The 127,131-nt window shown below is 43.3% G+C and overlaps 1 protein-coding gene across 1 annotated transcript; it reads left to right on the plus strand.

The window, feature by feature from the left end:
- The first annotated feature begins 9,720 nt into the window (after positions 1-9,720).
- Positions 9,721-120,699, plus strand: XPR1 (xenotropic and polytropic retrovirus receptor 1). Its single transcript, XM_075096932.1, has 15 exons — positions 9,721-10,048; positions 18,830-18,881; positions 84,369-84,470; positions 90,225-90,448; positions 93,945-94,094; positions 94,517-94,600; positions 95,100-95,181; positions 98,700-98,887; positions 99,115-99,294; positions 103,224-103,389; positions 105,158-105,349; positions 117,347-117,513; positions 117,796-117,935; positions 118,726-118,947; positions 120,370-120,699. Exons 1-15 carry the CDS (start codon positions 9,980-9,982, stop codon positions 120,428-120,430), a joined length of 2,079 nt encoding a protein of 692 aa, XP_074953033.1. The 5' UTR covers positions 9,721-9,979; the 3' UTR covers positions 120,431-120,699.
- The last annotated feature ends 6,432 nt before the right edge of the window (positions 120,700-127,131 follow it).

Genomic DNA, 127,131 nt, shown 5'->3' on the forward strand with positions numbered 1-127,131 from the left:
TCTTACATCTATTCCAGGTCCTGCACCAAGAAGGTCCTTTCACTGCTCTGGTGGCTCCCCAAACCCCACGTCCCCCATGCAGAAAGCAGTCCCTGGAGCACAGCTGCCTGTCTGCACTGAACAGAGCCATCACCCTTCTTCCATGCCCCGACCCACAGGACAAGGGCTCACGTGAGGCTGAGGCTGGAGCAGTGCCCAGTTCTTCAGGCAGGGATGGAGCAGTGTGTGCCTATCTTGAGCTGTGATTTCCATCTGGAATATGGATTTTTTTCATGTGTATTGCTACACACGATACATGTCATGGCACCCAGCTCGTCTTTGCCCCTGCTGGGGGTGATGGAGGAGGGGAGAAGACAACTCACCACACGCTCACTGCTTTAGCAGAGAGATGAAAAAACCTGTTCATTTTTCATCCTGTGCATGTGTCCCCTGTTAGCAAGCCAGAGGAAATGCATACCCTGCTCAATATTTTTGGGAGCTGATAGACATTGTAGCAGCCTGCAGTGTGGCTGTGAGAGCTAGGCTCCCCTGTCCCTGACAAGGGAGGTGATTTCCATGAAATGGAAATGGAATCACAGGCAACAGGAAACCAAAATTCAGTACTGGTCAGGGAAGAAGCTAAACAAAGGGCCAAGTTCTCTGCCCCAGCATAACCAAGGCCTCCCTTGCATGCATCACCTCCACAGGGTTCAGCTCCGTTGCTCATTTTACCTGCATTCATTATAGCACCAGAGCCATTTGTTTGTGCATAATAAAGGGGGTCTGGGAGAAAAGCATGTAATTAGCACATCCATCATATAGGTTTTTTAGATATCAATAAAACATCAATTCCCTCCTCCCATAAATTCCCGCGCTGCAGTGAATACAAATCAGTAGCTGAGATGGAAAAGGAATGCACAACCCTCCTCAGAAGTGCATAAATCTCCCCTCTCCTCGGCATATCATTAAACCTCTTAAACACTGATGGGAAAAACTCCTCTGCCAGGTGTCAAGCCCTGCTCCCCAGGCATGCCTGAAGCCTTACTGGGCTCATACTAGCAACAGTGTGGTCTCAACACAGCAGCTGGCCAGCAGTTCAAAGGTTGTAGCCAGAACTGTGCAAATAGTGGATCTTTCTGTGGAAAGCAATACCTCAACACTAAGCCTTTTTGGTTTGGGGCAGTCAGATGAAATTTTGTATGGTATTTTCTTTCCTAAATTCAAATGAAAAGCATGAGGAGAAATTTCAGTTTTGTTGACCTCGAGTGTTTTGCTTGGTGTGAAACAAACACAAAAAGCTTCATTTTTGTTTCACTTTACTCAGCCTCCTGCTCCATCCATCCTCTTTCCCATCTTTTTTCACACATATGCAAAAACTGCAGCAGAGTTCTTAGTTTTGAAACAACCCCCTAGGTGTTATTCATTGAAAACAGCAAAATAAAAAGTTACTCCGCAAAATTTTTTTTTCACCTAAGCTAATTATGAAATTTAGCTCGTTTTCAGATATTTCAGTTCTCCTGAAACTGTGTTGAGAAGACAGAGCCGAGGTGTTCAGTGGGAAAGCTCCACTGAGGTTCAGCTGCTGCAGGGCTGCACCTCCATGCTTCCCTGCCTCTTGCCAGCTCCACCTTGTCTCACACCTCCACACAGCAGCAGGCAGCAAGTAATGGCTCCATTTGTCACTTCCCTGCCCCTGCAAGGCCACAGGTATCCCTCATTTTGCTCTCCATGTCCCCCAGGCAAGGTCTGCTACTCACCCATCCCCTACTTACGGCACGCCTGGCTCTGCATCCCTCCAGTGTTGCACTGGGCACAGGTACTCAGCTCTCAAATCCCCTGGCAGCTCACCAACCACTGTGACATCTCAGATGCAGGAGTTCTAGACCATAGTGCTGGCAAGATGCGCCTGGCACTGACCTGCTGGGGATGCTGCCCACACCTGCAGCCCACCTTGGGGTTATCTGGGGCCACCAGCAGCATTTCTTCCTGGTGATCACTTGGACTGGCTGTCTGTCCCTGCACAGCCCTGGGGCAATCCCCTGTCCTGCCCACAGAGGTGAGCACCAGCTGATGTGTTCTATGAGCTCTCCTTACTGGGGAGCATCCTGCATCTCTCCCCAAAACTTCCTTACTGGGGGTACTCCCCATCCTACATCCCTCCCCCAAACCCTCCCTGAGCACTGCTTGTAGGTGACAAAGTCTACTGGAGAGGGGACGCAGCTCTAGAAAAGCTGCTTCTGACCCCTTTCCTGCTCTGGTGCTGGCTCCACTTCCCCCAGCAAGGAGCGATCGAAGGGAGTGCCTATAATTGCAGCTGTCAGCAGTAACAATCACGGCACTGCCATTATAAATGGCTCCAGCCTGACTTTTACTTACAGATTTCCCTCACGTGATGCTACAATTCGTGCAAGGAAAAACCTGTACGGCAGAAAAGCAATTGCACCCTCCAGCTCTGCAGAGATTTATGGCTTGTTTTGGCCATAAAATAGAGCGGGCAGGGCTCAGTTGCAGGTTGGCATGTTCTGACCAGGCAGGCTGGGGTGGTTCAGAGGAAGAGGACACCTGGCATCCCCTCCGCATCGCCCGCCAGTGATGAGCTTGGGTGTCAGAGTCCCTGCCCCTGCCCGTTCGGAGGTTCCTGTGTGCAACAGAAGGGTCTTAGCCTAATTCCTGCCAGAGGTACAATAAAATCATGATGATGTATGGAGCTAGAGAGAAACTGCAGAGGACAGGGGTCTCAGGCTGTAGAGGCGACCCTTGCCAAATCTGGCATCAGAGGCACTGAGAAAAGCTGGGGGACTTTCCGGATACATGCAGTTTGCAGCATCTGGACTAATTTCTACAGCGAGGACAAAGCCAGGCCATGTCCAGCCTGTGGATGCAGTTGGAGACCAAAGCCATTGTTTTCCAAGCAGCTGGCTGGGAACAGATGTGGAGTCCCCAGCACAATCTCAGCCCGGCTGCTCCCCAGCCCATGGCTGGGACAGGAATCCAGCTGCTGTGCAGCCTCTTGCTCTCTGCCCTGGTGGCACAAGGTCCTTTGGGATGTGTCCTCACTTGCTTTAAATGATTCTTTCCAATCTGACATCTGTCCCGAGCTTGCAGGGCCTGGAGCCGTATGTTATGGCACCTACAGACAGTTCACACTCAGCCCTGATGCATATGGGAATGTGACCTGGAGATACATGTTTCCTTCCAGGCCAAGCAAAACCCTCTGTGGAGAAACAGCCTAACCTAGTGCTGTCCCAGGAGATCACCAAATGGACTCACTGTGGACAAGGTCCATCCCCTGCAATGGCCTGGGTGCATCAGCAGGAGTTGACAACCTGAAGGGTACACATGACGCAGGGCTCAGCAGTGAGGTTTGAAGCCCAAGAGACAGGGTCAAGCCAGGTTTGGCAGGAGTGGCTGTTGTTTTCCTAATGCAGCCCTTGCAAATAGGAAGCCTGTGGCTTTTTGTGCACTTTGATAAGGTTCAGAGGTTGTTAAAAAAACACAAAGCTATGACAGGATTTCCAAAAATACTCAGAAAGTCTGGCTAGCTATGGAAGTTTCTGCCATAGCTATTACCACACACCTCAACCTCGCCTGCACCTAGCTTTTTGTTGCCATTACAGACGTGCCAGTTAAGGGACATAGGTTTAGCACAGAGAATCACAGCGACATGTCCTCTAGCCTGAGGTTACACCAATGCATGGTGTCACACAGGGTCTACTCTCCTTTCCCAGCAGGGACCACTCACCAAACATAAAGCATCTTTGTACCAGCACCAAGGCACAACCCCAGCATTTGTCCATCTGCAGCCCGTTGACCATGGGGGTGGCACAGAAAAGGGTGGTTCCCTCAGCCTTACCCCACATCCCTGGATATGCCTAGCTTTGGAGCAGAGGGAGGGAGAGAGCAGCATGGTGTGGGCTCCTGCCGGGGCAGTGGGAGGAAGGAAGCTGGTCGCTTGTGGATTGGCCCACAGAGGAAAAGCACTGCTTGATTTCGATCTAGAGAAGCAGCAGGAGCTGTGCCCCCTGCTCCCTGGCACACTTTGCAGAGCCCATCCTGGCTGCGGGGCACTGTTCAGCTGGTGCAATGCCTGCAGAGGTGCCAAGCTCCCCCGGCAGGTTGCCCATCCTGGGTACCCTGTAAAGGGCATGGTGCCACTACCAGTGCACCCTGCTGCTTTATTGTGCTTGTGGCAGCTTGGTGCCTGCAGCATCGATAAACACAGATGTGCCGATATCTTGTGTTTCCTCCACAACCTGCTACAACTCTGGTGTGACGGTGGCGCTGGCTGTGCAAGCTGGCAGCGGCAGCTCTGGGGATGCTGTTTCTTGTCCCAGGTCACCTCCCTTCCCACTGTTTGGTGGGGTGATGCTCCCCTTTCTTTGACCCCTCATGTGGTTTATCCCCCTGGGAAGGGGCCAGCAGCCAGGATGGCAATGGGGAGGCGAGAGTGTGTTTAATGAGGCAAGTGAGCTCTGAGTAAACAGGACAGGGATGGTCCCAAGGCCATCTGGCACTTTACCAGCCCTAGTCCCCTGGAAAACATTCTGAAGGAACAAGGGTCCATCCTGCCCCAGGGCACGGTGGGGGAATGCCATGGACACGGAGAGGTGCTGGGGGGACAGACGCTGCACTCCCCCCCAGCTGCAACCAGCAAGGAGGGGCATTTAGCAGTGGCGCAGTCCCGGGGCTGGAGTAGGGAGGTCAGAGGCGCTTCCTGGGGCTCTCCTGGAAGCAGCCCAGGAAGCTCCGAGGCTTGGAGGAAGCAGCTCTTGTTTCTTCTCTAATTTTAGACCTTTTCGGGGTGTTCAGTTTTCTTAACCACTGGTCAGCTGCTGTCTTCTTGCACAAAGCAAGCGTGCATAAATTAAAGCAGACACATATATATGTATTGGAAATGATCCAGGAGCAATCACTTACATGCCAGTGAAGGGTGTGAAACCCCCCATCTGCTCCCAGTTGTAAGACAGCACAGCCAGTCCCCAGCCCAGCCACCACCAGCACAGCTGCTTGGGGCTCGTCCCTCCATGGCAGTGGACACTTGCACCCCTCACAGTGCAGGAGCAGGGCTGGAAGCAAACTGGCAGGGGTATCTTGACCTAAACCATCTTGGCAGATGTTTTTTTTCTTATTCTCCGGCTGGGTTTCTAGGCAGAACACCCCTGAAATCTCAAGCAAAGCAGAGGGGATGCGTGCAAACAGCAAGGAACTGCCGCCTGCTCGCTGCTGTGCATGTATTGTTTGTGAGTCAGCCCAGGAAAGGTCAGCCTGCTCAGAGGCATCAGGCAATGAGCTGAGGCAGCCCCTCTCCCCCTACGGGGCAGGGTCCCAGCAAAGGGGAGATGCTGGTGGTTTGGCTTTTTGCTCCAGTTTCTGCATCCCTATGTGTTTTGGTAGCAATCGTGCCTCTACCCACAGGCTTGCAGCCAGGGGTATGTTGTTGCCTGACCTTGGGATTTTTAAGATTAGGCACTTTGACACTGGCTGAGCAATGTATGGGCCAAATCCTGTCCCAGAGAATGCAGGGGAGGTGATAAATAAGCCAGGCAGGGCATGGTTACTGCCCACAGACCCACAAGCCCATGAGCTGGTGGCTGGGGACAGGTCTGCCCCACTCCCTGTCCCTTCTACAGCTGGGGCTGGCTGTTGGGGATCTTGAGTCCTGAGTCTACCTCAGTGATGGGCTCAAGTCCCAGTGGATCAAATTCAGCTGGCAGGTAAAGTGACCCACCTGCAGCCAAGGCAGAGGGAGGGCATGGCGCTTCCTGGCAGGTCTTATCCTAGCTCCTGCTGAAACGGGGATGAAAGCATCACCTGCCCCCCCTCACAAGAGTTACGGCAGGTTATGGTTGCTGGGACAGCCCAGATTGGTACTGACATCCCTGCCACTGGAATCAAGCCCATCCAGTGCATTATTATTGCCTGGACACCACTGTTCCTCTTGGCTTAAAAAACCTGCTACAGGCAGCTTGCCTGGGTGTAAAAACATCCTAACAATTCCAGTGGATTGGGCTGTGCTGCTCCTGGTCTGACCCTGTGCACTGCCTCTGCTCTGGGGACTGAGACCTTACCGGCTCCCAATGCTCATAATCACACCCTCATCCTCCACCGGTACGTGGTGGGGAGGGAGAATATATGAAAAATCAATAGCTTCAGCTCAGGCTGCCAGAGGATTTATGCATTTTGCACAACTCTCTTTGGGAAATCCAATATATTGATTGCGTTTCTCAAGACCCATATCAATGAAGCAGACAATGGGAGCATTCAGGGCTGGCCAGCAGACGCCAAGGGTGCCCGAAGCCCAGGCCTGGTGCTCTATTGACCCTGGCCGGCAGGGCAGCATCTCCTGGTGTGATTTACCAAATCCTCTTGTCATTCCATGCCAAGCTCACCCCTGACCTGCTTTTACTTTTCTATTTATTTATTCCCACTGTTCCTTTCCAAGCAGCAGCAGTGAAGCTCCTGCTCCTCCCTTAGGAGCAGGAATCATTGCCCGGGAAGGGCAGGGCAGTGGAGGATGCGGAGAGCAGCCATTTCCCCGTGCGATGCCCCCACCACCTCTGTGGAGCAGCTCTGGCCGGCGTCAGAGAGCAGTTTTTCCATGCTGAGGTCGGCAGCAAGCCACTGCTCCTGGCCCCCCAGACTCAGGCATTATTTCTTCTGGTTTCAATGGAGAGGAGACGAATTTACCTTTCCTTGATGTTGACCCACCCAGTAGCCCAGGCTCAGCATGTCCTGCTCTGCTTGTTGGGGCCAGGGAGTGTCGTGCTGCTAAAGCATCCCCTCTTGTAACAAACTGAGCCCTTGAATATCCAGGCGTCTTAAAGGCCAGCTGCCTGGGGAGGAGGTGGGAAGAGAGGTGTAGTAATGGCTTTCTGTAGGTGTCCTGCATTGTTCCTTGCTATGGTAAACCCTCCCTTTCGTGATTTTATGAATGCCATTAAAGAAAATTTTCTCTCTGCAAGACTTTTTCTAAAGCCTCTTTTGAAGACTGCTCCTCCCCAGCAATGCAGGATCTTTAGAAGTATAATTATATTTTTTTTAAAAAAACTCACCATGCTATTTATAAATTATTCTATACGCTCTCAACAAAGCAAGTGCCAGACTGCACTGGCGGAAAGCCCACTCCCGACTTCTCTTTCCTTGGTTTAAAAATGCAAATAATGTTGCTTCTTTTTTTTTTTTCCTAGCTACAACAGCATGGGGAAAATCACAATGCAAACTCTTTCCTGGAAAAGAGTAAGAGATGAGGGGAATGTGGCAGTCTGGTGCAAGTGACGCATGGGGACCGGGATCCAGACCCGAGGCACAGGGACCAGGATTGGCTGGGATTGGCATCCCTACCTGCCTGGGTCGCATTGCCTGCATTCCCCCTGCCTGCCCTCCAGCCCGGCCACAGAGGCAGCAGTGGCAGGCAGGGGTGGCCCTTCCTCTTTCATGTAAGACTTCTCCTGCCCTCTCTTCCTTCCTGCCTTCCTTCCCCAGCCCCTGGATGTGCAGAGCTGAGAGTTTTGAAACGTTTTGAGGAGTTGGAAAGCCCCAAGTCCCAGCAGAGCACTGAAACACTGTCATGATGCCAAGCGGCAGTCCCAAAGCGTGTCTGATAACAGGAGGCAGGGTTTTGCCAATCGGATATTTAAACAGAACTGTTGCTAGAGAACATGGCAATAGTGAGTAAGAAGGAGCCCAGCCTCTGCTCTGCCTCCCCTGCTATCATCTGTCTTTGTTTAATACCAATAAATTGCATTTACTGGTATTAAATAAATAAATAGCATTTATTGGTGGGTGAAAAACTCTCTGAGATACAAAGGGAAGAGGGGAACACGAGTTACTTTCAGTCGCTGAATTTCCAAGCTGTCATATCACAAGATATTTGCTTATTATACACCACAGTAAATATTTCAAGCAATGCATCCAGAAAATAATAAAGAGAATATTTATTTCTTAATCCGTTCTCTTCCCCCATGCTGCACGTTATCTCTGGAAGCCTGACAGCATTCAAAGGTTCGAAGCTGTAAAGACCCACCTCACATCTGCTCCCGCTGAAGTCAGTGCCACTGATTGTGGTGGGAGCAGGCTCAGACCCTGCACGATTTTATCTGGTACAAGCCTGCAAAGGTAACGCATTAAAAAGCTGGTGACCTGCTAAATGTAAGTCAAGCTGTGACATAGTGGTTAGCTCGTGCTGAGGTCAGCGCCGGGCAGGTTGCTGAGTGTGAAGTTTCAGATGAAGGGCACTAAAGCTCTATTCATTAAATGGTTCTCTGCAAACATAATTAAGAGATGGTATCAGCGTGTGTCGCGGCTGCATGCGCCGCTGTTGCTGCCAGGTAAATCTCAGCACCGGTAAGCACGCTTGCAAATCAGAGGTCCCTGGGCCTGTGACAGTACCCCAATAAATCACCAAAGCAAATGAGCTCACCGCAGGGCAGGTGAGCCAGCGCTGCTCCTGCAGACGTCAGTCAGAGCGATGCTCCAGGCAGCTGTCTTTGGCAGCAGGCAGGAACGCTACCTTGTGGATGAGCTTTCAGCTGGGATGGGATCTGCCGCTTCTTTAACACCCTGGTGTGGGTAGGGGAAAAAACTTGGGAGGTTGGGAAGCTTTAAGGTAAACCAAAATGAATCCCAAACACAGCGAATTCCCGAAATCTGGGAACTGGGGAGTGGCAGGCTTAGGGCCTCAGGATACCTCGGGATAACCAAGGGCTGCAGCCCCGCTCCGAATGGCTCCAATTTGGTCTCTCACACTACAATGCAGTGGGTACCAAAACCTCCAGCCCCCAGGAGTGTGTGTATTTCAGGGCAGCCATGCCCCCATGTGAGTGCTCTTACACCTGCCCTGGGTTTCCCTGCTTTCCGCCGTCCCGCCGTGGTGTGCGTGGCACCCTGCCGGTAAGCGTGACGAGCGGTGCCAGGGCAATGGTGTCTGTGATCATGCGACTTTTGGAGAATTTCTCCCCCTTTTTTTTTTTTCGTTTTTCTCCCCCTCCTCCTCTTCCTTTGCACTGTCTTCTCTTTCTTCTCCTTCCCCGTTTTTTTTGTGGCCTGTCAGCCCAATTTCCCTCCTCCCTCAATTCTTACTTATCTTTCTTGTGGTTTCTCTGACTTTTCCCTTCCATCTTCATCTTCACTCTCTCTCTTTTCTCTGGATGGTACCTCCCTGTCCCCTCACGTCTTCCGCCCGTGCACACCGCTCTCCCTGCCGCACTTCTAGTCATCCCATCCCAATCCGATCTCCATCCCCATCCCCGTCCTCATCCCCATCCCCATCCCATCCCATTCCATCTCATCCCATCCCCAACCCTGTCCGCATCCCGACCCCATCCCACCCCAATCCCCACCCCAGCCAGCCCCAAAGCATTCAGGATTCACACTGGGGCTGTCCCAGAGCTGCCGTCGCTTATGGAGGGGCTGGACCGCAGATCCTGAGGGACGAAGGTGACACATTTGGGCCCGAACCGACCCCCAAAATGAGCAGACACAGTAAAAGGAAGCGGGGCGCCCCCCGCTGGGGGACCCCCGCCGCCGCCGCCCCCCCGCCGCCGCCCCCCCGCCCGCGGCATGCAGGGGCGGGGCTAGGGGCGGTCGGCCCCGCCCCTCCGTCTGGCCCCGCCCCGCCCCGCGCGGCGGTGGGCGGTGGCGGCAGTTGCCGTGGCGACGGCGCCTTGCCGGCGGCCGGTTGGCTGTCGGGCCGGCTGACGGCGGGGAGGCGGTGGCGGGGAGGCGGTGGCGGGGCGGCGGGACGGGGAAGATGGCGGCGGCGGTGGAGGAGGCGGCGGCGGCGGCGGCGGGGCGGCGCTGAGGAGGCCCGAGGCGGGCCGAGGAGTTGGCTGGGGCGGGCGGGCGGGGGCCCATGTGTGGCAGCGGCCGCCCCCCCCCGCCCCCCACCACCACCACCACCGGCGGCGGCGGCGGCGGCGGCCCGTTCGCAACCAGGCGCCGTTGAGGCGGCTCGGCGGGCGCAGAGCGAGCGGCGGCCCCGGCCCGGCCCGGCGGCGGCAGGATGAAGTTCGCCGAGCACCTCGCGGCGCACATCACCCCCGAGTGGCGGAAGCAGTACATCCAGTATGAGGTAGGGCCGCGCCGCCGCCGCCCCGGCCCGCTCCCCCCGTGCTGCTCGGCGCTGGGCGCGGTGTGGGGGTCCGGCCCCGCTCCCCCGGGTCTCCCCGGGGCAGGGCGGTCGGTGCCCGGGCTGGGTGGACGTCCTCCAGCGCATCCCGCCGGCTGGCCGTGCAGCGGGGCTGCGGGGCTACTCCCCGGCCCGGCGGTCGCTTGTTTCTGCGGGGGTACCATGTCGAAGCGGGGTGTTTATCCATGTGTGTAGGGGTCACGGCTCTTTCCGGCCCCCGAAGCTTGGGACCGCTCGGAGGAAAAGCGCTGGGTGGCCAGTTGATTACTGCCTGTAACGTTGTGGCGTGGGACAGCGTTGGGAAGAGCGGGAGGGCGGCCCGGAGCCGTGCAGCGCTCCGCTCCCCGCCATCCCGGCCGCAGCCCCGGCCGCCGGTAACAAGCCGTTTTTCAGCACCACCGCCAGTTCTCGGCCCAGGCGGGCAGAGGAGGGGTGACTTTGAAAGGAGGAGGAGGAGGAGGCTCTCGGCCTTCATCCACGGCTCCCCAAGGGCGAGACCGCGGGGCCGGGCGGCGCCCACCGCCCCGCAGCTGGAGGCCGAGTCTGCCCGTCCTGCAAGGCTTGCTTGCCCTGTGAGGGGCCGCCGTCTGCTCCGCTAACGCTGACGGCTGGCCCCAGTGACTCGAAGCAGGGCGCGAAGCCTGGCATCGATTGCCTTTTCTTTTAAATAAAGCCACTCAGGCTTTGCATCTCTCTGTTTCACACTTGATTTCAGGCGAGCCGCTTGAATCGGGACGTTTGTGAACGCTGTTTACACAGAGTTCTGCTGCATTAATCGTGAATTATTTGTAGAATACTTCTTTTCAGGTTTTTTTTTTTTATTATGCCAGTTTTCTAAAGGTCATGCTGACTGCTTAGTTTCAGATTTATCACGGTGGTGCTTGACTTCAGTTTAACTAGCTGAACCTGAAGGTGCTTATTTGTAGTAAACTCACTTCCTATCTCAGTGTTAGCAGTACAAGTGGCTGGTGCCAGTGATGCCGGTCTTTTCCACAAGTAATAATTAAACCTAGACAACGGAAATCTCATTACAGAAGAGCTGTGATCGGCAAAACTTCTTGACCAATTGAGTCAGTCAAAACCATACAACATTTGTTATTATTTGAAGGCCCGTATTTTCTCTCTAGGACTATAATAGCAATGTATTTCTAGTATTCCTATTAATCTGTCTGCACTTACAAGGAAAATCACATTTATCTTAGCTTGCTTTGTTATCATGTTAGACTTACAAAGTTTATATCTGCCCTTTTGACTCTTCCTTTGTTTCCTTTACCTGACTGTAAAGGAATGGTTGTTTAAATAAAAACGGCATGTCGGATTTGACTTTAGAACAAAACTGTGGTCTCCTTGAATTATGCGGAGAACTAGACAACTGAATAATGGATCAGTCTTTGAGAAGGAAGAAAACCATTGTCTTGATAAAATAAAGTACCTTAGTTCTGCACCGTGTCTCTGATAGGGTATCTGTGCAAGAGTTGTTTTCTGTTCCTGGAAACAGAAAACTTGTATATCTGCCTAAGAGAAGATTTGGAGGTAGGTTGGAGGGGAAGGCAGGGAGGAGACAGAAGGGCAAAAGACTTGGCTGCATGCTGACCAGACAGATGTAGAGGGAAGGTAAAGGAGACCTAGTGAACTATGACACCTTGATTAATGTGTGAAGAACTCTGCTGCTTATTGGCCACTGTTTTCATTATAGGAGGTTAATTTTCAGATGTTTTAACTAGGACAGTATTATTATTATTATATGCTTCTCCCTTCCCCCATCTCAATTTAAAATAAAGGTATACTTCAGTAAAAACTTCCTTCATGTTGCTACTCTTTCTGGACTTCAAGTGATCTCCTTCCATAGCTTAATGTAGAGTGAATTAAAATAAAACCCCACCCTCCTTTTTTAGTAATAAGTTTCAAAATTCTTTGTTTCCCTTTCTGCAGCTGACTGAATGTGAGTCAGCCTCCCGCTTGTGCATATTACGGTAATGGAATAGTCTGGCATTTATTATTCAGTATCTGGTGGTCGTGTGGGTGCGGTGCATAAAAGGCTGGTACTACCTTGGTTTACTTGTTGATTATACTTGAGGCAAAAAGCACATAGCCCTCCTTTGTCAAGAAAAATTCTTAGTTGTTGATTAGCAAACATCAGGCCAAACGCTGCCTGTGTTCCTTGCATGCAGTATTGCTTGAAGCATGAATCGCAATAAAATTTTTAAAAATTATTTGTCTATTTAATAGCGTTATAATGTTTCTTCATCTGACAGCTTATATCTCTTCCTTCTTACTTAACACAGTAATCAAGCCCTGTTTCAGAGTGAGAGATCTTGTTGTGTAGGTTTTTAACTCTGAAAAGATTATCCGTTTCCAGGATGTTCCCATGTCAAGTTCAAGATGCTGATGAAAGGGCAATACAGAAATTGCTTTAAGTCATTTTGTATCATAAAGCTTACATGCAGTCATCTTAATTTTTCTACTCTGATATTTGTAGTTATTTCCATTGGAGAGCAGGTGACTCATGCAGTCAGACAACCCCCAAGTGTGGGAAGACCCAGGTAACTTGCGAGATCCTCACCAGGCGATGTGTCTCTGGCTTGATAGGATGTGCAGCAAGTGTGGCTGCAAGGGCCTCTGCCTTGCATAAATTGCCAGTCAGACTAGGAGGAGGGTGATGAGGATCATCAAGAAGGATGAGACTGTTGTGTTTTCAATGCCTAAAAATGTAGTTTCACTTTCGGATGGTCTTTAACAGTTTTCAGTCCTCAGGGTTCTTACCATTTCTTATGGCTTCCTTCGCTCCAACAATAATCTGTTTAAGTGTTATAACTGTGCCTATAGAATCATAGAATCGTTAAGGTTGGAAAAGACCCTTAAGATCATCGAGTCTAACCACTAACCTATCACTGCCAAGTCCACCACTAAACCATATCCTCAAGCACCACGTCTACCCTTCTTTTAAATACCTCCAGGGATGGAGACCCCACCACCTCTCCGGGCAGCCTGTTCCGATGCCTGACAACCCTTTCGGTGAAGAAGTTTTTCCTAATATCCAACCTAAACTTCCCCTGGCACAGCTTGAGGCCATTTCCTCTTGTCCTATCGCTTGTTACTAGGGAGAAGAGACCGACCCTCACCTTGCTACAACCCCCTTTCAGGTAGTTGTAGAGAGCGATAAGGTCTCCCCTCAGCCTCCTTTTCTCCAGGCTAAACAACCCCAATTCCCTCAGTCGCTCCTCATAAGACTTGTTCTCTAGACCCTTCACCAACTTTGTTGCCCTTCTCTGGACACGCTCTAGCACCTCAATGTCCTCCTTGTACTGAGGGGCCCAAAACTGAACACAGTACTCGAGGTGTGGCCTCACTAGTGCCGAGTACAGGGGCATGATCACCTCCCTGCTCCTGCTGGCCACACTATTCCTGATACAAGCCAGGATGCTGGTGGCTGCCTTGGCCACCTGGGCACACTGCTGGCTCATGTTCAGCCGGCTCTCAACCAACAACTCCAGATCATTTTCCTCCAGGCAGCTCTCCAGCCACTCTTCCCCAAGCCTGTAGTGTTGCATGGGGTTGTTGTGACCCAAGTGCAGGACCCGGCACTTGGCCTTGTTGAATCTCATACCGTTGGCTCTGGCCCAACGATCCAGCCTGTCCAGATCCCTCTGTAGGGACTTCCTACCCTCTAGCAGATCAACACTTCTACCCAGCTTGGTATCATCTGCAAACTTACTGAGGGCGCACTCAATCCTCTCATCCAGATCATCAATGAAGATATTTAACAGGACCGGCCCCAACACTGAGCCCTGGGGAACCCCACTCGTGACTGGCCACCAACTGGATTTGACTCCATTCTTTACTACTCTCTGGTCTCAGCCGTCCAGCCAGTTTTTAACCCAGCGCAGAGTGCACTTGTCCAAGCTGTGAGCAGCCAGCTTCTCAAGGAGAATGCTGTAGGAGACAGTGTCAAAGGCCTTACTAAAGTCCAGGTAGATAACGTCCACAGCCTTCCCCTCATCCACTAAGTGGGTCACCTTATCATAGAAGGAGACCAGGTTAGTGAGGCAGGACCTCCCTTTCATAAACCCATGCTGGCTGAGCCCGATCCCCTGGGTGTCCTTCATGTGCTGCGTAATGGCATTCAAGATGATCTGCTCCATGACCTTTCCTGGCACCAAGGTCAGGCTTGACAGGCCTGTAGTTCCCCAGATCCTCCTTCCGACCCTTCTTGTAGAGAGGTGTCACATTCACTAGTTTCCAGTCATCTGGGACCTCCCCGGCTGCCCAGGATTGCTGATAAATGATGGACAGTGGCTTGGTGAGCTCCTCTGCCAGCTCCCTCAGTATCCTCAGGTGGATCCCATCCAGCCCCATGGAATTGTGGAAAGTGTGGAAGTTGCTCAGGCTTAGGACATATAATCAGTGGAAGACCTTTAGAGAGAGAAAAATCCATTGAGTTTCTTTAAACAGGCAAAAAAAAAAAAGATATACTTTGATAGCTATGGCTTAGATTCTTATTTTCTTTCAGCAAAAGCTCTGCAGTGACCATTACTGTACGTCTGCTTTTTGAGAAAGAGCACTTGGCTTGTAGAAAAGAGGGAAAATGGTGATGTATGCTATTCTGTTTCATTCAGCCTTTTGCAAAGACATTTGCCATGACTGAGCCAATGTTAACATGGAGCTTTACACAAACCTTGATTGACTTGGTTTGACTTCCCATTCCAAATTTCTGTTCTAGAGATTGCATGAAAGCATGCAAATTTCGTATGTCACATTTTCTACACAAACTCCATTCCCAGCTGATGGTTTTTGAAACCTAAGGCAGCGCAAATGGTCAGGAGGGCTTTGTGTGAGGACCAGTGACAATAAGGTAGTATATAATCCCAATGTAAAGGGGCATTTTTACCATTGAAGTCTTGAGTGTCATTCTCAGGCTAGTGCTTGGATGTGATTAAGAGTTTAAAACAACGTACTGACAATGCTTAATTTGTGGAGATGCTTGTTAAATATGTTTAATGCTAAATATGCTGAAGGTCTGAACAGCTTTGGTCATGATTTCAGTGTCTGTCATCCGAAAACTTCCTATTTGTCAAAAGTAATGCCTCAAGTTTCTGTACCTGCTGCCTTCTCTGTGCAAAGATCGCAGCAGAGGGGAGCAGCCGTTTTTGGGGGGGTACCAAGTCCATGGGGCGCTGGCTACCTCGCAGATGTACCTGGGCACTCAGCTCCTGCAGCAGCATGGTTCTTGCCGTGCAACCAGGCAGTGACCCATGGATATGCCCTGACCCTGTCAGTGGGAGTGAAAAGTTTTCACCTTCTTTTAGGGGATCTGGCAGCGTATCTTCTGTAAAGTTAATAGCATTTCCCCAGCCAGTTAAATGATTGCTGTGGCGTGCGCTGCTTCAGTGCACTTGTCTTAAAATCTTAAGTTTTGAACTGTTCATTTACTTTCAGTTCCTTTGCTGTAATGAGTAAATATGAAAACAAACAAGATCAAATCTTTTTGCGTCAGACGAGTTCTTTTTTTCACATAGTAGGTAGTGAGCAAATTAAGGTAACTCTTCGATGAATATCAGCTGATGTTTTTTTGCTAAGAGCATGCTTCACTGCATTTAACGCACATTTTTTGATGCAGTGAAATTGTTGGGTTGCTAGTCCTCCATTTATCTACAAATCATGCTGCAGAGTTCCTTTGCTCTTGTGTCTACCTGTGGAGTGCTTGTAGGAGAAAGAGGAGAGCCTTACTCCATCTCTTCAGAATTCTAAACCTAAGTGTACATCCGCACGTCCAGCTGATGGAAATTTGGTGTTTTACAGTTGTCAGATGGCAGTTTTGTTTCAGTTAATCTGGCCTGAATTTGTTTATCTGGATGCAGAAGTCTGATGGTATTTTTCAATAAGAAGTGCTTAATACCTTTGAAATTGCAGCATCTGGGAGAGGAGGAGAATCAGAACAGTTCCTACCGGCACAAAGTTCATGGGAGAGATGGGTGAAAGGTACAAGTGGGTGACTACCCTTCCTTTTTAAGGAGACTCCAGGGCTTCAGTACTTTTGCCTTTGAGGATCAGGAACAGGTTGCTGAGTTTTAGAAATAATTTCTCTGAGACACAACCAGCAGGTAGTAGGTGGGGAAAACGAAACTGATAGCTGAGTGAGGTAGCCTGCTTGCCTTCAGGGTTTCTCTTCCAGAAACAGGCTTTCAGTTTTTGGGAGGTGGCCAATTCTGCTCGTCAAACTCTGCTTCATGATAGGCAGTTCACACCCAGGTTTGCCACCTCCTGACACAAATCTGTTGTGCTACTTCACTATTTGTCCTTCTGAGTGTCAGCGGACGAGCTTAGAAGAGCATAATGGGTTTGAAAGCTACTCGTTTAAAACAACAGTTTTGTTCAAGCGTTTTAGGGTTTTTGTTCTTGAATTTGTTCACTGTTGAGGTCCGACAGTTGCATTTTTAAGTGCATTTTCTTTCTGCCTTTTTTGTTCTCTGATATACATTTATACAAGTTTGCTGCAGGTGCAAGGTGTATCACTAGCACAATTTAAAGTAAGGAAATAACTCTTCTTGTCTAGTTTGAGAGCAGAAAGAGTAATGTTTAAACATTTGAAGTTGACAGTGATGGATAACTTTTGGAAATAATAATTTCTAAAATTCTGTAATCTAGAGGACTAAATACTTTAGGTGTGAAGGAGCACTGAGCCTTTCACTTTCAGGTTATTGGTTTACTTATATAGGTTAGGTAAGCAGTAACAAAATCTGCTGCCCTGCAGCTGCCAGATGGTAATAAGTCTGTCTGCACAGGGAGAGGTCTGCAGGACGACTGACACCTTCAGCTTTCAAGATTGTTTACTGCAGGACTGTCAGTGTTGTGGTCCTTTGTAATTCATTTTAAAAAATGACTGATAAAACCAGAGATATGAAGCACACTGCAGGTTTTCCTCTGGGTGGGTTAAGGGACGGAGTTCTTACTACAGTGACTTTACATTTGCTGTCTCTTAAGGCTTTTTTTATGCTATGCCATGTGGTGGTGGTTCATGGAAGAAGTTACAGGTAGGCGAGGTTAATGAGCGGGATGAAAACGGGGGAAGGCTATTTGACTCCTTGCTTGATGAAGGCAGATCACATGCTGCTGGCCAGTGAGTCATGGGGGGAAACGGACTGAAGCAGCCAGTGTTTGGGAGGAATTTAAAGAAAGCACTGAGAGTAGAGGAGAGCTGTGCTGCTGGAATGAGGATCATTCAGCATGGCTCAGTTGGGAAAACAATTACACAAGTGACCTTTGAGACCTCTGTGGACTCAGGAGTCAGACCTTTGAGAGATGTCTGAGCTGCTGGTGTAGCCTGTCACCCAGGATATCTTGTCATAAACAGACATGTCCTTTAGACCTTATATTTACTTAACAGGATTGTAACCACCATGTTATATCAGTGCTGAGCTTCCAGCTGCTGAGCTTGTGGTTTTTGCCTTGAGGGTATTAGGGAATTTGTTATTTGGGCTGTGGTGTTTTGACCGGGGAGGGGGACGTGGATGGACACACAAGATGGTAAATGCAGAGGTATAGGATAGTAGAACTACAGGATTTGTTGGGGAACAGGCAGAAGAGACAGGAACTCAAAAGACCTGAATGACTTCTGTGTGCTAAGTTTCTGTGGGTTCAAAAGTGAAGGAATAAAATCTAGTTTTTGCAGCACCTGTGTGTGAAGCACACTCATATTTGTTTTTATCAAGTGGCATGGAGTGTGTGTAAACAAATCGCTCAGCAGTAGGAACAGGCCCTGCCTGGTGGCTCCAGGTCCCACAGTTATGGTTCGACCCATTCCTTCAGCCGTTGATTGGAATTCAGTTTATTTAATTCTTGCTTGCACTTGTGATGTGAGAAAGAGCAAGTCTTTCATCTGCGGCTGGAATAATACCAGCATCTTAGTAACTGTCTGAAAAGAGGCCTTCTGAAAAGGAGCTGCAAGTGATGACGTTTCTGATGTGGATCCTGGCTCTGGTAACGAAGGGGTTACTGCCAGGGGCGCTTGGTATTCAGCTGTAGGACCACCTTGCCTCCTGGTCCTGCTGCCTGCCCTGCTCATCTATTGCCCCAGCAGTCTGAGCATGGGTGAGTGGCTTGTTCCTGTGGTCTCTGGGAGGCAGCTCATGCTGCCTCCAGGACATGAGGACCCAGTTAATAATTCTGGCTAGTGTTAATGTTGCGCTTCGGTTTCCACCTTAAGAGAAGGCCGTCACTCCTGGTTCCCTGATCTCTTCCATCATGTTGTCTTCAGTCTTTAGAATGTATGTGTATTTCTGTACTCCTATATAACAGTGATAAGAAATCCCTGAGGCTGTTTTTCCTCCATTTGCCTTGACAAACTCTTTGCTGTATCATGCAACAGTTTTTGGTTTTGTGGTTTTTTTTGTTGGTGTTTGTTTTTTTTTTTTAATGTAAAACCTTTAACATCCTACCAACCAGGAAACATTTTTCCAAAGGAAGATGTTGGAAAATACAGTTGGAAGAATTTTTATAGATTAGTAAGGTAACAGGCTTTAGACAAAGCAGTCAGTAAACATGAACTTGTGTTTCTCTTGCTAACAGATATACATGTGATAGTGTTGACATCATGTTCCATAGCTTTCTGTCAGTCTGGAGGATAAAAGGGCTTTAATTACTTTGTTTTCAAACAGGCATATCAAAACAATGTAATTTTTTTTTTATTACTAACTGTATTCCTTGGTCTCTCCCTCTCCCTTGCAGGCTTTGAAAGAGATGCTATATGCAGCTGTGGACCAGGCTCCTTCTATAGAAGGTAAGCAAACTGTAACAGAGAATCATGTTTTTCTTGGCATTCAGTGCTGGACACATAGTCCTGCTACTTTTCTGTCCTCAGTCATCCTAAATTGGTAAACTTAATACACTGATGGGCAAGTGCCTGGCCTTTCACAGCCTGTGTGCTATTTTTGATTGTTAGAACTCTTTGTTCTTTGCCATTAGGAAAATAAGTGCCTTTGTATAGTTTGGGACTTCAACAGCTGGATTCCTCTTGCTTATAAGGGCATTCACTGGTGGAAGTACTTTCTTGATTGCTTGAGAATAGACCTTTGTTTTCCTGTGACAGCTAGCCAATTCGGGGGATAATTGTGCTAGAGAAATACTGGTTCCTGGTTTGTTACTGGTGATTTGAACTGGAAGAGTCTCATCCTTTCACTCTGCGTCCTCCCTGAATGCTGTGCTACCTCTCGTATGTGGGCATGAGTATATTTTCTTGTTTGCATGTGTTTTTTTTGCACTGAGTGTTCTATAATCTGAGTGTTGGGATTATTTTAGTACAGCATTTGGTTTTAAGCTCACTGCATTTTGAATGGTTTAAGTGATGATCTGTGCAAAATTTCTCAGTAGAGCCCTTTCTTCTTTGTCTTTCTTCTTCCTTTTGGTGTCTTTCAAGTACTGAATAGTTTTTGCCTTTATGTTGCTTCAGTCCCTACTTTCTTGTCCTTCTTGTGGATTTCAAACTGTTTTTTCACCTCCTTACAGTTGTTATTTTCACTTGGATTGCAGTGCAATGCTGATTTTTTTAACCTCTTTGAATGTGGCTCTGGGCTTCTTGCATAGTTAGAGAGCAGAACAACTGCTGCTTCTAGTGTAGTCAGTTGGCTAACATGAATAATACTAGTCACTATTAATGATAGCTTATTAACTATTTTCTTTGTGTCAGTTAGAATCAGGAAATGAGGCATGATAGTTCAAATAATGTGGAATTATTGTTTTTTTATTTAACTCTACCTGCTCTTTGATTAGAACTTTAAAACAAAACCTGCAATAGTTAACAGACTATGTGTGCATGTGTGTGGTGGGGCAGTCTTTCCTCATACTCTTCAGAGGCGCAACCTCAGCTTAAAACTTCATTGAAGCAGTGCTCAGACAGGTATAATCTTTTTGTTTAACCTGACACTTAGTTGCTCACTTGACTCAGCCGTCTAATTTTGTTAGATTGATCACCCTTCTTTCTAAAGTATAGGTCCTAGATCTAGATTTCTAAAGGTTATGGTTCTAGCATAATCTAAAATGCATAGTTATCTTTGGAAAACTTACGAAAACTTGCCAGCAATACACTGGTAGAAGAGGAAAGTCTCGCTTCATTTTCTGAGTGGCAAAATTGCTTAGAAACACCCACAGACCTAGAGGACTTATCTCCCCAACAGCGTAGAATCAGTTTTCTAGCTAAGAGGAACTAAAGTGTTTTGTGTAGGCCAAACTGACTATTAACTTTGAAAGACAATTTACTAATTTTGTTGAAAGTCCAGCATTAGTTTTAAGGAAGACTTGGAGCATTTACAAGGCCTTTTCTCTTTCTTTCTTTCTTTCTTTCTTTCTTTCTTTCTTTCTTTCTTTCTTTCTTTCTTTCTTTCTTTCTTTCTTTCTTTCTTTCTTTCTTTCTTTCTTTCTTTCTTTCTTTCTTTCTTTCTTTCTTTCTTTCTTTCTTTCTTTCTTTCTTTCTTTCTTTCTTGACAATGGGAGCAAACGCTGTCTGTGCTAATAAAATTTTGTAGTCTGATATTTGCATGTGACTTACTGGGTTTTGCTTGTGATATCTAGAATTTCAAGGTGGGCTTTGAGTTGCTAGCCATAAAACTTCAGTGTGTTATAATTCAGCATTTTGATTTCTTTCTTTTCAATGCATGTGGTATACTGATGTTCTGTAATGTGCTGTGATGTTTGTGTGTAAATGTATTTGGCAAAGGAAGACAAGGTGAAGAATAAAATGGTATGATATTGCATTTATGCTCTTCTAATGATAAAAAGAATTTTAATCTGTGCTTCTGCTTCCTTTGATGCCTTCAAAACCTCAGCAGAAGTAATGACTTAACATTGTTCTACTTAAGAAAAGTGTCTTCCATTCATTTTTTTGGGATTGCGTCTCTTCCTCTGTACTGTAGAGAACGAAGTAATCAAAACTATTTTGAACCACTCATATTTACCTCTGTCTTGCCTGAGACACTTTTAAGTAGAGAGCAGCTATACTAATTCCTTCACCTTTTGTTCATTAAGTGAATGTGAGCATGTGTGTGGTAGTTAGATTTTTTTTTTTTAAGTTTGTTTTCAGTGTGTTCTTTCCTTCTCTCTTTCTCTCTGCTGAGTCTGTTTTGCTTTTTAGTGTCCAGGTTCCTCTCTGAAAATTGTGTATTGCTCAGATGGGGCCAGGCTGTTTGCACTGGAGCAAGTGAGTCTGAGCCAGTGGATTCTTCTGCCATTGCCCATAGAAGTGCAGAGGTGACAGAGGGAAGGCAGGTGTCTTTCCACAAGCTGCAGGTTTAGGAAAGGCTTGTACCGGAAATGGATCAAGACCAGGTATTTCTCCATCCCTGTTGATTATTCCTTCTCCTTTAAGCCCTTCTGCCTTTGTTCATAGAAGCCTTAAGCTAGGGTTAGTGTGTGACTGCATACAAACTGTGCTCAAAACCACTGCTCGAGTCCCTGTCTGAGGAGATGGAGCAAGTTCCTTGAACTTTGGAGGGGGGATGTAGCAGCTCTTGTCAGGGGCTGGCTGTTGGCCTGCGTGTTTTCATTTTAATATGGATTTTGTGATGGATGCTTCTGTGTTATTTTGATCTTAGCACAGAAACTACAGGAGTATGCTACTAAAACTCAGCTTCCCAGTGTGAGCCTAATGTAATGTCATTTTAGACCGGTCCAACTAAAATCCATTTTGTAATTGATCTAGTTGATTGCAGACATGCTGTAGATGTGCACAGCTGATTTTCATTTGTCTTACCTGTATTGTAAAGCTAATCTTCGGTTAATACATTGGATTGAAGAAAAGGGAGTTTTGTATGCCAAAGCTGAGGCTATTCCTAGTTCATATTCTGCTTGGCTGGATGTGTAATTCAGGAATTGTGAATGAGTTTCTTGGATTTCTGCTGCAGGCTGCTTACTGTATCAGTTGGTAAAATTTGTATACATACAGAAATGCTTTGTATTGCTTAGTAGTATGCTGGAAGCATTTTGGAAACTTTTTAAAAAAAAAAGTGCTATCCAACAAAGGCATGCTCTAAGTTGTAGGCAAGGCGGGTAACAGGTGAACCATCCATCATTAATAGCTTTCATTTGGTTTGTATTTAGGTAAACAAAGCTAACTTCAGAATGACTCTTAAGCTCTGTGGCTGACGGTCCTTGTGCTATTGCGGTGGACAAAGTGTTGCTGGGAAGATGATCTTAGATCTAAATTGTGCAGTTTTTACCCTGCTGGTTATCTAGTTATATGGTGACCCTTCTCATTGTTCAACATTGAATCATACCTAGGTCCATCTGCTTGTTGCTATTTTCAGGTAACAAACGCAGACTGCGATGTTAAACAACAAAAAAAAAACCCATAGATGTGGATAAGCAAAACCTGTCAAGGCAGAGTGATAGGAGGAGAATGTTTATAGCTGTCCCCTGACACTGGTGCAGGGTGCTTTGGATCCCTGTATTTCATGAGTCATACCAGACTGCCTGTCTATTCTGGCAGCTGCTTTAATTTGTTCAGAGATTATTTTTTTCCCCATCTCTGCCTACTTTGTAACAACAGTTGTCTTTATGGCAGTGTTATTCCTCTGGATTATAAGAATCTTTTTACAAGGCTTTCCCCTGATGAAACTGCACCATCCTTCCACCTGAACAACATCTGTACAAAATTAGTGTTTAGTCTGTTAATTCAATCTCATACACATCACTGGAAAAAGTATCAAATGATGCTTGATTCCCAGCTGTATGATGGGACTTGTTTGACTTTCTGGAGAATTCTTTGATGCGTGTTTGCTTTGTTAGCTGTTTGTTACGTGCTGCTTACTGTTACTGGAGCAATCTGGATGAATTGATGCTGCCTTGATGTTATTCACTGTTTCTGAGTCCTCGTGGCATGGTAGGAAGGCCTGCATGCAAGCGTACCAGGTCAGTGTGAGCAAGCACCCTTCCTTGACCCTGACCTGCCTTTAGAAAAAAGCTGTGAAAATTTAGAGGTGAAAATCTAGCGTAGTGCTTGCTACCTCTGAGGCAGAACAGGCAGTATTGCAAAAGCATGGAATACTGGCCTCACCATGAGCATGTTGACTTTTTTGCATTCCTTGTTTCTCCCATTGCTTCCTGTCCCATTTGTCACGTAAGTAAAACAGGTTACTGGACCACTGTTGCTTGGAGTCCTCCCAATTATTCCACTTGGTGAGCAGATGTGTTGGTATCTCCCCAAGCTCCTTACGATGCAGCTCTTCTCAGCTGCGGTGGAGATGAAAGTGTGGCTGTAAATTATTCATTTTATTATCTGCTCGAATGGACTGGGTCCACTCTAAATATTATTTCCTAGAGTATTTGCCTTTCAGATATTGAAATTTAACCTCCCTTTAATACTTGTGTAAGCAAACGTCATCATTGTAGTATCAGATGGTACAAGAGCATTCTGTTGTATCCTCTTGTTATGGAGATTGCCTATTCCACTTAACCCCAATCCTGAATTCCAGTGGCGCCTTTGTAACGAGGATCACTGCTTGTGGAAGGGCTGTGTGGGGCTGGAATGGTGTAACAGCATAGGAATGGGGAGTAGAAATGCTTTAAGATAGAACTCAAACCCTGAATTAATAGCTGATGTTAAAATAACATTTGGTTGGTAGGGGAGAAGCTTTAGTGGTAATGGAGATCCTCTGCTGGTACTTGTAGTCTGTATGGTCACCTATTTACTTGCACTAGATAAGAGGAGCAAGAGGTGCAAGTTCGGGACATTTGGAGAGAGACAGGACTGGCAGCGTGTCCTGTGTGGTTACACCATTGTTTCTGCTTTCATCTGTAATGCACTTACCATGTTAACTGACAGCTACAAATCTTTAGTTTGGATTTATTTCTCTTACTAAATAAATAAAATAGTATTCATTAGGGTGATAAGTAATATTAGTGACTAAGCAGGGTATGGGAAATCACATGCTTTTTTTCCAAAGGAACTTATGAAGCTGATGATTTTTGTTTGTTATATACAGACATGCTTTGTAGGGTTGATAAAAGGCTTATGGTTTGTATATATACAGATATCTTCTTTTTATTTCAAAATAAACATTTATTTCCAATTGCATAAGCTTACTTTGTAGCAGGTTGAGGTTTTGTTTACATGGGAATGCTTAGGGCTTCAACAGTACTGCTTTGCATCAACTACTGCTTGTGAAGCGTCCACAAGCAGATGAATGCTTTGTCTTTATTTCATTATGTTGTTGCACACCCATGAAGGACATGGGGATCCGTGTCCTTCTGAAGGACGCATGTGACTGAAGGTTGGTGTCCTACACTTTTAGATGCTGGTCCTTGATTCTGTACAGAGGGTAATTCAGCCTGGAGGCCTCCGTATTGATAACTAGTGTGTAAACTCAAAAAAATAATCCCGTAACAGCCCTTTTCACAGTAGGAGACCTGATGCCAGGTATTGGGACTAGCTATAGAGAAATAGGTTACTGGGCTTGTTGAAAACATTGGCTTCCAGAGCATGCAAATGGTGGACAGGAGGAGAACTTGGCTGCATACTAGCATTTAGAGAAGGGGGTAATGTCTAGTTTCTCTTACCCTAGGGCAATAAAATTTGAAAGGTAAACAGTGTATGTGGTTGGAGTAGGGCGAAGAGTAGTGTGAGAGAACAGCTGGATGATCACCAAAATATTTGGAGCACAGATTCCTATCTGAAAATGTAGTGCACTGTGTTTTCATGTAAAAGTCATTTTGCTGTCAAAAGCAGTAGAGTGTTCACAGCAGGTCAGCGCTGAGGCTCACTGTGGTGCTTGCTTGCTTTGTACCAACCTATGCCACTTCCTATTCATACAGGGTAACACAGACTCACCTACGCTGTTGAAATAGTGACTTCCTCAGAGGTATTGGGGACCAAGTGATTGAATTCTGCTTAACCGTTAATTAATGTATGTGAGTGTGGAAAAAAAGTCCGGTAAGGTACAGAGGTAAAATGATTGAGAGTAACTTGTTGATAGTGTAGACGACTGACCAATATAAGTTTTGATTTTTATTACTGTCGCATAGGTCACAAGTTCTCGAGTGGTGGCGTAGCAGCATGTTCAGAGGTGTCTTGGCAGCTGGGAGTGCCCTTGTGGGTGTGCTCAGGGTCCTGGTCTGTGTGCAGGTGCTGGTTCCTTTGGGGCTGCAAGTTGGTTTGTATTTTTGCACCTGGCTGTGAACCCTTTCAGTTGTTAGAAACGACTTGCTCCAGAAAGTCCGTGGGAGAGTACCCCAGTCCTCTCTAGTCTGGTGTGGGACCATGCAGGGTAATAAAGAAGGCTGTGGTGGGAAGTAGTTTGGTGGGTTGATTGTGTAGGTTACTCTTTCTTTCTGAAGGAAGCTTGTGATTGCGGTTGGTGGAAACGCTGGACTTCCTCACACTCTCCGTTTGCTCCATTGCCAGCTCCTGGGCTGATACGCTGCTTCACCTCTGTGCACAAGCCAGGAAGCTTGTGTTGCTGCTGAGCAAGTCTTTTTTCCTCTTCTGTCCTCTGATACGTTCTGGGTAACTTCCTCAGCAGCTCACGTGGCTTTGAGCCATCACATTGGGTGAAGAGCTTGAGTCCTAAGTGTACCAAACAGCATAGGCTTACCGCTTCTGCAGTTAATTGCTTTGCAGTTTTGTTCTCTATGCTTTTTTCTTTACTTAAGCATCCTTTGGTATTGACTACTAAGAGCTATTAAACCCGGGATAATCAAAGAGCTGTATGTGGCTCAGGAGGTAATAGCAAAAGCTGGATCTGGTAGTCAAGGCCAGCCAATATGAAAGGCCTGCACCTAGAGGCAGGTTTCTTTTGGAGGCTGTAAACTGCTATCAGTCCAGCAGCAGAAGGGCTGTAGATGGTTCCCTGATGTTGCTGGTACCCTAGATACATCATCAGAAATGTTCAACTGCCTTTTTATTTTCCTTCTTGCATTTGCTTTCCACTAATCTAAAAATGCCAGTCTGTTACCTTTTTAACGGTTAGAGAAATTAACGGTGCTCATAATTTAACTGGTATATGCCAGGTTTCATGTTAGTGGTCAAAACTAGAGGGCTGAAAAATAGAAAAAGATTTGCAAAGCTGTAAGATTGACAGACAGCCATGCCTTCAGCAAAGCACTCCTGAGACAAGAGTAGAACATCAAACAGCATTTTGGCTGTAGACATGAAGAAGCTACTGCACATGTACATACAAGAGGCCAATATTTATTGCTTTGTTTCAAAAAAAGACTGCACTAGACACTTTAACAGCAAGATTTAGTGTGCTTGTAGGAGGCAGCCTCTGGGTTTCTAGTCATTCCTTTGGAGCTGTATTTGAAATAGGTGATTTGTATTATTAGACAATTAAGATTTTGGATGAGACTATAGCTACTTGGTGAATAATGCAATATGAATTAGATTTGATTGGTTTCTCTTGCTCTTTAAAAATGCATGCTGTGGGCAAGGGAATGAGCAGAATATCCCTGGAAGGAAATCTCATTCTCTACATGGTAGCGGCTTGTAAGATGCCTTAGAAAAACGGCCAACCCACCAATACCTCATGGAGTCCTGACATCTCTGTGTGATGCAGTGGAGGAGCAAAGGCTGTTGTCCCTGGGCACCCTCCTGCTACAGCAAACCTTTCAGTTGTGTTACCTGAATCTGCTGTAAGGCCGCACCATGTGGTGCCTATCACAATAATGGTCTCTGACCATGGAAAGGTCTGTCTCTTTGATTGAATAATTGTGAAATTAGCAAGGATGTGGTGAAAAGTCAACCCATAACTGGCTATGTTTCTTTTTCTTGATTTCTGAAAAAATGAAGGCTAGTTGTGTATTTACGCTGTTAAAAAAAAATAGGTGATCTGCAGCCTTGCAGCTTGACCCCTTTTAGTAAAAGTAGATAATTAATTAATTTTAAAGTAGTGTGCTTTTTGAAAATACGTCATCTTTAACTTTAGTTACAGTGTAAAACTGCAAATTTACAGCATCTTAGTTTTACAAAACCACATTCAAGAAAAGTGAGTTAAAAAATTATATTTTATTCCATTTATTATATGACTGTTTAGTTAATAAATATATTTTATATATAAAAATAATTTATATAAAATATTTTTTATTGTTTTGTGCTACTTTTGTTGAGTGTGGTAACCGTTTTCTCCTGAAGTCGTACAGCATAGATGTAAACGTCCGATCCTACGGTTCTGTTCCCCTGTGAACTGAGAAGGGGCATAGCTTCAGGAAAACTGCAGAGAGGTAGAAGGATATTTTACTAACATGTGGTATGATAAGAATAACTCAAGCTACTTAGTTGTAAGGCAGCGGCAGCACTGTGAGTCAGAGCTGTATGTATTCAGCTAAAAATCAGAGAAAACTGTGTGAAAATACACGAATCTCCTTCGTAAACTAGCTGTTGCTCTGTCCAGGAAGGAGACTGGCATCGCAGCGGGCACGGAGTGCCACTGGGATGGTGCAGAGCCACGGGCGAACGCACCCAGCCTGCCCGTGTGTGGGCACTGGCTCTTGTGCTGTGCGCTCAGCAGCTCAACTTCCCCTCTGCAGAGGGGGAAGCCTTGTTTATCTCCTAGGAGATGGAGATGGAAAACCAATTTCTACTTCCAGATGAGAAGCTGACAGGCTATTTGACTTAACAAGAGAGGCAGGCAGTGTGATTGGGAAGAGGGAAATTGCATGCCATAACATACCAATATAAATGCAATTTATTTTGCATGTGCTATATAGCTCCAGGCACACATTTTGGGGTGTGTAAGAATTTTCTGCATGCTGAAATGTGAGCTCTAAATAGCAAAAAGAGGCAAATTTGGCATCCAAACTGTGTTTATCATCTTGGTTTTCTTTTTACTGTAATTGCTTAGCATGCTTTTATAAATGTTCCTAATGTATTTGTGGGGCAAAGCGCAGAGGAGCTGAAAACATCAGCATGAGTGAACTGTTAACTCGGGATCTATCTTGTCCCACAGTTGCAGACTTGTTCTGACATGTGGCCAAGGCTGCTATTCTGGTACGGCCTTTGCTGGTGTCCTGCCCTGCGCAGCTCTTCAGGATGGCTCTGCTGAGCTCCTCGCTTCGGCTGAGACGGAGCAGTTCAGTACCAACTAGCCTGTCTCGCCAGTCCCACAGTGTGTCAGCTATAGGGAAAAAATGGGCATCATTGGTTTAAACCCCCATTCTTTGCTCCTATTGTTTCCTATTCTAGCTGATCATTTATATGAGTTCGCTATGAATAGATTTGTATTTTTAAGGCTGTGTGTCAGGGCATCAGTAGCATTTACAGTGTTGTTGCTGATCTGTGAACCCAGGTATGCTTTTTAAAGGCAGCTCCCTTATAAGCACAGCTGTAGGAGTGAGTCACAGGCAATGCAGTAAAATGGGGTAATAATGAGCAGGACTGGCTGATGTACCTATAAGGTAAAATCTATAAATAGGTTAATGGAATTTGGCTTGTACTTCAATGTTTTGGTGTGACTTTATCCTCCCTAATCTAACTAGCAACTAGAAAGCAAGGAAATAATAATGATCTGAGAGCCTGGTACAGCATTCCATGTTACTTCATAGTCTTTTGTATATGCCAAATGGTCCTTGAGCTCTGTGGCAATCCAAGGCAAAGGTTCAGTTTCTCCCCTGCCCGGCCACATGAGAACACACTTCTGCGTTAGAAGCCTGGGTCAGGGCTTGGTTCTGATCAGACCTGGGTAAACACAGGTGCAGGAAAACATTTCTTGGAAGTTTTGAGTCCTTCTGAAGCCTTTAAGAGATTATAGCTCACTGTAATTGAGAGACAAGAAGGCTTCCCACAGTGGGCAAAGGAAAAAGTCAGAATACCTTTTGGTCATCTGCGATTGAACTGGTGCTCATGAGGGATAGTTATGTATATACAGGCTGCATTTGTGGGTTTCAGATGTTGTGGGTGATGCTCTTAACACATGACATTCATTCATGGTGTAGATTTAATTATTAGGATGTCAATAAGACTTGTTTATGAAAACCCTGTTTCATGGGGTAAGTTGGTAAAATATGGGTTGTGAATGAAATTGAATGGTTGGAGGCAGAGAGGTTAGAGGCAGGATGCTGAGATTGTAGGGTTTGCCACACCTGATCAGCCCCATCTGCTGTAATGATCCTGGCTGGAAGGTGACTGCTGTTTATGGTGAGCACTTCAGACCCTGCAAAAATACCCCATATCAGGTGTGAGTTTTAGCAGTCCATCAGCAATGGGGAGCCTGCCATGGCTGCAATACTATTCTCTTCAGCAGATGTCGTCTTCACGGTGAAGCCTCAAAGTGAAGGACCAAGAAGGACAGTGAAGGGAAAAGGCGAACAGGTTCACCTGTGTGCAGCCAAGCTGCTGGGAGTGGGGTTGGGGCTCAGCCCCCAGCTCTTGGAGGGGCTGCAGTGCAGAGCGGAGCTTGCCAAGCTGCTATTTGTTCCTGGCTCGCGTTTCTGTGTGCGTGTGGACACTGTGCTTCCCCAGCTGGTGTCTTTAGCTCTGGTGTTAGCTGCACCCATATCTTCTTACAGTGGAAGATTGGTTTGCTACTGTTGGTGTTAAACAGGACTTCGAGCTTGAGTCTCAAAAGGCTCTAAAGGTACTGACAAAAGAGCTTTCAAATCTGCCCCTTCAGTTTTAGAAATCCAAATGCAGCTCAGCTAGAATTGATCTGTACCAATTTCCCTTTCAGCTTCTTCTGCTTTCAGACAGCTCCTACAGATTCAGTTCTGGCTTTTGTTCTCAGGTGATTGTGCTGGGTTGATGTGGCCACATGCAAATGCAGTGTTCTAGATGGAGCAGATGTGCACCCGCTAGCTTTCCGGCTGAGGAGGAATTCAGCCTTGGAAGGTGCGTGATCTGGGCTTGGACTTGCCTGAGCGCAAATCTGAGTAATAAATTAGTCATCAGATGTGGAATTCATTTCCCTGGGGACATGGAGAGGGAGGCTGGTACAGCCCAGCTGTCAGTCAGGAATTGCTGATGCAGGAACTCTTCCCAGCTGAGAAGGTTCCCCCCACCCTGCTAATATAGAAAGGCTAGGTTGCCAAATCCTTTAGTTTGGTATTTCAGTAGTAACATGAGTCCTTTACAGTGTGTGCCTAAAGGCTTTGGTCTCTACCTAACTTGCGTAAAAATGTGTTAACTGGCTATTTTGAGACTAAAGGCAGCAGACCTTAATCATGGCAACTCCACAGTCTCCTACGTGCGAGGCAATTTTACTCTCTCGCTAGTGTCCAACTGTAGCATGTGGCTTGTGGTGGCTGGTCTCTTATATGATAATTATTTTTTAAGATGTTTGGAAGCTTTATCTATCAAGTATGGAAGATAAACTATGACACTGTGTGCTTTTTTGTTCATAACTAGATCAGTGTCTAAGACTTTCGCTTATGGACACCATTTTATTCTTTAGAGTGGGTAAAAGAAGGCTAGTGTGGGTATTCACTTCCTGCCTTACGAATGTCCCTGTCATAACTGCCACCTATGCCGATCCTTTGGAGAGCAGCCATTATGGCTCCTAGCCAGCGTGTCAGTTTTTCCTGTTGCCTTTGCTGGACAAACACCATGTGCCATAGCAGACGCATGAGTGATTCTCTGCTGTAGCAAGGGGAAGTGGCACAAGAACCTCAAGATTATGATTGATGATTGAATGATTTTATTTTTTTTAATACTGAATAATGATGCCAAATCCCTCCAAACACTGGATTCCAGTTTGTCTTAGCTTTCTCATATCTGAAGGCTTGATTTTTATTAACTCATATACTGAATTGTGCTGGAAGTGCAAAATTAAAATATTGCAGGGAGGTTTATTCTGACTATTGCAAGATGCTGGGATTTACATGAAACTGCACTTGCGCTGCTTTCTCTGAATATTTTGCAATTACTTCAGCAAAATTGTGTTGGAGTTTGGAAATGATCTTTTTGTTGAAGAGGAGTCTGGAGAAGGAAACATTTAGTTTCTGGTGCTGTATAATCCCTTTATACCAATTACAGAATATCCCACTTGAAATATTCTAAATAAATGAAAAAAAATAGAGGGGAAGAAGCTTAGATATAGTGTCAAATACCACAGCTTCCATGAGTTCTCTTGCAAATATCCATCAGACCTTACAGTCTTTGTGTGGTTCTGCTGTTGTGAGATTTTTAAACAGAGGAAGTAAACCCCAAACCTCTCAGAATATTGACTGATGTCAATAGATGTTTTCAACTTTTAGGAGTAGCTTGTAACTGTAACTCAAAGAGATGGTATTATTTCAGTTAATTTTTTTTCAGATGGCAATGCTGGCTCTAACGGAATGGAGAAAACTGCCACTGTGAGTTTTCTTCCCATTCTTACGTTTACTTTTTCCAGATCTTTGACTAGGATACGCCAATACGTCTTGGACAGAGAGCTGGTGTTTTGTCATTCTCTGTGGTTTTCAATTTTAAGTTTATTTACAGAAATCAGCAAAAATGAGGAAGTGCTTGAAGTACTCTGCTTAGTTGCTTGAGTGTTTTGTTGTACATAGTCAGATCTGGCAACTTCTCTGAGTCTTATTTGTGGATTCAGATTTGGTTTGGGTCATTGTTTGGACATGCTGTTCTGTTTTTTATCTTTCAAGACTTATGTTGTTAAGAGTTTTTAATACTAAGTCCCACTTCCGATTTTTAGTTAGACTTCAGTTCTGCTGCATCAGAAGTGAGTGCAGCTGCTTTGTACTTGCAGCTTCTGGATTACACAGTGCTAATTCTTTCTGTTTTGTATAATGTTGCGTGGATCTTTGTTGGAAAGTTAATTTATCTAGATCTTCAGTTTTCCATGTTGGAGTGTTACAAGAGAGTATTTGAACTGAAAACAAAGGCTCGAATGCCTGTTTGAAACCTAAACAAAGCAGGGAGCGTGCTGTCTGAGAGCAAGCTGACTGGTTTTTACCCAGTGCCTCTCTTGTACACCAGGCTTCGTGGAATTATTTGTTGATGGAAAGTTCATAGTTCGGTTGCAAAGACCATGGCTGTTTCTGAGAAGAGGGGGGAAAGAGGAGGCTGTCTGGTTAGGTAGCTCAGTGATGCACCGTGTCTGCCTACTGGCCTTAAATTAATCTTCTATACTTTCCTTCAGTGCGTGGGAGAAAAATTATCTGTTCAGATCCTTGTAAAAAGTGGCCTATTTAATAAGTGTTCTGTACATATATTTATTTACAAATATTCTTGATTCTTAATTAAGGAATCCAGCTCGATGACTTTCAGCTTGGTGCTCACTTCCAGGCTGGGGAGCCTGCGAGAAGATCACTGACTGCAGAATTTGACTGCTGTGCACATCTGTCTGTTTAAAACAAGCAGTTTTGCAGCTGATCAAAGCGGGAGGATTATGCTGCTACTGTGGAACTAAACTGGTGAGGGGGGATAAATGGCATCTCTAAGGCAGGCCTACCTGAACTGACGGGCGCTTTGTTGTCAACAGGATAATGTGAATAATTTGTGTGTGGTGTTTTTTTTTTTTTAGCAGAGGTGGTTTTCGTTCTGTTGGAATATTTACTCTTGCATTTCAAAGCCCAAACGGGTTTACTTTTAATGGAAAGCTGTATTGCATGTAGTTCCGTATGCAGTGCAAAGTTTATCTTCAGCTTGCTGTAAGGAGCACAGTGCATCTTCTCTGTGGGTTTTCAGAACACTTTTCTTACAAAGAAATGAGGGGTTTTGTTTTGCACACGTGTATTAATAGTCTGAGTGTAAAACCTGTATGGAGACTGTTATGTCTGTCTTATTAAGCAGTATATCCCAGAAATGGAGAAGTATATGAAAGTAGCAATGTTATGGATTACTGTTGCGTGTTGTGCTCTAGGTAGGCAGTCAGGTGTGTCTTTTCTCCCCATACATTTCTGGTTTTATAATTTATCAGATATTCTCGCCTAAATGGCTTTTATTTAGGTAGCTGTATTCAAAGGCAGTCTTTTTCCTTTCTCTAATACTGCTTTTTAGTCATCCAAAGTGCACCTGTATGTATAATAAGTATTTGTTGCCAGCCAATATAATCTTTTTAATGTAAAAAGAAATTGCTTTTAGAGCAAATAATCTTTTTCACATGTTCTGCACGTAGGCATTTTCATTTGTCATTTGTTTACAATTAATCTACAGATGTAAATTTAAAATTAATTGCAAAACCCTTATTTTCCTAGGTTGAACTGAAACTCATGCAAGTCTTGATGTTTCTGTGACCTGTTAATAATAAACAAATGAACAGCACCAACTTTGATCTGGTGGTTTAGGCATTCAATATGCTGAAAAGTTGGCTGTCCCTGTCCAGAAAGAGCCAGTTGAAGAAATAAACCAGCTGCTATTAGCTGTGGCCTCTTCCTTTTGGACGGTGAGGTTCTTGTCTCTTCTCTTTCATTGTTATTTTATTTCAAGTTAGGAAACCATAAAAAGTTGAAGACTTTCATGTTAAATCAAGAGTAGAAATATGTCAGCGTGTCAACTACAGTCTGTTTCCAGTTACTGCTCCTGTCAAATTGGTTACATTCACAAAGTACAAGTAGCATTTGTGATGTTGGATCATTTTTAAAGGCAGATTTTGTTCAATAGCATTCTCTGGTCATTTCATTTTTATTCAAGCTTTCTCCTTACTGCGTAGTGAGGAATTTTATAACTGAAATAGAAGTTGGTGTCTGATTCTTTGACAAGCTGATTTTTAGTCTGGCCGTATCTTGCTTTTATACACTACAATATTTTTTAAATATTTTTGGGGTAGCTAATTTAGTGTCAAGAAACTGAAGATGCTTGTATATTCAGTAAAACTTCAGTGCAAGTGTTTGAACTTGGATTATGTGCAACTGCTGGGGAGCCAAGGAGGAGAAGGAAGAAGCAGAAGACTGTGGTTTGGTTTCTGGGCAAGGCGTGAGTTTCTGCAGAAGGCATGGCGCTTAGCAAGAGGGAAAAACAAGAGTGTTGTTGAGCTGTTTCACTCCTTGCGTTCATTAAGTCTTGTAAAACTGTTGGAACCATGATTCACTTTGTAGAGGAAAATAAGATAACATGAGTAAGCTCAGAGCCTTTACTGCTCTCCAGTACAGTTTATATATTACACTGTTTTCCTTAGATTGTTGAAATGGGTCTGCGAGATTACCTTAAAGGTATCTTGACTTGCTTATCTCCTAAGCAAAACTCTCATGTCTGGCAATAAGGTCTGTTCTGCCTTGCTTCTGAGGTTAAGTTAGCTGGTTTGTTGGATGGGCTGTTTCTTGTATCTTTTTTGTGGAATTTTATTGAAGTGTTGTTGGAAGTCTGGATATGGCTCTGTATTACTGAAAGAATGTAGGCTTCAACATGTGCCTAATTAGGCAGTCATCATGCTTAGCTCCTTGCCTGTAATTGAAAGCTATCAAAAGGGTTACAAGTTTGCTGGTGTATATTCTCTTAGAAACTATGAACAGTGTAGACCAAGGCTGTAGAAAACGGATTGTGATTTTTGTCATAATTGAGAAGGATGAGATTTGCTGGTGGGTTCTGAGTGACTTGGAGGTTGTTCCCTTTTTTTTTCTTTCTGCTTCATGATCATCTTCTGTGGCACTTGATCAGTTAAGCCACCGGAGTTTTGTGTTTTCCATGAGCTGCTGTCTTGCAGGCTTTCTGCTTTGTGATTTTTTCCCCTTAAATTATCTGTTCAGTGTAGCAATTTGACTAATTTTGTTTTGTGAGCATCTTATGCTAGTCATCAGAATGACTGCTCCAGGTGTAAAGAGGACCTCTTAAATAACAGCCAGATTGCACCACATTCTGTGATCCGATGGTTTTGGTGTCAAAATTTTCTTATAATGCACTTAATTTTAGGCTTCCCTAGGAGTGTGCTGGCAGAGAGCAAGGACATGATACTCTGCTTATTAGAGATAGCAAGAGGGAGTTTTGTCCTCCTGATGCTTCGTGCTCTGCATCGCCTGCTGCCAGTGGTGCAAGGCCTCTAGGTTTTGCATTTCCTGCTCTGCCATGGGTCCAAGGGAATTTCAGATGTTTCACTGTGTATTAGGATTTTAATTTTTTATATTTAACTTGTTTAAGGTTCCACTTTATGTATTTAAAGCATTTCCTCTTTGGGGAGTGGTGGTGTTTGTTTGATTTGGACTCGGTGGTTAGCTTTAATCAGCAGTGTGGCATTAAAAACTTTATCTGAGTACAAGCTTGAGGATGGAAAACAGTCTTTCTGGCTTCTCTCTGTTCTTGCTGTGTATGAAAGTGTGTTGGAGCTTTCCCTGGTGGTGCTGGTACTTCATTTGAATATCTTGGAAGTGATTTCTTACAATAAGTAAATTTATCCTGTGGAAGAAACTTTAATAATCTAGAATTCTTTTTTTCATTACTTCCCCATATGCAGTTGGAAATTCATGAAATCTTGTAGAGGTTCCAAGACCCTTAAGGATTTGCAATGTTAAAATGGTTCATTAACTGATCTAATTACTTGACGTCCAGGGCATGGCTGCGTGCTTCAGGGCAAATAGGTATAATGACAAATACATGATAGCTAGCCTAAATGAAGGCTTCTCCTTAAATGCATCTGGGCAGCTGGTGGGACTGTTAAGAATTTTAGCTGCCCAAAAATGCAAAACACAATGATTGGTCAGATGGCCACTCTACATGGGTGTCTTTATTTGGCAGCTACATATTCAAAGGGCTGAAAAACTTGCCACAGGACTTTCTCCGAAGGGTTAATGGCAGATCTGGTTTGCTGATGTGTTCTGAGTGCTCCTCGCTCCTGTTAAAATCAATAGACAGTTCCTTAAAAACTTTTTTTTTAACAGCTACAAAGGCAAAAATCTTTTCTCTGTGAAACAAACAGAAGTAAACAGATCTATATTTTCCTGTGATTGATGTGGGCTGATATGAGTGCTTTTGAAATGCAAACTGCAGGCAGCTTCTGACATCTGTATAGCAGGTAGCTTCTTTGAGGAGGACTTGTAGATAAGGCTGTTGTGTAGGCCTCTTGCGATGTTGAAGGTCAGAAAGCTGAGCTAAGATGTGTTAATTTTAGTAATGTAAGTAAATTGAAGCAGTGTGAAAAAGGATGTGGTAATTTGTGAAAGTGTATTTTAAAGAGCAGTAGACCCAAGTCTTTCCATTTTAACTTCAGTTTCCATCCAGGAGGGGTAAAATGTCATTAGCTGAAACCAAGAATAACAAAAGCTTTATTTCCTCACAGTAGGAGAGAAGCTCTTAACCTAACAAAAGCCATAATGTCAGGAACAGAGAAACCAGCTTCTCAGGAGAAGTTGTATCTGATGGTTCATCTTGTTTGTAATCATGCCAGAGTTAGGCTGTTCATTGCCATTTCCATACAGTGCTGGAGTAAGCTTCTGCTACATGGCTTTCACCTGTGCTTTGTCACTGAGTACTGAAAGGCAGGCATGCTGGCACTTTATTAGATTTGCCAAAATGGCGTTTTAGTATATGTTATTAACTTGTTGTATTATCAAGCCTGTCTTTTGAAAATGCTTGGAAGGTTTCCTCTTGAGTCTGAGTGAGGAGGGAGAAGTTAACTTGTTGATACATCTGTAAACTACAAATAAACCTAAAATTGAACCTAAAAGAAACTTTCTGTTACTCGATCTGGAAGCAATCATTTGGAGTCTTGAGTGGTACCTATAGGCAGTAACAGAACTGGTTCCATTGGAATTAGTATGAAATTAGAACTTTACATGCAAATAAGATCTGAGGACCGAACACTGCCCCACCCCCATGCTAGTGGGTTATTTTCTTGCTTTTTTTTTTCTCTTGCCACCCTGGAATAGAGAAGCCCCCAGTGACATTTCTCACAAACACAGAGTGCTGTTAACAAAAATGCTGCTGTTGGGGGCTGTAGGATTGTGGAGTGGGCAATGTGTTGTTGCAGTTTAGTAACCATGGGATGCTTGAAAGGAACAATAGCAAGAGGTATGTGGAAAACAACACATATTCTCCAGTTGTGGGCAAGAACTGTTTTTCTTGCATTTCCTTTAGAGAAACAATCAGGCTAATTAAGATGATTAATTAATTCAGTTTACTGCCATTAATCTTTCTGAACACCAATATATGTAGCATTCAGTAAAATCCATTAACATGCCATGACCCTGTGCTAATTGTTAAACTGCTCTTTGAACAGTTTAGTACAGAGGTAGATGCACATAGATTACAGTGGGGTAAGAATGGCTCCCTCACAGAGGAAAACATTTAATTTGATAAAACACAAATAATAATGCTAGCTCTCGCTTTTTGGTTTTTCAATGACTTATTAATTAGGAGTGAGGAAGACATGATTTAAGAAGGGAAAAAATCAGTGTATCGTCATGTACAACCATGGCCCTGTGTCAGGTTGATCCATAAGAGAACTCATTTAAACTTGTTTATTTAAACTATTTATCATACAGTTCACTGGCTTCAGAAAATGAAGGTGAGTGAAAAATGAGCACAGTCAAGGTTTCAGACAAACCACAGGTTTCATGTGACTGTGATTTGAATGACCCAGTACAATGGAAACAAGTGCACAACTACATCTGCTAAGTTAAGGAAGTCTTTCAAAACCCAGTAAAAATGCTAGTGAGAGCTACATACCAAGAAATTTTACAGACCTTTTTTTTAAACTGTTTTATAGTAGTAGTGTGAATACCTACTTGAAGTAAAAATATGATGTGCCTAAAAAGATAAACAGCGCCCAGGCTTCAGGAAAAATAAGATGGAAAGTTAAGATCACAGAATCACAGAATCCCAGGTTGGAAGGGACCTCAGGGATCATCTAGTCCAACCTTTCTGGGAAGAGCACAGGCTGGACAAGATGGCCCAGCACCCTGTCCAGACGACTCTTGAAGGTGTCCAGCGTGGCCGAGTCAACCACTTCCCTGGGGAGATTATTCCAATGGTTGACTGTCCTCACTGTGAAAAATTTCCCTCTGGTGTCCAATCAGAATCTCCCCAAGAGCAACTTGTGTCCATTCCCCCTTGTCCTCTCCATGGGACTCCGTGTAAAAAGAGAGTCTCCATCTTCTTTGTAGCTGCCCCTTAAGTACTGGTACATGGTGATGAGATCCCCTCTGAGCCTCCTTTTCTCAAGGCTGAACAAACCCAGTTCTCCCAGCCTATCCTCGTATGGCAGGCTTCCCAGTCCTTTGATCATCTTGGTGGCCCTTCTCTGGACCCCTTCCAGCCTGTCCACATCCTTTTTGTATAGAGGGGACCAGAACTGTACACAGTACTCCAGGTGTGGCCTGACAAGCACTGAGTAGAGTGGGATGACGACTTCTTTATCTCTGCTGGTGGTGCCCTTTTTGATGCAACCCAGCATCCTGTTGGCCTTCTTGGCCGCAGCAGCACACTGTTCACTCATGTTGAGCTTTCTGTCACCAGGACCCCCAGGTCCCTTTCCACAGAGCTGCTCTCCAGCCAGGTGGATCCCAGCCTGTGCTGCACTCCTGGATTATGTTTTCCCAGGTGCATGATCTTACACTTTTCCTTGTTGAACTTCGTAAGGTTCTTGCTGGCCCACTCCTCCAGCCTATCCAGATCTCCCTGCAGAGCAGCCGTCCCTTCTGCAATGACTAAAATGTTGATGGAGGGCAATGCTCATATCCAGAATGATGGATAAAATCCCATGCAGCTATGTTTAGAGAAGTATGCAATTATCTTCATGCTCCCAGTTGTATAAAAAGTGATTATTTACATCTTGTAAACTGATTTTTCTTGTTTAAATCTGCTGGGTATTCTTGCTGCTGTTCTTCGGTTGACTGTAGAAACTAGTTGGGGGAGAAAGATTTATGGCTACGATTTACTCATAATCTCAATGTGTTTTCTTTTGAGTCAGTCAAGAGAGAGAGGTTAACCTCCTCTTATAAGAAATCCATGTGAACTCATAATTCAGGTAAAAGAACCAAACCAAACAAACCAAAACGAGCATCACCCCACCCTCCCCAACTCAAAATCCTACTATTTTAATATGTCTGTTTTAGACAAAAGGATATGAATTGTAGATTAACTTTTCAAAATCGTTTACTAAGGGAAAAATTTCTGGTTTCAAGCAGATACTATTTAGATTGTGCAGTAGTGGTGAATTCTTCCTAGGGTAATGGAAAAGCTCTGAGTTACTTCAAGACTCAGTAGATCTCTTCCTGAAGTAGTACAGGTGTGCTGTATGTATTGTAACTATCTGGCCATGTTGCTGGACGTCCATAAGGACAGAGATTTGCTCTTGCCGTGGCAGAAAGCCTGATGCTGCAGTACAGTACTCTGTCTGAATCTATCTGATGTTCCTTTGGATGCTTTTGGTCTCTCTTACTTAAAGAAAACTTTTTTGAAAATTCTTCAGACAGCTCCAGCTTCAATGGATATTTAATATTATTTGTCCAATGCAAGTCATCTGTTATCTGTTTTGGCAGTCTTCAGTTAGTAGCATTCAAAGAAAAAAAAAATCTTCCCTCAGTGCTGAGGTTTTTTTTGCTTTAACATCTTCAAACAAGCTAATTTGGTGGCACTCATCCATTTGCCCAAGTTTCTTATCTCTGCGATCCAGGCTCAAGGATTCACTTGCAGACCTAGTATTTGGGGATTTGGAAGGGAGACATTTGGAGGTAGGAAGTAGTGTTATCTCAATTATTGGTTACTTTTGCATTTCTTCCATTAATCTTTGTATGATAAAACAGCTTAAAACTATATTCATTTCAACTGGCTGAACTATGGAAATTGATTTTTGTGCTGTCACAAATGATGGCCAGGACTTGTGATGGTGATGTAGGCTATAAGCAGACCTAACGGTTCTGTTCTTTGGACCCCTGCAACTGTGACTAGGCTTATTCAGTCAAGATTTCACCCTTTGCTGGTACTTCTCAACTCCTAGCATGAATTTACACAGTAAAGAGAAGAATACTCTTAAGAGAACTTCCTGGTGAGACTCCCAGAACTTGCTACTCAGTTGCACGACAGTACTGTGTGCTCATAAGATCTCTGCTGCAGTTGTATTTTTGCCCTTTTTTTTTTAACCAGAATTTAGCCACTTGCAGCTGTGATGATAGCGTCAAAGTGTCACACTGGTATTAACACATGAGTAATTTTTTTACCACCTGTGAATATGTGCTGTCTGTGGTGGGGGACAGGGTTGCTTACACCAGGTCCCATCTGCATTCAATTGCTTTAATCTTGTATGTGGACTTATTCTTCACTAGGTCCATCACAGGTGTTTGTTCAGAACTTTTAGACTGTTTAATACTGGAAGTTTGGCTAAATCCAGGGTTCTCTTTCCTCAAATCACTGGTTTCTGTAACCCTTATCTTTTAGGCAATTTGATTAAAAATTGAGTCTGGTGGAGAGTCCCTGGTGCCAAGAAAGAGTGCTTTGTCTTATGACTGCACTTGCAGCCAAAGTGGGTTATTTGAATGTAGTAAGAAATGTTACTATCAAGAAGAGGATGTCTTCCTGAGGATGTTTAACTTAAGGTATTTTTCAGACTGGCATAAAACAATTTACATTTCTGTTAGGGGTGTGGGCAGATTTTGGCAAAAGCCCCCAAAAACACTTGGTGGTGCTAAGCTTCTGTTGTGCATTTGCAAACAACTTCAGCTGCTTACTTGTCTTGTAACTTGAGGGGAGGGAAAAAGTTGAGTAGATGGCAGCCTGAAAGGTTTTGTGTGAAAATTATCTGGCTTCTGTAAAAGTGTTGTTTGAGGAATGCACAGATTCTTCCCCAGTCTGGAAAAATGTGGGGATTTTCTCCACTCTGCACAGTTACAACTGAAGGGACTTCGTTCGTACTTTGAAAACATGGCTTGTATGCAACGGACCATAGGAATCTCTAACTTTCTGAAAGTTTGGATCATGTAAGAATTTTCTGCAAGAAAACAGTAACACTATTAATTTCCTACTGGTAATTGGACCATCTTTCACTGAAAGATGAGTTTAAAAAAAACCAAACAAAAAAACAAACCTGAAATTGTCAACACTTCCAATGGGTTGCCTGAAATTTTAGTAACCTACTCTTATTGCGAGGTTATTTTTTTATAGGCTGCAGGGGAAAAAGAAATCAAGAATAAATTGAAAAGCACGCTACACAGTGTTTTGGTGTCTTAATTCCATCATTTAAACTTAGAATTGAGGTTAGAGTAAGAACTCTGTTTTTACACGTGGACCATATGTGCTACCGTCTCTGCAAAATGAGAGTGAAATTAATTAACTACAAATGAAATACAGTACTGCTTTGGGTAGGGGTTTATTGCCTGCTTTCTTGATGGTGTGAGGCTCGTGATTGTACTCTTCCTCAGTTTCTGAGCATATGATCCAACTTCTATAGAAAGATGGAAGGCCTTAGTATTGCTAATTTCCTGTATTTTTTTTTTCTGCAGACAGAGGTGGTTGAGAGACATAGGTTGGTTTTTTGTTTGCTGATAGCTGGGCCCGCATGAAAAAGCAGAATTAACCTCTGGTATTTTTGGAAGATGAGTTAGTTTATTGCGTTGTAGTGCTGGAGGGAGGTAATAGGTACCCATGAGGAACCAGCTTCCCCCCCCTCCCCCCGTAACATCTTATTTAGTACTGAATAATTGAATAAATATGGGGGTAAGATATGTTCTGAAAATGTCGATGGAGTTTCCAGTTCCTCCTGTGTGAATCTTTGTGGTTATTCACATATCCAGTAAGCTTTCTGACCATAAGCAGGCTAATCCTACTGGAAATTAATTACCTCCGACAGGCCGTGTAGTCAGAGAATAATTTGTTTTACAGATATTTGGGCTGTTCAGAGTTGCCAACCGTACGCTCGAAGACGAGTATTTGGCCATGCATCTGGTGCAGGCTATTTGTAGCCTGGGAGTTTGGGACTGATTATTTAGTGTAGTTTCAGACATACAGAACTTTAAATTTGATTCCTACATAGAAATTAGCCATCTTTAGAAGTTGGAATGCATTCTTATGACAACTTTAATCTTACTTTAGATTAACATCTCATGAGGTCACTCTTTGTTTTGAAGCTCATACTGCCACAACATCATAATTAAATGGGATGCATTTTCTAACTTTAACATATATTGTTTGATGGGTTTTTTAAAACATCAGAAAGTGGAATAGCTTAACATAGAATGGTAAGAGAAAAACAGATAGCTCTTCATTGAAAAATAGAAGGAATTGAAACAATATTTATTCCGTTTTTATAGCTGGTAATTTGTTTTAGGTCATGTCTGTGAGCAATCAGCTGTATCTCTGTGTCTTCCAGCTAAGGAAAGCTGCTGACATGATCTGCAGTTAATCACTGTGATCATTTTGAGACTTGATAGCTGCTGAAATAACGAGAACATATCCTCTTTGTTATAAAATTTGTAGTGATGGGTTCTTAGTATATATCAAATATTGCATAAGATACTAAAATCTCATAACTCTCTAAAGGAAATCTCTACACTTGGATTGGATGGGTAATGCAAGATAATTTGAAATGTATCTCCTTTTCCATCAAAAAATATTATTTGAAAACTGGTCTTTTCTAGCCTACAGTGTCTGAACAGTTCTGATGCTTGAGAATCTTCACCGGTGATCAGATAAGCACCTTTTTCAGTAACTTCTAGAAAACCAAGAAACAGTTGTGCCAAATACTGTGAAAGTACAGGAAGGGTCTTTGCCATAGCTATCCTGCTTGGAGATAAAATTGCTACTCTAGGTGGGACACACTGATGTTAATTGTGGACTAAAGGGAAGGAGGAGAAGGGAGAATGTGTGCTATGGTCGGAAAATCTACCTAGTCTGGCATCCTTTCCCATTTTTGAGATTCTTTGATAGTAGTTAAACTCCATGTACCTGAAAAGGAGCAGACGAGAATTTCTCTAAACTCTTGGCAGTCCTTGGTTCAGACTTTGAAGAAACATTTGGATTCTTTTGCTGGAGGTTCAGCATTTCCCATTCCTCAGGTGCAGAAGAGGTAAGGAGCCAAAAGCTGTTTTGGAGCCTTGGTGTCTTATTTTAGTTATACTAGCTTGGTCACCACCCCTGCTACACGATAGCTTTAATCCATCATGGAAACCTACCTGCCTCTTGCTCTTCAGCTATGCTGTCTTGTCATGAAGGATTATTTCTCCTTGTCTGTGCTGTTGAAAGTGGTGGCTTATGCTTTTTTTTTTTTATCTAGTGCTGGCTGGTGATACTGAATTGTGTGATAAACTTGGGCTTCAACTGTTGCTATCTCGGTGGGGTATGGATGGCCTTTCATGCAATGTCTGTGAGAAAATGGATTGTGTATATTTGAATCTGACATTATAGCCACTATTCTCCAGTTTCTAAATTTGATAGCACAAGTCTTTAAAAAAAACAAATGCTATTTCAGGAGCAAGCTGTTTCCTGAGCTCTGGAACCGAGGTTTTTTTGGTGTTTGTTTTTTTTTTTTTTCTTTTTATGTTTCTCAAGTTTTTCTTTAGAAGTGCCTTCATGACAGAAACTCATCTAAACAGGCTTCCAGTGAGTTTCCTCCTCTACCTACTGCTTTGTCTTACTTGGGGAAGCTGCTGATGGGCTCAGAGACTTCAGGGCAAGAGAGGTTGCATGGGAAGGGAGACATGCAGAAACTGGGATCAAATGGTGTCAGGCTGTCTGGGAAAAAGCCCATCTAATTTAGACTCTTGGACAGTTGTTCGTCCAGTATCCCCATACTAGCTTATCTTCAGATCTGTCTGCCTGCATGTTACGGTACACCTAACTTACTAATTGCTGCACAGATTGATTTCTAACAGCTAAGAGAGCTGTAGCAGCTTGATTAGCAATGAAATGAGTTGTTGAATTTGAGACTTGCTGAAGCGCTAAGCATTGGTATGTCATCACCTATAGACACCTACATTTCTCTAAGGAGATATCACTGGCGATGTAAAGTGAGTTATGTGTTAGTGGCAATTTCCCATTTAGGTTTGGCTTTGTCAAAAGGATACCTCATCTGGAGAAATCTGCGCAATTAGGATTTTTTTCAGAAAGATCCTATTTTATTTTTTTTACATAACAGATGATTCTGTAACACATTTTTGCATGCATTTCTTTTTCAGGTCTAACACAAATAACTTTTTAAACAGTTTTAAACTTCATGAAGTTGAGTTTGGATTATTCTGCAAAGTGAGCTGTAAGTTTTCCTGTAGTAATTAAGAAGAGGTCTCTGAACTTAGAGAATAAAGGCATTTAGTGGGAGGCCTGTTGGCGTCATCTGAAGTTTTCAGTCTTCCCCATTTACTTCCTCTTCAGGGTTTCCTTTATTCCTGATTTTTTTCTTGTTTGAGCCTCACAGATGCTCTCACAGAATAAAAAGTACCTGTGTTTTACAAGGGGAATTCTTTCTTTAAAAAGCTAACACAGATGAGTGAGCATCACCCAGATTTGTCTCTTGCTTTCATGTACTTTCCTGGTGGGTCACTGGAACCTGACCTCACTTATGCTGCCCACTTGTGCTTTTAAAAAATGTAAATGGAGGAATCCGAGGCAGTAGCTCATTCTCCAGGGAACTGGTATGACTTGGAGGATGAAATGAGATTTGGGTACAAGGTTGTGGCTTTCTTTGGACACCACATCTAGACATAAAATAGTTCTAGCAGTCAGAGTTTAAGAACAATTCACTTAGAAGTTTTTTTTGTTCTTTACTTTTTTCCTAGAGGCTTTGTTTAAGTAGATTAGTTTAACATTTAGTAGACATTTCCCCTTTTTCAAGCACTGGCTGTTAATTCTGGCATAACTCCTTTGTGTAGTAACCTCCCAAGCCAGGTCTGTATTTGAGTGTGAATCTGCCTCCGATTATGGTATGGAAATATTCCCACTTATTCAGACTTGCATATTCAAGGCAGTGGTCTTGACCGTTGTTTGGTATGCCAGGCAGTGTGACATGACACAAAGCAACAAAATGTGAGGTTCACTATGATGGAGATCCATGACAAAAACGCAGAACTTTTTTTGTTAAATTATGCTTTTGTGCATAGCAGAATACAATGTAAAATGATTAGTGTGACAATGCAGCATACTAAGAGAAATTATTGCTTTTTTCCCCAATCTTGCAGAGGTTTCTGCAAGACTAGGACACAGCATTTCTGAACCGCTACTGTGAGACCAGATGCTGTCAGAAAGTTGCTGATGTGGAGCAGTCTCTCCTGGCTTACTGAAGTTTTTGTTCTTACTGCCTGAACATGTCTGACTGCTGCTGAAAACCACTATATAGTGTTTTATAATTGTTACCCCTTAAAAGTTGGTGACCACCTATACTCGTGTGAAGATACACACACGCTGCTGTTTCTTATGCCTCTAGGGAGTGGGTTATGAATAATAATAAATGTAACATTCCAACCAAGAACTGCTGGTTGGCCGGTATTTAACTATCTCTTCTTTATAATCTCCTTATAATATTACTTTAAAGGATTTTCTTAATTAGTTCTGAAGTAGAAGTGGAAAAGGAGAAGGTAATTTTCCTTTAACTTACAATGATGTGCAAGCTGAGCTACTTCAGAAAATCTCTGGACTTATTTCTGAGAAGCAGCTGGTAAAATTCCAGGCCGAGTGAGTGAATAGAGAGCAGACATCACTGCTGGTGTATTTGTTGCAAAGTTGTTTCTCTGGCCTGGTGTGGTCTTTAACTTCTGAAAATCTCTGGCCCTGTAATGTTGTCGTCTCGTCTCTGGTGCCAGCTTCAAAACTGTAACTGCCCAGTTTATCCACCTAAGTCTCCCACCTAGTAATTTTGCTTCACTTAATTGGTAGAACTGAGTAAAAGTTCTCTATATTTGACTCCTATTTACTTTAATTATAGTAAATTTTGTCAGAAATAAAATACCACTGTGCTTCATATGTTATGAAGCTCATCACAGTGAGCTTCATGCTCTTCTATGGATATAAATCGTTGTTCTCCATATCAGCTGTGAAGTTGAAGGAAGTCTTCTGAAGTCTGCACCTGTGTTAGTGCTGGAACAAGGAACCAAGACGTTGCCTTGAGAATTGGCAGCGTAACATGGTTTTCACCCGCAAGATGTGACTGTTCACAATCTGTGAAAGCTGTTAGATTCAGTTATGAACCATGATGTTTTTGAGCCCGGATCTATATAGTTCAACCAAGGCGTGCTGTTCTTGAAGTTTACCTTCTCTGTGTTTATCTTCTTTGTGTCTTAAGCCCTTGGTGTTTATGACACAGGAATTTCTGTAGCTCTTTATGGAGTCCTCAACCGTCAAGTCAGCAGTGTTGTAGAGACACTGTAGACATGGGTTTGACAGCCTTTTAAAAGATGAGTGTTGCTGTCTTAATCAGTTCCTTAAGGTTTCATTGCTCACAGCTACAATCAGTTTGTTGCTCTACTTGTGCATGCTGTGTACTTTTAACAGTCGATTCAGTAATGAATGCCATTTGGATCATTGTTCTGCGGTATTTTTGTACCATCTCTGCTTTTGGTTAGTGTGCCAGGTCATCTTCAGAAGTGCTAGCATAGCAGGCCAGGTAGGCACTGCTTCTCCAGAATACCATTACCCTGAGTTACTCTTTCATGTAGTAACTGGAGGGATAATATTCCCAAGTTCTACCTGCAAAATACGGGCGTGTGGCAGGTATAAGCATGCATTTTACGATCCACTAAATATGAAGAGCTCGAGGCAGTCTGTTTGTCTTGTAGCCCTCCACTTTGACACAGCTATTGCTGCTGGCTTTGGCTAGTCATATAATTTTGTAGTGCTGCTGTGGTTGGCTGGCTTACCTCCATAACCAAAATGAAGGTAAATTATAACATTCAGCACAGAAATGGATCAGAAGTTAACAATGCTTGTGTTTATAATATAGTTTGAAAATTTATTGTAGAATCATAGAGTGGTTTGGGTTGGAAGGGACCTTAAAGATCATCTAGTTCCAACCCCCCTGCCATGGGCAGGGACACCTTCCAGTAGACCAGGTTCCTCAAAGCCCCATCCAAGCTGACCTTGAGCACTTCCAGGGATGGGGCATCCACAGTTTCTCTGGGCAACCTGTTCCAGTGCATCACCACCCTCATAGTGAAGAATTACTTCCTTATATCTAATCTAAATCTACTTCTTTCGGTTTAAAGCCATTACCCATGTCCTATCACTAAATGCACTTGTAAAAAGTCCCTCTCCAGCTTTCTTGTATGCCCCCTTCAGGTACTGGAAGGCTGCTATAAGGTCTCCCCGGAGCCTTCTCTTTTCCAGCTGAACAAACCCAGTTCTCCCAGCCTGTCTTCATAGGAGAGGTGCTCCAGCCCTCTGATCATCTTCGTGGCCCTCCTCTGGACTTGCTCCAACACGTCCATGTCCTTCTCATGTTGTGGGCCCCAGAGCTGAACGCAGTACTGCAGGTGGGGTCTTATATTTTAGATGCCATGGTAATAGTCTGTCATATTGTTCTACCTTGTTTGTGCTTCTCCCGTGATCTAGGGATTCAATAACACCAGTGTTTGGTACTGTACTAAAAGAAAAGTGAGGCAGGAGGCTTTTAAAACGGATTTTTTTTTTTAAAATTGAAAATATTTGATCATTAACTATTGGGGTGGAGGTGGGTTGTGGCGCTAGTGGGAACTTTGGTTCTTTCCACATCATTACAGTGGTCATGGGTACAACTCCTTGGGGAGACAGCAATTTTTTAAAAAAATTTTTTCTCTCCATGGTAAACTAGGAAATAGCTATGTCCTTGAAGCACATCTTGACCCTGTATGTCTGGAAAAGATTTCCATAAAGCTTTTAGATCTTTGGTTCAGCAACAAGAAAATAATGCTGCAGAAAAAGACCCCCTTAAGTTTGGGTTTATTAAATCTGTAAGACTGGAGGGATGGAGAGGCAGATTAAATGATCATGCAAGGCATTTGGCTATAACGAGGCCCTGACCAGCAGCACACAGCTTTCTTCAGCTGTCCTTTGTGGACAGATGAGAGGGGCACGGCTTTTAGGTACGGATGGAAAAGCAATGTCTCACTTCTTGTTTTAAACTATTTCCCCATGACTATTGAATCAAGTGCTTTTTAGCCTTGAGTCACTCGGCCTTATTCACTGTGGAATTTACTGAGGCAAATAGCTGTGACACGCTGCTGCTATTTATAATGTTATCTCATTGTCTGTGGGTTATATGAAGCTGTGTGGTATGAGGATTTGAAGGACATGGATGCAGGGAAACCCTTTAGAGTGTGCAGCATTTCAAAACTTGGTGTTTATTATGCCAGCATAACAGCAGGTGCAGTTCCCCTTGCAGGTTACTGCCTGATGTCCAGAGGTGACGGGTAGGCAGTGAAGAATCTTAAATTCTGTCAAGGCTGAGATACTAATATCTTGAGATAAAAAGACTGTTTCCTTCCACTCTCTGTAAGCATCAAAATTGGGGAAGAAAGGTTGGGGTATCCAGAAATGATGTTAGACTGACCTTTGGAAGTAGACCTTCACCAGACACTTCTAAATATTTTTCAGTGAATTGTAAGGTGAAGGGACTCAGATATTCATCCAGCTTGTGGTACCAAGCTCCTGAGGGCTTCCACAGGACATTGGAAGAGGGTCCTCAAAACTTGGTAGTCTTTTTTAATTTGAAACCACCTTTGGGAGTGTTATGATGGATTTCCATCATGCAAATAAGTTCCTAGAAACCCAAAATGGAGTGGTGCTGGAGATGGAATCTAATGCAGGTAAGTATCTGACTTGCCCTGAGAAAAAGCGTGTGGAGCATTTCCTTTTGGTTTAAGGCTTTTTCTTTAATTTAGATAAGAGCTCCTTTCTGGCTTCTCCTACCTCTGCTCTGGCTGCTGTAAGTCAGCCTAGAAATGCATAGCCACACTTGTGTCCAGAACTTCAGGCTTTGCTCTGTTCAGGATACATCAGATCTGCCGGGTATCATCAGAGCACGTGGGTAGTAAAATTGGTGAGTTGAGGTTTTTTTTTTTTTTGGGCAGCATCCTACATACTGGCTGCAACTTCTCCAAGACTGCTGAAGATCCTGGACAAATGCATCATCTTTCTGCCTGGACAGGTGTTCTAGGGTAGGGGGGAGGGTCCTCTGAGAAACACAGCATGTATCTGTGGTGCTGTTCCCCCCCCAAAAAAAAAGTGTTACATGTAATTGTAAATATGTCCATGGGCAGGATATCCCATCACTGTTGATACAGCTGTCACTGAAACCTTCTGTAAAAGCGTATGTGAAATGAATGCCTACAAGATGCCTTCAACTCAGAAGCAAAGAAAGCTTATTTCTGGATCTCAGTCTTTTTGAATTGGCTCCAAAATACCAGAAAGGGTTGGGAACGGGGAATTACCAACTAAGTAAGTTTCATTGGAAAAGGAAACAGAAGAAATACCTTAAAGCAGTCTGTCTTATGCTACCAAGCATGACTATTAATTACTTCAGTGTGACGGTGCTTTCAAGATATTAGCAAAAAAAAAAAAAAAAAGGTATTTGAGAGGCCTAATGGAAGCCAGCATCAAGAATAGGGAAATACCTTTCAAAGAAGTCTTCTATTGGAAAGCAGTGTAAGAATATATACTTTGGATTGGCTGTGTTCCCAGAAAATGCAGGCTGCTTTGGTGAAGACATAGCAGGGATGGCCTTAGCAGTGGTTTTAAATACGCTATGAAGATTTAATCCTTTGCATTCTTTGGAAGAAAGTTTGTGCGTGCATGCATGTACGTACTGATGCACGTGGATGTGCACACACAACTGTGTGTATAAGCCCTCTGATGCTGTCAGAGGGCAGAAGCGTAGTTTGAGGATAAAAAGAAAGAACAGGAAAACTTGTTTTATTTCTTTCAGTGAGGCTGCAAATGCAGGATACCCAGCATAAGAATTCAAGGTCCAAGGGAGACCTTAGACTTGCATTCCTTCACGCTTTGTGGGTATGGTCGCTGGTAACTGGGTGAAATTAGCAGAGCAGCTGGAGTAGGTGGTGTTAAAAAAAAAAAAAAATTATCTAATAATAATTTTTCTGTCAATTCATAATTTTACTGTTTTTTAATTTAGAACATAGGAACTCTTAATGGTTTTTCTTGAATCTTTCTTCCAGCTAGGTGGTAGGAAGCCAGGTAACTTTGTGGCCCTGAGAAGTCATCAGATGCTTCCTTTTTCTCCTGCTCCTGGTCTACAACCAGAGAGGGTAACTGTATTTAACTGCTCCAACAACTAAAACCAATTAATGCTGTAAAGTGATGAGAAACTGACTTCAGATGTTGTAAAATTTTGCAGTTAACAATCTGAGAGAAGGGAAGAGGAAAATTCTGGATTTTTATACTTGGATGTGAACCCTATGTAAATGGGGGGTGGGGGGGTGGGGAAGGACATCTAATAGAAATGCGGAGTACCGGAGATAATTTTGTGAAGGGGGTTGGGCAGAGGTGTGAGCAGCCAATTGTATTGTCCTTTGTAGCCACAAATGACAAATGTCTTTCAGAGAGGCTGTCTTTTCACCTCAGTGGTTGCAGGAATGTGATCTGTTGGGACAGCAATCTTGTTGGAGTTGTCATTGGAACAAAAAACCTGTTTAACCCTGAAAAGTGTGCTAAGTGTTTGGATTTCTTCTTTTGCAGTAAAGAATTGAGTTAATGCCTTGGCTTTCTCACTTTACTTTTGGTTTTGCAAGCAAAATGTGAAAGCATTAACTATACTGTTCTTGCTATCAGTCCTTAAGGAAGAGGAGGTAGGAAATCTTTTAATGGCAGCTGGATTCCAGGCACAGGTAGATTGCGAGGATGACATTTGTGTGGGTTGAAGTTGCAGTTTATTTTTCTTTTTTTGATTATAGATCTGCTCTCATCTCCCTGGAAACTGAAGAATTAGAACAGCAGTCATGAAAGTGAGAGAGGAGCAGGTTTTAGGAAAAGGAAAAGCTGATGGGGGGCTGGGAGAGTTATCTGACCATATAGCTAGTATGCACCTGAAAAGGAATATTCATTATTTATGCTGACCATGCATTAAATACAGCACTTGCTTCTGCATGTTTTTCACTCTGAGATCATGGTAAAACTTTTTACCTTGAGCTTTACAGCTAGCTGATTCCAGAGTTCTGCTTTGCCTCCCACCCGTGCGAGAGCCTGCCTCTGTCTGCTGTGCCCTTGAATTCTCCTTGCTGTCTGAATACACTAGCAACACTTTACTGAAAGATCCAGGCTTATTCCACTTGAGACGCGAAAATGTGTGTTCAGTGGAGACATTTAATGTTGTGCTGTATTGGTTATTTGAATACATATTTTTTTAGTAACTCTGAATGTTGTTCTTTTTATATGCCAGCTGAAGCTGTTTCAGAAAAGGCACAAATTCCACTTGGAAGTATAATGGCAGACTTGGGAGGATGCTGCAGCTTTCTAATGCATAAGCGCTTTGTATTGATGTGCTGAATGTTCAAGGTGTGTGTGTATGGGGAGTCTGCAAATAAGTAACAATCTGTTTCATTTTGTTTTGGTTGACCAAACATGAAGATTCAAAGGGAGTCTACTTGCTTTCTGTTGATTTATCGCTTTGATTATTAATCTTACTACGCTGAATTTTGTGCAAGTTGTCTCTCGCATCCCCATGAAAGAATAAAATGTTGCTATAATAGCTACCCAACTGTGGAAATTAAGATCAAGGAATGATATTGACTTTCTTGCATATTATTTTCACAATTTTGGCTGATGTTTTATCAAGGACAGCACACACATGATTGAACAAGACCCCTAGAAGCTGACAGTACATGAAGAAGATGGATACCAAATATGTCCCTCCTGGTTTACCTACAGTCTTTTTTTTTTGGATGACAGTATTTTATATCAAGCTGCTGTGTGTTTCACCTGGGTATTGTCATGTATGAAGCGTGTAGGGTTATAGTGAAGTGCAGAAATGCACAGCTGTGGATGTACCCAAGCTCTGATCAGGAGCTGGCCTTGATGCATGGGCCTTTAATTTGTACCTGAAGCAGAAACAGCTGGTGGAAGGGTTGGAAAAGTGAGTGTGGGAAAAACTTTATCACATGAAAGCAAGGCTTCTGGGAAAAGATGGTGCAGTTCTGCACTTCTGCAACTCAGAAATTGCTCCTCTTCTCCATCTGCATATCCTGCTTCAAACAGCTTATAGCAATGCTGGAGAAGGCGCAAAGAAGGATGGTGAAGATGAATGAACGTGTAGATGGCTTTTGTGTGATTGTGTTCATTAGCACTATTCAGCCTTGAATAAGAGATCTGATAGAGGGCTATGTGATCAGAAGGATGAAAGGTTTACTCTTCCTTCTGTAACAAGAACTAGGGGACATCAAATGGAAGTAGCAGATGCCAGATGCAAAGCAAAAGGAGGAATAACTAACTTCTTGTAACAGGTCTAGATGATGCTAGCAGTTTGAGAGATCAAAAAATTCAACAAATTCCATAGGAGACAAATATGTTTAAGCTCCAAACACAAAGTCAGGAAGCCTTTTAACAACAAACAGCTACTTCTGGAGAGATTATTTAGAGGAAGCTTCATTTATATAGTTGTCTTTGCACTCTTCCCTGGATAACCACTTTTGGATGGTGTTGGGGATGAGCTACTGGGCTAACGCACCTTTTTGCCTAACTTGGTATGGCAGTTCTTGTGATAGAGCTGGCAAAATGGGCATAACTTTTATGAGCAAAAGTGCTTTGTTGAAGTTCTTCTTTTCTTAGGACATTATAAGAGATCTTTGAACATACCCACTCTGGGTTTTTCATTTAGACACGCTGTTGTCCAGAATGGCCTTGTTGCAGTGGAAGAGCAGGATTGATTATCCTTCTGTCTGAAGCCATCATTTTCCTGGTTTTCTCAAGTCAAAGGATAATAATTATAAGAAATTTTGTAGCAAGCTCTGAGCATTTAGTCCAATGTTACTTTATTAGTGCACCTATCACTATATGAAGGCATGTATGAACTGTAAAATTTCCTTGTTAATGCAACATCCTGGTAATACAGACCTCTGAAGGTATCCCTTTTTGCGCATTTTAATTTACATGCAGTTAAACCCCTTTTTGAGGTGTAAAAGGAAGACTACATCTGCTTGTTCAAAACAAACAAAAAGGTGTAGTCAGATCTCTGTTAGAGTTACTGGAAGGTATTAATGGAAAAGGTGGGACTGTTACATCGCTTCTGCTGCTTTAAATTAGAGGAGTGTGGTGGGACAGGTGTCAGGGACTGCTTCTGTGAATGGTCCATTAATTCTACCCTGTTTGGAAAAGCAACCAAGTAAATAAAGGCATAGGATTTGTCTGCAGACAGTGAGATTTACTCTGGGATAGTTTGTGGTCTGCATTTAGTGTGCCTTCTGAAATCAGAAACTAGAAGTTGCATCTTTTAAAGGATATGTTAAATACTGTAGAAACTCTCTGATAAAGATACTTGACATGGCAAGCTTTCCTACCTTATGGACATGTGAAATTTGTCAGTCGTTATGGGGTGGTTGTTTTTTTGTTTGTTTGTTTGTGGTTTGTGTTTTGTTTGGTGATTTTTTTTAAAATTTTACGTGTTTTTAAAATTTTACTGTTTTAGCCTGAGCTGAAATTTCTTTGATAATGTTTTATCTTTCTACTGGTAACTAACTCAGGCAAACAGGATGTTTGTTAGCAACAATCAATTTTTTTCATCTCTGAGGATGCACTTCAAAATCCAGTTTTGAATCAGCAGCTGCAAATGACTGCAGTGCTGGGCTATGCTGGAAATGTGATACTGGGACCAGGATGATGGTCAGCTGTGAGAAGCAGTAGTGAACAGTGTGCATGTAGCACCTTACTCTCTTGCTTTTGAACTGACCCAGATTGTGTGGGAAGAAAAGAACAACGACCCTGTAATGAATCCTTATCCATGCTTTACAACAGCTGTTTGGTAAGAGGATTATATATCTTTGTGTCATCATTACTGAAAAGAATATGTCCGAGTGTTTTGTTGTTTCCTGATCTTTGTAAATACTGTTCATAAATCAAATGCACTCATTTCCTCAAATAAATCCCATTATCTTAGGAGTTGTTGAATAAGTGCTATTGGAATTTCTTTGCTTCTGGAGAACAGTGAATTATTTTATTACAACATCTGGTAAGTGAGACATTGTCTATGATTTGAAGTGGTGTCATCCCAGCTGGCTCTCCAGCTCCTTTCCATCCCCAAAACAGGTCTTGGTAGCCAGCCATTCTGCGTGTTGTCTTAGATATGTTACACAGCAAAGGGCTGCTGATAGTCCGTGTCTGGTCTGATTACGTATATCTGATAATATAAAAGCTCTCTTAATGCACTGGGCAAGATGTAGGTGAGATGGCATGCCTGGCTTTACTCAAAATATGCCTAAGTCTGTCCCTAACAGCTATTATGGCTCTCTGTTTTAATGATGCGAGCCTGGGTGCTTCTGGCTTGTCTAATCAGCCCCTTAAAAAGCTGACCGCAATCAGGGCACTAGTGGCTGGCTTCAGGGAGCATCTTTCTGGCTGCTGACTTATATGAATTAGGTAGTTCTAATTCAGTGGCGCTCGCACAAAGAGATTAATGCATGCTCACGTCTCCTGGCCGGCCCTTCGCCACTGTTTGTCAGGTGGGAAGCTGCACTGGGTGAGGATGGTCTCCAGGGCTGCAGTGCACCTGCATGTCGATTGGGATGTTGTCTTAACTGTTTAGAAGCTCATTAAAGTTAAATCTCCCATTCTTAGTTTTCTCCTTACCCCCCTCTGGCTAGCTGTCCAGGCTTTTGTGAACAAACCAGAATTGATCATACCAATTAGCTAGACCCAGGGGAGATTTTGAAATGTTAATGTATATTATTTTTCTTTGCTATTAGGTAGCTCTTTGCTACTGCTAATGATTTGTGCTTCCTTGCTTTGATGCATTTGTTCTTCTTTCCTTTAACACTTCTCAGTAGACTGTTATTTAGGTAACATAGTAGACCTTAAAGTTTGTTTAGCTTTAAATGTCTTAACTGTGATATAGTAAACTGGTGATATTTCCAGCTGCTGTTAAGGTTCTGCTTGCCTTTTTCCCTCCTGAATTGTATGCCCTTACACAAAAGATGAATTAAATGTCACTTCCTATGCTTCTGAAAGTTGAATGGTCCAAATAAAGACTTTGTATACTCAGAAATAAGTAAAACTCTAAGCTGCTACAGGCTTTTAAAGGAATCAGGTTGTTTGAGCTGTTTCTTGGTTATAACTTCCTTACTTTGAAACAAATCCAATTAAAAAAAAAAACACGTAAAGATCTGGTTAAGAGACGGTGGTCTGAACCTTAAAGCTATGACTGTTACGTATGTCTTAGCAAACACAATGGATGCTACAGCACCTCTTCATGAAAAAATATTTGTCTTTTTCCTACAGAAGAAGCATTTGGTGTTCTTTCCTGACTGATTTCCTCTTTCTTGACCAAAGTTCAGCAATAACTGTGGTTCTGAAGAAATGGAAGCTCACCAGAAAGTTGTGGCTTGACAATTGAGAATCTCAACTGATGTGATGGTTTTGTAGTATTGATTCAATATGGCAGTTCTAATAAAAAAACCAGCATGTCTCGCCCTGTGAACTGGGTGCTCGCCTTGGAAAAGATAATAGAAAAATCAAAGCATTAGTATTTTAGTCTTTACAGTGTGGTTGCACAGCACCTAAACAGTGATGTCGTTATGTATTCAGTTTCCTCTCCTGGGTATCACAACTAAGTGCATCTTATTTTAGGCTAATCTGACTTTTTCCTCTAAGGTTATTGAGTATTAAAGCTCTTACCCATTTCTGGTGTTGATAAAAGTCCTCAGATTCTGCATGTTTAAGCAGGTAGGGACATCTTGTACCAATACCCTTCTTAGATTATTTTTGTCTGTTTTGGAAAAATACCAGACCAGCTTGGTATGCTCCCAGTTCACACCTATAACAACATGGTGCTCTGTTAGCTAGTTTGTGGAACTGCTGTATATTCGTGATATGAGTCTGTGGATATCCAAGGTTTAATCCTTTCTACCTTGATAACCAGACCCCTCTTTACATTACTTGTTTTTATAGCAAAATGAGAAGGAAGGTGTTTCTGCTCTCTCTTAATGTAGTACTAATTCTGGAATAACCTCTGTACCTAGTTCTTTGGTGCTCTTTTTCTGGGTTGCATATTTTTGATGTGAGAGCAGATATTTTAACTGGTGAACTTCACTTTTATCACTTAGGTCATGGCTTAGGTAGGTGGCTTGTCTAACTTTTAAATTTTCAAGGCACCCCCAGTCTTGTGCATTTGGATGAAGCAAAGAATACAAGTACTACACGGAGTACGGCTGACAGATTGGCCAGCGAAAGACACTGCCCGTGTTGCCCCAGGATTCATTCCAGAGTGACGATGGATTCTGGAGGAAACGTCTCTCCGTGCATACACACTCATGCCTCCTGCTCCCTTCTCAGTATTAGGCAGACTTCCCTCGTGCCAGCCCTTCTTTGGAGGTTAAAAGAGCATCAATGCTTAGTAAAACCATCACAAGTTTGACTGAATGTGTTTAAAGGCCAAATCACTGGCAGGGGAAGAGGTGGTGATGACCTTTACATTCCTAGGAGGGCCTAGCCCTTATGTTGCTCCTTGTATCTAAGTGGAGTTTTTTTGATCTTTCGCACATCCCCTTCTCTTCACCCCAGATAAATTTTAATTCTTTTTTCTATTCTGACTCTTAACCTGGGTCATCCTCCTGTTCAAACACATACACAAATACCAAATTCTGTGCCTGTGTATGGGGTGCAGTCTTAGATAAGAATACTACTTCCTGAGTTGCCACATCATTAGGACCATAAAAAGTACTCTGAAAGCATCAGAAGTATTTTCTATAATGTATTTAGTTAAACCATACTTTCCAGTATGCCTCACACACACAGATAGTTCCAGCTCATGACATTGTGATAATAAGATGACAGCTTTAAAACATAGTGCTTTGGCGAAGCCTTCTCCTTCCCATCTTCCTTTTTGGTTTTAGGGGCTCTTGATGTTACAGCCTTCATATGGCAAATGAATTCTTGGCAGAGTTTACTCTGCTTGCAGTCCAGACCTTTACTGCTCTTCCTCTCACACATTAAAATGTTGGGGGGTTTATATTCAGTTTTTGTAGCCTTGTTGCACCTTGTTAACCACAAGGGATAAATAGTTCTTGTTTTACAAATTTGCAAGACTCTAACATAATTATTGCATTAATACTGCTTGGTTGTGTTTTGTTTCTCCCTCAGTGATCTCTGGAGATGTCCTTTTCACCAAGGGTGAGGCCCTCAACTCAACTCTGCATCTTTTTCCCATTCCACCTCACCTTCATGCAAATGGGTACTAATTTTTCTCCCAAAAAGTAAAGACGTCCTCATTGGTTGAAGATGTAAAGATTAACTCCAGAGAGACTTAGTTTCGCTAGTAGAAATGTGGAGCGTTTTCTCTGCTGTAGGGCACAAATAATGGCCACAAGGTGGCTGTGAGATGAAAGTGCCCATCTTCCATGTTTACTAATTTAATTGGCAATCTGCTCTTTGTTTGCGATAGTGCAAGCACCAGATGAGTTTGGTGCCTTCTTTTCTGCCCCTAAGGCCTCCAGCCCTCAGGATTGGTGCCAGGTGCCTTGCTGGCCCGGTGCGGTGGGTGTGTGGACTCTGAAAATACTTCCAGCCCAGTTCATCACAGGGGAGCAACAAATGCATTAAAAAAAAAAATGCACAACATAAGGATTACTTTGGGGTTGGCAACTGTCAGGCAACTTGCAGAAGACTAATGAGGTTTGGGACCAATAAACATGGAAATGATTACAGATTTTCTTAAGCTCTGAGGCCCTCTCGATTTCACCTCCCTCCTCTAGGCCAAAGGATTAGTTTGTCATCAAGCACGTTGCTACTCAAGCTTGCTTCTTGCAAAAATGAAAGCAAGATCAGAAACTAAATTTCTTCCCTTTACTTGCCTCCAATGATTTTGTAACTTGTAAAAATCTTCACTGCCTTCAAGGGTGGTTGAACAGCCCCCAGTACAGAGTTGGCAGCAACTTGCCAGTAAAATAAGCCTGTGCTACACATACCTGCTGAAACGCTGGTCCCTGCTTCAAAGCAGAGGTTTGTAAACCTGAAGGGAGGCTACTTTGCCTGCTTCTAAAATGTGCTTACACACGGATTGACCTTCCTAGATGGAAGTTGAGGGATTTTTTTTGACACACCCTGCACCATTGGGTAGTGTCAGTCTAAGGGAGAGACGTACTCCTCGTTCCCCTCAGTGGGACTTGAGCTAGAATTTCAGTTAACAAAACAGATTACTCCTAATCAAACCAGTTTTGTAGAATAACAGAAGAATAACTTGGAAAATGGGGTTTCAGATGGAGGTGGATGTGATGTGCTGAGCTAGAGCAGACTCTTCTCTGCAGCAATGGGTGTATATGCATCCAGGGATTTGCTCTCAACTGTGCGGTGCAGCCGTGGGCAGGGACAGGGCTGTAATTTTAGGCTTTGAGAGGTGGACTTAGCTGGGATTGCTATAGGTACTGTTTTGAGACTGAGTACTATAAATGTAGGCATAAGGATAACAATGTATTTCATGATCATTCATCTAGATAATGACTTTAAAATATATGGGGGTGTTTATTTCTCTAAATTAAAGAAATTAGATTGTGACTTTCTGCACAACCTTGCAAATAGGCTGGTGAAGCCTGTCCAGTTCCATGCACTCTTATCTCAATGCAATGTGTATTATTTCAGTCTCACGGTGAAGCTTTTCTGTCCTGGAGATCCACAGGTGGTGAGAATTCGGCCTTGCCAGAAGCACGGTGAAGTAATCTGCCTTCAGTTCTGGCTAACGCTGCCCACGGATGAAGGGCGTTAACAGTTGCCCTTTCAAGAAACTACTCTTCCATATAAGCGGTTTTTGTTTCAAGTGTTGTGCTGGCATTTTTCTGTATGACATAGATAAACATTCTTAATTGTTAGAGTGATTATTATTTAAAACCTTCAGCTCAGATTTCTGAGCTGCAAGTTTTGATCCTAAATGAACAAATTTTTCTTCCCCTGTGGTATCCCTGTGTTTGGGTAAGGCACTTTGAAGTCAAGCAAATGCAATTTAACTTTGAAAACAACGATGATGTATTCATGACTCAGTGGTACTCCAAATTCTTTTTGTGATAAGCAGAATGACATTAATAAAGATGGTTTGCTGCTTTTCTTTCTGCAGGCACTATGCTATGTAGAGAAGCTGCTGTGGAGGGGAGGTTGGGGAAAAAAAGAAGTATACAGTTTGCCTTTCTGCTTTAAGTATCTTTGAGACCTCCCAAATGATACACTTTGTCCTTTTTTTCTCCTGTTTCATCACATTGAGAGAAGTCATAGAGCATGAGGCATATCCCTTTTTTTCCAAACCTTGATGTAAAGACAGTATCTTTTCAGCAGAACTCTCAGAAAACTAGAGGATCAAGCGTATATTCAGACTATTGCATCTATTAGGTTTCCTTGACATAACTAAAAAGCCAGTGAGTAATCTATCTAATCTCCAGGAATGATTTTTTTTTTAAAGTTTCATTTTCAGATTTTGGATGTGACACCATGATAAAGGATGCTCCTTGCAGCTTCATAGAATAATGTGGGTGAAGAACCCTCTGGAGGTCTTTGGTCCAAGGCCTTGCTCAAAGCAGGTCCAACTAGATCAAGTTGATAAGGGCCTCATCTGATAGGGTTTGGAATATCTCCAATGATTGAGGTGCCACCAACTCTCTGGATTCACACACACTCAGCTCTTGACTGTTGTGCTGAAAACATTTTTTTCTAGTTGGGTTTCCCTGTGTTGCAACTCTGTGTTACTTCTTGTCCTTTTACCTCTAAGAAGCGTCTGTCTCCATCTTCTCTGTACCCTCTGATTATATAGCTGCAGGCAGCAGGAAGAATTTGCCATTCATCATCTTAATACTGAGCAAACTCAGCTTAGTCTCTCTCAGCTTGGTTATCTTGCATATTTTTGTAAGAGATGCAGATGATCTAGAGAACTTTTGGCCTTTCAGCTGCTTTCTTGCTATTTGAGGTGAAAGGAAGTATTTACTAGAATAGCACCAATTGGTGAAAGACTGCTGAGACTTTATTGCTTGTTCCAGATTACGTGCCTCAACAGCTTTCCTTTGCAGACACTCTATACCTTGTGTCAGACTTGCATCATTTGTAAACCAGTCCAACTCAAGAGGAACTCACTGACTTGCCAGGCAGGTGGTTTGTATCAAAAATTATACATTTTTGCCACTTGATTTAGGCTGTACAGTTGGAAACAGAGTTCTGCTCTAAGAAAACTGTGTTCTTGTAAGTTCAGACAGATTTTAAAGAGTTTTTTCTTTTTAGACTTATATTGTTTTGACTGTATACTAATGTTTCTTTCAGAAGTAAAGGGGGAATGTTAAACAGCCAAAAATCTTCCCTTTTAATCTTCTCCTGACAGATGAGGCATGCTTCTTTATTTGTTAGGGAACTGGACAGCTGCTGAAGTGACTCCCTTTGCCAGTGTGTGGGTCACTGTTCACGTGAGCTTAAGAAAACCCAAGTACTTGAGGGTGCATTGTCCAGTCTGATACTCTTGCCATCAGAGAGCTCATTTTTATTGTAAGTACTGGAAGCTGGAACCACAGCTTCACAGTGCAAAGCAACAGCAACTCTGACTTCGGGAAAGCTCTTTCCTCCTCTACTTTGCCCGAGTCTGGTTATTCCCACTACTGTGTTTTGGCACAGGAGTTGGCGCAGCTGTGCTGTGCACTGAAGCAAAGGATTTGGTCTGGCTTAAAACCTTTAAAAAACCCAACCAAACAAAAAGACAGTACTTCTGGATTTGAATCTTTCTCTGTAGGAGCGGGAGAAGTGGGGAAGAAGTTCAAGGGTGGTATCTCCCTGCTTTCTTAAAGCCGGGTCAGTTCCTTGATTCAAAGCTCAGCTCTGCAAATGGTTGGGCTGAAATAACAGAAGGGTAGCTGCTGGACTACAAGGGGGAAGGACTGGGGCAAAGACCTGCAGTGTAGAGGTGGAGAGGTCAAACTGGTGGTTATTACCAGCTTCTTTGTAATGGTTGCGCCTTTAGAAATAACCAGTTCAGACATTTGCCTACTTATAGCTCCTTGCCAGTTGTGGTGTTAATTATATTTGCTTGAAGTTTGTAATACAAGTTTATTTGTGAATAAGGTGTGGGAGTTGCAGTATTTGCTCATAGTGTGTTTTCAAGCCCAGAGCACGGTGCCCTCTTTTCTTCTTTTTTTAAACCTACATCTCATTTTTTTGAGTACCTGACCTTAAATAATACTTCTTTAAGAATGCAAAAAACTAAACACCAAGGCAAATCGTGTTAAATTTTATAATTGAATCAATTGGATGCCAGTTTTTAATAATTTTTACACTGAAGGTACAACACTGCCATAGAAAAGACCTGCTCTAGCATAAATTCTTTCCTAAATAAGTATTTCTGTCCCTGTGCCCATTTTCCTTCATTGCTTAATATTGAAGAAACTGGTGTCGCTTCCTAGGGGGTCCTGGTTTTGCTTCAGACTGTCTTGCAGCAGGCTTTGTTCTTGTTGCAAAAGCATAATAATTGGCTAATCTTACCATTATACTCCCATAGTCCAATGTCCTTGTTTTCTACTTTTTAATGTGCTTACAACGTCAACTTAGTTTTGAACCTATTAAAACATTGTGTTGCTTTTTCTAACCTTTTTCCCCCTCACTGTGATGTTAGCATATGCTCAGTGTCCATGATATTTTCTCATAGTCCTGGTATCTCTCATCTATTCCCTTCCTTTGAGGATTGGCCTAAACTGTTCTGAGTTTTCAGTAAAAAAAAAAGTGTTACATGTCTGTATATGTATTTTTCTATCTTTAGGAATTTATTCTAAGTGGTCTTTTGCTCCCCATACATTTTCTTGATTGGGATACCAACAGGATATTGAATGGTATTGAAAAGATTATTTGGTTTATTTTGAAATAAAGCCTATTTAACTGAAGAAATGCCTGTTTCTTATGGCACAGTCGCTTTTGCATCTATCATTTGAGTACAGGTGTCAGAGAGACATGACTGGCTTATGTACTTATCTTGAAACATGGATAATAAGACTGTTGTAGGTTTTTTCCTTCAGTTGTCTGGCATAGAAAAAAATCTGCTCGTACTTACTGTAGATAAACTAGGCTTTTTAGTCATATCTGTAGGTTTGGTTAGTCAGTTTGGATGGCTGAACTAAATTGTAGTATCATCAGTCTGCTTCCTTGCCAGGTTTAAGAATGCATCAGATAAATGCTCCTGATAGCAGAGGAGGCTGTCACTTCCATTTCTGAGATGGTCTGATATCCTGTGATAGGCAGCAAAACATGATTAGGATGTCACAGGACAAACATCACTAGGATGTTCACCTTTCCAGCCCTTTCCTGGTCCCCATTTTCCTCTTCTCCATTGGTGCTATGTTTCCGGCTCATGGTGAAAACTAACAGCTTCTCTTTCAGCTTTCTGCAGGAGGCTTGAAATGTGAAATTCAAAATCAGATGAGGTCTCCATAGTTAGCACTGAACGTTCTTTCGTCATCCCTTTAGGTTTAGATTTCTGCCACTAAGTATTTTACAGAATAAAAAAACGTTACTGGCCTCATACGACGTCTTTGGCTTTGTAAAGCTTTGTAGAAATTACTCTTTGAAGAAAGAACAATTCTGCAATTAGTAGGATTTTGTTCAGTGTTAGAGGTTGAAAATCTTGTTGGCAAGGAAACTGGGTCTGTGCCAGAACATGCTTGTAAATATCCATATTCTGATCTTGTTTCCAAAGGCAATACTAAGAAAGCCCAACCCCTTAACTTGGCTGCTGGGAAGAAAGTGCATGCTGGAAAGCATCCATGTTATCAGCTTGTGCCATTTTCCTTTGAAGAGGAGCTCTTTGTTCTTTGCCGGTGAAAGCCTCCTGCCTCCCTGTTAGGAGCAATGTTTCTTGCCTATTGTATGCCTCTTTATGCTGCCTTGTTAGTGCTTGGCTGAGGTGGCCTTTATGCAGGGGTGAGCTGTCGTCAATAGCTCCCTCCTTCCTCTGGCACGAGGGGACTTTCTGCTCTTGCCCGCTCCTAGTCATCCCTTGTTCAGCTTTCAGAGCCTCCACATGGCCTTCTCATCCACAGGGATGGATCATCTTTTCCTAATCATGTACCAGCCATCGTCACAGGCGTAGAAACTGTGTCCCTGGTTTTCCTTTGTCAACCCTGATTCTCACCAACAATGTTACGTGTGATCACCAGATAGAGCTGCATGAATTTGTAGCTTCCCCCCATAGATGTTTATGGTACATGTCAGTATGTCCAGCCATTGGTAGTTTCTCAGAAACAGAGGGACATAAAATGACATTGTGGGGCTGGAGTATTATTAGTTATTGTTGTTCTTGTTGTGCTTTGGAAAAGGCATTGAATTTGAGATAACTAATGAGAAAGTGGTAGGGGAGCCTTTCTAGTGGCGTCGTCTTTGCTGCCTTGACTCCTGGCTGCGGCTGTGCCTCTGCAATTTGCTAGGCAAGTTGGCCTTAATATATCCATTAACATGATCTTCTCTTGGACGAAGCAAGCTGCTGGCTGCCAGTCTGCTATGTCTTCTGCTGCCACTTTCTGATTCTGAGGAGCACGAACCTGGGAGCCATTATGTCAGGAATAACCACAGTCCTCTTTTTGAATGCTTTTTCCTGGTGAGCTGCCAGTTTTTCTGCAGAATTGGAGGACAGAAACAACATGGATGGATTAGCTAGGTTGCTTGCACTTGCAGGAGTTATTTTTTCTGCTCTGTAGGACAAATGCAAGAATGTGTAGTCTGTACATGTTTATTTTCAGCCATACAGTAGCAATCCTTGCCATGTTTTAAAAGCTGAGTCTGAGTTGCTATATATTACAATACTGATGTCTTTCAAAGAAAGCTGCCAAACTAATCAAAGTAGAGCAAAGCAAAAACACAGGCTTGGAGCATTTGGGTTTACTGACCTCATTACCTTCTCTCCAGCACTTAAAATTAAGCTGTTCAGATGACAAACTTCCGTCTTACTGAGGCTGAGAACCAGTTTTGATAGCACACTGAGTTTGTAGTGTCGGCTACCTTTGGCCTTTACTGCATAAACCATAACGGCATCTTTACCTAAGCCTTGATTAAACCTCCAGGTAAGTCGGGTTTTAGTGCTATTTACACATTCTGACCAGAAGAGCCTTGCTTTCATGCCATGTCACTGTTTCCCACAGATTTCTGAGCAGGCAGCAAACGGATCAGCTCATGTCCTTTCATGTCTGACTATTTGCCGTATGATTTTTCCATTGTTACCAAGGCAACCCCTCCTACCCACCCCCCCACAGGCGAGGTCTCAATACAATGTAAGTTATTGTCTTGAGCAATTATTAGGCTATTATTAAAGCACCATTGGAATATGTCAGTGTCCCGTAGGAATTTTAAACAAGTGGGAGCAAAGACAAGAGCAAGCATTAGAGGGCTGTGAATGCATCGTGCTGCTGGTAGCTTGGGGAGGATGCCTATAGCCGCCCTAAAACGTCTCATAAAAAGTATGTGAGCAGTCTTCCCAAACTGATGGAAGTCAGGACTTGCCAATGTGGAATAACACTGAAATGTAAGAGGGGAAATTGCTATATCGGTGTTCTTTAGCTGCGTGCTGCTCCTTCTCACGTGGCTGCCGTGCACACAAAACATCTTTGCGTGAGTTAAGTACAGCCCACTGGGAGATACTGTAGCATTGAGACTATTGTTTGATGGAAACGGTAGTAAAATATCCCCATCCCATGTGGATGGAAGAGTGTTCTTTGTTGGAAAGTCTTATGCATTCACAATCCATATTTGTATGTCCTGAGTTTAAAAGTGAATTGTCCATCATTAGTGACAGGATGTGGAGAAGTGTGCAGCGAGCAGGTAAAATAAGAGAGAAAAGGGAACCTTAAATTATGTATTTATTTATTTATTTATTGATTATAGTGGAGTTTTATCTTCCAAAAAAGCCCTCTTTGCCCATTTTCCAACTGTGGGAATTCGGGAGATCTAGGAGCAGGGCTTGCCTTGCAGTCTCCTCTTACAGTACGTTTCCTGCAGGTGCCACTGGGTTTGTGTTCCTGAAGCCACCGCTGCTCGTGCAGCTGTACCAGTCCAGTCTTTTCCATACCTTCCCATATCCTGGGACTGAATTGTCTGTCGCTTTTGTCTTGCTGATGCAGTCCTTCTGTTGAGCGATAGCAAAACTGACAGGGTTTTATAGCACTGTATCGATTTCATCCAGGAATTTCTTTCCAAGAACCTGCAGTGTTGTCATGGATCAAAGATGTCACCAGACTGATTTGGCATTTCATTTCTGAAAATTGCCAGAAGAGGACTGCAGCTCACCGAGAACATCTTTGTTTCGGGCTGCACAAATGTTAAGAGCAATTGTGAGTACAGATAGAGAATCCATTAATGATTCTGCATATGGGGAAAAAAACAGCTGGGAGAACCTTATTTCTTGCTGTTGGAAAGTGAGACTGTTTCTGGTTATTTAGAAGCTAATTTCTCTAGCAAGATTACTTCAAGATCCACCTCCATGGTGGATGATCTCTCCTTCCCACCTTTTGGGAAAGGTCTTTTCCTCCATCCCAGACTTACTGCCAAATTAGAGAGGTTTGCCATATTTCCTCAGCACTGTAATGTGTCATGATAGATATTTGGGGATGTCTTTGTATGTCTGTTGTTTAGTATTTCTCGTAGACTAGAGTGCAATATCATGACACTGTAATGCTTAGCCTGATACATATTTCTCAGTTGTCATTTATGGCTTTTCTGCTGTTTACTTCTTGCATAGATTTTGCGACCGTGGATAGCAGCAGTGAGGGATTCCCAGCTAGTAGAGACCCGAGTACATCTGAATTCATCTGCTGCCAGCATCTGGCAGCTGATTGTCAGGTAAAGACTGCGGTGGGTTCAGTCTTACAGTTCCTGAGTTGTTTCAGTGCTTGCCTCAGCTCTGCTTGCTGTTTTCCTGACCTCTGATGACATAAGTGATGTGAACTTTGTGAGCTCTGTGGTTACCATACCCATGTGAGGTTCGTGGACAGCAGCAAAGAAAACAGATGCGAACACTTCTGCTACAGCTGCTCAGAGCTTTTCTGTATTGTAGTGGCATTGGAGGCAGCTTGCTGCTGTCTCCTTAATGAGCACTGCGGTGATGTTTCATTGAGACTTTGTTAGAGACTTGTTAAAGGAAGTCAGATTTAATAGTTGATGGCACTGGATTCTCTATCAGCATATGTCTTTTGACAGCATTACAACTTCAGGCTCTGAAAATGATGTAACTATTTTACTATAATAAAATAATTACCATTTTCAGAGAGGAATCTAGGGCAGTAGGCTATGGTTCATAAGAAACACTTGTTTTGGCAAATATTTTACCACTCAAAATAAAAAGCAAGTATTTAAAATTATGAAATCTCTTTTTTACAGTGTTACAACCCTTTTTTCAGTACTAGCAGCGTTCCTAAATGTGTATAGCTTCCCTGAATACACCATCACCTTTATGGAACATCGTTTAACTCTTGTCAAATTTGCCTACTTATATAGTGAATATTTGAAATACATGCGCATGGGGTGTTGCTGTTAAATCTTCGTTACTAGTGGTTGTAGAGGTGGCATGTATGTATACTACATTTGCAGGGAAAGAGTTTATTTTCTGTCTTTCAGTGCTACTGGATCTGCTCATGAGGAGAGGTACATAGTCTGTGGGTGTCCAAAGAACAATTCACAGATAATTTCTTTAGTATTGAACAACATGCTAATAAGGCATGCTAGGCCACGCATTAGTGAATCGTTGTGTTTGCTTTTGCATTTTGAAATCAAAATTATCAAATTCTTTAAAGTTAGCTGCAAAGATACTTTCTCATAAAATGCTACTTGCTATAAATTTCCTAGATTTGCTCTTGTACAATAAACACAAAAGCAAATACATCTATTAGTTCAGCAACAGCTGCCAAGATTGGCCTTTTCAAGCTTGTTCTTAAAAAGCAAGATTGATTATCAGTGACTTTTTGTATAGAGGCTGCCTGTGTGTAGTTGTATTTTGTGCCTTGTGGGTGTTCTCCTGTCCCTCAAAACAATCCAGTGTAATTGATACTGTCAGCTGAGCAGTGCGCTCGATGGCTGCAGTGCCAGGGCTGCTCAAACGCTGCCAGCAGAGGACTCAGCTGGTAGGTTAGGCACAGCTTATCTTGATTTAAGGACAGGTACTCATGCACCCCTTAGAAAGGGAAGGCTATTTTTTTGTCTTCAATAAGTTACAGCTCCCTTTAATTATATGTACGTTTTATTGTGTACCTTTTGTCCTCACTGCCTGTGATACCTTGTGTTCTTGTGGTCTCTTGTAGTCATGTGATACAAAGCCTATAGGTCTTATGAATATCTCTGCTTTTTGCTTGTTAGGTATATTAGCACCAAATGGACCTTTTGGGTGATGGGGTGATTGTAGCAGATGCTTAGCTCGGTCCTGGCGACAAATTTGAAATGTTATTTTGACCCCCTCACCTGTATGACGACTAATTCCATCCCAGAGGATTTTTTCAGACTCTATCCTGCTGTTCAGTGTTAGGTGCACGTGACAGCCTGTAAATGCTTCTCAGGTAAGTTCCAAAGTCGGACTTTTTCCTCAAAATGAAGTGTGTGCGCTGTTTGAGTCTGTCTGTTACAGAAAGCACACTATCTTTGCCTCACGTGCAGGCTGTTTCCTTTGTGTCAGCAGTTCCTCTTGTCATAGTCTTAGAATTTGTGGTCACTTCTTTCTGCATCTGGGAGGTTGACAGACACTTCAGCAGATACCTGGGTAAGTTTGCGTGCAAGACCCAGGACTCTCCTTTGGTCTTAAATCTATTTCTGCTTTACTGAACTGAATTTGAGATTACAATTGTGGAAGTTATCAGCTCTGGCGAGCAAGGATACGCCAAAGCTTCTGTTGCAGCAGGTATCAGTATATTTTTTGACAAAGAGTTGTTGGCATCCTTATGGCAACCCCATCTTGTATTTCTGCTGAATACTGACTGTTTTGTCATCTGCGTGCTACCTGCCATGTGGCACATTTCATATACTTGTTTGGCAAAAGAGAGGAAAATACATCTATGTTCCACTTTAAAAATAGTGCAGCCGTCTGTAAGACCAGTTGTGTTGTGTTGTGGGATTGCCGTGATAACACTGTCTCTTAAGGCAGATTGATAGCTACAGAACTGCAGTTTCAGGGTGTGCATGTGAATCAAGTGATAAAACAGCAAAGAAACCTGAAAAATGTATGTTATATGCGAGTTTGCAGGGGGCTTTAATCTTTTGGATTAATTTCTTGGTTAAAAGTTGGTGTTATTTCAGGGGTACAGCACAAAGTTTTATGAAAAGCTGAGGTGACCCCCGTGGGTCAAAAGAGGTGGCTGAGACCTGGCAGTCCTCGGGCAGGTCTAGCAGGAATAGAGCTTGTGTTTCTAATTCGGGGTGATGGAAACCAAACCAGAAGCAAATAGCTCTTGTCAGGGGTAGGAACAAGTGCAACATCTGCAGCTTGCCTTTGTGTTGCCACAGAGCATGGGCATACAAGTGGTATTACTGTCATGTGTACGCTTTCCGGTGTATTCCAAGCCATGGTGTTTTAGTGTTAGCAAACTTTAAGGTTTTTCAGTTTGAGAAATTTCATTGAGGGTAGTTGCGTGTATCTCTCCTTCAGGAAGCTCTACGTGTATGGATATGGACATTTTGCTTGTGTCTCTGGCTTAAATTTTTGCTTCATTCATTCCATGCTGTCCCTCCTAACCCATCCCTCTTTTCTTTCATGACTGTAATGAATTAATGATTTTATGTAAATCTGGTGTTTGATGGCTTTAGGAGGTGTGCCTTGGGACTTATTTAAGCTATCACATAGGAAATGCATCATCTGCTTGGTGTTTTCTGCAATTGCAGTCAGTTTTATTTTTCCTTTATTCCTTCTACCTATTTTCTAAATTTTTTTTCTTAAAGCAGTTCTTTAAGCATGTTTAGCCCATTTGCCAGGGTTTAAGGATGTAATTCTTTTTTCCACCCTATCTCCCTGCCCCACCTTCCTTATTTTCCACCTTAAATAGGAAGGAAAAAAAGCAACCATCCTTGCACTACACACCTGATTGCTATTCAGTTCCCAAAGGAGAGGCACTGAGAGCTAAATGCAGGGGCTGGAGGTCTAGGCTCTCTGGTTAGATGCACTGAATGTCACTAATTAGAGTAGAGTAGCCACTTACATATTTATTCATGTTTCAGAACAGTTGGTGAATCAGTTGAGTGGATGAACTAGGGCAGCTTCAACGCTTCTTGTGTGTGAATATGCTTAAAAGAAACCCTCAAACCTATTGAAGTTGGTTCCTTGTGGCTTGCTTATATAGCCAAGCATGGCTGGAGCAAAACTTCATTTCAGTGTGACTTTTGGGTGATGCTTTTTCCACTCCCCCTGTCTTCTGCTGTTGCAGAGGAGCTGATTCCATCCTCCGAAATATTTGCCAGAAAAAATACTTCTTTTCTGGTGACAAGAAAATAATGTTACCTTTAAGGTCATCCTCACTGTGTTTGTAGTTAATGGATTAATTTGCCTAAAGCTTAAAGGGAAATCCTTGCAGGAAATAAAATCAGGACAACTTGTGCTGATGCATTGCTGACAGACATAACAGCGCAGAATAACCTTGCAATATGTGGTGGTTGTTTTTTGGTGTGTGTTTTTTTTTTTTTTTTTTAAATGGAGCAGATTGATTTCCCCATAAACACCTTGAAGTGTTGCCTTTCACCAAAATTCTGTCTGAATTTAGCTCCTAATTGATAATAGCTCATTTACATTTTCGGAGCAGGATGGTGACAGCCTCCTGGTCTCCCCTTGCTGGGAGACTTGCATTCCATCTGCTCTGGCTGTTGATTAGCAGCATGCCAGCTACAAGAGCAGTATTTCTGGATGCTATGGTCATCTGTTGCATTAAAATTTTTATGTGAGGACACAACCACAAAGCGAAAAGCACGGTTAGGAGAGTGAGAATAATGATTTTGGGTTCTGCTGTTGTTAGGGGAGTGCCTCATGGGCGGCATGGCTTGAATGTGCATCGTTGGGTCCAGATCTCCTAGAGAACAGCAGAAGTATTCAAACACTTGGTGGACAAAGCTCAGAGTTCCTCCTTGCTTGTTACTACTGCTGTTTTAAGTACTTGCCACCTCTATTCTAGTTGTATCACCCATACTTCAAGTAAGGAGCGGTCTTCAACAGGTTTTGCAAAGAACAAGGTTTTAAGTCAACCATAGCTTCAAAGGGGGTAGCTAACTGCTGTTTGGCAAGGTGGTTGTGTGCAGCAGGGGAAGGCGAGGGACTAGCAGGTTTTTTTAGGGCAAAGCATGCTTAATTTCATTTACCCTTAACAGAGAAAGTGCCGGTGTATAAGGTGATGCAAGTATGTTTAGAGGTCGGTAATGTAAGGGTAGGGTAGAAAGGGAAATGGGTCCCTGATATCTGAAATGTATTGTATAACTTTCCCTCTCCTGAACATCTTTAAAAGTGAGTCCAGCTTTTAACTGAGAACAACGACACACTAAAATGTTCCAATTTAACTGTTTTTTTTTGTTGTGTGGGACACTACAGAGTAAAGCTGAGGTTGGTCATATTCTGATCCTGAAGTTCTGTGCTGTAACTGGGCTACTTCAGGTGGTTTATAACCTCTGTTGCAGAGTGTTTTAGTGTGCGTCTGCCTTGTATGACTGGTGAGTGTGCCAACTGGAAGGTAAAGCGGGTTTCTTAGGGAAGACATCCATAGATTACTTATGCAGGTTTATTGAAAATACTGTTGTTCTGCCCATTCGCTCAGCTGATACAGCAACTGAGGCTTAAAATTCAGGGGTTTTGCCACTGTCAAAAACAGGGGTAAAATAGAATTGGTTGTGGTGGCTCTGTAATGTGTTCTATGAGATGTAAATAAGAGATGACTTAGGAAGTTGGGCTATTTGGTTTTTTTGTACCCTCAGCATATTTAGAATTTGTGTTTGGATGCAAAACCTTTCTGTTGGCAGTTACTTCTGCAGTTTGTGTATTCCCTTCCCACCAGGTTTTGTTCTGTAAGCAGTAGAAATTACTGAATGGTTCCTTTTGCTTTTTTATTTACCAAGTGCCAGCAGTGCTGTGCATTGAGCCCGGGAAAATGTGGGGGGGAATCACATGCCTCTAAATCTTTCTTCTTATTTGGGGTGTAAAAATCCTTTTCAAAAGGATTCTAGTTCCAGTCTGGCAGAGATGCTCCAAGAGGAGATACCCAGCCCTTGTGGCTTTTGGCTAGGGACTTGTGCTGTGCGAAAAGAAAGAGATGAGCTTGGAAGACAGACAAACAAACAAGTGCAGTCCTAGTCTCTGTTGCATTTTAATACTACACTAAAATTACCCCTCGAACACAGTAGCTCTGTTGAAAAGCTGAAGTGGGCATAGGCTTTCAAATCAATCCCTTTGAAAGACCATCTTCTGTCCCCTTGAAGGAGGGACATTTGAACTGTAGCTTATTCCTTCCATGTCCTTAAGTAATAGCAAAACTTGTGGTTGCCAAGTGGCATCTGAGGAATGCTACTTCTGCTTGGACTGGATTTAAACAAGCCCTTTAAGCACAGGATTGAGGATAAGGGAAGGTGAGGGATGCTACTTGAAAGTGTTTTTGAAAGAAACCAACTCTGAACCTGTAGAGACCTGCACTGGAGAACTTCTGCGTATCTTCAGTTTACCGCAGTGTCTCCAGGCATGCTTCAATACATATTTTTTAATGAGTAGCAGGGTGGGGCTCAGCTGGGTGGCTGTGCTCATGTGTAAGAGAGGAGGAATATAACCTTGGGTAGGCTTTGTACTGCTGTGAGGATCTTAGAACATCTGTCGCTATAATAATGTAAGAATTAAAACAGAAGAATTACTGCCTTGAGTAGATAAGCAGCTACCCTCATGCTCATTTAGTGGTGTTTGAGCTAGATGTATATCTTTTTAAAAGAAAACTGTTGGTTGAAATTGTGCAAAACCTTTAGAAAGACACTGATGTAAACACTGATGAGAATTACAAAGCTGTTATGTTTCCTCCTTCCTGGGAAGACAGAAGGGCTGAACATGGTCTGACTGTAAAGGTCCCCTGGTAAAATCTTGCACAGAGCCACTCTCAAGCCTTGTCATTTCTCTGAGATACCTCAGAAACATGTTTTTCTTCATCTGATAATTGCTTGCTTATTATCTTCTTACTAACTGTTTGCTCTTAATAGCTGGTAAAATAAAGAAGAAAAAATGAATCTGAATCGTGTTCATTCCCTGGGGGGAAATTAAGCCATCGATAGCATGTTTAAAGTAGGCTTGTCTTTGTACTGTGTGTTCGCTGCCCTCCATATGGGGAGCCTGTAGTTGGTTCTGCATCATTTGTTTTGTCTTTCTGGTTGCTCTTAATATTAATTGAAGTCTTTCCCAAGACACAGTTTTGTTAATCTTCCCTTTGTCACTTCCCTCCCCCTCCAGTATCCCCAAGAAAAATGCTCTCTCTTGTGTGTCTGAAAAGAGGTTTAAAAGTGGCATTGTGTTGGGTTTTTTTTAGATGTTGGTGATCCATTTATTCACCTGGTTTTTACCACCAGTATTAGTGTTTCTATTTCTTTGCTTAACTTCTGAGTGTTCTATGTGCTGTAATTGTTATAAGGATGCAAACAAGTATCCTGGAGTGATGGGTATAGGTCTCTTATCAGCTTCAATTATGCAAAATCTTTTCAATTAGCTGTAATTCCCTTTTCTGCCTCCCCCCAGACAAACACAACCAAGCAGGGCCCTCCAGGGGCACTGGTGTGCTGTGCAGGCAGCCTTTCCCCATCTAAATTGTGTTCTGTCCCAGGAGCATTAGGATCAGAAAGCACACTCTGCTACTCCCTGTGTTTTTAAAAAGTTATAATGCTCTTAATTATACCATTTCCCTAAAGATTTTCAGCATCCCTTCTAGCAACCTATGGCAGGAGGTAGTACCTCCATCTTGAGATTCTCACAATTTTGTCAGCAGTAATGGAAATAAATGACTGTCCTGGACTTGCAAAGCTTTCTCCCTTACCGTGCAGAGTCAATAGTAGGTAGTGAAGTGCTTTGTCCAATACTGGTAACTACCAAAGTGGGATGCTTTGTTAGATGGACTGATGGTTACATGTGAAATAGTAATTTCTGTTGTGCCACGCAAGGCGGAAAACAGGTGCCAGTAACTCTGCACAAAATGTTCCTGTAGGCTTTGAGGCGGTTCTGGCTCTGAGGTTACCATCTCCATGCGTAATGACAGAGAACAGGGAGAAAGCAGTGAAGTTTTTCTGACAGAAATACTCTTTGTATGGAGGATTTATTGGAAAAGTTTGAAGCCCTGAGGATGTGAATGATGTTTGCTTAAGTAACACAGAGAAGAGGTATGTGCCTTCTGCCTAGTATGTAGAAGATTCCCCTGGTCAAAACAGTGCTGACTCTGGTTTGCCAATGTACATACAGAATTACCTGCAGCAGGATGAAACAACTCTGGGTTCTAATAGCTTGGTTCTTCAAAAGAAATATTTTGAGGCCCTGTAAATACCACCTCTTTAGTCAGAGCTTACCTTTCTCCCTGTTCTGCCTTAAACTTACCTTGCTGCTTGGTTTAGGCCTTATCTTGGCCTAATTAATTAATTTTTAATTCAAGTATTCATACTCCCACTGCTGTTTTCACAGCTGCCTGACAGAGTCCGTCAGGGAACCAAGGAGGGTTGACAATATCCTTTTCCAGCACTTCGATGATTGCACAGTTGTACCAGAGAAGCTGAGATTGCTGGGTGCAAGGACTGGCTCTCAAAGAAGTGCTTGAGTCCAAAGTGAGGTTTTGTAAAACTAATTCAGTGCCTCTAGTTCTGTGTTACTTATCAATCCAGAAGAATTGCTGTGGGTCCTGTTTCTGCAGCTATTTAAGCATTCCTGTAGGCAGGCAGCCTTCCTTGCGGAGTGGCCTGTTGGACTGCTGGGCTTGCTCTCAGAGCCTGCACACAGGGAGCCTAAACAGGGCATGGTTTTAATGCTGAAAGATGGCGTTTCCTAAAGCTCCTGGAGTATGTATGCTGCTGGTGACCACCTGTGAATCCTGATGAAGAGCAGAACTGCTTAGGTTACGAGAGTCTTAGTTTGGGGAAGTGTGGTAAGGGTGCACTGGCTGGTGGTGCAGCAGAGGTGATCTGCATGTCAGGCTGCCTTTGCAGTGATGGCTTTATTGCTGTGAAAATGTTGGTAGTTTCTGGGCCTCTTATTTCAGCATAAATTAACACTTTTCTTGTACCACTTTCTCATGCACAACCTGATTTTTGCCATCCATTTAAGAAGAAAAATAAAATATATATACATACACTGTAGAAACTGGTATTTGGTGGAGGGAGGGAGAAAGAAAGTGGGCGAGAAAGCACTGAAAGAAAAAGACTTAAATTACATTTCAAGATGAATCTGCACTGCTTTATTGTGCTCTTCAGATGAGTGGGTGACAGGTTAAATCTGCTGTGGCATGCATGTATGAACCTTATTCAACCTTTTCAGTTCTTTTCTGGGGAGGTGTTCTTTCTAGTTGGTACCTCGCTGTTGTACCAAATGTTGTCTGCACCGGCGGGGCTGTGAACAAAGGAAAATGTCCACAAGGGAATATATGGAAACTTGGACCCATTGGGTAGCCAGTGATGTGCAGAGCATCTTCGGTACAGGTGAGACCTGTGAGCTCATGTGCCTTTGCAAGGCTCATCAGACCCAGCAGAACACATCCCTGTAAGGACACAGGTGGGGGGGCAGTGACCAGCTGTTGTGCCCAAGAGTAATTTGATCAAGGCTTGTCTCAAAGGTCCCAGTATAGCTTGCATAGCAAAATGTTGCTGCCGTTGTTTGTGTAACACCACGTTACAGTGAATTATCATGTTACTTTGTTTTCCAGCTTATTTCTTCTTCTAAGCATTTTAACTTTTTACACTTTTTATTCATGTTCAAAATTGTTAAAACTATACTAAAATATCTCAAAAATGTTTTTAACATCAGTTGTGCTGGAGTACGTTGAACTGGCCGGTTTGTATCTGAGGTAAGAAGGCTTTTCCCTGTAAATGCATCATTACAGAGTTTGAGAAGAAGGGCAGACTAGAGGCAATCGTGCTGCTGGAGCGTTGGCAGGAGGTTAGGTGCTGGTGAGAAAAAGACCAAAGCTTGAACGTATTCGATCTGTTTACCTAATAATTGAGATGTTTGCTGTGTTCATAGGAAGGGTATGGCCATGTGATCTCAACTCAAGTGAGCTGTGTTGGCTTTACCTTGTCAGCTGAGCTGTGGGGTAATGCTTTTAGTCATCTCTCATCACAAGATAGATATGAGTTGAAGTGGGGTGATTTGATATTCCAGTTAAATCAGTCTAACGGGTAGCTGCCGCCAGAGGGGTAATCTCCTCCTCACTGCCTCCTCCCTACCTGCGATGAGCCATTTCAGAGGACTAATCCACAAGAATCTAGTTTATTGATCAACTAGGTTTTTAATGCTTTTTACTTCTAATGTTGAATAGGTCTCTAAATACCTGATTAACTTCCTGAACTGGTTCCCTGTGGGCTTGGATGAGCAGCTGTACCAGCGCAACAGAAATGGCCTTGGGTGTGTGGCTGAGCTGGGACATAAAGGGGAGACTGAACCACCTACAGAATTCTTCATCTCTCCATCTACATGCAATTTTCATGGGAAAAACTTACCTAATAACACAAGACTTTAGAATTGCACTTTATGACCGTTCCTTTAACTGGCTGTAATTGTTCAGTTTTGTTTTAATTGCTGTCTTGTGTTTTTGGTTATGTCAGATGTTCTGAAGGTTTCTGTGCAGTTTTAATGAGAAGGTAATTGTTATTGCCTAGTAAAATTCTGGAAATAAGACTATTAAAACTGGAGGCTCAATAAAAAGAGCATAAACAGTCACTTTATTATGAAGCTTTATCTCCTGACAGAAACCTTTTTTGCTTGATTAAAATATTCAAAAGATTGAACTTACATCTTTCTTGATACGTATGAATACACATTAAAAAAGATTGGAAAGTTTCCTCTTACTTCTCTTTCCATGCTATGAAGTATGACCTTCATTCAGGAGGTGGGGGAGGGAAAGAGTATTTAGGGTGAGGGATCTCTACTGTATTCAGCACTGGAGTATTTTAGTTTCCCTTAATTGCCCCTTGCTGCTGTGTTTCTAGTCCCCATGGTAATTTCTTCCATCACTGGTTTGGGGGCTGGACCAATGGCCCAAATCTACAGCACTGGGATGATCTTCCTCTCCCCTTTCTGGAGCATACATATATATTTGTTTAAAAGTCGCTTGGCTAAAAGGTCAGGAGCTCTAGCACTGGTGCTGATATCAGCGGAGGATTTGCTGAATTCATTGAGTTTTGCCAGACTGAAGGGAAACATGGGCTAGGTGAATATACGGAAAAACATCAGTTTGAATTCTGAGCTCCTGACTTCAAATCAACAGTTCTGGTGCTGGTTTTCCATACTGCTGAGTGCTTTTGCGACTTCTTTTGTTCTGCTTTTGTCTGTTTGGCTTAAGGACCAAGTTGGGCTACTTAAGGAAGTATCCTTTACTTCCATCCACGTGAATTAGCAGAAGGAAGGTTTTTAGATTGTTTCATACCTGTATAAAACACAGCTGTGCTTATTTACTCTAGGTCCGTTCAGTGGATCTTAAAAGCATGAACAGATACTGCTAATTTTTGTTTGGTGGCCCTCTCATTGAGGAGGGGGAAAAACTATAATTTTGGATGCAATGTTGCTCAGATTAAAGGCTAATGAAGACCTCTCTTTGCAGAAGGAATGGATGGCAGTGCTGAACTGTCATCTCATGTAGCATCTGTAAGAGGTGTATGGGCTAGTTCAGACCTCTTGTCCATAAGAGGCTGGAGTATCTCTGCGTTACTTAACCTGAAATGTGTAAACTGTGATAGGGTTTTTTGTGCAACCATAATTGCTGCTGTCTTGTCTTGTTTAAATGAAAGCCAGAATTCGAAGCAGCGGACCAGCAGCTTGAAGAACATGTCATGTGCATTGTGTAACCAGGGATCGTCCCGGTGTGGTCCTGGTAATTCCACAAAACTGCAATATCTCTGTTCGCATTGCCGGTTACTTGTCTAAACTGAGCATACGTGACCGTTCTGTCTGGACAAGTCCTAGTGTGTACTGACTGAGTAACTCAATCTGGTATTCTCCAGTCTTTGTCTTGGAGTCTGATAATGGTCAATGTGAAATTTCATCTGGAGTCTTAGCATTGAGCGTCTTTCCTTGGCTCTTAAGTGTGTGGCAGTATTTCTGGTTGGGCTTATTGGGAAACTGTTTCAAGAACACACAGTGAATCTTTGCTTTCCTTCTTGAAAAGAATAAACAATTAAAGCTTGTTCTTAAGCAGGGAAGGCAGGTTTGAGAGTCCTGTCACTGTGTGATGCCTCCTGGCATCCAGGTCTATCACACTGTATTAATATTTTTATGGTAGGTTCTGAAATATTATTAGGCATTTGTGCTGCTTCTAATTTTTTTTTCTGTCACAAGTTTCTGCCTAGCTGTCCTTCAAATATGAGGTACCACATAGCCTCAGTTTTGTTATTCTACTGGGAATATTGATTTTCCTAACGGTACAGAAGTGAAGCATCATAAGTGTTGAAACATCGTGGTCACATATAAGGACAGAGGACAGAATGTGGAGTTATAATCCCAAAGCTGAGGCAGTGCTGGCAGTCTGCAAATTCAGACAACCACCTAATAATCATGAATTATAACAGCAAAACTGGGGACAGCTGGGGCGTAAGCTTACAGAGCCTTGGGGTCATCTCTGCTCCAATGCTGTGCCAACCTAGTTGGGTTTTTTACACCCCTCTTGCCTCCCCTGATCTCAGCTACTTGGAAGGTTGTAATTTAGATCCTTTTCCAGGCACACAGGGTTAAACTAGCCATGCTTTTTACATATCTGCTGAAGGGTTAGAATCTTTTTCCTCTGAAATAAGAGAATTTGAAAAAGGTCAACTTCAAAGCATCATTGCACAGATGGCTTTGCAGAGCTGTAGTCACAGTAATGCGCATGTAGCTGCGCTTGTACCAGGAGAATCCGGTGACAGCACCACTACACTCTCGCCTCAGTGACTTCCTTGTAATAGCTGTCAAAGACTAGTGCTGCCTTCTTTGTTTGCAAAATGACTTCTTACGAGTGCTAGATACTTGTTTAAAGAAGTATAGAAGCTGTAGAACAGCTGCACAGCTACCCTGCAGACTGCAAAACCTGACACTTCAAGCTACAAAGCTCGTAGCCAGCCAGCTGGGCAACAGCTGTCTTCTCACATCTGGCTCTGTGTTGCCTGTTTTTTCTGCACCTGAGGTTCATACCAAGATGCTGCCATTGCTTTAAGATTCTATGTTTAGAGTCACAAATATAAGTAATTTATAGGAGGCACTTGGCTGGATATCTAGCTTGTGAGCATGTTTGGGGAGGTGGCTTTTTCCTTCCAGCTAAATAAACCATCTACAAGAATCTGGCTGGTTTCCTTGTAAGATTTCAGTGACACAATCTAAAAGTAAGGAAGCAGAATTTTTACCAACCTGAAAATCATAATTTCTAAAGGTATTTTGAAATAGTTTCCATTCATTCTGGATTAATTGGTAAAAACAACAAAATGGTGAACCAAAACCTGAGAGACCTTGTGTCGGTGACCTCCAGCAATTCTTGCCTCCTCCTCCCCCATCCCACACACAAACATTGCGTGTGCAGGCAATACCAAACTTATTTGCTACTTGAGTGGTCATTTTTTTATTACTAGGTTTAGGGAAATAATTTAATAACCAAATCTAATTTGGGCTAAAGCATTCATTAAGTGGAGAGCCAGCCAGCTCATCCGTGATGGTTTAGAAAAGTAGTTATAGCCTGCTATGAATTTTCTTAGTGTGTTGTGTTTTTTTAATATTAACTAGTGCACGAAGCTTCTTTCTTGCTGATTTCATAGTATTTTAATTCAAGGTCCACTTTTTGGTTGATGGAGACCAAGAGAGATGCACACCATTACGTGTGTGTACAATTTGCCGCTCAGAAGTTAAGGTGGAGAAACATGAATGGAAATGTTCCTTATCTGCAAGCAGAGTTGGCTTCCTTCCTCATCCTACAGCAGGAATATGTCCTAGGAATAAATTTCTATGTCTGTACTTCAAGCACATAAAAGTTTTCTCATGCAGAATCTTATTTGCCACAAGATCGGACATGAAACTGCATGGCAAGTAATGAATTTATTAGGAGCTTTCAGTGAGTGATCCAATTTTCAGCTGACCCAAGTATAGCTTTCTGTTGTGAGGAAGGGAGTTGCCTTGCGGAAGAACCTTTCCTTTGGAAAAATACCCCTGTATACATGAGGACAATGCATTAGAGGTGTAAAGGTAATCTTGTGTTTATGAACTACACAGTTTGATTTTTAGCTGAAAATTTTTTTCACTGTACTATGTAAAAGATTGGGAGACTGTACAATCCTGGTGCTGTAGAACTGTCAAGGGTATTAGAAAATTGTGATGGTTGAGTAGATGGGCAAAGCTGATGGAGGGCTTGGAAGCAGACGTGTTTTTTCATTATAGTGACCCACTTTTAGAATTTTGAGAATGGTAATAAAAGTAGCCTTTTTTCTTTTTTTTTTCCCCTAATATGCCACTGAGCCTAGAAGCATAAGCAGTTACTGTCTTCATAGACCTGGGAACTAGAAAACTGTCTTTTAAATCTTGTTATTTTTTCAGAGCACAGATGTGTTGTTGCAGACCTTTGAGCTGTGTGTACAGGGCTTTTGGTTAGCAAGAGGCCAAGGCCAGGGTGTGGAAAATATTAAAAGCTTAGTGTATTTAAAATGGTGCTGATGTTAAACTTGTGATCACCAGTTCAGTATTATTTGATGTGTTTAATGCCAATGTTGAGTTTGACTTTTTTTACTGAATAGATGGCAGTCCTCCAAATAAACAAAATCGTCTCCTTTTAGCTGAAGTGTTGAAATAACCTTACTCAGAGAAAAGTTTTGTAGCAAACAGAAGATGATCCTGCAAACTACACCTGTACTGATCTCATAACAAAGCTAATTATCTTTTTTAATTAAATGCCCCTTAAAATTCAGCATGGTAAAGGCTGAAGGAATTCTTTTTTTAGTTATTACTTTTAGAGGGTACTGCTCTAACAAAGAAAACTTTTACTGTCTGTTTTCTTGCATGGAAGTGAGTAACCCGAGCTGCCTGGGATGCGCATCATTTGTGTATGTGCTACAGCTACAGAAAACAAGAAATGAAATGAACAGTCCACAGATGCACTGAGAAATGAGTGCTTGGGGCAGTGCAGGAATATAACTCGCATGTTAATTTTTCAACTTCAGGTTATATTTCAGATGTGCCAGCATCTGAACTCTCTGCAAACTAGAAAGTGTGGCGACGGGAGTACATCCAGATTGCTGCTGGTTTACCACTTGGCTTTGCAAGTAAAAGCAAGAGTCTTTCAGGCCTACTTTGTTTTTCATTCACAGTAGGCAATTGCATAGGACGATGAGGTCAGGAAGCTGCAATATTGATCATACTATCTTCTTGGCAACCTTGTTCGGGGCAACTTTGTGGAGCTTAGGGTAAATGGAGTATTAGGGCTATAGAAAAAGAACAAAAGGAAGGTTACTGCTGGCCCTTCTTGGCAGCAATAGCTGGATGCCTGTTTAAAAAAGCATCTGTTGTCATGGAGCTTCTGAATCCAGGGCTGGTTTCTGGCACCGTGATTTTCTCATGGCAAAAAACATAGTCCTGTCCTAGCCTTGGGGAGGAAATAAATAAATAAAGGCCATAGCCTTGGCAGCACATGTCTGTTATTGCAGCTAAATGACTGAACGGCAGCAGGAACAGGACCAAAGGGAAACCTTTTCTTTACAGAGAATCCTGGTTTTTTTTTAAAGCTGGCATCCATTATAGTCTGCAAAATATCTTTTATAGGAAGGTGTTTGACACTTGGAGAAGGATTTTGAATAGTTTATATAGAACTTGCTTTCCTCTGAGTCAGCAATGTTTTGAGGTAGAAACAGAGACATGAATTCGTAATCTCAAGGTTTTTGGAAGGTCTTCCAGTAGCAGTTTGTTTGTGTTTTAAAGCCCATTTTCCTCTTCTAAACTTCAGGCATAGTCAAACAGTTTAACACATGTATTTATAATTTCCTGAAGTGGTCAGTAATGGACAGTAAGATATTTATTAATATATTTGGCATTGTTTATGTTAGTTTAACACTATGTTGCTTGCTGAGGTTTTTGCTACGATATTTTGATTGCATAGGAATATCATGCTTGACTTCATGAGCAAAAAGTATACTCCGCTTCCTGATGAGATTTTTTTTTTTAATATTATCATTCTTGGGTAGTTCGAGTGACTGAAGTTTAAAAACTTGCGTGGTTTTATTTTTGCTTTGTGAACTTACTGGAACCTAGAAACAAGTGGTGGTAGAAGTGGCTCAGTGCTTCCGAAGCAGGAAAGCAGTGAGAATCTGTGCTTGTACGTCTGTATGACTTGCTTTTAAAGGCGAAAGGTTTATTACCCCATGTCAGAAAGCACCTATAGGCAAGCTCTTCTGCTAGAGATGTGTGAACTCTTTGCAGCAAAGAATTTGCCCTTCAGGTCGGTCCTTAAGAGTCAGCTCTGTTTTGGTACTGCCTGATTACTGTTATTTTGAAACATTTCAGACAGCTAGTGAATAAAATCTTTGCATATTAAGTATCGCATGGTAACTTCTGTTGCTTTACCTGCCTGCTTGTTTTGTCCGCCCGTGCTAGTGGCTGTTGGGTCAAGGAATAGGGCTCTCACAGGCAAGTTCAGATTGGCCTTGCTGGTGGGGCCCCAGGGTAGGATGTTGTAACCTCTCTGACTCCACTCTTAGAAATTACCAGCCCCAAAGCAGAGTTATTTTCTGTCTTTCTGGTGTTCTATGCTGCCTGTAAAGAGGGATCTGTGTTGAGGCACTAGGCTGAGCAGGAGCAGTAGAGGCACACGTGCGTGTGGTTCTGCAAAGTCTGTGTTGGGCCAGTGACCTCGAGCAGGGGTGTAATGACACCACGGGGCTGCTGCGGCTTTTCTTCAGCAAAGAAGAGTCGGAGCCCTGTCATTTCAGGGTTGGTTTGCACAAGGGAGGGAACCCGCGTCCTTGGGAGTAGCTGCAGATCTGCAAGTGTAATCGTCAGATAATGAAGGGACCCTGGGAGCCAAAACTTGGAGGTTGGAACAGCCTTCGGAGCCCTTGTGAATTCTTTTCTGCAAGCCCTTGGCTGGTGGAGCTGTAAACATCAGTCATCTGTGCAGGACTGGTTTTGGGGTTTGTTTTTTCTGTTGTTGTTGTTGGGGGTTTTTTTTGTGTGTGTGTGGTTTTTTTTTTTTCTTCCTTCCTTCCTTCCTCTGTTTCACTCCTTAAAGCATCCTCAAACCCCAAGACAGACTTCTTCCAGCATTGCCCCTGCAGGCTTGCATTGTGTTATTTGCTCTTTCTATACAAATGCCCTGAAACACTAATAGTGTCTGTCGGTTTATGGTGCTCAGTATCAGCGCCACAAACATAAAAACGAGGAAATTCTAAATACGAAAAGTTTGTATATACTACTTTGAGGTTTTTACCTAAAAATTAATGCTGAAAGAAAAATATTTTATTATGACAGTCCAGAGTGTTTATGTGCTAGAGTGAAACTTTTCTGTAGACACTCATCATCTCAATTTAATAACATGTATTTCAAAATCTATTTCTTGACCTTATCAAGACTGTAATAAAATTTTAATTTTTCCTATTTAGTAATACTAACCTTTTTTAGTCTGTAAGACTGCATAAGAATTCAGAAACAGTAACTATGGGGGGTATGAGGAGTCTGCTTTATTTCAGCATTAGGAACATTTGGAACAGATGATTGACAGTGCTAAAATTTGTAATTATAAAGTGGATTCTTTGATTTTCACTCATTAACTCATTTCTTAATTATTAGAAAAACAATTTTTTTTCTCTGAAATTCTGCACTTCCAGAGATGCTGCACTATATTCCTTATAATAACAAAGTGACCAAATTGCTGCTTTAATTGGAAAATTTGACTTGAATTACAGAATTGTACTTAGCTCTTCTAAAAGAGTTAGAATTGTCCCACAGCAGTGGGGGAGAAGTGTGGATCTGATCACGATCACCATAATTTAGGCCTCTTCCTTTATACTTTGCTTATGAGAGAGATATTTTATTTTCCAGGAAGGAAGAAGGTAGTTTCCACACATTTACTCGCTGGGCAGATCTTAGTTTGCTGTGGTGCTACGTTTGTATCTGAAGGATTATAGTGATGAGAAAGTGGGAATGATGGCTGAAGCCAGAGAGTCCTCCTGGAAGGTCAAATGAAGCCTTCATTTAAAAGCTTGGCACCTTCCTTCTAAATACGATTGTTTACTAATCTGGGCTGAATACTTTTTATGACCAGCTTTGTTCTTCAAGAGCAAGACCAGTGCCTGTGGTAGGGCAAACGTGTATACCAGTCCCAGCACAAAGCACGCTGCAGTGGCAGGAGTGCTGGGGGAAACAACTGACTAGCTGGAAAGGGCACGGCATGGACACACAGCCCTGATGGTACTTAGCCTTCCAGGGGAGAAAAAAATAATCCCCCATCATAAACCCCAGTCTTTGTTGAAGAGGTTTGCTCTCACAAAGTTTGTGTTGGAGTACTTGCCAGTGCCCAAGACTGGGGAGCAGAACAACTTCTGGGTGGATAAATGTAAGAATTTAACCCTAACATAGAGTGATGGTAGCATCCCGCTACTTAACCTGTTTCTGTTTTGGTTGGAAGATCTTTTCTTGATCTGGCTCATCGCATGGTTGCGCCAGTGATGTGGGAGGGAAGAGGGGGGCCACCCATGCAGCTGTGTGGCTTTGTGCTGGCTTCACGTGGCGGCAGAGAGGTGGCTTCAGGATGCTGGAGGCAGCAGAGTAGGCAGGTGGGACAGGGCATGGTCTTCCCTTTCCACTGGTGTGCAGCTTCTGGGTGGGTGACTCTGTGGTAGTAAGATTCCTGTAAGTATAAAGGGTAGTCTTGATCCATGCCCTACAGGCATGGTCACACAAGGTGGGTTAGGAAGCGGAAATGAAGCATGTGAGATCTGCAATAGCACCTGAAGGATTAAAAAAGATGATGGAAACTTTGGTCAAGGTGCTGGTCTGCTTATGTGGGCTTTTCCCTCTCTGTCTTGGGGCAATTCCTTTCACAGCCAAAGCTGTGTTCCCTTAGAGCCCTTTGGACTTGATTATTCTTTCTCTGCGTGAAAAAGAAGGTGGATTTACTGTGAAGAAACATTTCCATGGCAGCCACTTAAAACTGTTCCCATGTTCTTCTGTTACAACTTCCTTTTTTTTTTTACTATTTTGTTTTCTAGACACAGATGAGGACACAGTGAAAAGGTGTTTTGCCACATTTGAAGAGAAGTTCTTCCAAACCTGTGAGAAAGAACTTGCCAAAATCAACATTTTCTATTCAGGTAAGGTGCTTATTTGTGTGTATTTGTGGAAAATACAGCACTGCAAAATAGAGTCTGAAGCTCTCAAACTTTCAGAATAACCACAGTGGTCATGCAGGTCTACGATCAGGTAATTATATGGCAGGTTTATATGGGAAACTGCTCTGATCTAATCACAGACGTGGAGCTAAACCATGCTATTTGAATGGAGGGAGAACGAAGGGCAGGTGATTTCACTGCCTTGCAATAGCATCCTGCTGAACTTTATGAAGATGCTCTTAAACTTAAGTGGCAGCTAACATATAGGGCACAGTTTGTCAGCTTACCCATGGTGTCAGTCTCCTGTGGATGTTTTAGGCGTGCTAAGGTCCCTCGCTGATGTTTCCTGAGCTTGTGCAGGAATAGCTATCACAGCCTTGCCTGTGTAAGGTAACTTGACCCTCTTGATGTCTCCGACAAGTTTTTAAGTGCTTAACTCTTACTTAAACTCTTGCTGCCTTCTGGAGTAGATCAGCAAGTAGCAATCTGTCATTAGCTGAGTGTAAAATCCTGTTTAGTAAATTGAATAAAAATATAATGGTGGTGAGAGTAGGGATTCCTAGGGGTCATATAGCAAAGCGCTACTGTTTGTTGCTTTCCCACCCCTTGGTTTTAAAATAAACTTTAGAATGGGGGATAACTGGAAATTCACCCTGTAATATTGTTACAAAAGGCTTTAGTAACACTGTGCACCAGTTCCACCCACCATTACGCTTCAGCTGGTTTACAACCTCTTTTGGTAAGGTTTAAATTGTGTTTTCAACTAGAAGAGTGTTTAAATACGGATAAAACGATGCATTGACTTCTGCTATACTTGCTCTTAACATGTTGATTTATTAACTTGGTCCTAAAACCAGGCTTTTGCAGCACAATATGGTAGTCTTTTCTATTTCTGATTTTAATCTGGTAACAAAGACAAAGTTGAATTGTGCAAGATATCTTAATAACTATCAGGTGATGGCTTTGTTGCTAGCTATTTTATTGCTAGCAGAATCTGGGTTGTAAACACAAGAATAGCTGAAAGCATAATAGATTTAAAAAACTGTGCATTGCAGCTTGCCTCTGTTCAGCTGCCATCTAGGGAAGTAAACCTCTCCTGGGCCGGCTGTGCCTGCTCTTCTGGCTCCCTGGAGCAGTGGTGTTTTGCTATAGTCAGAGTGCATGCCAGGACAAGGGCAAGGGGCAGTCTGTAGGTAGAAGCAATATGTTTGATTAGGCTTGCTGGGTTTTACACTTTATAGGCGTTTTTCTGCATACAATTCATATGTACCTAACTCAGAAAAATTGTTCTCAGTTTTGTGTCCCCCTGAGTCCTTCTGTTTCTCTCCCAAGTCTGAGGTAAGGCTTTTATGCTCAGAAACCTACCTTACTTTTCTGGTGATATCAGGTCCTGTCTACTATGAGCTAGACTCTGTGGAGGAAGTTCTGACAATTCAGATGTGCAATACAGATTATCATTTTCCCTAATGAGGACCTGCTAGCACATGTGCGCCCACATATACGCACCCATTCCAGCATTGTTGAAAATGGCATTAATAATATAGGGTATTTTTCTTCAACTTGCTGTCATTTCAAAAAGTTATAGGAGAATATATGTAATTTGAAAATCTCTTCTGATAAGATTAAAATAAGTCTTTTATTTGCAGAAGAGTGATGTGACTTTAATAGTATGGAAACCCTTTATTAGGGTTATTAACATTAAGTTACATCAAGAAATGTTCCATCAGTAGTTCCTCTTCTTGATCATGTCAGAAAAATGTCACATCAGACCCTGTTGTAACTCCAGGCATGTGGTGGCTTGGATTATAACCTAGTACATCCTATTTATTATAGGCTTATTATACGGCTTATTACACACTTGTCTTTATGACAATAAATACTGTCCATTTTCAAGAAAGCTAAGCTTTCTATTGATCTCCGCTTCATTTCCTTGTCGCCTTTCCCAGCTCTTAGAGATCCTCGGTGAGCACAGCTGGGGATTGTCACAGCACGGACAACCCCATCCTCTTGGGATGGGCTGCTCCCAGACCCCAGCTCCTCCCCGGCTCCCTGGAGCACTGTGGGTCGGAGTGCCTGCTGCAAAATGCCTTTGCCTTTTGCTGTATACTCAGATTGCCGGCTCTCATCAAACATAGCCTTAATTCCCCAGAGCATCATCCCAGCTCTGTAGGAAGGAAAACTGCCAATTACTAAATCTGATTTGATAAACAGTTTGTGATTATTTGGACTATGCTCAAGAAAACCTACACTCAACTGAAAGAAGAAAGAATAGCAGTAAAATTTTCAGATGGTTACAGTAGAAGAATGCCTCTTCAAGTGCTAAAGCTTTATCTGTGGCCAGTTTTGATTTGTGTTTGGGATTTTCTAGAGGGGAGGTTTGTTCTATTTTAAACTAGTATCATCAGGATCTGCTTGGGCTACTGTTTAGCTAGTAACATTTTTGTGGTTAATTTAGGAACTGGTTGTATTATTTGTAGGAAGCCACGGCTTTAACTTGGTAAGCAAAATATTGGACACGTGTTCAAGTAGGAAAAGGAAGGAGTGCTTAAAGAGCCTAAAATGCCCAGAGCCCTGAGCCAGGTAGCTGTGAGGTGGTATGGGCTGTTCAATTACCTCCTGTCTGGTGAAACAGGTTTTGATCACAACCATGACCAGGTAAACTGGAACTTGGGGGGAAATGTTACTAGCTCCTTGGTGTGATAGGTTTTTTTTCCCATTATCCCTATGTGTGAACTTTTCTTTAAACATGGAAAATGGAGTCAAAAGCAACTTGGAAAATCATAGTTGAGGTGATAATTCTTTACATGGTATTTTTTAGTCAGGATCTAGAAGCGTTTTTTGGGCAAAGCTGCTTCTTTATTGCAAGCACTTTTGCTGAAGTCTGCCTCTGGTTTTAGATTTGTCCTTAGTCTTTGCTGTGCGATTACGCTCGAGCTGAGGACTCAGTGGGCTGCAACACAAGAGTGGTTCCAGTTTCTAAGTATATGCAGCTTTTTTCTAACTCTTTTGAGTGGCACATATTTTTTGATAGTCACTTTTTGGAGTGCTAAATTAGTGGTACTGGTGAATGTCTTTTCAATTATTTTGGAATATGTTGCAAACTAAGAAATTAATTTCTACTTTGCTTTGTCATTTCCCCAGGCAATCCCCTGGGAGGTTTTAAGAATAGCAGCACACATTTTGTCTTATTTTTGTTCTGCAATGAATCTTGATTATAAGATCATACCTAATGACCTGAAATGATTTGTGGACTGGATAACTGGAGTCAGTGCAAGAGAGAAGGCAGGGGGGAGAAGAAGGCAGCAAGACTGCTGTTTCTCAGGAGTGGCAGGTCATTATAGGACTGAGTCAGTTGCCTTTAAAATCTGATCCTCAGAGGACTGCAGTCCTCCCCTATGGATGGAGAGGGCTGTATAGAAGACAGCACGTGACTTTTCTCAGCAGTGCGTCATTAAGGAGAATATTTGTATTTGGAGATTATGGTTTTTTATGGATGTCACTTTGCAAACACATAGGAAAATTGCAGCAGCAGTTTTATAAATATTTCAAAGCATTGTCTTTTCTTTAAATATTGTGTTACTAAATTGATGGATTGTAAGTTTTTTCCGGACATAGGGACAACAGAACAGTGCTTTAAATTGAAAGATGTAAATTTAAACTCTTCCATATTTAATAACTTGATCCAAAAGAAATCTCAGTGTATCACAGATGGTTTAATATGACATTTTGAATATACAGAATGAATTTGTGGGTTTTATTTATGTGAAAGTTTTGATTCTAACAGCTACTCTAACAGATATCCATTACTTCTTCCTGAGAGAGTTCCCAAAGTGGGGAGAGAGTACTGGTTTTGCAATCTGACCTTGTGTGTGTTTAATATTATGTGGTGGTTGGCTGTGGGCAGACACTTCTCACCGTGGGCTGCACTGCCTCTGTTCAGTGAAGTCCTCACAGCTGTAGAAGTTGTTGGAGAGGAGTTGTCCTTTCCTGTCTTCTTTTTAAAACCTCTTACTTTAATAAAGCTTATAATCAAGAAAGTTATAGAGAGTTTCAGGCTCTTCTGTACTTGATTTTTCTCTATTGATACCTGTTTCCTGTTCAGAAAGGCATTCTCCTTCTGGAAAATATCTTACGCAGAGCACTGTAAAATTATTTACACAGGAGTTTTGCTCTTAAAATTAACCAGAATTGAATAAGACTGAGGAAAAGGTCAGAATTGCTCCCATAAGAGTCAATCTTACGTCTGGGGGAGAAATTGAGAATTACCATTAAGTTGTTATATAAGATACTAATGAAGAGAATTAAATTGACAGCTAGGAGACTGTCGGGCAGAGCTTTGGGTTGTGGTTTCTGGTGCAGTGGTGTATGTCCTGCTGGGTGGAGGTGGCTCCAGCTCCCAGCCACCTGCTCCAACACTGAACCCGCTCAGTGTCTTCCTGGCCAAGGCCGGCACCCGTGGTCTGTGATAGTGCTTATCGACAGAGATGCCAAAGTTGTGACTGAAGCCGTAGTGGGGGGAAGCCTGGAAGGAACTAGCTGTACAGAACAGAGAGAAAGATAATGGTGTCAGTTATGCTGCTTTTGGCATTATAAGATTGTTATTTAGCCAAAAAGATTAATTTCTGAAAGTACATAAAGCAGCATGTTTAAAGGAACACCTGTTTTATACTTGAGATATGAGGAAGAGAGACTGATGTGTTCTGAAAACACATCAAAACGAGATTTAAATTCCGATTGACTGTCCCTTTAATCAGTAAATGATGAGGCAATGCTTCTAACCTGCATGAGCCTAAACTGAGGAAAAGAGGGATAAATTATTACAGAGGATCATGTACAGCAGCAAGTAGTGTTGTAACTCCTGATCAAAGCAGAAGCTGTGTTTGTCTGTCACCGGGAGCTTGGCAAAGGGGTTGCATTGCTCTTGGAGCAATGAAATTCATCGTCACATTTGAAGTGTGGTTTTTTTTTTTCTTTGATTTCCTTACTGTCATATAAAAAGACAGTAATCACGTAGTCAGTAGTGGATGCACAGATATGAAAAGTGCTTTGCTTACTAACTGTCAAGTTTCATAATATTGTCTAACAGGTTTTTTTCTAATGCTTTTTTGTACATTTGCTTTATTTGAGAAAGGCGAGCAGCTTTCCTTTTTGTGCAGAGTAGACGTGTGGTCACTGCTTTGGTATTTGGATGAGACCCTATCTGCCTGGCGGCCTCCAGCTACAGCTCTGCCAGTGTGGGGGGGGCCTGACCCTGTGTCCCTGGGCTGGTTTATATCCCCTAGGTACAGACGGCAGCTGCGCAGGTTGGGCTTCTTCCATCAGTAACAGGTATTCATACAGTTCTGGAACAAGCATCCTCTAGAAATCAGATCTGGGGTGGAAGTTGAGAGGCCTGACTTCATGTCTAATGCTGCTTTAGTCTGTGCTGAAGGGACAGCCCCTTCATTTTGACTATATTCATTAAGACCTGTCTGACATGACAGCTTTTTTTTGGAGGACACGTATGTTTTACATAGGAGTGCATTAAAACCGTTAATGAGAAGGAGCTTCATAAAAGAGAAATATGCAGAGTTGTTGAATTTAATGCTTAGTGGGGGAAGGCCATGCAGTAGGTTATTCAATGCAGTTCTTTTTACCTACAGGTGCATTACTTCAGGAAAAGGCATAGTGCTTTTTGTGGGCTCAGTAGGCATGGTATTCTCCTCTCATCTGACTTATTCCTTTCCTTGCTAACAGAAAAGCTTGCAGAAGCTCAGCGCAGGTTTACTACTCTTCGGACTGAGTTACAGTCAACTTTGGATGCACAGAAAGAAGCCAGTGGGGCTTCCACGCTACCACGGCGCAGAAAGCCGGTCTTCCACCTGTCCCACGAAGAGCGTGTCCAGCATAGGAATATCAAAGATCTGAAACTGGCCTTCAGTGAGCTCTACCTCAGCCTCATCTTACTGCAGAACTATCAGGTACGTGCAAAAAGAGGTGGAAAAAGCCCTGTGTTTAAATATCTCTGTGCTTTGTGTATCCTTGAGTAGCCTCATTCAAGACAGTTTTATTTCTTTTTTTTTTTTATTTTGGGGTCCCTAAACATTTTTAAAGAAAAGGCAGATGCTTAGTAGCTAGAGTACATCTTGGTTTTTTTTTTCTTCAGCTAGAAGTGCTAAGCTGTCCTGCAGAAGGACCTTTCTCCTTCCTTTTCTGGGCTGGCTGGCCCCAGCACCCTGGCCCAGGCACAGTCAGGACACAAAGTCACGTCAGGGCCTCCTTTTTCTGTAGTGTGTTGTTCTGCGCGGGGCTGGAGCTGGCAAGTTAGGGAAGCAGCTCTTTTATCTAATATTTGTAATGAAGCTTGAAATACTGACATACTGTTTCCTCTTGGCGTTACCATGGTAGTGTCTGTGACCTTGCTATATCAGAATTTCTTGTTAAAACATCCATTTTAAAAAAAATGTTTTTAATTCTGTAGGATACAGGCTCATTTGCCTTGAAGTATGAAAAAACAAATCTTTAGTTGTACTTGGATTTCTGGCATGAAAGGGCATGGTAGATATTGCAGGCGGTGATTTAGTTTCAAAAATTTTGAAACAAAAACCCGAAACCGTTAAGATCTTTTTTTGCTAGGTTAGCTCTTTTGGGGTTAAATACTCTGAAATGCTTTTAAGTGTCTTATTGTGGAGGGTTTTAGCTTCTTAAACAAGAATGTTTGAAGTTAAATTTGCTACATCTGCATTTAGACCATTACCAGTGTTGTACTGGAAAATTTTACTAAACAAAATTCACCATAAGAATTACCTGAATACTGCTCTGCAGTATGGGCAAAACTTAATTTTTCCAAAATTCTGAGGGTTTGTACCTCTCCTAAAATGGCATTGTGTCCTTGAGCACATGAGCATACGCTGCCAACACTTACTCCAGATGCCTCAACTGGAATTACCTTGCTTTCACAGTTTCCAAAAGGAGCAGAGCTTCTTTCTACAACATAACTTCAAAGAGAGAATGAGAAAAATTAGTTCAAATCAGTTTTGAAGTTGAGGACAAGGAATACAAGTACTAAAACAAAAATAAACCCAATTCCGGAGTACTACTCTTACATTCTAAGCTCAGAAGTGATTAAGAACTGGGAGTATTCAAGGTCTTGCAGTTTTGGAGAGGGAAAACAGTAACATGGTGAGAAGATGAAGTAGCTGAGGCCTTTGTATAGGAGATAAAGTGAAGTCACCAGCAAATTCCTCAGTCTGTTAGGACTGAAGCAAGAGCAAAAGTTGCATGTGTTCATTCCTAAGGTACAGAAACCAAACAGCAAGCAAAACTGTAACTTGTCTCCAGGGCAGCTGTTACTTTTTTAACTTAGCAATGATTAACCTTCTGATAAAATCAAGTTATAGTTAACAGTAATATATAATTCTAGAGTATGTTAATATATAAATAAATCTATTTGAAATGCTGTGTTTTAGAACATACAAACCTTCAAGAAATTATAATATATGCTTATGTATAATATTGTACACTTGTGGGGCAAATAATGGAGGCTGAATCAGTCTTATTAAACCACTGTGCACTTGCCTTGCTGGTGTGTTTCCCAATGTGCTTGTATATGAACAAAGATTTTTGAGTCCAATGTCTGATCCCACTTGGTCTTGTATAATATTATTGCATAAGTTGTGCTGTTTGGTTTTTTTTGCCTTTAATGACAAAACATACCATTAGTTGATTCACTTCAATGGATTTGATTAGTATCCAGCAGAAATGGAAGTCAGGCTTGGAGAAAGCCCCTTGCCAAATAAAAGCATCATAAATAGCAAGAAATACAAAACTTCTGACTGCATAAATGGTGTTTGACTGTTTTGTTTCACAGTCTCATCACTGTATATTCCTTGTCAGAAGTACTTCAGTAACCAATGGGGGTTTTATCACTCACTTTAGGGTTGCCAAATTTTTGCAGCAAGAGGATGGAATGCCACTGGAGAGATTGTAGGGTGTCTGGTGTAACTGTGGGTGACCTGCCAAGGCACACCAGAGTTAGCCTGTGATTGCACACATGGCAGATCAAGCACTCTTATATTGGTTCAGGCTACAGAAAAATAATTTTGTTGCATCTTTTTAAGTTCAAAATTCTGAAACAGTGATCTGCTCTACCTGGGGTTAAATACTGGCTTTTCCAATAGAAAGTAATTAAAGTGTCTTGTCTGCAATAATACAGATCGTTAATGTATTGGCTTCCTGCTCCTGTCTCCCTAGCCTCATTTCCCCACCTAAGCGGTAGGGGTCTGGTATTAAATCACTCTAAGCATAATTAGATTGAAAATAATTTCAGTGAGTAGTTGGCGCTCTTCCCCAGGGCGTTGGATTTTGCTGTTTTCTCTGGTTTTCTTTCCAAGCTACTTTCTAAGCGTTTTCAGAAGTGAATCTTGCCACGGTCTGTCTGTGTTCCTGCTGTTGCTTGAATGAAACGTTGAGTCTTCTGAGTAGTGTTTTCTGTATAATGAAATGCAGGATTTCAAATGCATCTTGTCACAGCAATTGCCTGCAGTGTGATGAGCTTTGCCTATCTTAGTTACTGTGCATTAGAAGGGTGTTGGGTCAGGTCTCATATATAACTTGGAAATCAACTGTTACTTCATGTTTTAATGCAGCACTGTGTGCTTATCTCAACAGACCAGAGAGTTACATCTCCCACGTCTGCAAGCCTAAACTAGTTTTGCCGTCACTGTGCAATGTACTCTGTGGATAAGGATGCTGTTATGGGGTTGTGCTTGGCTGGATTTAATCTGCAGCATTTAAAACTTTCACAAGTTTTCTGTTGTACAAGGATTTTCCTTATATAATGCAGTTATCTGGAGAACTTGATTTGAAACCAATCTAAAGTTTAAAGAAACTGGAAATCAGTAGCCTAGTTTCAGAAGGGAAAACACCTTGATGGATTGGCAGCGACAGTGGGAGTTGGGACAGAACAGTCTTCCTGCAGCATTGTATTTTTAAGAGCTCATTACAACTAGTGCTAATCCAGAGACCAGCTGCTGAGTTGCGGTACCTGAGGCATGCAGTACGGTGAACCCAGACAGAGGGAGCATGTCTTGCAATAACTTTAAGCATAGAAGTTTTGAGTATATCCAAAGGTTATTTATCTTCAGTGAGGTTTCATCAGGAATGTCGTTGCATCCTGCATTAAGGAGGAAAGTGGCAGCGATTTGGCTTTTCGGATAATATGAGGTTTAGGTAGTTCCCAGCAAATAAGTTACCTCTTTTTATGCCCTTGAGTCCCATATTTTTTCTGTCATTTGCAAGGGATATGTATTACTTCTAATGAAGTAATACCTCAATAACTGCCTGACAATAGATGCAGTAATTTTGATTCCTCTTACTAACTATTCCTTTTTTTGCTAGCAGTGGAAATATAACCATTTCGCTTTCCTGGGAGCTGACTGAGGTTAAAAGCCAGTAACTGTTTTCCCTCATCTGCAGAACCTGAACTTCACCGGCTTCCGCAAGATCTTAAAGAAGCATGACAAGAACCTGGAGACGGCGCGGGGGGCAGAATGGCGGGTGGCCGAGGTGGAGGTGGCACCCTTCTACACCTGCAAGAAGATCAACCAGCTTATCTCGGAAACAGAGGTAAAAACGCTAATCTGGGCACTCCTCTTTTAACTAGAAAACAATATTTTTGTATTCACTACCAATTTCTATACTGTTTTGCCCTCTCTATGTCGTGTATTCACCACCAAGGTGACTATTAATTGATTTTGAAATGTCACTGATTTCTGGCACTGCTTACATACATTTGGGTATGTTCTCTTCAGCTGGTAACTTGTCAGTCTGAAAAGCACACACAGGGTTAGCTTGTGTTGTGTAATAGCTCGGTGCAGCACGGTGAGCTTTTCATATCTTTGTTGCCGTGTATTAGAAGATAGAAGAGTATTGGGCCAGGGCTCAAATGTAACTTGGAAATCAACCACCGTTTGTTTGTTTGTTTCAATGCAGTACCATGTGCTTATCATTAGAATGAACTTCTGTGATGTATATCTCTATCTCATTAGGAAGTGGTGACCAATGAGTTAGAAGATGGAGACAGACAGAAGGCTATGAAACGTTTGCGTGTACCACCCTTAGGAGCAGCTCAGGTGAGAGATCGAGTTATATAGTGAAGCTGCTTCTCCAGCTTGTCAAGGTGCCAAATTAGATTCAACATTTGAACAAAGTAGTGCAGATAATTGATGTGAGCATGCTCTGCAAATTGTGAGGCGGGCATGGTCACATAATCTGCTTTGCTTCCAGAAGATTTGGAAATAGCTTGCTTACTGTTCCTAATTATGCAGACAAGGTAATGAAGGGATGAGATAAATAGTAAAAGGATATTTGTGGTAATAGTAACATACGCATAGTTTTTGTGTGGTCTGGAATATGTTTCAAAGGACATTGAGATGCCCAAGCTCTGTTTCAACACAGCAACAACATAGGCAAGAATGTTATACAGCATTTTCAGTTTAAGAAAACCTCACCTGAAGAGCAATCAGAGATCCAAACATTGTATCCCTGATTTTAAATTTACTCTGCAGATGAATCTGATGTTGCTGATAACCTATTTACTCCTCCTTAACTCCACCATTGCTTTGTTCACAGCCTGTACCAGCCTGGACTACTTTCAGGGTTGGATTGTTCTGTGGGTTGTTCATTGCACTGAACGTCACTGTCATACTTTCAGGTGGGTATCCTCAGCTGGACCTGGCTGTCTGCCACACCTTGGTTTGGGTATGTTCTTGTCACTTAGTGAGGCCTGGGTCTGAACTGGGTTGGTCAGGATGTTCTGGGTAAACCAGCCTGAGTCAGATCACACTTTTATGAATTATTAGTTCTGCTCAGTAACAGGTTGTGGGTTTTCTCCTGTTATATACACAGATTTTGGACTTTGAGAGTATTGTGGTTTGTTCTCCTTAACCTTGGAGGGGTATTCTGGAGGTTCAAGATCCACGTATAAAGACAGACTTTTGTTGTTGTCCTGTGAACACACAGCCCTCACCCACCTTGCGATGTGCTTGTAGAACTTAAGTTTTGCTTGGTACTGATTCCCTACAGAGAATGAGACCAGACTTAGAGCCATGTGAGCACCATACCACTCGGGAGGTTTTCATGTAGAAATTTCTAGGATTTCTGTCTGGTGCCTATTAATGGAAGTAATTAAATTTTTCTTGTTGGCAGATTTTGGCAAGATTGTTTAAAAGCTACAATAAATTATTGCATATCTCAGGCCTTGGTTTTATTCTGCTTTGTCCCTTCTGAGTTTGGACTCTGATTAGAACAAAAGACATGTTAGTACTGTAGATTCAGATGCAGTACTTAATCACAAGCTGCTTTACTAATTGTGTGTGTGATCTTAGTAGTGTTGTAACTTGCTTAAGCAGTACAAAGGAAAAGGCTTAACAAATCAACTTACAAGCTCTTGCATTAGGGAAAGCCCACGTCTGTGTTTTTGTCTTAAAAGAATTTTTAATCAGATGGTTCTGTAGTTGGATCCAGTCACCTCTTGGGATAAAATTTCTCTGGGAAGCTGTTTGCAGTGCTTCCCGTTTGGTCTTGCTCTAGTAGAGGCAGAAAGTTGACCCATATGTGTGAAGGGTTCGTTTAATGTGTAAAAGCTGTTCTTTATTCATTGTATCTTTTTTTTTTCCCTGTAACTTACATGCTTGATCTCTGTGTGAGATGCAAATACGATTGAAGCCAGTTGTGTTTGCTTTATCTCTCAGTATTAAGAATGAAAAGGTGAAACAGTTGTGAGAATAAAGTCATAAAAATGATTATATCTCTAAAGCAGATGTTACTAAATAGTGTGAATAACAAGTGTTTGTATCAGCAGACATGATCTGGTATCTGTATGTTACTTCAGATATTAGACAAAAACTGTATTCTAACTGCAAAGTGTTTGTTTTTAATTGGATACTACTTTGCTAATCTCTATGCTACTTAGTCAACTTGGTTGACTAAGATACGATTTTAGTGTTCTATGTGTAGAATCTGTGAAACAGCATTAGAACATGACTTCTAATAGTAAACCACTTCTCTGTTCCCTGATTTTTAAAACTAGAACAGCAGCATTTTACAGAGATGAGTTCATAATAACTTGGGATTTGTTAAAGCCTGCACAGGCTACAGGTGGATCCCAGGAGGGTGTCACCCTAAAGAGTGTGAATTTTGAGGCCTCACTGTTTCTGTATCAGCTTTCCTAGGTGCCAAGTTAGCGTGTAATTGAGGTTGAGAGTTCATGGAAACGGGCATGTGTTCTCTTAACCAGGGACCATGCAAAATCTCAAGACTTTTGCTGCAGCCCTGTCTCTTGCTAGAGAATCAGGCTGCAATGCCATTGGGCTTGTCACCAGGGATGACATCTTCCTCTCTGAGCACCTTTTTCAGAGCCTGCATTTGCTGAATGGATGAGCTGATCAAGCGTCACATACCTGCTGACTCTAGGTGACTTCACTTACATTCGGTTTAAGAGGAAACAGTATGTGAATGGAAAATCTCTTTGCCTTGAGGTTGTAGTCCAGAGCCCTGGACTGGGTTGTGCCAGTTTGAGACCTTGTACACCTTTGCTGGGTATTTCCCTGCAAGTGGGGTCTTCGAGGGTCTTCAGTCAAACTACTTCGCTGCAGTGAAGAAAATGGTTCAGTTAGGAAGCATGAGGAGGGAATCAAATCTAGCCTTTATGCTGTGGAAGCTAAACTAGATAGGGTCTTAGTATCAGAGGAGAGAATATGCAGAAACACTCTTAGCTTCTCTGTGTTAGTATCTCAGCTGCTTGTACTGTTCAGTATCTGCTTTTTCTCTAGAGCCAGCTGCTGTTCTACACTGCAATTATGGTCCTCTACCACCCTGGGAGTCCAGAAATAACATTAGCAGGCATTAGCTATGGAAGTCATATGCTATACTGTCATATTGAGCTGTGTTCACTTCAGGATAAACCTTTGTCTGGGTGTTCTGTCTTGAATAGCACACAGTGCATCTGTCCTATTCTGTCTGGTTATTTCTTATTCAATATTTTGGGGCTTCTCTGTCCTGTTTGGAAGCACCTCGCTTGTTTTTGTCTGCAGTCATTTCCGATTAAAATTTGAAATGCTTGCTTTTGCAATTCCATATTTGGGACTCATTTCTTTCAGCTTCTTCAGGGTGTCTGTCATTTCTGTCCAAAATTTGACTCTTCCCTGAATCGAATGTTCTCTTTAAGTTTTAAATTCAAAGCAACAGTTCTTGAGTCATTGTTCCTTGCAGCATTCCTTCATAATTTCATGTGATATAAAGTACAGATGCTGAACTTATGAAACTTCTTAAAGGTATTCTTTCTCTGAAGAAAGATTTGAAAAACTTGGGAGTGTAATTTAGACGGGAGGGTTCGTGAGAATAAATTCTCAGCATTGATTCTGTAAAATTACATGTCCTTTTTTTCCCCCTCTTAAAAAGCATATGGGTGAGAAACACTCCTTGAAACTGAAAATGAGGATTCAGACAACTGTATTTTATTTGTGCGTTTCTCATAAAACCTGTATCAGGCAACCAGGGGACAGTATTTTGCAAAAGCGCTTATGCTAGAGAGAGCTGCTGCTGTATAAGGCCGCTCATTGTTTGAAATTAAGCAAATTTGTTTCCAAAACCCTAAAGATTGAACAAAGGAAGCAACAAGCTTTCCAGTATTGCTGCCTTATGTTGGGTTTTCTGTTTGGGTGCGGCTAGAAATGATATTGCTAGTTATGAATATGTATTACATTACAGTTGTATTGAGTTCAGTGATTAGGCGCAGTTTAGCATTGTTTTAAATGCTGTAAATGGTGCCTCTTGGTTTTGTGGGGAGCTGAAGTATTTGTGTATCTGTCTGTTGGGATTTCATCTCCATTAAACCAGAACATTTAAGTGCATACAGTCACAATTTATGCTAGTGCTGTCCCTTGTGCCTGTAGTGTGAGACAGGGGACTTAAGACGCTGCTGCTGACCCAACCACACCAGCTGGAGAGTGATTCCCCGCCCCCCCCCCCCCCCCGAATACTCCTAAATCCTCTGACAGAATAGGCAAAAATTCCTTCACTTGCTGCAATACACAGGTGTGTATGAGTGTACCTTGTTTTCACAGAGTACAGCCGAGCATCTGAGAGACAGCGTAAAGCAGTGGAGTGCAGCTTTGCTTTGTGACCTGACTTGTGCTATCACTAAGGTCGTTTCATTTTTGTCTTTGCCAGGTGTGGCTTTTATAGATGGACCAAATGTGTGGCCACTGGTGAGAATCTATCGAGGTGGCTTTCTGCTGATAGAATTCCTCTTTCTCCTGGGTATCAACACATATGGCTGGAGACAGGCTGGAGTGAATCACGTCCTCATCTTTGAACTCAATCCCCGCAGCAACTTGTCCCATCAACATCTTTTTGAGGTAAACAGAAATGATTGTAGGAGTGGTTGAGCTGTGCGGTGTATCAGGATAAATCCTGCACTGTTTCCTGGCAAGGAGTTCTAACACAATTAGAAAAGGAAGTTGCTGAAGTCTGATTAGATTACAGGATTGAGCACTGCACTCCCTTTTCTTATAATGAGAATTCATTGTAGGTTTCAGGGCTATATTTTCATAACATGTCTATGTGGTTTTTTATCTTTCTGTAGATTGCTGGTTTCCTGGGGGTTTTGTGGTGCCTGAGCCTGCTGGCATGTATATATGGTAAATTCACCTACATCCCTATGCAGGTGAATCCACTCATCTTGTACGGCTTCATGTTGCTTTTTCTCATCAACCCTACCAAAACCTTATATTACAAGTCCCGTTTTTGGCTGCTGAAACTATTGGTAAGTCTCCGATCTGATTTAAATAAATAAATTTTTAAAAACGCTGTAGCTGAGCAGTAGCAGTTGGGTATATCCAAGCATCACTAATCATCAGGGAAGAGGAATGCTTATACCACTGTGTATTCATAGAGCAGACCTGATAAGGTATTGAGTGCAAATGGTTGTTGAGCATGAGTTTACAGAAGCAACTTTGGCTTGTCTGTACTAGTCTATCATTATCTTCATACTGCAGGTAGCTACTTGTTAATTTTCCTATAGACAGCTGTATATATACTTTTGCCCATACAGAAACACTCAGATGCCTCTGCTTGTTTGTTCCTGAATGTAGCAAAACAGTTTGGTTAGGGTTACAGTACCCTACAGCTACATGGATGCTCCTCAGGCCAAACTGGGAGAGTGCCAACATTGAGAGGGTTCACTGATGGAGAGGGAACCTTTGCAAAGGTTACTGCTTACAAAATTATGTTGATGGGGAAAGGGGGTTTAGCAAATCTTTTTGTGGTCTTAAGCAGAACTATTTTTGTCCAAGCTCCTTTTCCTGGTAAAATAAATCTGGTAAACTGAATGTAAATATCTGTGCTACTTCAGTGTCCAGCTATAGATGGGAGCTCTGAAAGAATAGTTTTCAAACTTGTTGTATGGCTCATCAGTTTCTCTCCAAATGGCTGTTTCACACGTTCATCCCCACCCTGTATGCCCTTTTAAATTGACTTTAATCAAGATGGTTCCCTTGATACCTTATTCTTGCCAGAACTGCTCTGAAAGCATCAAGCAGAAGAGGGTTTGGCTGCCTGACGTTACTCGTAGAATCATTTTAATGCCAATTAAAACAATTAACTTTATCTGGAACATGACAAAGATGAAATGCAGACTCATGCTTCCAGCATGTGCGTGCAGGTATGCACACAGGTAGTGTGCACTTACCTCTGTTATTTGATTTGCTAGCTTATTACTATTTCAGTTTCTTCCTTTTTTGCCTTCCAGCACTTAGCCATCTCTCATAGATGTACCTTTAGTCCCAAGCCTCATTAGTCTTACTGCTGTCCTTTGGTGCTAGGGGAAGCACTGGAAGTGCTCTAACCATGTGAGCAATATCTGTGCTAGTTTACCTTAATGTTTTAACAGCGTGAGATTCTCACCCTAAGATTCTCAGTCTTTACGGAGCTCTTAGATTCCAGCACCTGTTCTATCCCAGCTATCTCTAGACTATGCTGCAGTCTGCGATACAGACATATATTCGAGTGTACACGGGCCAATTCATCCCAAGGTCTCCTGAGGAAAAAAGTCTCTTCAAAATGCAAGATCACCTTAATGGTGGAAAATGACACAGTACATCTGACTTTGTGTTATATAGAAGGGGGAAGGGAGAAAAAAGAGGCCAGACAAACCACATAAAGAGTAGCTGTTAGGCTTTTCTCATTTGTATTGTATGCAATTGGCCGGCTGGGGTGTATTTTATTTCTCCTTGCAGTTGCCGGCAGCTGTCTGGGTAAAAGGAGGTTTAAATAGCACAATTTTAGGACTGTGTTGTTCACGCAAATTCTGGTTTGGTGAGCATTTTTCTTTGCATGCTTGATATGTTTCATTTCCAGCCAAAATGAAGTCTGATTTACTGATGTGGCAGAGCATTACTGGCACCTTCAATTCTTCTAGAACCAAATCAGGAGCATAGTTCAGTGTGTTTTAGCATTTCCTGATGGAGACTTACTGTATCCACCTGTGACATCACCAGCTGCTTGTTGGTACTCATGAGTGGGGTCTCTTTTAATAACCCCTGAGGTACTGCAAGTTGCACCTGAATTCATCTTCCTCTGAATGAAAAAAGTTATTTAGCCCGTAGTAAGTTTAATTCCCATGCCGGGCTCTTATTTCTCACCTAAATGGTGTCCTCCTTTGTCCCTTTCTGCTGGATGAGAAGCCCACGAGTGTACTTGTGTAGGCAGAGGAGAGCAGCTCGCCGGGAGGAATCAGATCCAAGCACAGGGGATAGCACAGCATCTGCATGCCCACGCTCTCTGCAGGGCGCTGAAATGGCGAAACAACTGCGTGGAGCCTGTCTGAGAGAGGTGAAAATCTAGGAAGTGTTTAGCTCCAGCTCAAATATCTACTGTCTCAGCACTATTAAAACTGCAGTGATCAGCACCAGTAAGTCTGTGCTTGGATTGTGGAACTGTTGATATATAATTGAAACCTATTACTTGAAACTGAGATTCAACTCCAGCTTTTGGTATCTTATGACTTTATTCTTGCAGTCCATCTTCACCGGAGGATGTTGCAGACACTTCTCAGCTGGGAAGTGAGGGGTTGCCTGTGGTACCTGCCGGCAGGCAGTGCCCTCCGCTGCCAGCACCCTCTGGAAGCTGGGCTGCAACTCCAGCTGTGCCTGGGCAGCATGCGGCAGCAGTCGGGAACTACAGTGCCTGATGCGCAGGGTTGGGCGGGTTCAAACGGCAGCTCAGGTTCTTGAGGATAGTTGACTGAGATAGCAGTGCCTTAACTAGGTCGTGGGCATATCTGCTAGCTCCTTGTCTGCTGTAACATTTAGGTGGAAAGCTTCTACTCTCTTAAAAGTTTTATGCTGTCATCTGGTGGTGCCTAAGTGTCTCTTCTTTAATAAAATCCATGTTGTTATTTATTTCTTCTTTTTTTCAGGGAGATCTATCAGTAAAGCTGTTTTCATGTTTCTTTTGTTCTAGTTAGTCTTTGTTTCTGGAAAAAAAGGTCTATGATGAAACAAGTAAAGATACTATCAGGGTGTGTTGGTAAAATGGAGGAAGGACCTTTTCAAAAGGAAGCTGGTGTGGCTTCTCAGACCTCTGCAGAAGCTGTGCTTTGACTGAGGACAGACATCCCTAATGGCTGGCCCTGTTCAAGCCTTTGTAATAGGTGCTGTCCTAGTGAGCACAGTGCTTTCTGGGTCAGGATACATATCTGCTGTTTAATGACACTAAGTCTTAATCCCCTATTTAGCTTGAAAATTTAGGACCAGAGCCTTAAATTGGCATTACAAGCTGATGGGAACATGTGAGTCCTTTCCCGGGTTTCTGTAACTGCATATCCTTCAGGTTAATAAGGAGAGCAATATAAAAGATCAGTGTTAGCCTGTGCTTTCATTAATTTAAAGGTTCATAAATCTCTGAACTACGGGATGGTGCTGGTGCTGTCTCTTTGAGAAATTGGCTGTTAGTACCTATAACTAACTGGGTAGAGGGAGTTGTAATCAAAGGTAATGGACCATGAAAACTGTCTGGTTTGAAAGTAGCAAAACTGCTGTTAAGGCTTAGAGGGAAAGTGGACTGGGATTGAGAGGGAGTCTAATTGGCAGTCAGTAGGATTTCCGCCGCCCTTTCGTTAACTCTTTGCATGCTAGAAGGCCTGGGAGATCAGCAGCAACAGTCTTCACTCTTAGAACTTCTAACACCAAAGAACAGCTATTGTGTTAAGTAAACCGAGCCAGGATCAGACTAATGGCCATGAGGAGGGTCTGTGATCTTAGTGACATTAAGTGTGAGAGAGAAGGTAAGTGTGGAAGATGTCAGTAGACATAACATAAATGACTGAAAGAAAGCGCTGATCAAAATGAGGAGCAACGGGAGAAATGGAGCTGTGCAGAGCTCTTACTGGAGGCTGGGAGTTTCTGGGAAAGAGCTTGGTTGGAGGAGACTGGGCTCTTCTGCCAGTAAAAAAGCAAAAAGGTGGGGGGGGGGACATGAATAGCTGCATACAGGAGGAAGAAAGCAGGAATGTTATTTGTACTAAAAATGAGGAGACAGTTATCTTTCTTTTTTTGTCAGCAGGAGCGAAAGGTCAGCAATAAATCTTCAAGCACTTCTGTTATTTCCATATTTGTTCAATGCTGTAATGTCCTGCCACTGCATTTAGATGTCTTTGACACTATATCATGAATTATTCCTTTTTTTCCCTGACAGTTTCGAGTGTTCACTGCTCCCTTCCACAAAGTAGGCTTCGCAGATTTCTGGCTGGCTGATCAGCTCAACAGCCTGGTCGTGATACTCATGGATCTGGAATACATGATCTGCTTCTACAGCTTTGAGGTTCAGTGGGAGGACAATGATGGACTTCTGGCAAATACAGGTAGAGTAATGCTGATGACCCATGCAAACGTGGTCAAAATGACCTAAAAAACACAGAGCAAGGCAACTTCATAATCATCTACTTGTCTTGAAGAGGGCTACCAATGACATAGGGAACTAAAATAATTGGCATTTCTTGTAAACGCAGCATTAGAGAGATTCTGCCCTTTTGTACTTCCATCCAGAGAAATGGAATTTCACATCAGTGTTCATTTCCTAATCCAGTCATTTGGCCTGACTTGTATATTCATCAAACTTATTTAGATACAGCACTTCTTGACTGGAAAGAGAAATCAATTTTCCTGGCATTATTGTTTTATTTCATATTGGTTTAACCATGTTTTTGCTTTTAGCCTGTTCCTGTGGCTCAGCATGAAAATGAGGTGCATGAGCTTGGTAATCAGTTTTCTGTGCCTGCTTCTTACAGGCTCTGTCACAGTACCCTAAAGCAAGAGAGGGTGGAGAAACTTCTGCAGAGCTTGTTAGTGCCACCCCTTATTCAATTAGAGTTGATGCTGTGATGCCAGGGTTGTACGTGCTCCGCCTCTTCTCTCCTTTTTAGCCAGAAGGGCTGTAGTTGGCACATGAATTTTGACTTTGGCCTTCCCAGTGGCAAAATAGTACCTGTCTCCTCCTGGATCAGGCTATTGTCTTTCCATTTTAAGCAGCGACTGCTGGCAAATCATGTGGTCTGATGGTTTTGGCACTTGCTGAAAGAATTTGCAGCATGCATCAATAAGCATCAGTGTTCACTTTGTTCTTCCAATCTGTCTGATCTTGCTCTTCACTTTAAGACAGTGTTGCAAGTAACTATATATTTATTTATTAAAAATAAAACAAAAAATAAATAAACCGACTGAGTGGATAATAGCTTGTCCTTTTCCAATTCAAACAGTGGAATGATAGTGCAGTGCTTTGGGATAAATATCAGCTAATAACTTGTCTCCATTAGTCTGAATAAAAAACAAGTGTGTGTTAGTCATTGGGGTGTTTGGTTTAGATGTGCTGAGTGAGACAGCATAAGAATATGGTGTGCTTGGAGGTTCCAGGCAAAGCTGGGGTTTTCCTGGTCATTTCCTCAATAAAAAGGTGGTTTTCAAACATCAGGGATGTGACACGATGTCATGTTGGTGTAGCTGTGTCTTACCCCAGTTGCTGAAGTCAGGGCTATGCCCTGGCTTTGCGCTTTTTTTTTTTTGCCTTTTTTTTTAAAAAAAAAAAGAACAAAATACCCCCAAAAACATACTGAAATATGGGGTTTTTTCCTATTACAATATACAAGAAAAATGGGTCAATGACATCTTAGGCAAAGTAACCTTTTTGAGCTGTCCTGCAGAGTTTGGAAATGCTCTCCATTTATGCACAAAAATTCAGCATCGAAGGCCTTTTGAATGTCCGTGCTTAATTTGATTATTCACAGTACTGCCAACAGCACAAAATAAATTTTAAAATAGATTATTTCTAATTTTCTTGCATGTTAATTATACTGGCAGCAGTGAAAGAGTTAGATGGTGATCTGTCTGGATCTGTTATTGATGCCATGTCACCTGAATACCCCCGAGGTGGAGTAGGGAAGCGCTGCAGGATACTTTCTGGTGATGAGCTTCTCATTTTTCTGGATACACGCGTGTGCGTACGTGTGTGTGCCCAAGTACGAGACATTGATGGGGAATTGCTTTCATGTGGAGTAATATTACTCTTACAGAAAGGAAGACCATAGGAGTTCTTAAACTTACTGATTCTGTGTCCCTGAAACTTTTTTCTTGCAGATAATCAGATTTGTTACAGCTACTCCTACGGAGTGAGAGCAGTTGTCCAGTGCATCCCTGCTTGGTTGCGATTCATCCAGTGCCTGCGCCGTTACCGTGATAACAAACGGGCCTTTCATCTGGTTAATGCTGGAAAATATTCCACCACCTTCTTTGTGGTGACATTTGCAGCCCTCTACAGCACTCACAAAGGTATTGGTTATTTTGGAAAATCCTTTGCAAGTCATGGGATTTGCTTTTTACAGGGGAGAAGCTCAGAATTTGGCATCCTGTTGAAGTATAAACTTTTGTCTCTTGGCACCTGTGGAACATCTCAGTGGAGACAAAGGCCTGTGTAGCTTGCAGAGTATTTTACGATCATCTATTAGGTATTTTTTGCACAAATAGTCTGCTTAGAAATGCTTAGAGTGTGAAGAGACAGTTTCCAGGTTTCTCTCTCAAAAGAAGAAAACTGAAATACCTGTCAGTTTTTGCTGTGAAGGGAGGTTGAATGGGAGGTATATAAGGAAAGGGATAACAGAGGAAATGCTTCTCCCTTGGCATTTGTGAATAGCTAACCTGGATCATCTGCATAAGGTCGGTCTATCATTCCTGAACACAGGGAGATGTGCACAGTGCCAGGAAAATGCCCTCTCTGGATTTTCCTGTGTGTTTTTATCCATGTTTTTTTCTGCAGCTGGTAGGGAGTTGTTTCCAATCCATTTAACTGCAGATTGAGCTCTGATCCCTCAAGTTCCCCATCTCCCTGGAAACGACAATTACTCGATTCTGCTCTTGTTCTGAAGGAAAAAGCTTTTAGTTTCTGCACTTCAGGCAGTCCCCCTGTCTTTCATTGTTCTGAAGTCCTGAAAGCTGTATTCTTTTATTTGAAAATATATGCCTTCTATATCTCCAGGAATTAGCAACCACACATGCTCATGAGCAATTACTTATCCTGAAATATGATTGTGGTGAGGCAGGGAGAAGTGTTCAAGGCATGCTTCTAGTTAATGTGCTGGGTTTTTTTGAGGGGTGGCAGGGTTATTAAAAACCTTCCTGTGGCCAAGAAATGGCTGATTTGACGTAGCTGGGCCTGAAGTCATGCCAATAACGTTCGTCAAGCCTTGCATTTGAATGGCAGAGAAGTGCACTGGTGCAAGCTGGCTGAAGGCTGGAAGTTGGGCGCTCTGCATCTGGAGGTACACGCAAACCTGGGGTGGGAGCATCAGTGGCAGATGCAGCACCTGGCCTCTCTGTGTCTCCTCCCCGCTGCCATGTCCCTGGAGCTTGTTCCCATTTTAACTTGTTTGCTCAGTGACATTCTGCAACTCTTCAGTTCCAGCCCTGCAGTCCAGTTAGTCACCACTGCCAAGCCCGAGATGAGACACGTACAGATGCCTGGCTTATAGTCACTGCTTGTATGCTTTTATATAGTGTCTGCTCTGGGGAGGCTGACTAATGCTTCCCTTTCCCAGGGGGACACTCTGGCAGAGCCTTCTGCAGGAAGGTTGGGATAGGTTTGGAACCAAGAGGAAAACCAGCGCCTGACAAAATGTCCTGCTGAAGAATTTGACCTCTTTCTGTTCCCCTTGAAGTTTGCATCTGTGCCAGTACCGCTGACCCTTGCTCTCGTTGATGCTATACATAACTGTTGTCTGCTCTTCAAGTCTGGCAGGGAGTGGGTTGTAATGAGGTGTTTATGAGCCGGGGCGGGGGCTTGTTCCAATTCCTGAGTGATGTTCGTGACTCCCAGCTTTTGTCTGTCCGGTTTTGTTAGTGGGAGTCAATAGCATGTAGCCGTTGGTATCATGCAAAATAAATTTGGAAGCTTCATGGCCTTTGGAAATTACACGTTAGCACAGATTTTGTAAATGTCACAGTGCCTGGGCTTGTAGCGATTTTTCAGAGGGCTGCCTAAAGACCTTGCCGTGTCTTCTCAGCCTTGTAGGCCTATTCCCATCCTGCCATAAATGCGCTTTCTAATATGCTGTACCTGTTAAGAATCCAATTTTATCTGTGTGCTTTACATAGATTCCCAGTTCTTTTCGAACTTGGAATCAGATGGTATATCATCAAGTTGTTATTATGTTACTGTTGAAAATAGATGCACTGCTCGCCCACACCTTCTCTGTCTCTGCCTAAGGATAGCAGAGGCAAGCACTGATCTCTTACCTACAGAACATCTGCTGGTGGCTAGCTGTTTGCTATTAAGAAAGCAACTGCTGCCAAAAACAAGTGTCAAATTGGAAAGATCCTTGCTCCTTAGACCTGCTGTAAATTGCAGTAAGTAAGTAAGTACCCGTTAATCGCTGTGGTAACAAGAGTTTTATTTAAACAGCCTTTCATGCCTGTGTTTGCAAGCCTATGACTTATACCTCTGGAATGAGAGTTTTTGGCTGCCAGGACAAGAGGGTAGTTGGCCTTTTCATGGGAGGTCAGGTAATATACACCAGCACCTCTTTTCCACTTGGGAGTCTGGAAGGGCTTGTCTTCCTCACTTGTTTTGAACACTGAATAATTTGTAGCTGCTCTGTAGGTTTTTTAGCTTGTGCCTGCCAGCTGCTCGGAGATAGACTGTGTAGCTAGGAGAGTTTGCTGGTGTTGAAAGCCAGCTAATTTATACAGAGTCCACTTATGGCATTGTTGTGCTGTGTTTTCATTGTTTTCATATGCTTGTTAGAAAACAACTGGAACTAAAGAAATGTTCAAATGCGACCTTACTATGTTTAAGTGGTGTAAGCTGCTTCCAGTCATATGTGGTACTCCCTTCTCCAAACCTGCTCTAGTGCATGATCCCCCCAGTAACACTGTGGGCTTATGACTAGTATCTCAGTTTCCCCAAAGTATCACTGTTTAATAATTTGTATTGCTCAGGCAGTGCATACTTCTGATTATTTCTTCCCTCAGAGAATTTCTTTACTTTCTTTTGATTTAAATGCCGAGTGCAATTTTCTTTGCTGACTGCAGTTGGGATGTTAGACTGGCAAGATACTGAAGTAAATTCTGTTAGGTTTCCTCTCCCAAACTGGCAATCCTGTTGTCTTTGGACTAGACCAGTTTTACAGAGTTAGCACCAAGCTATCATCTCCTGAATTAGTGAAGCTGAAGCGAGAGTAGCTACCCCTTAACTTCAGACCGGAGCAAGCAGCGGTTGCGAGGACGAGTGTCGACTGGAGCTGCCCGCTTCACCATGGCTCAGAAACACGGCAGCGTCAGGGATGACAGCAGCAACCCAAGGGCAACTGTTGCTGAGCTCCCAAAGGAAGAATTCTCAGTATTTTTATATCACTCAAAGGAATGGGAAGCAAAGGCCGCGTTCTGTAAATATAGTCCTGTGGGGTATGTTTGCACAGGCAAATGAGGCATATCTGTAACTCTAGGCTACCTAGCAACTGGCGTGTGTGCCGCTGGTCCCTGCCCGCTCGCAGAATGGCCGAGCAGAAGCCTCAGCCCTGGCTTTTTCTTACCCTTGCTTCAACTTCCTTGGGAGTGCTGAGCTGCCTTCCCCCAGAGCTAGCCAACTGAATATTACATTGCCTTATTTAATCCCTGCAGAAACCTAAGTGGTGCTGGGGAAACAAATTATTAAGCCCAAGTCTGCAGCAGAATATTTACCCCAAGTGCAGTGTCATTTTGACACACAACTACGTTTTGCAGTGTTTTTGCTCTGCCAAAAGCAGATGTGCTTTCCTTGACAAACGCACCAGTATGGCTGCTTCCACTTCAGTCCAACTTATAGTAGCATTCCACAGGGATCCCCTCTCGTATAAAGTGTACTTGCATTTAACGGGGTACGCTGACATACCTAGAATAGCCAGCCTTGGTTTCATTCCTCAGTCAGACCTGATTCAGCCTTATAAGATAGGATTGTTGTGTTTAGGTGTTCAGCTCTTATGAGAAGCAGTGCAACTGGAGTTGGGTTGTACTACTCTTAGTGCCGGTTGCTGCTTAAGCTTTATGCATGATTTGAGCTCCATCTTCATTCTTTGTAAAATTAGATGCTCTTGGTTTTGCTACTGTCTGTCAATTTTCTCTTACCTTGACGCTGTTTGCTCCCATGGTGTCATCAAAAATATCTGGCTTCTGTGCTTGAAGAACTGAGCTTTGTACTCTTTGTACTCAAAGACTGAGTGCTTTGTACTCTTCCATCATTTTCTTGTTTTGTTTGGTTTGCTATTTCAGTGTGAGCATTTGCGCGTTTACCTCGGTTTTTTTCAGGAACTTGTTACTGAGCTTAAGCACAAGTACTGGGTTAAAAGTGGCTATGTGGGATTTTATCCTTTAAGTAAAAGGAAAGATAGTTTATGCAAGTTTTCATTGTCTGTTTGATTTACACACCTCATTCAATGAAATCACTGTGGTCTGGGTAGTATCCAGCTATTTATTAACCTCTGAATTATTCCAAAGTTAATCCATGTGGCCAGGAAACTTGAGCAAGTGTCTGTTCTTCCATACCACTCCCACATCCTTTCCAGGTTCCTCCAAATAAGACTGCTGAACGCTAGCTGTTATTGGCTTGGAAGTGCCGTGGAGAGTCTTAGGTCAGTCTAAGATATAACTGCCACACACTTTCTCATTAAACAGCCCAGGAAATTGACAGTAATTAAAAATACAGAAGTTAACTAAATAGGGCTGTCTCTAAAGAGTAGCGGTTCTGCCTGTGTTCTCGCTGTCGCTTCACAAACAGGCTTCTCCTGCTGAAGTGATGTGTAATTTGTTGGGTTTTTTTTTGTTTGTTTGTTTGTTTTTAACCTGAGAAAACTGTGAAACTCCTTGCTTTGACAAGGAATAGAGACATGAACTGTCAAGGCAAGAGGCCTTCGATTCATGGGCTTTTGCAGGCAGGCGTTGGACCATCCCTTACTAATGGAGAGGTTTGACCAGGTCTGACCAGATGAAGATGAATTAGAGAATGTGCCGCTTTTTGAAAATATAGTGGAAGATTCCCAGGTCTCGTAACTGCTGCCCACTCCTCGTTAATCACGATGGCTTCAGCTGTTACCAGTGGTGATACCAGCTGGTGTAGCTGACTTCACGCTGGAACGGATCGCTGGTTCTCCCACAGTCTGTCCCACTGCAGCTCCGCTGGGAAGGTGTATGACTTCCAGGTGGAGGATAACGATGCATGGCAGGAAGGAGGAGAGGTCGGTGGTAACATTAAACTGTTGCAGTGAGAGCTGCAGGATACCTGACTGCTCCTTAGCTTTGCTTTTGTCCACTGCCTGAAGTACTCGGTAGTGGGTTGTGTCACTTAGCCCTTGTTGTTACCTTGTTAGACACTGCAGGGTGCAACCCCTGCAGAGTGAATTTGTGGTAGGTGGAAGAAACTGTGATCCCAGATCGTTACAGCAGGAGACAAGAACAAGGTGATGTGAGAACTGGGACTAAAATGACTTTCACAGAAATCAGACATTGGTGCAGCAGTTTATAATACCTCAACTGAGAAATGTCATTTCATTTCTAGGGAGTGGGGCTTGGGGCAAGGCAAAATAAGTGGATGTATAGCATTCAAGTAGAAATCTTTTTTTAAAAAAAAACAACACAAAATTTTAAAAAAACTTCATGAAAGAATGAAGCAAGTAGCATTTGTGAGATCCTGTTCCCTAGTTTATCCCTTACGTGTCAGCACAAGATCTTCCATCTCTCCCTTTCTTTCTCAGTACTGGAAGAGCTGTCAGTGCAGTGGCCTTAGGGAGGGCTTGGAATGGCCTCTTGAACTAAAACAAACTTTGTAATGGGATTAACTGGCGTCTTTCTTAATACTTGCAGTTTTTGCATGGCTTGCCTTAGTACAGCATCCTGGCAACTCCATCAGGATGATTATTTGGAGCTGAAACGTGCCATGTCTGTCACATCGCTGTGAGCTAGGATGAATTTTTGTCTGAAACCCTGTCATCCCATGCCCAGGAGGCCTTCAGTAATGAGTAGTGTTCATTAGCCAGTCTTTCTGATCCTTTCCATCAGAGAAGCAGCAGTGTCGTTAGTGAAGAAATGGAGGCATTGCCAGGGGCAAACATTTCCATCCTGGCCTCTGACCTCCTCCCAGCTTTGACGTGGGTCTCTGCAGCATCTTGAGCAAGCTGGGCTTCTCCACGCCAGCTTGTTAGCTCCCCTAATTGCTTAGACACTCATTCCGGTGATGGTGCTTCGGGGTGGAGCCGGGAAGGGTGAGGAGCAGCCTGGCAGGGCTGTGGCAGGACCACCCTGGACGGGGTGGAGGTGCCGGCAGGAGCTCGCTTGCCAGCAGCCTGCAGTAAGTGAGCGGGGAACGCGAGACAAGAGGGCAGGCTGTGCTTGGCAGGGAGCCTGGGAGGAGGGGGTGTTAGGCAGAGTGATTTCGGGAACTGCCACCGCACCCCGAACGTCAGCACAAATGAGGTATAAAATCCCACAGGGAAATCTTCCTGTGCTTTGTTAGGTCTACAAATGTCAAGCAGGACATTCCCGGAGCTGGCAGCCGCGCTGTGGGGGAGAGGCAACCTCGGCACCCTGCCACTGAGTGATTCATGTGTTCACTTCTCAAGACTGCAGCTAAGAGAGATGGATTTTAATAGCTGGGATTTGGAAAGTGGACTTACAGTACTGTTTGTATCACTTAATACACTTTGGTGTTAAAGGTGACTAGAGAAGTGGGAACACTAATGAATAAGGTGTAAGTAAAAACAGTGGCCTACTGATACCTCATTTCATGGGCACTTAAGAGAGGTAAGCCTGACCTTTTTTAATGGAACATTTTAAGAAAAGGAACTGACTACATCACAAGCGATTTTCCTTTCAAATGTATGCAGGTCAGGAGTTCTCTGGTGCTGCAGAAACCTAGGAGATGCAATCATCCAGCAATATTTTTTTTAATTTTGATTTTTTTTGGTTGCTATTATATTTTGTAGGAATCTGCTTTGGGATCTCAAAGCGCTATAGAGATAGCAGGTGACATTGTGTCTCAATCCCTAAATTGTCCAACAAAGGCCCTGATTACCATGTTATTTATTTTTGGTTGTGAATCCATATGTTCTTATTAGCGAGACTGCTGGTAAACACTTAAATTGGAAACCCCATCCTTCTCAGGGTAGCAGTTAAACATCCCCCAAGAACACTTCTGAAATGCTAGAAAAGCCACCAGAAGAAGAATCAGATCAAATCTGTCATGACTGATATCCTTTCTCTTGTTTGCAATGAAATCACGTTCTTCTGTTTGCAAGATACAAGCAATGAGATTGCTGTTATGTCTTGAAATTAGACACTGTCGTATCGTCCTACAAACCCAATGCAAACCTGCAGCATATTTTTAGTCAAAATAGGATTTGGGGATTTCCCTGTTCTACAAATGTAGAATCTAACTGAAGAAGAAACAAGATGTTGCCTCCTGACAGTTCTTCACTGCACTGTATCTTGCTGCTTTGCTTTAAATTGTGCCCAGAGGCTATAGCAGAGGTTTGCAGAATCTAACGGGAAGGTTGTTCACACGAAATGGTTGGTATTTGACAAAGCCCATCAGCGCACCATGGCAAGTCCTCAGTGTGCTCCTCTGGGTTATTTGCCTTTTTACTGCATTAAGTCCACTGTCATGTCATGGCTCTGCCATCGATCAGTGTTAAAGAGTGGTATGTGCTGGCTGGGCAGGAAGGCAATGCTGCTGCTATTCCCTCATTAAGATGTATAATTATGGAGGGAGTGGTAATACCGCACTTCAAGCAGTAAGGCGTTAGACAAATGCTTTGGAATGTCATTCTGATGGCAGTTCTTAGGCAGATAAGTCACTTCTGGCTGTCACCCCCCTCCCGTTGTGTGCTGGGGTGGAGTTAATGGACACATGTCATCCCTGGGCTAATGGGGTGGCAGAAAGTATATGCTCTGTTCTCCAGTATCTGTGCTTGGCTAGCACACTGTAAATATATACTTTCTTTGTTTTGGTTCCACTTAAATCTGTGATTGAAAGGCTGGTCATCAAAGGAGGCTGAACTTGATTTGCCTTGATCAAGAGGTTTTTAATTAACGTTGGAAGCAGAACTGCTCGGGCTGGGTCAGTTTTGTCTCGTAGCAGGCTTACCTGACTGTGTTTCCTGATAACCTCGTGCTTCTTACAGCTTGTATCGCAGCTTTCAGCAGCAGCAGAAACCACAGCCGACTGCAGTGGCTGACACAACAGGAGTGCTTATTGAGGGCCATTGTGCTCTTATCCAGATCTTCAATAATACATGGCATTGATTTTCACTGTGTTGAATACTATATAGTGTTTACATTCCCCAGAATAATTCAGCAGGGTAAACAGATAGTATTCTTTGGAAGTAAAGTCAATATTAACAGCGTTCAGGATAGTATTTGCTGACTATATTTGATGGAAAGCAACCTTTCTCTTGCCTATGTTTAGAAAGGGCTATAGTTTCTGCCAGAGTATTATTCTCTCAGAATGTTAGTCAGATATTGTGTCCCCTGGGGCTGGGTTTGGGATCCAAGATATTGTCTATCAGCAATTTTTGCAGGCAGTAAATTCTGCTGTTGCAAGTGCCTTTGGCTGTTTTCTGGGACTGTGGCCATTCACAGCTTCAGTTCAAAGGCGGAAGCCTTCCATTATTTATTTAGTTGACCTTCTGGGGCAATTTGTCTGTGTATTTGTGCAGAGTATCTACTGGAATTGCCTTTTATAGGATAAACTGAGGATGCTAATGGAAATTTTGTGGTGAAAGTTGCAAATGGCCCCTGTGGTACGCTGCTTCCCGTCACCTTTGCAGCAAGTGGAGATAGCAGGGCACTGCAGGCTCAAATAGCCTCTAACATAGCTGAACACCTCCATGTTGCAAACATGCTAATGTGAACGTGTATTGAAACCTGCCCATCAGCTTGGTGGGTAAAGCTGCACCTGCAACTTTACATGTCACCTTTTGTGCTGATGGTGTTTTGTCCTGCATGTGCTGGCTTTTTTAGTGTTTTTTGTTTGTTTGTTTTTGGGGGGTGGGTGGTTTTTTTGTGGGGGTGTGTGGGGGTATGTGTGTGGGTGTGTGTGGTATGGTTTGTTTTTTTTATAACTGTAGCTGAGGAAGTTGCTACATGGTGATGCCCTTTGGAACATCAAGTAGAAAGGTCCTTCATCCACCTCTTGCTGGGTGGACTGGCAGTTGTGCTGCCAAAGGGTTGCTACAGTCCATGGGATATTGAAGACTTGGACTTTTTTCCCTCTTGGAGAGGTTGAGGTCTGCCAAGTATCCAGGGTGCTTCTCTCATCCGGAATCTCTCTCTCTCTCAGATGGGTTTTGGTGGTTTCTAGCACATCATTAAACAAAGAAAAACCACTGGACAAAACAGTTCCTGCTTAAATAGACCCTGACATCATCATACATATGCACAGCTATGTATTGCTACCGAAAAACTGGCAGGCGGGAGTAGATGGAGCTTCTGGGCAGAATATGAATGCCTTGATTTTCTAGCCCCCTGAGCAGCAGTGAAGAGGGCCACTAGGACCAGCCAGTGGAGATTGAGATATAATTGCTTGCCTAGAGCAGTAACATATTTCTGTACACCAGCTGAATACCAATGAGGACAGAACGAAGGAGGGTATTGAACAGAATTGCAGGCAGGAGGAAAAGGAGGATAAGTGATTAAAGGAAGGGACTCAAAGGCCAAGGCTGAAGACAACAGGCTAGTTCTGGTTAGAGCATTTTGCCGGGGAGTTATTTGGTCTTTTAATAACATTTTTCAGGAGCTGAATGCGTTACAGAGCTAGTCAGTGAGAAAGCGAGCAGGAGCAAGGGGCAAGCAGCGTTGACCCCAGGTGCCAATGAAAAGACTGCTGCAAGGCTAGGGAGCTGAGGCCATGGTAACCTAACTAGAAGCAAGCACATCCTTTTGAGGTTGATGAGACTAATGCCACAAAATTTCTTACTTGGGCCATTTCCTTCCCGGTACTCCCCCTTTTCATAATTGTGCACAATAACCTTCAAGGCAATTTAGGTTTTAGGAGCATGAACCTTTGAAATCAGCTTCCTATGTAATTGCCAACTTAGGATACAGTTTTGTTAGCCCATTACGTAGTTTGAGATGATAGTCTGGGGTGAATCGCCCCTCCGTACTGGAGAACTCTGAAGGAATGCCCAGCAGTGCCGTTTTGCTGCAGGGCATGGCTTGTGCCAGGGATGTGGTCGAAGGCATGGCAATGGATGGTGCTGTCTGTGCTGCCTTCTCCGTGTCTCTTCCATGAAGATTTGGAGTAAGACTCAGTTTATTTGAATTCTGTCCTTAAGGGAAAAAAAAACAAAGGCAGAATGACCTAGCCTTCAAGCCTAAGCTACAGATAGGAAGCATGACGCCTCGCAGGGTTATTTGGAGCATTTTAGATGCTTTGAAAGCATTTAACCTATTAACTGCCTCTGAATTACTGTTTAGGATCTGGCAGTGGGAACTAAACAGGGAGATACAATGAGCTAAAAATAATGTTGGAAAGAAGAGGCTTAGTGTCTGTGAGTCACTGAATGTCAGCATCTGCCTTTTCGTCCTGAAATAATGTAGTGGAGGCTTCAGAGGAGCTGGTGGGGGAGAATGAAGTCTTGCAGTACAGCTCTAATTGCGAAGCTCCAAAAACCTCACCTGTGTCCTGTTTTGTGGGCACTACACTTCAAAAAATGCATAGGAGGGGTGATTTCAAAGCATCAGGATTAATGTACACGGGCATCGGAGCCCATATTCTGCAGGACTTCTGTGCCTGCTCCCGGGTGACGTCATGGCTCTCTGCAGCGGCAGTGGCGGGTGATGTGATGCTAGACCGGTCCCTGGGTAAAGCCAAGCCTCAGGAGGGTGTGGGTTATTGCTCAAAGGCTTCTAACCCTGCACAAAAGTAGGGAAGCTGGTCAAACCTGAGAGCTACGGCAGATCTCATGTCCTTTTCCTCACTGAATTGAAGCTTCACTGCAGACAGGCTTTGCTGCGTAAGTGGCTTTAATAGGTTTGCTTTAGGGGGTGTGTTTTGAAAGGAGAATGAGTGTGTGTATTTGACCTATATCCTGCACATCATGTCTGGGAAGCCTGAAAGACATAATAGGAGGAATGTACTCTTACACGATGCCTCTCATTTTCACCTCCATTAATTTTATTAGATTGCTGCATTACGTTTGTATTGTGAATGATAGAAATAAAAAGGGAAGGAGAGAGCAAATTGCCCTGTTGCCCTCTCTGTGATCAGCTTTGGGGATTCTGTTGTTTCAAAGCCACATATATGGAAAACAGTGCTGTCACTTAGCATGGCATCAGATTTGGACTGGAAACATGGGGTTTTTTGTACTAGAAGTGTTGTTGGCTTTGTTAGAAAGAATCAGTGAATGAGCAATTGCAGTGGCTGCACAGAAAGGAGGAAAGACTCCTGACAGTGGGGAGGTGCGAAGTGTCTTAGCCTTGCAAAGCATTGTAATGTGTTTTATTTTTGTGAACCTTATGACCCAGATTTGCTAATTAAAAGCAAACAGAATTATCAGATCTGTTTGTTTTCACTCAGCTGACTGATTTAGGGAAGTCTAGCTGAATTGAGAGAACAGCATAACCTTTTCAGAGGAGAATGGGAAACAACTTAATTACAAAAGCATATTCGCAAGTGAGCAGACTTCGGTACCACAGTCCTGTGTTTCACAGAGGAGCTCCGTATGGGCATTTAAAACTGTACTCAGCCTCCTTCAGGATTTTTATATACATGTTAAATGTATTGCCCTCTTCTTGCTTATTTTTCCCTGCCACCGCAACCTCTGAAATGGCTAGTGGAAAGTCCTGTACTGCCCATCTTCTTTCAGGCTTTTAGTGCAATAGCTCACAGTTGTTTATATTTAGGCAAACTAAAATATTCTCTTAAAAACCCCTCCTAACTGAACACTGCCTCTTTGCTTTTTCCTTTGTACAAGCATGTGTCTTTTGTGAAATATGGCCCTCAGCTTCCACCTGCTGTTCAGAGTTAGAATGGCAGGTCTACTGCAAGTTTCAAGAAAACAAAAACATTAGTGTAAATTTCAATCCCAAGTACAAAATGTTGAACGAGATGAAAGTGGAATTTAAATGACAATATAAAACTGGTCCTGGTAAGTCTTTCGGTTTGGTTCAGATTAGCTAGCCTGATTTTCCCAGAAGTTGGAATAAAAAGGGTGTTATTTCCACTGATAAAATCAGCCAATTTGTAGCTGTTTTAAGAAGCAATGGACTTTAAGTTGTACAGAAGCATGCTGTTCTTCTCTTTTCCAGCTAAAAACCACAGTGACACCCAAGTGTTCTTCTACCTGTGGATTATCTTCTATTTCATCAGCTCTTGCTATACCCTCATTTGGGACCTGAAGATGGACTGGGGTCTCTTTGACAAAAATGCTGGTGAAAATACCTTTCTTCGAGAAGGAATTGTCTACCCACAGAAAGTGCGTATACAGCCTGCCTTTACATTAGGAAAGGCTTTTAATATTTTAACAAAACTTGCTGAGTTTAGAGCATTTAACAGTTGGCCACTGGTGCTTCCTGAATGCTATATGCTGGAATTTTCTAGCAGTAGAGTTCATTTGTTTCCAAGAGATCGTTTCATACTGTTCACTTTTCTAGAGGTTGAGCAGCAAATTCTGTATCTTCCTGAAGGCCTGAAGAGTTCTGTCTTCTGTGCAGAACATATACAATGAGCTGTCCGGTTTGTCTGTCTTGTTCTTCAGGCATACTACTATTGTGCCATTGTAGAAGACGTGATCCTGCGTTTTGCGTGGACCATCCAGATCTCCCTCACTTCCATGCAAATCTTCCCGTATGCTGGGGACATCATTTCTACTGTATTTGCCCCACTTGAGGTATTCCGGTAAGGCCGCTTGACTGAAGAGTTCACTTCTCTCTTACATTTTTATTACTTGTATAACGTCAGTGTGGTGGGAAGTGCCTTGCTCCTTGGATATGGAAGGTACCTGTCCTTGAAATGGAAGACTAGGTCTAACAGGAACATCTAATCTGAACAGGGTGCTAAGTAAAGCAAGCTGTAGAGGGTTCTGCAGCAATGAGGGGCTGGGTCCATCATGCTGCATTTGCAGTTTCTTCTGAACCTAGACCTAATCTTGAGGGTTTTGTTATTACTAAATTTCTCCTTAAAATTCCATGTTGGAATTTCCAGAATAAATTTCACTCAGTTCTCAGGTTTACAATTATTCTTAAACCTCTGCTGCTTTTCCAAACACTAATTTGGATCCTGTAAGATCTCAGGGCGTTTTACGCACTTGTGCTCTAGCTGGAGACCTACCCTGACAAATTCTCAAGATGAGTAAAAGCCCATGAAGCTGAACCTCACTCATGTAGATGGCAGAGGTTGCGTTTTGCTTGTAATGCCTGGTGCCTCCATGCTGTCCAGACTAGGGCTGTCATCATTAGGACAATGAATAAGCCTGACAGATCTGTTCTTTTCCAGAGAGCTGGGAAGATGTAGCAGGTGCTGCTGTTAGTCATTTGCTGTTTCTCCGTACTCCCAGCATGCTCCCAGAGGCACTTTGACCAGTGAGAACAGTCAGTGGTATCTAGGTGCATGTACCAGTGCTTTGCCAAACACGGGCAATGCCTGTAAAAGTAGAAACAAATTGGTAACTCCCTTTTTCTCCATCCAGGCGGTTTGTGTGGAACTTTTTCCGTCTGGAGAACGAGCACCTGAACAACTGTGGTGAGTTCCGTGCTGTGAGGGACATCTCTGTGGCACCACTCAACGCTGATGACCTGACGCTCTTGGATCAGATGATGGACCAGGAAGATGGTGTACGAAACCGCCGCAAGAACAAACAGTGGAAGCGCAGCCAGAGTGTGTCCTTGCGCAGACCTCGTCTTGCTTCACAGTATGTTTTGTCTCTCCTCTAGCGCAATAAACCTAATCATGTGTTAGAGCTGTTGTTGATGCTTGGTGGCCATTTATGGACTGGGTAATCATGTGAAGATCTCAGCCACAATAGTCATTCAAAGGGAGGGCACGTCCAATTAGTAAATTAATATTTCTTTGCTGGTGGGTTGATCTACCCATTACATCATCTTGGGGTTCTGGTAAACCACTGGAGAAGGGAGTTCCCGTTACAAAACTCCCCTTCTGCAAAAAGCAGCCTGTAGCAGTTGTCAGACGTTGTAAATCCAAACCTGGAGGAAAGGTTCCCATCAGCTGGCCATTTCCAGGCTTCAGACTACTCCAAGATTTCAGTTATCATTTCTTTAAGATTTTCTACATGAGATCTCAGACCCTTTCCCAGATCTAAACCCATGCACTTTTTCTTTCTTTCTACCCCTCCTCCTTACAGCCTCGATGTTTCCCCACCTTGCACCCAGTCCTGAACCTGTTGACTGCTTATCTTCACTGCAGTGCCTGTGCTCCAAGCGTCACAGGGTGCTCTAGTCTCCAGGCATCATTTCTGCCCCAGCAGCACAGCTGCGGAGCCCTGCCCTTTGGCCAGGAGGCAAGCTTGGGCTCCCTGGGGACGCTGAACCACAGCATGTCAGGAGTGTTGTGCAATCCCTGCAGCACATCCCCCTGTTGCATCATGGCATGGGAAGGGTGGATGGGAGGAAAAAGGAGGCCATGGCTGTCACGCAAAGGGTGTGCTCTGGCCTGAGCTGCAGCCCTTGGGCCACGCTTGTCTCTTATCCGTGTTGGCTCAGAGTGCATGGATGTGACCAGTAACAACAGTCTGCATGTGGCTGCTAGAGACTGAAAAACTTTATGCAGAGGAAATGTGGGCCAAAGCCTGGTCGAATTCCCTACGACCATGTCCGTTTACACCTCAGACATGCAGTGGGCTGAGACTTGTCAAGCATATTCCAAAAAAAGCTGCTGTACCTTTGTGCAGCCCAGTGACAGATTGAACAGGAACACTCCTTTGGATTTGCAGCTCCTGCTGCAATGGTTTGATGGAGTTTTGTGTGGAGGGTTGGATGGATGCAGCACACCCAGCAGTGCCACAGCAGTCCCCGGCCGTTTGTTGGCGCAGCCTGGCAGAGGGCATTGTCCGTGTGTGCAAGGTGGCCGGCGTGGCGTGGGCAGAGCCATGGGAGGAGGATGCAGAGGGACAGTCTGGGGATGTTTGTAAGGCTCTGCTATTCCCAGTGAGAGTGTAAAACAGTTCCAGTACCCTTCTAAATTCCCCTTCTGTATAAGACTTATTTCTTTTTTCCCCCCACAAGTGCACTTGTGGTTTTACTGCCTCCATGTAGTAATGGGAATTTCTTCTCCCCAGTGAGTATTTTCTGTTTGTTTGTTTTTTTTTTTTTTCCAGGTCCAAGGCTTGTGACACTAAGGTATTGATAGAGGACCTAGCGAATGAAGTGAACACATGAGATGGCCACGGTCTCTTATTCCGCATCCTTTGTTTTCTCATTCTGTTCCCCTCTTCCCCAAGTAACCCGATCTCTGGTACAGTTCCAGCTGAAAACAGGAGAAAACACTGAACACGTTTTCTGAGCTCTTCCAGACCAGATCCTATGGACTCCAACAAGCTCACTGTGTTTCGTTTCTTTTTCTTCTGGGTTAATTTTAATGTTCTATTTTAAAAAAAATAAAATATTTTACTTTGTTTTGCCAATAAAGAGGACAGTTCAGGAAAGAAGGATTGTTTACAGTCTCAACAAGGACATACAAACCTATCCGGATAACGAAGCATCATAGGGACTCCCTCATGGGACAGTGCCAAGAGCACACTCAGTTTCTGCTTGGCCCGGTTTTGACTGGTTGAAACCGGACTTAAGTTTTTAAATCTGATTTTTTTGGTTTTGTTTTTTTTTTTCTTCATATCCAGCGCTGAGGCACTGGCTGCACTTGCAGGGAAAGTGCACTTAGAGCAGTATCTTCATTCATGAAGCTACTTTTTAATTTGATGTAACTTTTCTTATAGTTTTTTGGAAATATGATGTATCTGTTGCATATAGTTTTCACATTATTTATGAAACTTAACAACCATATGAGAGTGATTTTGAGTCCTGTGCAATGAAGGTTGTAACGGTAAAACAAAGCCAGGTATGTAGATCTAGAACTCCAGGGTCGTGGGGTTATGCCCTGCAAATACCCCTCTCGTGAGACAACTTGCACCTGTGTTTACCTCCTCTCTCTCTCTTTCTTTCTTCTCAATTTTATTTTAAACCAAAGTTTCTCTTTCTGATTTTTTTTTTTTAGTTGCTGCTATTGCTTCTGGGCATGTCTCTTGTGCCGGTTCAACGCCAGCTTTCCATGCAGCTGCCTGAAAGTAGTGCAGATGATCCTAAGGCCCTTTTCAAAGGAGAGTTGGGTCCCACCAACAGTGCAAAAAGCTAGGCAAACAAAAGCTTCAGAACTTCATTCTCCAGATCAAAAAGTATTTTTCAAAGCCTTAATAATCCTTAGATGGCGTGAGGGCATCCCATACCGACCAGGGAGCTTTCCCGGTGTTCTCCTGCAGCCCAGTGCAACAAAAGTGGGACAAGGCAAGGAGGTGATGGTTCCTGTGGGCAGGGCGGGTTTAGCAGGCTGGGGTTCGGGAGTGGTGTTGTGTTGGGGAGCGTGGAAAGGACTGTGTTGTGCCTACCTGATGGGGAAGGTGAATTTGAAAACAGGTGGTCTTGTGGCTTCTGGTTTGGCAAAAAGCCTCTGTCTGGTGCTCTCACGGTATGCTGCCCTGTGGCTTGGCTGTTACTTGTGCCCCTTGCCTTGTCTCACTAACCCAGTTTGGGAAGTGCCATACTATTAAGCAGACTGGGTAGAGGGCAGCTGTATTGCTGGGGAAATTATGTCGGAAGGCCGAGGGCCCCGGGACTGCCACCTTCCCCTCCGCCCGGCTCACAGGCAGCCGTGGTGCACAGCTAGGACTGCAAGGGAAGGGTGAAACTCCTGAAGTAGGATCCTCACACTGATGCTGTCCAGTGACTTGCCTCTAGTTTGGGCGATGGAATTGCAGGAATCCCTGCTCAGCTGCTGTTTGGTGGTTATTGGTTTTTAATTAGCTAATAGCATGGTTTCTCACATGACCAGTATGTTGCGTTTTCTCAGTTTGCCTGCTGTGCCTCTTGCCCAGAGGAAATGAAGAAGGAAACTTTCTTCATTTAATTAGAAATAGATTAAAATTCATTGGTGGTGAACCCATGCCAGGCCAAGGGCAACACTGCAAACCTGTAACTACTTACACTTCTGTGATGTGCTCTCACCTTATAAAGAAACTGGGACAGACCTGCCAGGAGATGCCTCCACTGTGGCGGCGGTGTGCATGGTGGAGTAGCTGGTGCGGTGCTCCTCCTCGCAGCTCCTGCAGCGTCGGTCTCCTCCGGCAGGAGGGCAGCTGGGCTAGCAGGGGTTGTGCCATTCCTCCTGTCGGTGCCCAGGAGCCTGTTTTCCCACATTTAACTCCCTTAGGTCTGTTGTTCTTTCTTAAACAGAGGGTTCCTGTTCGTATGGAAGTGGAGTCTGAGATACAAAGCCCTTAAAATATTTCTGTTTCCTAATTTGCATTGCAGCAGTTGTTGCCATGTCCAAACCTTGTGTAGCGTTTCCAGCGAGAGCAGTGGGAGACGAGTGAAGCCATACCTACCTAGGAGAGTTTAGAGGAGGGCGGCCCCACCAGGAGGGGCAATACAAAATAAACCAGTGCTGTTACTTAAGCAAGTGCTTCTTTACAAAAAGAAACAGAGCTGACTGGCAGCTCATCCTTTCAGAGGGAAGGAAAAACAGAGAGATGTTCTGAAGTGATGCCGGTCCCCTGAGAGCACTCTGCCTTCCTCAGCTGGGCTGGGAGAGCCAGGCATGGGCTGGGTGGGTGGCCTGTGTCCTGCCTGCTGCTGCACCCTCCAGCCAGCCGCATCCCGACCTGGTGGGGAGGGTCAAGTAACTAAATTCTTATCCTGTAGTTTACCCAAATCCTTAGGGGAAGCAAGAATTCAGTCTGTTCATCTGCTCTGCTCCCTGCTCTGCTCTTTCCCTTCCCTCTGTCTTTGCTGTCAGGAGAAATAATAAAAAGGGGAGGTGGCGTGCTACAGCTAGCAAATGTTACCTCCTGAAATAAAACATCATCCCTTTTGGTAGTGAAGATGCTGTCTTGGGGGGAAAGGAGCCTGAATTCCTGGAGGCATGGCCTTTGAAGGCTCCCAGCTCCCTAGCTCTGCCTCTGCCTGTTTCCTCCCTCCCAGAGATGTCTGAGAAATCAGGCAAGCAGCTTCCTCCTGAGAGCAAGCGCTAAAGCTGGGATGGCTCTGTGTCTACAAGAACATCTGGCCAATAAAGGGAGACCTAACAAAGCAGAGCAGATGGTGAGAGAAAATAGCCCCGTTGCTGCTTGTGAGCAGCCTGCACAATGGGAGCGAGAGGAGTGGGTGCAGTCCCGGGGCGGCTTCGTTTCACGAGTGGGCTTTGCTAATGGGTGCTTGGAAACACTCCTGGAGGGAGGACAGCAGGGTGACAATCCAGAAGTGTGGAGAGCAGAGTTAAAGAGCTGGGGTTTTTGTTATCCCGTGTTCTAGTTGTTGGGATGTAGCTGGATGGAAGGTGGAAGCACAGGTCTGTGCTCTGGCCGCTGTGAAGCTGCGCTGCCTTCCAGGTGTTGAGCTCTACCTCTCCTTGTGATTTGGTGCACCGGAGGCTTGTCAGAGGTTCTGGCTGTGTGCGGCTCTTGAGGAGGGTGCGGGAGCTGCTGTTGTCTGGCTGAAACCCTTGGTCCTGTCTAAGGGGAGGAGATGACACAGTGTAGCCGATGAATTTTAGAAATTCTCTTTGGACTAGCTTCTCCATGCTGATTGTTGCTGCTTTCCATCCTTCCTGCACTTCCAGGGGTTTTCAGGTTACAGGGGACGGGGGTAGGATTTGCAGCATCCAGAGTTTATTTGCTAGCTGGAGTCCCCTGTGTGGCTTTGGGACTGTGTCACCAGAAACACCAGGTCCCCCTGCCTGGGGAAGGCAATGCTGTGTGCTGTGGGTGGGCGCTCCTGACAGGGCAGCAGGGCAGGTTTGGGCTTTATGGGCTTGGCACGCAGGAGTAGGAGCTGCTCCATCAATGGGAGCAAATGCTGTGCCACCACGTTTTAAAAGAAATACATTTGCAGCGCTCATGGCTGTGGCCCGTATGTATCAAATAAGCTCCTACCTCTCAAATCCAGGCGTGTTCCCAAAGTCAGCTGTTGCTCATCCTACGTCTTTCCCTGCCCCACTCCCGCCCTCCTTGTTCTGTCGGTGTCATTGCTGTTTGTCTGAAGCCAATGGCACACAGGGTGCACGGGGATGACCGGCAGCAGCATTCAGTGTGAAAATCTTGGGGGGAAAGTCTCTTGTGGAGCAGAGTTGGATCCTGCTGCTTTTACTTCCCAAAAGCCTTCTTGTGCTCCTTGTTCTGCTTCCTCTCCAGTGCTTGGCCACTGCAGCCATGTGGGAGGCAGGGAGAGAAAGCACAGTCCAGGTTCAGGAGATAACAATTCCTGGGGGATTTTACTACTGATCTTCCAAGGAACAAGGGAGACGGCACAAAGCCTTTGAGCTTTGCCTGAATTTTGAAGAGCCAAATTAATTCAGCCTTACGCCACAAGCGTGCTGCTGCACACTGCTTGCTGTGACTCCACCATGCGCGCCAGGCTTTGGGGGCGTTTGTGGCCCCGATGTCGGGCCCCGCGGGGCACGGCTTGGCTCCCATTGGGAACACAAAAGCCACTTTGCTCACGTGCTTTGTCCCAGCCCCATGTCCTCCCTCCTCTCCTCCACTGTTCTGCCTCGCACTCGCAGGGGGAAGATGATCTTCTGCCTTAAGCATAGGGTTTTTTAATTTTAATTTTTGTTCTAGAAGGTGATTGGATTGTTTTGTTTCCTTGGAAAAGGGGGGCTGAGGCTTCTGAGAGTGGAAAATCCCTACGGTAACTCTGCAGCAGTCATGGTTGTGCTCGGTGGCTGTCACCTCATCAGACCTTGCCTCCCTTACGTGATACCATCCCAAATACTGCACCGTGGGGTTAAACTGGTATGTCAGCATCCCTCGGGAGCTTCAGCCCCTGCTGGGGCACCCTGCTGCAGCAAGGCAAAAGCAGGTTTTTTAGGGAGAGGTGAGGAAAGAGGTGGTAATACTGGAAGTATGCGGATGCTGATGCCCCAGCCCTGTTCCCGGTGGGAGTCGGAGGCTGCTCTGGCCCCAGCACAGCTGTGTGACGGTGGGCGAGAGGCGCCGACCCTGCCTGGGACGATGCCCCGTGGCGTGACAGTCCCTCAAGCTCTAGAAAGCAAATTGCAAACTCTTGCTCCAGAGGAGAAATTGGGCAGCCTGGTGGAACTCGTGACACCCTCCCCGTCCCGTAGGTCCTCCTGGGAAAGGATCGGTGTTTGGAGGGGGCTCGGGGTGGAAATGCCAAAGTTCCCCCCGCCCCGGGTCCTGCTGCGGCCTTCCTCTCCCCTCCCCACTGTGTTGGTCTAAATGAACTTTCTATGAAGCCCTGTAGATGTCAAAAGTAATTATGGAGTGTGATTAGTCCTCTGTGGGTGCTTTCTTTCTTTCCTCCTCCTTTCTCTTTTGCTATCCCCTTCTCCACTCTTCTTTTTTGGCTAAGTGGAAAAGGTGAGGACAAAGAATTGCCGCTTGCTTGGACTCATGATGTATCTGTGACTGCGCTATTAGCTGTCTCCTCTTTCCTCCCCAAATGGATATAATTTTTGAAGTGTGGAATACCCTTCTTGATAAGTAGGTTTAAAAAAAAAAAATGCACAATGTGATACTGTTTCATAGTTTCTAGGTGGTTGTATAAAGCAAAGTTACTGTGATTGTGTTTTTCAAAGGAAAAAGTGATTGGTTACGAAATCTGTCCTTTTTTCATTATTACAAGCTCTTTGTTTTCCAATGATCTGATGGCTCTTTTGTCCCCGGTCTGTGTGTCTTTCTTCCCACGTCCCACCCCTGGTGCTGCATCTACCCACGAAACATTTGCTTCGACCGCTCTGTAGAAAGACGCTGCTCTTGTACCCTTGGGAGCTGTGGGCTGTCGCTGGTGGCTGGAGGTGGGGGACGTCTGCGTCCCGGGAGGAGGTGGAGGTGCTTGGAGGGAGGGAAATGTTTGAGGAGGGGTTGGAGGTGGAGGACAGGTGGGCTTCAAGGGAAGGGCTTAAACCCAACACTCAGGGGATGGTGCTGGAGGAAACCTTCTGCATAGACTGTGCCGTATCAGCTAAAGGCTCTTGGTCCTTCTGGGAGCCTTTGGTTGCCTCTCTCCAGCTTGTCTCTGGTCCAAGGTGTTGTCTTGCCTGCACAGTGGGTGACTGGAGGCTGAGCAGCCCAACCCTGGGTTGTCTGGGGTCTGTGCTTTCATTTTGCTCTCTTAAATCCCTTCATCGTCTTTTGCAATCAATCTTCCTCCAGAAGAGAGCCCAGCGCCTTGAAATCACTCTAAGCCTGTTGCGGCTCATGCCAGCTGCTTCCCAAAGATTTAATCCCCGCACCCTGGGTGCTGCAGGCTGCGGCTCCCTGCCTGCCTGGTGGCAGGAGCCTGGCCGCCCTTGCTTTGGCACCTCACCGGGCGGTTTGTCCCCAGCTTGATGGGGTTGACATCTCCCAGGCACGTTTTCCCAGGCAGAGGAGCCAGGACCCCTCTCCGGGATGGTGTTGGAGGTAAGGATGGGTCCCGGCACCACAGGGGAGGTCAGACCCCAGAGCTGGGGTGTGGGGCGAGGAGGCTCGCTCTGCCCCAGGTTCTTCCACCCAAACCTGCCAGCGGTCCCGTGCTGCCTGGGAGCAGCTGGGGGAAGATGCTCCATCTGTCCCCCACGGAGCAAGGAGACATCTGCGCTGCCCGTCGTCCCAGATGCCTACAAGGGCCAGCCCCTGTGGGGAAGGAAGCCCTTGGGCTCAGTTTTGGCTGTCATGGAGGCCCTGGGACCACTGGGGTGGTGTGGGATGTTTTAAGAAGATAAAAGTGATTTCTTGCTGCTCATGCTGGCAGGGGCCAGTGTGGCAGGAGCCGTGAGGATTAAAACAATTTCATAATCCTGGTGATTTCCTTTTGATCGGGATTATGAAACCAATCACAAATATCAAAAGCTGTGGCTTAAAGCGGCA

Source organism: Phalacrocorax aristotelis, chromosome 6, assembly GCF_949628215.1.
Source record: "Phalacrocorax aristotelis chromosome 6, bGulAri2.1, whole genome shotgun sequence".
Classification (NCBI taxonomy): domain Eukaryota; kingdom Metazoa; phylum Chordata; class Aves; order Suliformes; family Phalacrocoracidae; genus Phalacrocorax; species Phalacrocorax aristotelis.

Excerpts from the sequence above, each read along its gene's own strand:
- XPR1 (XM_075096932.1), top strand. The coding sequence starts at position 9,980 with ATGAAGTTCGCCGAGCACCTCGCGGCGCACATCACCCCCGAGTGGCGG. Across the intron at positions 18,882-84,368 it reads CCAGGCTCCTTCTATAGAAG|ACACAGATGAGGACACAGTG; the intron begins GTAAGCAAACTG and ends TTTGTTTTCTAG. Across the intron at positions 90,449-93,944 it reads TCTTACTGCAGAACTATCAG|AACCTGAACTTCACCGGCTT; the intron begins GTACGTGCAAAA and ends CCTCATCTGCAG.